The sequence below is a fragment of the Salvia splendens genome, chromosome 1, assembly GCF_004379255.2.
Source record: "Salvia splendens isolate huo1 chromosome 1, SspV2, whole genome shotgun sequence".
Lineage (NCBI taxonomy): Eukaryota > Viridiplantae > Streptophyta > Magnoliopsida > Lamiales > Lamiaceae > Salvia > Salvia splendens.
In genome coordinates, this window is record NC_056032.1 from 7,081,078 (window position 1) to 7,224,647 (window position 143,570).

Sequence of the window (143,570 nt, forward strand, 5' to 3'; positions counted from 1 at the left end):
ATGTTCCTTATACCTCGGGTCTTCTTCTTCGTGCGATACCTCTTCCTCCTCTAGCTGTCCAACTGGTGTTGATTGTCGTGGAGTCCGTATCAACTATACATACAATTCATTAGATATAGAGAATCAAATGTTTAAATAATCATTAGTAAAATTTGTGATACAATTTAGTAGAGGAAAAAACTTACTAAAAATAAAAAAATGACCAATTTTTTTTAACAACCAAAAATGAAAAACTGAGTGAACAAGTGTAGTATGAAATGAAAGCAACAAATAAAGGTACGAAAGTCAAACCTATCCTATCGATGACGGTAAATGATTATATGACAGAATACTCTAACTCGACTTCCCATCCCCGAATAGATAATTGGCATGGTGTGCGCGACTTCATCAATAGTTCCTCTTTCTATTCGCCTATAAGATGTCAAATCTTATATTTAAATTGAGTTGTGTGTTTTTTCTTAAATTTTTTTATGATATTACTTTCTTTCTTGCTTTTGTGCTTTTGGCTTCCTTGCATATACTGTATTTCTTTGCCTTTATTGAATGGTTTGAGTTTTTTTTATTTATCGAATGATTTAAGTTTTTTATACTGTAAAAAATAGAAATGGATGAGTATATCTTTAATTATGGATTAAATTTGTAGTATCCATAGTAAAGAAAAGATAGAGAATAGTGAGAAAAAAGAATGGAGAAAGAATGAAACGCGAGAGACAATACTCAATCCGATCTAATACCATTTTGACGTCCGCAATAAAAGCCCCAGCACACACAGATCAAGCAACTCTCTCTTCTCTGTTGCATCTCTAAAAAGCTCACTCTATAAAACTGGTGTATTAGCTTTGGAGGAGACTTTTTCTGGCAGCTGTTTACTTGCACACTTAAACAACCTATCTGTATTCTCGATTTTGTGTATTCGGAGGGGGCTGAATTGATTTATCTGGTTTAGTGAACTCTTAAAAGAGTAAAGAAGTAGTGAGTGTTACTTAATCTCAATTTCGTGGATTTCAGTGACGCTAGCGTTGAAATCGGAATCCTACTTCGGTAAGTCGCTGCTTCATTGCCATGTTTGTTTTCTCGATTTGAATTTCTGTTTCCTATACAATTAGTGATCTGTTGGCTGTTTTGCATGCTCTAATAGAGTAATGCGTTGGATCGAGTGATTTTTTTCTGTTCTGACTAGAAATTTAGGGTTTGATGCGCTATCTCTTTCGCTGTGATTTATCATATGTTAGATTTAATTAGTTCCTCAATACTTTCTTACGCCCATATTTTTCCTTATTTGTTAATTGATTGAACTCCTTTGATGTAGTAGTAATAATTAGATTTGTGCCGTTTACTTGCTATTTTAGGGATGCTGGTGAGTGGCCTGACTTGAATTTACTGCATTTTGCAGGGTTTCATAGGACTGGATGATAGAGTATGACTAAAATCGAAGAGGAGTATACTTAGAATGTCCGGCGACAAAGTTAGCAATTCCTAATTTATAGTAGATTTTTAACATTTAGCTTTATTTATGAGAAGCAGCCCTCATGCATGAGGCTTATCCCTGCTCTTTTGGTGGTTCTTCTTTTTTAGTTGGATAGTAGGCCAACATGCTAACATTAGTCGATTGTATGTCTAAATTGTTAGCAAATTGAACTATCTTTCTGACTTTGTACTTGTTGTCGCACTTAACTGTTGCGAATGTTATAAATGTTATTGAGGTGGTGTAAGCTTGGTATCAATATCTTAAGAGTCTTGTAATTTGAAGTGTGTTGATTTCAGCGGAAAATGGTGCCGCAGGGGCCTCCAGCCCCACTTGGTGGAGGCCAGCCAGTTCCACCTTCTTTGTTGAGAGCAAATTCCGGGCTTTTGGGCAGTCAGGGGGGTGGCAATGGCATGCCTTCTCAAAATGCATTTCCATCTCTGGTGTCGCCCCGAAATCAGTTTAATAACATGAACCCGATTGGGAATGCTCCCAATGTATCTATTCTCCATCAGTCATTTGGAAATGGGGGTCCACGTTCTGGCCCTGGTATCACCCAGAGAGGGCTTCTTGATGGCGGGGCAGAATCTGATCCACTTTCTGGCATCGGAAACGAGATGGGATATAATCAGCCTTCCTCATCTTATATGTCTTCACCTATGGCGTTGAACCCAAATTCATCCGGTCAAGCTCAATGCCAGCAGCAGTTCTCAAATAATTCTAGCGGCCAAATGTTGACGGACCAGCAACAAGCTCAGCAGCTTGATGCTCAGAATTTCCAACATAATCAGCAGCAGTTTTCTGGTCCGAGCAATACCCAACAACAGCAGCAGCAACACCAATATCAAGGAATGCATGCTGGATTAGGAGGCGGTGGCCATCTTAAGTTGGAACCTCAGGTAACTAATGAGCAAGCACCACAGCAGTTGCAAACTATGCGTAACCTTGGTCCTGTGAAGTTGGAACCTCAGCAACTACACAATATGAGAGGCTTGGGTCCTGTGAAGTTGGAACCTCAGCAACTACACAATATGAGAGGCTTGGGTCCTGTCAAGATGGCACCCCAGCAGTCTGACTCGTCTCTGTTTATGCATCAGCAACAACAGCAGCATCACCTCCTGTCAAGTAAGTCCTCTCAGGCAGGTGCGGCTGCACAGATTTTGCATCAACAGAGGCTTATGCAAATTCAGCAACATCAACTATTAAAATCCATGCCTCAACAAAGATCCCAGCTGCAATCTCAGTTTCAAAACCAGAATTTGCCTATTAGGTCCCCTGTAAAACCTGTGTATGAGCCTGGAACGTGTGCCAGAAGGCTAACTCATTATATGTACCAGCAGCAACATAGACCTGAAGTAAGACAATTTGACCGATTTAGTTATTTATTTGTTTAGAGAAAGACTTTATATAGTATTTGGGAATCTGGATTAGTTTGACAGAAGAGACTTGCTTCCCTTGTATTGTAGGACAACAGTATTGAGTTCTGGAGGAAATTTGTAGCTGAATATTTTGTACCTAATGCAAAGAAAAAATGGTGTGTCTCAATGTATGGAAGTGGTCGTCAAACTAATGGAGTTTTCCCTCAGGTCTGTTCGGTTTTATTTAATAATGCGACTTTAGGAGGGACTTACCTTTTTTAGTTTATTCCATTTTTGGTACTATAATAACTATTGCAAACTTGCCAAAATCTTTTTAGAGTTTTAGTAGGATTTAGCTATCATATTTAAAAATTTCCTCTCTGTTTGTGTATGTCTGATTTGCATACCAAAAGTTCAAGTTTTTACTTACATTGATTTCCTTGCTTTTTAATTTTTATGCACTGAAATCGTAATATTTATTGTATAATTTGGATTATGAAACATTTTGGAAAATTATCTAAAGATCATAGGTATTACTTTTGCAAAAGTTGTCTGTGTTATAACTCAGTTCTTGAAAGTAGTAGCAGACAAAAAAATTGTTACTCTACTCCAGTGTTTTTGAGATTTGTTGTTAATGTACTTCATCTTTGAGCCATTGCATGCAATTTAACTATTGGTTTTGGGTGCAGGATATTTGGCATTGTGAAATCTGCAATCGCAGGCCTGGTCGTGGATTTGGTGTGTTTTCGTCATTGTAAATATTATGTTATATAGTTTCATAATGTTTCTACAGTTCTTTGCTTGGTGTGGTGTTTGCTTCACTGTTCTTTTACAGTAATCGTGATGTCATTGGCTCCAGCTTAGTGCTCCTTTAACTTCTTCAGAATGTCTACTATACCCCTTATCCTCACCTCCCAGACTCATGGAAAAATAGAACACAACTATCTAGATTCTTGAATTAGAAAATTGATGTAAATAGATTAATACTACTATGTATTTATTTGTCAGTTGATGTTGTTTTCTACATCTGCCAGAGGCAACTGCTGAGGTACTGCCCAGACTATTCAAAATAAAATATGAAAGCGGTACTTTAGAAGAACTCCTCTATGTCGACATGCCTCGGGAGTATCAGAATTCATCTGGCCAAATTGTTCTGGATTATGCAAAAGCAATACAGGAGAGCGTCTTTGAGCAACTTCGTGTTGTTCGGGACGGTCAGCTTCGAATTGTTTTCTCTCCTGACCTTAAGGTTGCTCTACACACAAACAGCTACTGTCTTGTTGTTTTACCTTGAACTGCGCTTTGTTTACTCTCTGTTCTCTCAACTAAATGGCAGATATGCTCGTGGGAGTTTTGTGCACGGCGCCATGAAGAGCTTATTCCTAGAAGATTGCTGATTCCCCAGGTTGGCTATATTACTGGCCATATTTGAACAAATTTATTACTATGATTGCTAGCGTATTCATAAATAGTCTGGTTAAGTTAAGGCTGGATTCTTCATCCATCAGTCTTTTCTATTCGCTGATATGCTAAACCAGTGTCTTCATTTTTTACTGTAGTATGTATTGACTAGGTTATTATTGAACTGCAGGTTAGTCAACTTGGTGCCGCTGCCCAAAAATGCCAGGCTGCTACCTCAAATACATCCTCCAGCTCATCTGTTTCTGAGCTACAAAATAACTGCAATACGTGAGTTGGAAATATTAATCTCCTAAATCTTGCTGTGCATGTATGTATTAACTGCAGCTTCACACATTTACTCCATGTGTTCTTTTTGTATGTCCGTTTGGAAAATAAGTGTTATTTTTTATTTATTATAGTATGTTTTTCTGTTGCATTGTGGAGTATATAACACAAATGGCTGTATGCTGAAAACCTTAACCTCTCCCAGACTCTCAATACTTAAAAAGTCAATTTACAGAGAGCTTCTTTAACTCTTAGGCGGCGGTCCATCTCATGTCAAATGCATTGCAGCTTGGTTTATGACATGACTGGTTTCTTAATACTGCTATCTATTTGTAAATCCACTTTGCATTCCAGGTTTGTAGCTTCAGCTCGTCAGCTTGCTAAAGCATTGGAAGTTCCACTAGTAAACGATTTAGGATATACCAAGAGATATGTGCGGTGCCTGCAGGTAATGTGGTTTTCTCTTTCATTAATGTCTTGCTGGCCCTGATTGATAATGTTGATTGAATTTTGAGCACTCAATGAGATGCTTATAAGTTACTTAGATTTCATCAAGAAATTACATTTCTACTTAGTTTGAAGTATATCTGAAGCATATAGTTATCAATAGCTCAACTTAAAAGGTGTAAGGCACAATCGAATGCGCTTGCCTTGAGAACTCCAGGCACAGAAAATAAAAATGAAAAGTATGAACATAGTGCAATTTATTGCAAGTCTACTAACAAAGTATTATAATTAATGGCCTACTAATAATCCATGATAAGAATGTGAACATGTTGGAACTATAATTTCATTTTCTACGTAGATTTGCAGAAGTTGGTGAAGGTTAAACAAATTACCTGCATTTGATGCATGGAAGCATATGAGTTATAGTGTTACTCAGTTGATTCGAGAGCAATGAGGGAAGAACACAAGTGATTCCATCGATTCTATGGAATTCCGGAAACATGTTGATATAAAAGATAAATTCCGTTAATTCAAGATGAATACTGAAAAACACTACGAACACAAATCGTTGATTCTTAAAGAAGAATATCAAAAACGAGCAAAATAAAACTTAAAACTTTATTAATACTCCACCATCCAAATTTGATGTCCAACAAACCATATATAGGCTGCTATGAAGCCATAAACAAAAGAAACTAATACATTAGGAATAAATCCAAAATCAATCAATACACATAATTTAAGTAACAAGAATAATATGATACTAAATTAAATTAACTAATTAATAATCTCATCTCCACCATTTTCCCTTAAATGAGTTGGATTCACCCTCAAATCTGACAATATCTCATCTCTACAACAAAGGTTCAAGTGCACCTCACATTATGACTTCCATTGTTAGTGCATGTGGACTAAAATAATTTGTGACGGTGAACATCATCACTAATACTCTGGAGAGAAACATGTGCAATGCACCACTGAAGCATGTCCAACAAGTAACAACACAACACAGGAGATAAAATCTCATCCTGCAACATAGATGGGCCATCATCGTAAATTGGAGGACCCATGTAGTCTTCAACATTATCCTCCTAAAACATGGGGTCATCATCATAAACTGGAGGACGCGTGTAGTCAATTTTATCAAACTAAGCATTATCTTCGTCCAAAGTTGCAAAAAGATTTTTTTATAACGAGTAACGACCGTCTCCTTGTCCGAATCATCCCAACGAATAGACCAAAGTGGAACGCAATGTTGTAGGTTGCGCTGACAGAGGCGAACTATTTCTTGATGCGTTACCCGCAATACAATAAATATTGAGATAGGAAATCAGTTTGATGTAGGAGATCACTGTGAGTGATGTGCGCAGGCTCTCTGGGGAGCCATTGCATAGGATGATTGTACCAAGACTTTGGATGAATCGAATAATTAATATTCTCATCTCCATCAGTCTTCAATTAAGGGAAATATAGATAATTATATATAGACAAACATCCAAACTCTTCTGGCTCTTGCATAAGTGCCTGACAATGCATTGCTACAGCTGTGGTTCATTTTCTTTTCTCACCCGTGGATGGCATCTGGCTGATGTTTTCTGATGGAATCACATTCGATGGTGGTGTTAAGTAACATAATTTCATTTGCTGTTTGGCCCTTTTATGATCATTTGGCATATACTTATGTTCCTGATCAAATTGCAGATATCAGAAGTGGTGAATAGCATGAAAGATCTTATAGATTATAGCCGCGGAACTGGAACAGGTCCTATGGGTAAGCTTAAATCTTCAATAATCTGATAGTAAATCTGTAAAAATCTGCATTCAAGTCAATACATGAGGTTAGGTTTCCGTTTGTGCTATTTCTGAGTCACTTTCCATTTCGTTAGTTAATGCAAAGAAACCTTCCATTTCTGCCCGATTCTTAATATGCCTTAAATTTCCATCAGTTCTAAACTTTCTTGCAGTTAATCGGTCTCCAGTGTTATTATTATCTATCCTTTTCATTTTATACTACTTTCTTTTTTTTGATTATTTATGAGCAAATTTTTGGTTTTCCAGAGAGCTTGACCAAATTTCCTCAAAGAACAAAAGCTCGGTTTCAAGGTCAACTTCAGCGAAATGAGGGTCAGCAGCAGGAGCAAACGATGGGCCAAAATGCAAGCAATCCTGGACAGGCTGCTGTTATGCAACTTGCTGCTGCTAGTAATGGCATGCCGAGTGTTAGTAACACTACAAACACAGGGCCCACAACTTCTTCTACTAGCAACATTGCAGTGCTGCTTCACCAGAATTCAATCAACTCCCGACATCAAAACCCTGTTTCTAATGCAAACAGTCCCCACGGAGGAGGTATTAGTGTACAGATGCAATCCCCGGGCTCTTCAATCACAATGCGACAATCTCAGTCTGCTCCTTCCCCTTTCCAATCACCTGGACCATCATCTTCTAATAACCCACAGCCATCTCCATATGGTGGGGGTTTATCAGGAGCTCCTGCAAACTCACCAAATGTTTCGATGCAACAACCTTCTCTATCTGGTGACGCAGATGCACATGATTCACAAAGCTCGGTACAGAAAATTATACATGACATGATGATGTCTTCACAGCTCGGAGGGGCTGGCATGATGGGTACAGGAGCAACGAGCGGTGACATGAAAATTGTTAATGGAATGTCGTCAGCAAACAACAGTGCTGCTATGAACGGCATCAACAGTATGGCAGGTCATGGAGTAGCCACTGGCAACCATTCGATGGGTGGTGTGGGATTTGGGAGCCTCAGCAATGGACATGGCCAATCAACCTCGGCAAATATGGTCCGATCAGCGGTTGGCAATAACACCATGCCCGTGAATGGGAGATTAGGTTTGCCAATGACACGGGAACAGAGCTTGAGCCAACAACAAGATTTAGGCGGCCAGTTGCATAATGGTATGGGGACAGTCAATAGGTTCCATGATCTTCAGTTTGACTGGAAATCATCTCCTTGATCGCTTCGACATTCATCTGGTATTGGCTGTTTGTGCAGCTTAAGATCAACTCCCTGGTGGTGTTGGGAAAGATGCATATGGGATTTGATCTAACAACATTCTATCCACCCTAAAACTCTATTGAGGGGAACACTACGAGCAAACCTCAACTGATTTCGTAGCAGCTATCCTCTCAGCCGCTTATGCCATGCTGTGGCTCGTCAACTGACTCATGGCTGTGTGAGAGTGTATATAGTTTGGATTTCCATCTGAGCAAAGGTTATTGTAGAATTTCTCATTACAGTTTTCACCAACCAATTTTCATTTTTCTATACTCTTTATTTTACTAGGTGCAGAAAATGGCATGTTGTAGGTTATTTGAGTTGTAAGTTGTTAGGCAACACCCACCTCAAAATTGAAAGTAAAAACAGTTTGTGGGCAAAGTTTTGGGGGTTCTTACCGTTGATTCTCTTCACCTTCTTTGCTTTGTCATTAATCTTAATGCTGGTCGTTTTGCCTCTTTTGGTTGCATTTTGCATATAGTTTAAACAATATATCTCATGCCATGGATTTTGAGAAATGTGAGTGGAATGAGACTTCAATTGGCGGACAAACTTATATGGCAAATGAGACTCATATTATTATTAACAGACGGACAGAGGGAGTATACAGTCAGAAACAGATCAGTTTATGGATAATAGAGGATAGCAATGATTTCATAGGATAATACCCTCTGTTTCAGAATACAGGAGTCGTAACATCAAGAAAGACACTTTGCATGTACTCCAACAACATAATCCATAGCAAGTCAGAATGAGTAGTCCTTGAGATCAGCTTTGGAGTCGACGATTTCCATGTCACCCGTGCATTCTTCAGCACTAAGGGGAGGGAGCTACCTCGTTTTCCGTCGCATGTTGTGCTTGTGCCATTCACTCTTGAAGTGCTCCCTATACTCCTTTGCATCACCAACAGAAGCATTGCAGGTGTTGCATTTTTGCTGTTTAACCTCTCCCTCTTCCGAAGAAATTGTTTGCTTTTCGCTCAGTTTAATAACGGGGGCATTAGAGGCAACCTGCGAGCCTGATGATTCCTCCTCCAGATCATCATAGTGATCGACATGTGTATCACTATCCAAGAATGTCCAGTCTTCCCTGCAGACTCCTCACTAAAGCATCACAATCGCAGAAAAGACCTGGTTCCAGTTCACAAATCTGCCACCGAGAAGAATTAGATTTACTTAGTTGTCCATGCCAAACAAAAAGCACAAAAATATTACCAATTCGCAGTCATGTGCTACCATACGATATCTAGAATCTTGAATATTCCATAATCGAGCTTTCAGTTACATTATTTTTGACATTATGCTAAGAGAATCATCGATGTTCCTCCTATATCTAATCCACTTCAGAAACATAGGTAACATTCAGTGGAAAACAGCATTCAATTTTTCGCATGGCTTTGATAGAGGAAAGTGGTTGTAGGTTGAGATTTCGGACTTACAACCAACAGCTGACTCCCTGATTCTTCTCTTGAAACAATGGTAGAATTCCAACCACTGATCTTTTCCAGAAGCGATGGCATGTTCTGTTCTGGTACAGTTAATCGCAGTCTCATGGGTGATCGTTTGATAGGATACTGCTTTTGAGTTTTGAAGCTCGCGTATGACTTCTAATGCCTATAAAACATTTGGAACTGTGTTACGCATATGAAAACCGGGTAGTGTAAATAATGAAAGAGGCCGTCAGACAAGAAAAAGAAAATAAGGATAGACAGGGGTAGGATGTAGTAGAATTCAAAGGAAATGGAAGCATGGTGCAACGAAAATAAACTATAGTGCACCTGTTTCTTGGAGCTGCTATTTGGTTCCACAGCAAAATGTATGTCATGCATTAGCCGCTTGATCATGCTTATGGTGTAAGGTCGTTTAGTTTCAGGGTTATACGTCTTCTGCATAACTATCGTTGCAATATCCCTAAATTGACTAGATAATTGGGACTCCCTCTCCTTCCCTGCAACTTGCAGCTCTCCTTTCTCCAATATCTGCAGTAGAAACAGAATCAATATAAATGAAACCCTTCAACAACTAAAACCAGCACACAAAAGCCAACGATCATGTTTGTTCTATTGCACAAAACCCACATGGATTCCAGAATTGCATCAATCCACTATTGTGTTCAACTTCAACATCAACATCAACATCAACATCAACATCACCCCTTTAATTCATGATTCGCAATAGGCTGAATACCATCCTTTCCTATAATTTTCGATCTTGCTTACTAGAAGTTCAATACGAGAAATATTGCTTATTCGTTTATGCAATAATCACTCGATCAACTAATAGAAGTCAACCGTCTCATCCTAACCTACTCATCTTTACTACTAGTATAACTAAATTACAATTTATTTTGTTTAATCTATAATCTATAAGATATAAGATATTGCAACTGTGCTATAGAGCCATACAATATACTATATATCAGCCAAGCACTCAACAAGCAGTCATAGTTAGCGAAGTGAATCGATGCATAATTCCTATCCAGAAACACATACACGCACAAGCATAACATACGAACCTCCAAACAAACTTTAGATTGATCATCTGTCCCAAATGCTTGGACTAAATCTTTCGACTTAGCTAGAACACCTTTCGAAACATTCGAATATACAGTCTGTGACTGCAACACTTCATCCAAGTCTTTCTCTCTACATTTAACATCACACAAATATCAGCATTCAAACTACAAACATTAAGAAGCCATAACTCGAAACCCTCATTTATGCAATCAAGAACTGCAACACAGAGTAACAACAAGAATTAGGTTAGTATGAATCGATCATGTACGATAAGAGAGAATTCCAATTGCATGGCCTAGAATTGACGATGAACACCAAATAACATAAAATAGAGAGAAAAATGTATACGTACACACGCGAACGCCATGAGAGGACTCTGTTCTTGTAACAAGCGATTCCGAAGCGGTTGCCGTGTTTCTTGAGACGCACGACCGCTATGTTGGTGAGCCTCTTCTGGCCTACAGGCTGCACCAGTGTTCTCGACATCTCTATGCTGGTGATCAAGATCAACGGTGGCCGGTGGCGGACTTGTACCATTGTACGGTTTTCAGAATCCTCTAAAAATATTTGCTACGAAAAATGAAAACAATTAAATGAGCTGCGGGCCGCAATTTCCTTGCCATTTATACAAATTTGGGTTGAAAAATGACTTGACATATAAATTCTACTTTTATATATTAATTTTATAATAAAATGTGAATAAAAATGTGAGTTAATGAAATATGAGATCTACTATCGAATATGATAAAAGTGAAAGGTGATAAATTTTTAGGGACAAATGGATATCTCATATTGGTCTAAATTTTTTGAAATATATATATGCGTAAAATTTAGGGATTGGTTAAAATTGAGGAGTAATTACACTGTACATGTAAAATGTTTTAATCAAATTAATCTGTAAATTTAATTTTTGATCACTAAGAGCATCTCCAGTAAGACTGGACGTCAAATAGCCCTCACATAGCCTTCACACTGCCACATCATCAGCACTACAATTCTCCTGCCACATTAGCTTGCCACATCAACTGGACATCAAATAGCCCTCACATAGCCTTCACACTACCTATCCACATCACTAATAACAATTATATAATTTAATTTACACTCGTATCAACATACGAAATTTAATTTACGAGACAAATACATTTAAATTGAATAATACTATTAAAATTTCAAAAAGTACAATAATTTAAAAAAAATACATTTAAAAAAATTACATTTAAAAAAATTACATTTAAAAAAATTACATAAATTTACATAAAAACTAACGCCTTGCAATCCTCCGCGCCCACAACTCTTCAACTAAATCCTTTTGGAGTCGAATATGAGCCTCCGTCTGACGCATGTCGGCATGTGCTTGGAGGAGGGCTTCTTCACCGTGAGGTACCCCACCTCGTACGTTGGCGGTGGCGACGCCGTGGCTTGGACCGGCCTCATTATCGTCGTTGGCCCAATCAGTCAGTTGTACACCTTCATCTTCGACAATCATGTTGTGCATGATAATACAGGCGTACATTATATCAGCAATGCAGTCGACATTCCACAAACGCGTTGGTCCCTTAACTGCAGCCCATCGAGCCTGAAGCACACCAAATGCGCGCTCCACGTCCTTTCACGCCGACTCCTGCCGCGTCGCAAAGTAGGCCTTCTTCGCATCTGATGCGCACCGGATCGTCTTCACAAAGACGGGCCACCTAGGGTATATCTCATCCGCCAAGTAGTAGCCCATATCATGCTGGTTGCCGTTGGCGACAAAACTGATGGCCGGACCGACGCCCTGGCACTGCTCGTTGAAAAGGGGCGACGAGTTGAGGACGTTTAGGTCGTTGTTCGAACCGGCTATCCCAAAATACGCATGCCAAATCCACAACCGGTAATCAGCTACGGCCTCGAGGATCATCGTGGGATTTTTTCCCTTGTAGCCGGTCGTGTAAAACCCCTTCCAGGCAGCGGGACAGTTCTTCCACTCCCAATGCATACAATCTATGCTGCCTAACATTCCCGGGAACCCATGCTGATCCCCGTGCATCCGCAGCAGATTCCGGCAATCTTCGAGGGTAGGCTTTCGGAGATACTGATCACCGAATACTTCGATCACGCCCTGACAGAAATACTTCATACTTTCGATGGCAGTCGTCTCACCGATGTGGAGGTATTCGTCCCACATGTCTGCCGCGGTGCCGTGGGCCCGCAGTGCACTTTTGAATAGGGGTGTGGCCGGGTCTACCAGCCGCATCGTGCCTGAAGCGGAAATACAGATATCGCTGCTCCAAAGCGTTAACAATACGCATAAACAAGTCCCGCATCATCCTAAAACGACGCCTGAAATGGTTGGCGTTAAATCGCGGCTCCTCTGCGAAGTAATTTGTGAACAGGCGCTGATGTGCAGCTTCATGATCACGATCAACCACTTGTCGACGGTGGACAACTGGTCGTGGGCGAGGTGCCGCCGGCTGCATATAACTCTGCATCCATCGATCAACCTCACGGCTCGTATAGGCATCTAGCTCTTCGTTCATAATACGCTCGTACTCATCCGCATCCCCACCACTACCACCGGCATTACTCATTTCTTAAATTGATCTTGTACAGAAAGTAAGGTAGAGAGAGAGTACTCGTTAAAACAAGTGGTGCGAATGAAAATGACGTTCAAAGCGCGTATATATAGTGTTTTCAAAAGAAAAAAAATAAAAAATAAAATCTGACGCCGGTTTGATGCCGATCCGGGACCCATAATGGCGCCGTGAGGATCGGCGTCGGAACCGGCATCATCGCGCGAATCGGCATGACCACGCCGATTTTGACGCCGATTTCGCCGACGCCGGTTCCAATGGTTCGGGGTCAGAACCGGCGTCGGCGAAAAATCGGCGTCGCGATTTTGACGCCAGCATTGGAGATGCCGGCGTCGCGATTTCCAATGGTTCGGCGTCAGAACCGGCGTCGCGATTTTGCCAGTGCATTACAGAAAAGGTTTTGAGCTGACAAGAACATCATTTTAGTGCTTTAAAAACGCATATGCTATTTTGTGTTTCATTGGTTATATAAAGGTTGTGATTTTGTTATAGTTGCAGGTAGAGATGCCCACCGGTTCCGGTGGTTAACCGGCGAACCGGAACCGTGGCAATTTTCCCGAACCGGAACCGTCGCAATTCGGGTCGCGGTCCGGTTCAGGTTCAAGATATTTCGAACCGGAACCGTCGCCGAACCGGCGGTTCGGAACTGTTCGGAACCGCCGGTTCGGGCGCATTTATCAAGGCATTAGGGATGGGGCCGACGGCGGCAGCTTTTCAGCTGCAAAACCGGCCGGTTCCGGCGGTTTTTGGGCAGTTAACCGGCGGTTAACCGTGAAAACCGGCGGTTAACCACCGGTTCAGTGGCTTCCGGTGGCGGCGCGAGAAACGAGGAGACATGGCGCAGCTTTTGCAGACGGTTTGTCGACCGAACCGGCGGTTTTGTCCCGAGAACAGGCGGTTCCGGCGGTTTTCTGCCAAAACCGCCGGTTTTCCGAAAATTCAAATTTTTTTTTTAATTTCAGATTTCAAATTCGAATTCTTCCATTTTTCCCCCCATTTTTATATATAAATACCCCCCTCTATCCTCATTTACATTCACCGCACTCTTGTGTTAATAAGAGTTTCTCTCTTCAATCTCTCAATTCTCTCTCTTTGTCTCCAATTTCTCATTTGTGCTATTGTGCATCCATTTAATTACTCAAGTGCTACTCTTATTATTATGCATTGTTATACACTTATACTTGTTACCGTAATTCTATAAGTTGTCTTTCTTTCTCAATTGCTAAAACAAAAAAATATATATTATTCCATATTTCTACATTTCTACATAGCAATATGTCTTCATCTCGAGAAGGTCGTGTTGATAAGGGAAAGGGAAAGTCCAAGAGGCCATCTCGGCGATCCGTTATTGATGAAATTTCTCAAATGAACATGGATGCATGGCAGGTTAATATTTATTATCTACTAATTTAATTAATTTTGAATTACATTACATTATTGTTCATAATTTTATTTGAAATTTACAATACAAATATTATTTTGTAGACTCGAGAAGAGCAAGATGTGGCACATGCTATTGCTCTCTCTCGCTCTCAATCCCAAGGCGATGCTTATGTTGGTACCGGTAGTGGTGCTCCCGGTCGCGGTGCCTATTCTCAACAAATTCCAACCCCTGTGAATGTTGATGAAGACGACGATGATGATGATGACGACGACGAGGAAGGGGAGGAGGTAGAAGAGGTTCAAGAAATGCCACCCCCACCACCACCAAGGAGTCGTCGTGGCCGTAGTCGTGGTCGTGGACACCCTCCTCAACCTTCTAGACCAGCTGAAAGGGCTTTAACCTCAAACATCATGGTGAAACATTTCAAGAAGGTACAAGATGGTAACGATCCTGACACTTATAATGTGTATTGCAACTATTGCGAAAACGTATACACATTCCGAAGGGGTGGAGGATACGGTACAATTACCCGTCACATGGAGAAAGCGCATCCAGTCGAGTTTGGTATCGCTCCAACCCAAACTCAACTCAACTTTCAACATGGAGTCGGGACCGGTAGTGGGACGGGTTCATCCCAAACATCAGGTATGTGTAGCAATACTCTTTTGAAATATGATCACAAAAATGCTCTTAATGTGATGTCTAGATTTGCCGTTATGAAACATTTTCCATTCAATGCTTTTGATAATGATGCTTTTGAGTCGAGTATGCGGCAAGTTTATAATGCGGCAAGTCGAGTATGCGGCAAGTTTATGATACATTTTCCATTTCGACTTCCGTGTAGAGAGTGATGGTGAAGAATTTTCCTCCGATGGCGATGACGAGGTCAGAAGCGAGAGCACTCAACAATAGCAATGACGGGGAGGCGGTGAACGGCGAGCACAGCCGACCAAATAGGTAAGCAAGGTAAGAGAACTACGTGGGCTTTGATTCCTCAATAAAATTGTGGATACGTAGGCAACTCAAATTAAATTTGAAAAATTTAACTTTGAAAGTTTAAGTTGAGCTCAAGCCCTTTTCAATTTTTTTTCCCCCCATTTCATGTTTTTTTTTATTTAAGTTCCGAGTCCGACGACACTTGTAAATTATATTACATTGTTGTATGTTGTATGTTGTATACTTGTAGTTGTAGTTGTAGATGTATATGTATTGTAAATTGTAATGTATCGTTGTCCGTTACAACTTACAACTTACAACTCAAACTCAATAAAATTGATATCATTTTCTCCTTATTCGTCGTATTTCTATTTGAATTATACATTGTCTTGTTCCAATTTGTTGTATAAATCCAAATTTCAATTTAAAAAAAAAAAATAATCGAACCGCGAAACCGCCGGTTCCGAACCGGAACCGCCTAAACCGCCGGTTTTCGAACCGGAACCGTGAAATAGCCTCACGGTCCGGTTCCGCCTTCGACCAAACCGGAACCGGCAGTTCCGAACCAGAACCTTCCGGTTCCGAACCGTGGGCAACACTAGTTGCAGGTATTGTTGGATAAACTTGTTAAACCAGCAAATGCTATTACAGCTAGTAGCTTGAAAGATGTGATTGTTAGTGTTTAAACTATGAAATTTTGGTCAAGATATTTTATTGCCTATCAATAATGTTGATCTGTTTTCATGGCATGAAGAAATACATACTCCCAATACACTGCATCAACAGTTAAACAAATACTACTACATAAAGAGAATGATGGAAGAGTTTTGTGTTTGAGATGTTTTGACAAGTGAAGTCCAAACCTATCATTACAAATATGCCATCAAACCTTTGGATATCCCGGCGAATACTCATCAGGTCCACGCCGAGCTGAGGATCAACATCTTGTCCTCCCACCCGAAATGGAGCGTCCCCGTCTCTTGCTTAACCTTGTACCGGTCCGAGTATTGTTTTATGAGCTTCTGGATCTCACCGTACACGTTCCCACTGATCGGCCGCGGGTTGAAACCTGCCATGCTCATCCTCGCTTTCCATTTCCCGGCAACTTCATACCGCTCTATCCGCTCTTCTCCTTCACAGGCAACGACGTTGATGATATCACGAGCCAGGCAGTGCTTCTCCACGTTTATCCGGTCCTGGTTGTCCCTTCCAAGAGTAGCGTCCAGAGATGCAAACACCGCAGAGTAGTAATTATACGCCTCAGCGAATCTCAACAAGAACGGGCTGGTGTTCGTGTTCACATCCTGCTCGACTAGAGTCACAAGCTTCGGTCTCAAGCTCTTAACCATCCGGAGCAACTGGTCTCGGAGGTTCGTAGTTGACACACTCTCGTCAGGCAGGTGGTGGAGCTGAAAGGCGAAGTTCACGACCAACGCTTCGCCTGGCTGGCAGCCGAGCATTGACGGGGAAACCAGAGCCGTTTCTGCAGCCACAGCGTGGAACTCGAACGAGAGCTGCAAGTCTTTGGCGTGCTGCATGAGCCTCTCCCCTATTATATTCAGCCCTCCTACGCTGCGCTGGACTGATTCCGGGTCATCCACACCCGTTAATCGCACATGAGGCCGTTCACCAGGAGTTTCGGCCAGTGTCTGCAGTAGTGTATAATACTGACTCCCTTGGTTGATATCAAAGTCGATAATGTGGACTCGCGTTTCGTATCTACACGTCTCCAGTATCGCTCCGTTTGCAGCCATGAACCCGAATCTGAAGCACGGGCACGCCTCAAAGAGGACTTGCATTGCAGAGAGCCGGTCAGATGAGGGCGGGCTTTTGCATTTCAAAGCTTTGTAAATACCCCTTCCAGATGTGGCCATTCGAGCCACCAACGCCTCCACCATGTAAGCTGCAATTCGATCAGACGGTTCTCCCTGGATAGAGACCCTCTGCCGGAGAACATCTATCATCTGCGACGCCTCATGGCAGTACCCGTTCTGGATCGCAGCAGCACATTCAAAAAGCAAGCTCTTCGGAGTAGTGAATGATAACTCCCTAGGGGTACTTATGATGCTAGGAACCGAATCTGAACATGAAGATTCCATCGTTGAGTCGTGATGTAAGGCATAACATGTGGTGTCGGACAACCCACCTTCGATTTCCATACTCTGGCTGTCATCATTGGCAGCATTATCATCAAGAAGCACCTTCTCAAGTTCTTGAAGCTTTAGTTTCATCTTGTCACTGTCGTAGCCAACCATGTCTTGACTTTGACTATCCAATTCGTATTCAAGTTCACCACTCGAAGATTGAGTGGTACACGTAGCATCCGAGCCAAACATGGACATTGATGTTTCAGAGGTGATATCCGCATCCTTCACTGAGCAACACCCGTGGCTTCCCATAACTGCAGCAGGTCTTACTAAAGGCATCCTTAACTTCAAGATTGTTGTTGAAATAGCAAAACAGTATTCAAGAGCAAAACACCCGACAGAGGACAGACCACCGGCACCAATAAGTTGGTAGATCTTCGTTCCGATAACTTAAAGCCTCATGTTCAATAGCTGGCAAGATCTTGTTAGTTCCTTTATTTGGATGATAAAAGAAAAGGAAGAACAAGTTAGCTGAACAGAATCAAGCATCATTGTACATCTAAACATCTATTATAGATTCAAAAGAGGACTAGGGGTGATCGTCCCACTTTGTTTTCGACCTAAAGAAGTAGCAACGCTTCAACAAAGCTCAAGCATGATGATATGCATGTACTATGTAGCAAGGTGAGGCAAATAGATTATAGATTGACTAAAACATGATTTGCTTTCCCTCTCCATATGCATTCTTCAACTATGGTTTACTCAGTTATGAAAATCTTGAGAAGTCTCGACATTTTCGTGCTACAGTCTACACAGTTCTTTCGAGCAAGCAGATCAATTCATCTATCCTAAAACAACATTTAAAAGAAGGATTGACAATAACCTAGTTTTACAAAGGGATTAAGCTAAACAATGTCAAATTACTGCATAAATCAGAATTCGTGCTTCTAAGTTCGTTTTTCGATATGTTGCCACAACGTCTATCACTCTCCAATCCATATCTAACCATTGAACTCTGAGAAGGAAAACTCATATGCTAAGATAAACAGCACACAAAAAGTTGTAAAAAATTCTTCACAGCACAGAATGAAAGAACCTTTTTCCTTTCCTTGCTTTAATCAACAAAAAAATTCCCACCATTTCTTATCCACAAACAGAATCTCAAACCTCAACCTAAACAACGATTATACCTCAAAATTACCTCCATCAAAAAAGGGCCACATAAATCAGAAACAAAGATTAATTCATTTCACCTTCTAAATCAAGAAAAGCCCACAAATCAAATCTGTAAATTTAAGAAACAGATAAATTCAAATTGGGTTTGAGGGGAAGACAGCTTCTGGGGTTTTGACCACTGATAAGTTGTGAGGCAATACAAATATATAATCTTGTGGTGATATGTTTTTACATTATAAAATTTGCAGTTTGTCAGAACAAATCAAAAGTCCAATTTATACTAAAGATTGAAACTTTACAATCAAGAATTTGTAACAACCCTTCAAAAAGAGGGTTATGCAATCCAAACCTTCTTGAAATATTGTTTTTTTTTTCAATATCAAGGCAGAACATTCCAATGCAAAAGTTAAAAGTATACTGAAAATCCAAGAAAGCAAATGAGTACTTACCTCCACTATTCCATCTCCTTTTCAGAACCTTCCATTAATTTAAATGAAAAAAATATCCTCTGTTAGCACTCCTAATTGTTATGCTTTTACCCTCTATCCTTTGTTTTAATCTCTGACTTAGACTCGTTCATTTGTTGGATTAGTAAAGTGTCTATTGTGCGTATATATTTATGTCATGTTTTGTGTTTTTGGGTAAATTTATAAGATTTTTTTAATATTTCGGCAATCGTCGGCTTAACTAACAACATACAATAGGTAAACCCGTAAAACGTAAAATAATGCAGCTGAGCAAAAATAAAATATAAAAAAAGTTAAGAAGATAAAATCTACGGATTATCATATTTATAATGACAAAAGACAATTTATTTTATAATTTCCTAAACTATTTTATTTGCTATTAATCCACTAGTGCTTAAGTTCGGTATTATCTACAAGGCAGAAGACTCACGTTGACGTGTCATATTCTATTGGTGGGGAAAAGACAATCGGGAATAGACAGATTTAATTAATTTGTGTATTTATAAGATGTTTTTTTGTCTAATCTTAAATTTATTTTTTTTCATTTTCCCTTTTGCCGTAATTTAATGTTGAGGCTGCGTCATTGATCTTATTCTCAATCGCGTTTTTAAAAGTACAAATTAGATTTATTTTTTTATTTTATGAATTAATGAATTTTTTTAAATTAATTGATTCTTCAAATACTTAATTTTATACTCCCTCTATTCCATGCTAGAGATATTTCTTTTCAACATGAAAATTTAGTAATAGATACATAGAGTGAAGAAAATAAAGTAAGAGAGATGAAGAAAGATAAAGAAGAAGAGATGATAAAGTATGACATATAGTGTATTATTTTTTGTAAATATAGAAGAATCTATTATGTTGGAACGTCCAAAAAAGAAATACGACTCTATTAAATGAGCCAAAAGCTAAAAGGTGGGGATGAATCTCACTGGGAAAGGTTAAACAGCTATAGTTTGTCGAATATTAGTTCAGTCATACACTTATGTTACGGATTAATTGAAAATAGGCCAATTGGGTTGGAACTATTCATTTGAAATTGTTAATCATAATTCTTAACGTTCGAACTTTTGGGCTAGGTTGGTGGACTAAATGAGCCAAAAGCTAAATATTACAATCAGTAATATATGTATTTAATATTATTCCTAAAAATGCTATATTTCTAAATAGGAGTATAATATAATACATGATATTAATTATATGACAAATATAAATACATAAGAGAGTGTTATATTGCTAACTCAATACTTAATTAGTAACTGTAATTAAATAAAAGCTATTAGATATTCAAATTCAAGTGCCTAGATCATCAGCCTCGGAATATCAATAGGATCAACAAAAAATGTCAATAAGGGTATTAAAGTCAATTTACAACAAATTAGTTGTAACTAACTTTTGAAAAAATATTCCATAACTTTAAAATGCATATAACTTTCTCGATTTAAATAATTTTTTCGCACAACATATATCGAATTAAAGATAATTTCATAAGGATTCTAACGAGATCTCACTTTCATATGTTCCGATGTCAAAATTTAAAAAAAAAATTGAAAATTTTCATAAATTTCGTTAACATCTTTATATCAATACACGACACATAATATGTCAATACAATGCTTGTACAATGTCAATATGAAATTGTATTGACATTGTCATGACTTTGTGTTGATGTATTTCATACGCTGTATTGACATTGTGTTTATAAACCCTAAATTTGATAGTTGCTATTATTTTTTTAATATTAAAAAATAAAAAACGAAATTACACATGACAAATTGTAGACCACAAGATTTATAAAATCTTATGGTCTTAAATTAGTTGTAGTTAGCAATTAAATGACGAGTTAACAATTAATCACTCCCCTATAAATACAAACATGATTAAGTAGTACTACTAATATAAAAATTTAAAAATATAACATTAGATAAGATTGACGTTCGATAAATCGAATAATTAATTTAACACATATAAAAGATTAGGCTAAATACTTTTATTGGTGCCGCATCCTCGGATCTATTCCACCATTGTTGCCTCCTTCCCGCCCCTCTTTGGCGCCGCTACCACCTTCTCTCCTGCTCCCCTCGTGCGCACTGATACCAACTCCAAAGAAAAAGGCATCACACACGGAAATTAAAGTCTAAAGGTCCTCTATAATTGCATCACACGTTTGTCTTCTTTGCTGCAAAAAAGGCGATTCCGTCACCTTGGCGGTCCCCACACTCATGTGAGAGGGTTTAATCAGGGTACGTAGTAGCCCGTTAAGGGGAAGTTAACCCACTGGCTGCCAGAAACCCATCTCCCAAGGCCTCACACTTGTGCCTCAGAGATGGAAGCAACTACACGACAGCAGTGAGATTCGAATCTAGACTCATTGCAGCAAGATCTGTCCCTCCGTTGCCAACTACACGTTTGTCATTCTTAATTAATTATGTTGCCTATGTCTCTTTTCATTTTCATGAAACGTGTATGCCACTTTTTATTTCCATATTCTTTTACTAGAAAGATTACTTTTATTTATATGATTGCAGTAAATGAATTTTTTGATTAAATAATTTGTAAATCTTGTCCTTTTTATGCTTTACTTAAATAAATTGTAAATAAACGTGTATGATCTTTAGCTAATCAATTGTGTAACATAGTTTAATTGGTAAATCATTATAGTAGGTCGACATTCAAGTCGTTATAGCTGACGGAATTCAGCCCGTAATACCTTGATGGGCTGAATTATATAAATGGGTTGAAAAGCCCATTATTATTTAGGACTGTTGATGTAAGTAATACATAATTTTGGTACTAACCAATTAAACCTCCTCAACTATATATCTGTTTTCTTTATAAAAGATCATTAACCCAAATACTTAACAAGAATGGCGGCTATCATGAATATTGATGAATCAGTCTTTCTTCATTTATCAATATTACTGTTAGAATAATAATAATTTAAGTACTTTATTATTGACAATAACTTCCGAATTGAACCCCAAGTCCCCAACCATCAATTCATTCAATAATAAAACTAACGAATCTACCGTAAATCTTCACAAGAATGAAAATAGTTCCTAATTTTTAGTTTAAAATAAAATTGTACTACTAGTATTTTGTTCAGTCCAATCAACATTTTGTTCATGTGGAATTAATATCCTTAATAACATGTAAATATATTGTCCCTCATAAATCATTAATGTGGTAGTCAAAACATAAAAACATCATTAAATGTAAATATGTATCTACATTTTGCTGCAATAACTAATTAAATGATTGCTCCTACTAATTTAAATTACCTTACCTACAATGATGCATAAAAGAAAATAGACTCGTCCAAAAATTTCTGATTTTGCCTAATCATTTCATGACATCTAGATCTATAATATAATGACATAAAAATTAGCTAAAGTGTCACAATCTTAATTCCAAATACTCCACCATAAAATGAGAATGAAAAGATATTGTTAACTGAAAAGGATTGGCAATCTATCGGAATTAAGGAATGATAGATACAAAAATTCAACTAACTACGTATAGTTAATTTTGTTAATTAATTAACTAAACTTAATTACCTTTTAATCAAAATTAAATAGAGGTTGGTATTAACTGAATATCAACAAGAAAAGTCTGTCCCTCCATTTAAACCTTACATTCTATATTGATTACTTCTTTTGAAAATTTCTACTTTTTGTATTTAGTTTTTGTGGTGGATGACACGCCACCTTTGAGTTGAAGTGGTTCATTTGATTGTAGAAAGGACTGCCGATTAATTAAGTGTTAATCATCAGTTAATTTATTTTTGAAAAATGTTTGCTTCGACGAGTGGAATAAATATTTTTTTTCTAACAGATCTGACAGTAATTTAAATGGTTATTAGGAACTAGCTTTATATTTGTTAATATAATATATTAATGTTTATTTTCCTAATAATATTTGGAAGATAAAAGATAGCCTATGTAATGAAGTTAGATGATGAAAGTTATTGAATAGGTTCCAACTCAAGAAAAGGAAGTTATTGAATAGGTACATTGCTCCATTCACACACACACACACACACACACACACACACACACACACACACACACACACAACTAATGTGAATCGTGAGAAGTTGGTAACATTAGAGTTGAATATGGTAGAGTGTTGGGTCAAAGTTTGTTTGCTGAGCTTTAAGTTTATGAGAGTTCATTTTCTAAAATATGAGATAATTAAAATAATTTGTATCAATTAATTAAGGTATAGTTATTAATTTTTACCTTTTCAAGTATTCCAAAATCCAAACCTTTATATCCTTTTCCCAGCCTTGCCTAATTAGGTATTCTTTTTTTTCCCTAGCTTATCCAATTTCTATGAAAATTTATTCATTTTTTACTAACTGAGATCCATTTTTCATGCTTGTGGAATATACGTTGTTGCCATGAAGTTACAGTCTTGATAGGTTGCTGCATTCTCTATTTAATTTATTATCTCTAACACAATTTTTTCTAGTTGATATGACATCTGAGAGATCTTGAGCACCATATATAAGACCAAATTGGAGCATTTTTTTTAATCTCTAAGACATTTTTATAGAAGATCCATTTCAAGTGTAATAAATGACCAAACTAATTAATGCCCCCCTCCCTCCCAAATAAAATAAAAAAAAATAAAAAATTCCCCCATCTTAAAAGAATTTAGGCACCTAATTAACTGAAATATGAAGTTTACATAATACTAGTTACTAGTTTTTTCATGCCCAGATTATGAATGTTGAAATCCAATACAGTCAAATTGGAATAAAAAAAATTCAGAGCGGTTCTTGATTAGACAGTGGTACATACATATTACCACAGTTTGATTAAGGTTTAGACACTGATTTTGCACCCACCATTTTGAGATGGCTTGTGCTCTTAGATAAACTAGATTTGATGTGAATGGATGAACTATATATTTTTGAGGATGCCTTCGGAAAACCAAATTGATTAATTTCGTGGGGTAGGGAATAATCAGTCAGTTAAGAAATCATTTTTTTTAAGTTTTTTAAAGTTTCTTGCTTAATTTGTTTCTTTCTAAGTTTGCTTTTGACTTATCATCTGCATGGACAGTACACTTATTTCAACTCTAAAGCCACTATTTTACAAATCTTTTTTTTTCTAATATATATGCATTAATCACTGATAAATTGGAAATTCGATAGTAGTAGAATATTAATCCTTAAAAATAATATTTTACCTAACTAATATGGAAAACGTGAAAATCTTAGCTTGCAAAAAGAAACGAAATCTAGTTAGTTAAGAGCAAATGAAAATTCTGAGATTTATTGTTTGTTGTAAAAATTAAATTCTTTTGTGTATGGATGTACCAAGAGACTAATAAATTTTTTTAATATAAAATTGTGAAGTGTATCGATAGTTAAAAGAAACATGGAGAGGCCACCAACCATTGCAATAATTAAATAACAAGATATTCAATTCTGCCTGCTTGAAACATTATATAGCTTAATATTTTGACAATCTAGTTTCAAAGAGAAATTCTTCAGACTTCCTTTTCTTCTGATCAATCGATCTTTCTAATTTAGAGAAAACCTTTCGAGGTTTTCAGGCTCTCATCATTTAGGTTTTCCTTCTTGATCATCCAAGGTAATATATATACTTCTTCTGTATGAATTAAATTTTCATTCTATATTGTTTAATTGTTGAATATGTTTGATCCCAAATTATGCAATAATCCCCAGTTTTCTCTATGTATAACCGCACAAGTTTCTTGTTTTGGATTTTACACTAATTTGCACCACTAAGTAAATTTTGAGGTTAATGATCATGGTGTAGTTCAGCAATTATGATATTGGTAAAAAATCATTTTTTTGTGTATTTTTATAACCAAACATTACTTAAATGAAAGTTAGAAATTTATGAAAACATGCACGTTTATAGTATAACGAGGAGCATTAGGGTGCATCATTAATTAGAGTGCTAACGTACATCCAATCACGTGCTGTCACGTGGCACGAAAAATGCAATATTGCAAACACAAAAATGCAATATACATTTATCAAGCTGTACATGCATTTCCGCAGATTGCATATTAGTTATAGGCAAATTGCATTTTATATTGTTAAGTTTTACATTTTAACATAAATTGTCTGCAATGCAAAATAAACTATATATAAATGCAAATAAACAATATATATCTAAAATGCAAAATTCAACAATAAAAAATGCAATCTGCTAATAACAAAAATGCAATATATGGAAATGCATGTATAGCTTCTACAAATGTATATTGCATTTTTCGTGTCACGTGGCAGCACATGATTAGATGTACATTAACCGTTTAAAATTAGTTAGCATATTAGTATATCCTGGTAATAACAGTATAAGTGTAAAACGTCACATTTCTTTAGAAGGTACGTAAGTAAAATGTAAGATCAAACGTGTATATGTGTAATAATAATAATAATTTATTATTTAATAATATCTTATCATGTGTTTTTTGACAAGCAAATCTCAGTAACAATAAGACACTTGTCACTAATTACCACAATTTATTATTCAAGGGGCATTATCAAAACTAAGACCGATCGAATTGTGGTTTTCTTTAATTCCCTTTCTCATCAAAACTATGTGTTAAATTCCATTTTGTGGGGAAAAACCAAGTATTTCATGATTTCATCAGTAGATGTATATCTTCTTCTTTTCTACTTTCTGGAGATTTCCTTTTACTGATATTCTGAAAAAATTTGATAACATTAGATATAAAGAGCTGAAATTTCCATGGATGAAACTAGATGTCGTGGCTCGAACGATGATCCAAGAACTTGCCCTCGAGGCCACTGGAGGCCTGCAGAAGATGAAAAACTCCGGCAGCTCGTCGAAAAATATGGCCCTCAAAATTGGAATTCCATTGCTGAAAACCTTCAAGGAAGATCAGGTAGCCCTATATGATTATTTTATCTTGAAATAATTTATTTTTGTAACTACATATTTCAAGATTAGGCTTCATCAGTTACTTGGTAGGAGAAATCAAGTTCCCTTTCAATTCTTCTAGAATCTGCCACAAAACCCTAAAAAATAAATATTTTTTTTATAAAATTATATTTTTGTTAAAAACATAGATTTTTATCATTGATATATGTAGGTAAGAGTTGCAGACTGAGATGGTTTAATCAGCTTGATCCAAGAATAAATCGAAGGCCGTTCTCGGAGGAAGAGGAAGAAAGGCTGCTTGCAGCTCATAGACTACATGGAAACAAGTGGGCTTTAATTTCAAGGCTTTTTCCTGGTAGAACTGATAATGCTGTAAAAAACCATTGGCATGTTATTATGGCAAGAACACAAAGACAAAAATCCAAGCTTTCTAGCATGATTTTTAGAGCCCATCATCAAGATCATAATGCAAGGCTTCAAGAGGAGTATGGATCCAAAATCAGCTTCCAAAAAGGTGGAATGAATTTTGATGATTCACAAAGAAAAAGTAATGACAAGATTTTCCCTTTGTCTTCCTTCTCTGGCTGGCCTAATCACTTGTCATCTTGCTCTTCTGATAGAAGAAGAGGTTATAATCATCAAAGCAATTTCTCCATATATAGTGCCTATCGATTTGGGAAGATGAGGACGAGCGAGGAGAAATCCATCGAGAAGATAGACGTCCCGTTCATAGACTTTCTTGGTGTGGGAATATCCTCTTGATCAATATTTATGGTATCAATTTTATTAGGGTTATATTGTGTTGTGTTCTTTGCATGGATATGCATGCTGGTGTTGGATGTAGGTATAGATGGTTGGGATATTTTTGTGTAGTAAAAATCTTGTTAAGTTGATTAATACCTTATGAATTTTTTATTAGGGCATTGATAATTGTAGGGTTTGGATTAATGTTGGTCTAGTTTTGATAATATATTTGGGGAAGATTTAATTTCTTTTGTATGATTGTTTCAAACCTATGAAGTTATTTGGGGAAGATCTAATTTTCTATTGTATGATTTAATTTTTCCATTTCGTTTGATTCTATATATGTTTCGAGTGGACGAGGAATCACACATGAAACGATCAAATCTTGATTTAATTAATTTGATGGATGCATTATACATGATGAGTATGAATAAATTTTACTCCAATTTTTGTAATTTTATGGGTTATAATTAATACAAATGTATTATACAATATTGATGTAACCTTAATTAAATGAAACAATGTCTCTTCAACTAAATAACACAATTCCCAACTACCCTTTTTCTTTCATGTTGTGTACTAAAGCCCTATCAAAAAGATTCATTACTAATAAAGCCCATTTTCATTAAATGACATATATAGGTTAATTAAATTGGCCCGCCACAAAAGAGCCACGTCCAATCTTAAAAATCATTAATTGGAGGCGTATAATTCATTTCTTTATACTCCTACTACAAAACAAATAATGGGATTTATCGAAGGAAAATTCCCGTCATATGTTATAGTCGCTCCTAACATTGGATAAGGACTGTCGGTATATTTTCTAACGGAATCTCCGACAGATAACGGCGTCGGTGAAATAGGAGGGGAGATCATTGTTAGAATTGCAGACGAAACTTGCCGTCGGTGAAATCGCAATCCATCATTTATTTGGCAGCTTTCCCTAAATTTTCTTTGTTAGTCTTCATTCTTGGCCGCCCCTCTTCTTCAGGTACAAATAAAAACGTCTCAATATTGTGTTTGTTCCTCCACGCTTCTTTGGATAAAAAGTGATGTGTCTTTTGTTTGTCTTAGCTTAGGATGGCATTCTATTCAAAATACGGTTGCTTGAAATTAGTATAAGGAAATTCGGCTTGATGGATATTAGTTATATATTTGTCACAGTTTATTTTAGTTGAGGAGTGGGCTAGCTTACACGTTATAAAGACTGAGATTTAATTTTCATGTAACTATGTATATTATTGTGAATGGTGAGTGTTATATTGCTAACTCAATACTTAATTGTTAATTACAATTAAATAATAGCTATTAAATATTCAAATCAAGGGCTTAGATCATCAGCCCCGGAATATTAATACGATCTACAAAATACGTCAATAAAGGTATTAAGGTCAATTCACAACTAATTAGTTGTAACTAACTTTTAAAAAATATCTCATAACTTTAAAACGCATATAACTTTCCCGATTTAAATTATTATTTCGCACAACATATATCAAATTAAAGATAATTTCATAAGGATTCTAATGAGATCTCACTTGCATATGTTCCAATGTCAAAATTTGAATTTTTTTTTTGAAAATTTTCAAATTTTTTCGTACAACAACAAATGTCAACATAGTATGTATAAAATATGTCAATATAATACATGTAGAATGTCATTCTTAAAGCAATGTGTTGACATTCTCAAAACATTGTATTGATATTTTCAAAACACTATATTGACATTTTCATCCAAAACCCTAATTTGGTAGTTTTTTTTATCTTTTTCGATTTAATTAATAAAAAATAAAAATTACACTTGACAAATTTTAGACCACTAGATTTCTAAAATCATATGGTCTTAAATTAGTTGTAGTTAACAATTGATCACTCCCCTTATGCATTGATGTTTTATATATAAATATAGTACTATGAATTATATTCTTATTTTGAGTTTGTAAATTGTATCAGAAATATTGTTTTATCGAATCCACTATAATTTATTAAACTCTGAAAAATGAATATTACATGGTGGAGGAAGAAATTTTTTGTTTTGGGACTTTGGTAGATCATTCAACGAATTCAATAATTTTATATGTACGCACTAATTTTTTTACGGACATAAAAAAAATTGAGAATTATGTTATTTTTCTTTGTAAAAATAACACGAATGAATGACGCAAAAGAAAGCGTCCTTAAATCAATGATAAATTAACTTGATCTTTTGTATTTTAGGACGCTTTTGTTTGCATTTCCTAATTTTAGTTAGGACATCACCATAAGGACACTTTTTGAAGCACTAGTAGTATATTTAGAAACATAAATTAACATAATAAATGTATTAAAAACGTCCTTTAACGGTTTTTTTATTGTAGGGATGGTTTACTAACAAGAAGGGGACACGACACACAATCTCAAATAAGAAAACTCACATAGTATATTTTACTCGATCCTATTAAATAATTGTATTGCAAGTATTACATATTTAATGTTATGAATAAAATTACAGTGTTTGCTTAATTAAACATTTATATTATAATTCTTAAATTAATGTTAATTAGTTTAATGTTAAAATTATATACTATTATTATTTATACTGGATAAATTAATTATTTATATTATAATCTCATATCGCGAATTCGGCTAATGTCCAGGAATACAGACACAATTTTTTAATACTTCGTATATGGTAGTTTAATTCATACTCCAGCCATGTCATTAGGTTGACCAAATTAAAAATGATTTAACCCAGAAATAGTAGGTTTAGAAGCAACACAATACAATACTGCCTCCAATGTTCATCATCAGCTGAGGAATAAACTCCGTAAACATATCAACAATTACATAAATGCAAATTAATCCACGTCAGCAATTATGCCTAACTTCTGATATTACCCAAACTATCTGTCATTGACTCCAAACCTCCGTTGACAAAGTTCTGAACCAGCTTCTTAATAATACTAACTCTTTATTCACCAAACTCTTAATAGGCTCGGCTCGTATTCATAAATGATCATTATTTTTGTTTAAAATATTTCATATTGCCTACGTGATACATATTTATACGACCTTCAAAATGAAGAAAAGTCAATATGAAATATGTATAAATATGAAATATGAAGAAAATGAAATCTCCTCCTTGTTACCCAAGAATTGACTTTTCTCATGAACAAAATGAAGAAAAGTCAGGTTGAAGCAGGTTGGAAAACAAGGAGGAGATTTCTTATCCAACACTAAGCGCGTAGGCTCACATCCCTTTTCTCCCACCATTTCTTCTTCTTCTTCTTCGTCTCCTATAAAATTCTACCACATTTCTTCGCAAAATTAATTATTAGATCACAGTTAACAACATTCAAAATCAATCATCAACGACGTACATATTTCAAATTCGATCATAAATCTTTGCTAGAAGAAAACATGTCTGCAATATCCAATTCTCTCATCGCCTTCAGATTTCTCCCTGCTCCACATTTTCAGCCCTCCAAAACTCGGAATTTGATATCCTTATCTTCTTCACGCCTTGCTATTCGTTATGATCAAACGAGATCGAAACAGCATCATGCAAGTTCAAGGTATGCACACATGTTAACATTATTAACAGTCGCATTGTAATTTTCATTATGGAATTCATTAATTTTCCTTAATTATATTTTCAGGAGATTTATCGTACGCAGCGTTATTCAACCGGGAGCTCCTCCGCCCTCCGAGCCTCCTTTCAATTTCATGTACGTGTCAAATTTAATTTTTTGGCAATCATTATTTATTTCATTGTAAAATTTGTGGTGTAATAATTCTATTAAATAAATTAACTCCATGCAGAAAATGGATTTTGGGCGTAGCTATAACAGTAGTTCTACCTTTCTTCAGCGGTAAATGGTCATCGCTTCTCCAAATTAAAAGTGAGTTACACTTAATATGGATAATAAGTTTCTTTTCTCATCATTAATTTTCTTGTTAATTATATATACCTATGTGTGTGAATTTTCAGATGAAGTGGAGATGGTGGTGGAGATAGCGGAGGAAATAGTCGAGGCGGTGGAGAAGGTCGCGGAGGGGGTGGAGAAGGCAGCCGAGCAATTGGCGGAGGAGCTTCCCAAGGGCGGAGGGCTCAGAAAAGCAGTGGATTTTGTTGAGCATGTGGCGGAAATAGCCAATAAGGATGCTCATAAACTTGGAGACTTTATCGATAAGGTATACTATTAATTGGGAGTAAAATAATTGGTTCAAAATATTGAAAAATAGCCATTTTCTTCATTTGGAAATGGTACATATATGGGACAAACCTTAATCAGAGCAATAAAATTCCAAATGTGGTTACTGTATAATTTGTTGATTAGTAGTAATTTATTTATATGAAGGTTCAAGAAGTGGAGGAAAAGGTAGAGGATTATGTGGAGTGTGTGGTTGAGGGTGCCATCAACCATGGGCATCACAAAGAAGATAATCAAGAAAATGGAGCACAAAATGAGGAAGAAGATAGAACCCAACTCCAAGACCCAGCGCTAAAGAAGAAGTTGATGACACAAGCAAACATTAATTAATGTAATTATATGGAGTACTGTCTAATTATTAAAGTGTAGCGTACAATTTAATTATTCTTAAGTACAAAGTGTACAATTACATATTGTGCTAGATTTCTTAATTCTTTTCGATGTATATCCTTTAAAATATTGGGTTCATTAATATTTATTTTTTTTTAAATCATGAATACAGTTTATATGTAAAATTGTTAAAAAATGAGTAGATAATTATATCCACGTAATTTGTGAATTTGGTACAAAATTAGATAACTACCACAGCACATCCACTTAATTATTTAACTATAAAAGGGTACAATTAATGGAATTAATTTTGTATTTAACATTTAGTTTAGTTTGGAGTTGAAATAATTGAATCTTAAGAAAAAGATTAATACAACTACCAGTTAAGTAACAGTAAAATAAGCTGAAGTAATATATATATGGATCAAATTTTCTTGAACGGTAGCTAGCTTTGACTTCAATACCTACCCTAAATCGAACATGATTAAATCAACACACACATATATATGTGATAATATCATAATACTAATAATATTTGGGCATAAAAAACACATGGGATTGGGAAAAGAGAAGCAGGCTTGGACAATTTATAAAAAAATGACTTACTAATTGAATATTTCCAAATTATATTATTACAAGTAGATAATGCTGATTGAATATTCTATGGTGGCTAAGATACCTTTTTCATTTCACCCAACTTCAGATTTGGACGTTAATATCTAGATTCAAAATAATAATATTAAAATTATTTTCAATAAGAAAAAGAAAGCAGACTGGTATTAATAATCGTCCTGTATTTTCTGCAGAAAACATTTTAACTATGTAACAAATAATAGACCAAATTAACGTTAAGAAGTCAAAACCATAGAAATCTTCAACTATTAAATACTTGAACGTGTTAATTACTAATTTTATTATTCTTCAACAATATAAAGCGCGTCTACAATCAGCATATATTTCTTGGAAACTCACATTCCTACTTCATTTATATTTTTCGAAACAGCTTTATTTTCCTACATATCGGTTACTATTTCTTGCCATATTCCATTAACACATATCTCCATAGATTCATCCAACACACAAAAGTAAAACACCACTATTTTTTTAATACATTAATTGATCATGTCGTCTGCGACAAGATTCATCAAGCTGATTGGAAGGTTTTCTTCACAATATCCGGCTTCAAACACTTCGTATCTCAGACATCATGGCCTATCTCCAAACTCGGGTAATCGGTGTCTTAGCAACCACACAAGAATGCAGATCTATAACACACAAAAAAGGTATAGCAAATCTCATTAAGCTAAGTTCTTGATTTTGATACGTTTGACTGATTAGATTAATTATCTTGTAATTTTCTCCAGAAAATTTTCTGTTGATAGTGGCAGTGTTCAACCTCAACCAAGTGCTCCATTACCTCCATCTTCATACTTGTAAGTATTCATTTGGATATTTATATACATATTGTATTTACACATATGTTCATGGTAGAATATCATTTGTGTAGGAAGTGGATTCTTGGATTAGTGGCTTCAATTGTTGTACCTTCTACAAGCGGTACATGGGGTCCATTTATCCAATTCAAAAGTGAGCTTTCTTTTTATAATTTGTTTGATTATCTAGCTAGGGTCGGAGAAATCAGAATGACCTGAAATTCACACGAGACTGGCCATCAGAGATCAACTGTTTTAATTTCAGTTATTTCATTCACAATTGTAGGGTTTTTGGCCTAGTAAATAAAATTGCTTTGCACTCAGTTTATGATTTTGCTTAAAAAATTACTTTTCGAAAAAACTAGGGTTCTTAGACTTCTTCGGTCATTCTTGTATGACGTTTTGCCTTAATTTGGAACTAAATAGTTGTGTATAAATAAAAATTGTAGATGAAGTTGATGCGGTGGTGGAAACGATCGAAGAAATAGTGGAGGTTGTAGAGAAAGTGGCGGAGATAGTCGACAAGGTGGCGGAGGAGATCTCTGAGGACATGCCGGAAGGCCAGAAACTGAAGAAAGTGGTGGATCATTTGGAGGATGTGGCTGAAGCTACAGCTCAAGATGCTCGGACAGTTGGAGATGCCATTGACAAGGTAATTAATTACATTTCTAAACAAACAATATTAATATTAAATTAAAGGGTTTCATGACTTAATTAGAAATTAGAACACGAAATAGATTTGATTTAGCTAACACGCATGTGCAATGTGGCTACGTACGCCACTGGTTAGAATAATTAATCTACAAGATAATTAAGTTAATTACTTAGTCAAAAATTTCTTTGTTGTATCAAAACGGCTTAGTCAATTGTTTGATTTTCAACTCGATTGTATATGAGGTGTAATTGTGCATTTATATTTAACCCAATTTTTGTAATTTATGAGCTAATGTTATTTATTTTCATTTGCAGTTCCAAGAAGTGGAAGGGAAGATCGAAGGCATAATGGGCATAAATGATGAAGACAATTAACGAGGAAATTGCAATATTAATTAATTGTGACTTACATATATCTGATCCGACCAGTAGCCAGGCTGGGATTTCTTCTTAGTTGTGAAGTCATTATTATTAATTGTACATATTAAGAATTTCTTATTATAGGATAAAATCACTACTTGTTCTCTTTCTTCGTAATTGTGTACATAATACATATTAGTTCATTTCAATAGAGATCAAATAGATTACGTATGTAAAAAATTAAATGATAATGGTCAAATGAATATTGAAAAAAAAATTAGGTGTATCTAAAAACGAATACTATCTTTTATTTGAAATTTTGTTACCCAGATAAATGGAAATTTTAAGTATTTTTATGCATTATTTCCATGTTTACTGTCCCTTTAAAAGTCTACAATTAATCTTCAATACATCGAAACAACTTTGCACTTTTTTTTATATATGTAATTAATTAAGTCAAATATTATTAATTTTAAGATGTACGTATCACAAATCACAAATCACAATAGTAAAGTGTTTGAGAACATAGATGAATGGATGCATAAATGTAATGTTTCAAAGTAGACTATGGTGTACATACAAGAGATTATGTTCCACCCAGACTCAATGTGCAAGATGAGGCACGGCGTGTGGGCCCCGGTGCCCCTGGATGGCGCAAGCGGAGTGGAGCGATCAGTGAGTCTGAGACCATCCACAACGCGTCTCGCGCCGGGCTCGCGTCTCGTCTCGGAGAGACGAGACCCCCGCGAGACGCATTGCAGCGCCCATCTCGTCTCCAGCTCGCGCCCGTCTCGTCGCGTAGCTCGTCTCGGCGAGACACGAGACGAGATGTCTCGCCACGCGCCAGGGACACGTGGCACGTCCCCATGCGTGCGTGACGCCCACTCGCTGGCCCGCGAGTGGGCGTCGTCACTGATGACGCAATAATTCATTTTTTTAAAAAAAAATCGATTTTTAATAAAAAAAAAAAAATTTTCAAACGGTAATATTACCGTTAAATATTTATTTTCATTTTTTAAATTTTTAATTTTTTTACTCTATAAATAATTCTATTCCATACTCATTTCAAACACAAACACACATCTATTCCTCTCAAATCCTCTCTATCACTCCAATTTCCATCTTCAATCAACTCAAACAAATGGATCCTTTTGAGCAAATGCGCCAATTAATGGAACAATCACTCGAAGAAGATCGACGACGAGAGGCGGAGGAAGCCGCACCACCCCCACGACGCTCCCGGAAGTACATCAATCGGAACCGGGAGGAAGCCGCCGCACGGTTAGTACGCGAAAGTGTGTTTGTTTAAATTGAATTGGGTTTTAAAAAAAATTATAAATTAAATTGAATGAATAGTAATTAAGAGACGGTATAGAGACGGTTAAGAGACGGAGCGTTGCAGGTTCCGTCTCTTAGTTAAGAGATGGAGGAAAAAAGGACAGTGGGGCCCTCAAATAGTGCTCAAATAGTAGTTAAGAGACGGTTTAAGAGACGGTATAGAGACAGCGTTGTGGACGGCCTGAAGCTCTTACTGAGATCCTGTTGGAATAAGGAAATGAATTGATTGGAGAACAACAAGGCAATTGATGAAATTATGGCAAGAATATTGAAGGAAATTAATTAAAGATTATGGAAAATCAAATTAAAGGATATTAGTATAATTAGAATATATTTTCCATGTATAGCTAGAAGTAGAGTCTATAAAAGGTTGTGTAATCATTGAGAGAATTAACTTAAGTCATTCACAATGTAGTCTTTAAAGTTCTACCCGTCTTTTACTTTCTGCAATAGTCTTTTATTTTCCGCATTATATTTTTTAACATGGTATCAGAGCAGGTTCGATCATACGGATCGACACTGTCTCTATATATATATAAAAAAAACCTAAAAAACCCCCCCAAAAAAATCTCCTCTCTCACAATCGATCAAATTCTAAGAGATGGGTCGCGGCAAACTGAAGATGGAGATGATTGAGGAGGAGAAATCAAGAATCCTTACTATGAAGAAGCGAAAGAAAGGGCTAATCAAGAAACTCCACCAACTCACCACGCTCTGCGACGTCCCCGCATGCATGATCTTCCACGACCCCACCACCAATTCCACCTCAGTCTGGCCGGAGGAGGATCCTGACCAGGTCCGCAGCCTCATTGAAGCCTACAAGGCCAAGAAAAATGACCCCAGTGGCGGAGTAAGGGAGTACTTGCTGTCGAATTTCTTCGACCAGCGGCAGAGGCAAGCCGAGGAGGAGCTCGAGAAGCTACGGAAGAATAATGTGGAGGGCATGTTTCCGACGTGGGACGATCACCTCAACTTCATGGATGATGCCCAGTTGAGGGAATTGGCTGCCACGGTGCGCGGCAAGGCCGAGAACCACAGCCAGCAGAGGAGGAGAGAAAGGAATCATTGTGGCGAAGGAGGTGGAGCCAGTAGTAAGGCCGCAATGGCTGATAGAGAAGCGTTGATCGGCGCAAGAAGCCAAGCACGGTGGAACGGAGCAAAGGCTCCATGGAGTTTAGCGATTACTCACTGATTTGGAGGTGGCAGCGAGCCTTAGATCCGTAGATAAAATCTGAATTCACGGTTTGTCCGGCCGAGGGGGAGAGGAAGAATGCGACCGAACAACTCCTTTCCAAATCGATGATGGACGTGAAGGCCAAAGAAGACCGATTTGATATTGCCGGAATAGCATGAGAGAAGGTCTCCATTTCCTGCAGCAGTGCCTCCGGAAAAGGAGACAAAGAAGTTGATAAATTATCCGGCCTAGGGGGAGAGAAGGCCACAACCGAAGAATGACTATCAGACCAAAGGAAAAGATGACGAGTTATCCGGCTGAGAGGGCGAGATATTGATCAACCGAATGACTCGTCTTCCAAGCAGAACCACTAGTGGAAAGAATACTGCTGGAAAAGAGCTGAATCCCAGACACAACCGTATGATAATCGATCACTGCTGCAAAGGTAGCCGTGCCGGAGATGGACAGAAGATGGCTGGCCCCGTCGAGAGAGAAGAAGCTACTGCCTAGGGCAGCCAAGATAGAGAAATTACTTTAAAAGGGATGAAGCGTTTGGCCGAGGGGGAGATATCAGCCACTTGCCAAACGATTCAATCTCCGAATCAAGGAGAGAATTTCCGAGGACAAAGGCGGAGCAGCCAACGTCTGCGCGGCGAGGGGGAGAGAGATAGCGTCGCCACACAGCCGCTATGAAGAGCTGATAGGAATGGGATGTCGTCGGGAAAACGTCGAGAACCTGTTGCCAAAAGAGGATGTGATGGTATGCTCGCTGGTAATGCAAGTCCAATGACTGGCGAGAATGTAAAGCCTGATTATGGACGAGAAGAAAGGCTAAGAAGAGCCGTTGATAGTGGAGCCAGTAGCAAGGCTACAAAGGCCACCGAGAAAGCGGACGAGAAGAGGCCACCGAGAAAGAAGACATGATGCGCTATCTATGATTGACATAGAGGCTTGGGAGTTGCCGTGAAGAATGACGAGAAGAAATCCAATAGAATGATCGGAGAAGGAGGGACTCCCAATTGAGTTAAGAAGAAAAACCTAGAAATGGCAGGTGGAAGATCCAGTGACGGGGCTGCACAATTGATGGCAATCACCTTGGCTGCTGGAGGACATGTTATCCGAAAAAAAAAACCAAAATTAAGCTTTGGACTGCAAATTAAATTGAGTCAAAGTTTTGGCTCCTAGACAAGAGCAAAAACTGTCTAGATTTAGCTCCTCGACAAGAGTCAAAACTGTCAGATAAGCTCCTCGACAAGAGTCAAAACTGTCAGAATTAGCTCCTCGACAAGAGTCAAAACTGTTAGAATTAGCTCCTAGATACGAGCTAAAACTGTCTGATGGCTCCTTGATATGAGTTAAAACTGTCTAAGATGGCTCCTAGATACAAGCTAAAACTATCTAAGATGACTCCTTGATATGAGTTAAAACTATCTAAGATGGCTCCTAGATACGAGCAAAAACTATCTAAGATAGCTCCTAAATATGAGTAAAAACTGTTTAGACAAGCTCCTTGACACGAGTTAAAACTGCCAACAAAAAATTGAAGAGCTCCTTGACACGAGTTAAAACTGTCAACAGAAAATTGAAGAGCTCCTTGACACGAGTTAAAACCGTCACCAGAAAATTGAAGAACTCCTTGAAACGAGTCTAAACTTTCAATGATGAATGAAGAGCTCCTTGAAACGAGTCTAAACTTTCAATAACTCTTTGATACGAGCCTAAACAATCAATGATGAATTGAAGAAGCTCTATGATACGAGCATAAACTATTAATGAAAATTGAAGAACTCTTAAATACGAGTATAAACTATTTATCAAACTAAAGATCGTGCAAGTTAAGTGTCGGAAAACTCGATACTGAACTTGAGGGGGAGTGTTGGAATAAGGAAATGAATTGATTGGAGAACAAGAAGGCAATTGATGAAATTATGGCAAGAATATTGAAGGAAATTAATTAAAGATTATGGAAAATCAAATAAAAGGATATTAGTATAATTAGAATATATTTTCCATGTATAGCTAGAAGTAGAGTCTATAAAAGGTTGTGTAATCATTGAGAGAATTAACTTAAGTCATTCACAATGTAGTCTTTAAAGTTCTACCCGTTTTTTACTTTCTGCAATAGTCTTTTATTTTCCGCATTATATTTTTTAATCCAACTCTTGAAGCTCGTGACAGTGAGCTGCGATAGTCTCAACAGCATCGTCCTGGAGCTGTGGCGCGTCCTGCCTCAAGACGAGAACCTGCAGCTTCGTGAAGTTAGGGGCGGGGCCAGTGATAGTACCAGATTGTTCATGCAGCTGGACATATGCAAAATTAATCAGAAACTACTTCACACCGGTCATTCCAACGAGCTAATACAAGCCATGAACTACTTTCTAACAACATCTCATCTGAAATGTTAGCTCTTAACATCTTAGTTTCTCTTGAAAACTAACTTTATCCTAAATCAAACAAGGAGATGAATGACAAAGAACATTTCACAAATTCAACCATGTCCCAATTCCCAAACAAACACAACCAAATCAACAAGAAAAGGCAATTCAAATAACTATCTCAAACAAAACAGAGGAAACTCCCAAGAAATCAACAAAAAAGAAAGAGGGCATCACAATGTAACACTTGAAATCAACACAACAGATTCCACCTTTTTTTACATACAAAAATTCAACTTTTGAGTATAAAAATTCAGCAAAAACATAAAATTTTCATTTCCAAACTTCAAACTTGAGCAAAACCAAAAAGGGATACATCATCCAGAAAACAGAATCTTTAATGCTAATGAAGAAATTGCATCCCTCCATCCATGACAAACCCCAGAAGCCACAATCACCGTTTGATCATCCACCAGTGACAAAATATCCTCAGCAAAAGCTCCACTGGAATATCCTTCCACTCTGTTATCCTCACACCACCACTCTCAGCAACGCCAAAAACCATCAATTTCTCAAAGCTCGAATTCAAACCCTCCGTCTCTCTCATCCCTCACTCAATCAGAAACCATCAATAGGTGTTAAAGCAATGAGGTTCTCGTTTGCAGAGCCAAATTCAAGAAACCTCGTTCTTCCTTTTTTTAGTAAAAATACAATCTTTTTGTATTTTCTCGAGAAATTATTGAAAATGGTCTTCTTCTTTCCTAGGAGTATTATATTTTGCAAGAAAAAAAAACATTTTATCATATAAAGGGACGATCACAGATTAATACTAGTACGGGTATTGATATAAGAAAATGAAAGGGGGAATTGGGGTGAGCGTGCGTGCGTGCGTGTGTGGAGAAGCATAAAGAAGATTACTTTACCTCGGATTATGCTCAGGAAATTACGATTCTGCCTTGTCGAAGAAAGCTCTGAAGAGAGAGCTGAAGGCATAATAAAGGTACACAAAAGATGTCTACGAGTGATGGGCCACGTGTCATATCATCAGTAATCTTGTTTTGATCTTGATTAAAGTATATATATATATATATAAAGTGTTTATCCCGATTTATTGAAAAATGAGATATTTGAACATGAAGCTAATAAGCTATAACATATATAGAATCTATTTAAATTGATTTAAAAGTAGTCATATCTTTTCTGTTAAATAAAATTTACCTCATTTCTATTTATGAAAAAATAATACTCCATCCGTCCCATTAAATATAAAATATTTGTTTTTTGTCACGATATTTTATGTAGTGTTCTTTTGTGAGTTAATAAGAAAAGAATAAAGTAAAAGACATAAAAAAGTAGATAGTATATCGTTATTTCTATTTTAGGAAATATTTTATTTTTAATGGAAAACCTAAAAAGGAATATATTTTATTTTTAATGGAAGAATTATTTCATACTCCCTCCGTTCCATAATAAGAGTCACATTTGATGTGGACACGAGTTTTAAGAAATGTAAAAAATAGTTGGTTGGAAAAGTTAATGGGTTCACTTTTTTATAATAGAATATATGGTCCACTTTTTTATATTGATTTTATAATAGTACGTGAGTGAAGTAAGTTTGTGGAATGTGGAACCTACTTACCATTTATGATAAAAATAAAATGTGACTCTTACTATTAGACGGATTGCAAAATGTGACTTTTATTGTAAGACAGAGGAAATAATATTTATTTGCTAAATATACATTAAAACATGTATTTTTCATGAAGGTGATAAAATATTAAGCGGATGGAATATAACTATTCATAAGAGAAGTAATCCGTGTAATTTTAAAATTTGATTGATGTGATAAAAATATTTTAATACTCCTAACCTGAAAGGTTGTTTACATAATCAAATTTCCTTTTACAAATATGACATACTCCCCCATCCCTAAAGAGCATGAGCTATTTTATTTTTCGTCCTTCCCTAAAAAGTATGAATTTTCTAATTTTAAAAAATTCAAACTACATACTACCCCTACAAATCATTTTATTTACAACTTATACCATTATCTAAAAAAAAGAAGACTAGTATTACTGGATAGATGGAATATTTTATTTCTTTTTTTTCATAGTCCTATTGTTGGAAGAATAGAGTATTTTTCTTCTTTTAATAAAAAGAATTATGAATATTTATTTATGATGTGGTGCCTCGAATTCCAACATCTTCAGAAACTTCGAAGCCATGGCATGGCTGTGTTAATATTGGATTCTTGATTTTACTTTGTTACAATTGCAATAACGCATTTACTAAATCCAATACGTACATACATGGGAAATTGTGAAACAAGAAAACTAGAGGGGCACATCAGCTGGGAAGTCTTGTTTATGTGTTTTGATGGTTTGTCTCAGAGATTTGTGTTGTTCTTGCAAATTTGAGGGCACCTTGTCATACACATCGCTGAACAAATCTCCGAGACTCGGTTTCTCTGTTTTCTCAGCGACTTGAATGGCCTTCAACACCTGATACAATCCGTCAGTCGAGATAGATTGATAAAACATAGTAGTATGATTTCATGCGACAGGGAAACCTACCTGCTTCCGGAGGGTCCCACGAAGCTCGGTTTCTTCCTCGTCTGACCACCAACCGTTAGCTTCAACCCAGTTTCTGAATCTGGTCATTGGATTCCTGCTCCTTTTCCACTGCTCAATCTCCTTCACTGATCGGTATTTTGTGGAATCGTCTGAGGTCGAGTGGTGCCCTACTCGATATGTAAGTGCCTGACAAGTTGCACTTATTATTGCATAACCAAAATAGTAAACCAAAGTACCAACCTACACTGAAAATAGGCACATTTTGATTAAAAACTTTAAACCTTCAAAAATCTAATTAGAAATAATATAAATGTCACATTTTCGTTTTTACTATTTTCGGTAAATGGACCACACACTTCACTAAAGCATTACACTCACATTTTATATAAAACCGACATATAAAAGTTCTCACATTCCACTAACCTTTTCGACCCACTTTCCTTTACATTTATTGAAACTTGTGCAGCAACATAGTGGACCATCTAATCCCGGACAGTAGTAGTATGTTTGTTGTTGATTATCGAATATTGAATACTCCCTCCGTCCCACATAATTTGACCCAGTTTTCCATTTTGGGCCGTCCCACATAATTTGACCCAGTTTTCCATTTTGGGCCGTCCCACATAATTTGACCATTTCACTTTTACCATTTTTGGTAGTGGACCCCACATTCCACTAACTCATTCCTACTCACATTTAATTATAAAACTAATATATAAAGTAGGACCCACATTCCACTAACTTTTTCAACTCATTTTTCATTACATTTCTTAAAACCCGTGCCCGGTCAAAGTGTCCCAAATTATGTGGGACGGAGGGAGTATTATGTTAGGCTCTACTTATGCATAACCAAATACGCACCCTACTTATGCATACCTCGACTAGCACGGGCTTTTGTTCGCGCACGACCATCATCCGAGCTGCACAGATCGCGCTATAAACAGCGAGAGCATCGTTCCCATCGACGCGAATGCTACGAATTCCGTATGCCTGCCCCTTCACAACTACCCCATCGCCTGCAAAGGCATGATCGATTATCACAACTTCATTGTATTGGTTAATGAAATGTGAGATCTAATACGAGAACAATAACAAAGTATGGTACTTCTAAATTGCTCTGAAACTGGGGTGCTTATAGCCCATCCGTTGTTGCGGCATATGAACAACACCGGGGCTTCCATCACTGCTGCGAAATTCATAGCAGCATGAAAATCTCCCTGCCAAACATGTCAATGTCAAACATCTAACGAGCAAATATCTCATATCGATGTAAAGAGAGAACTGAAGACACACTGTATAAGTCTCATGGAAACCCCGTGATTATTACCTCGCTGGTGCCACCATCCCCTGTGAAAGCAACCGCACACGCTTCCTTCCCATCCATCTTGAGAGAGTAGGCGACGCCAGCAGCTTGAGGCAGCTGTGTCCTGGCATACAAAGCACCAGCAGTGTAAAAAGGATGTCATTTTGATCATGAAGAAGCTGAGACTACTTACGCGATTGGTGATGAAACAGTGATGAAATTGAGGTCCTTGGAGCCATAGTGTATTGGCATCTGCCTGCCTTTCCCATGACCATCTTTAGTCCCAAAGCATTGGTTGGCAAACTCTTCAATGCTGAAACCGCGCCATAGAAGGATCCCGGGCTCCCGGTACTGAACGAACAGACAAGGAAAAACTTTTCATTAAATCCATTATAATTCTAGCAAGAGTGCAAATTTCAACCAACAGATTTAACATACAAAACTTGCATATATACCTAGAATGAACTGATAAAATTGTTACTTAGTAGTAGTAAAAACAGAATATAGTCATTAAAATAATATATATATATAGCTAATTTTACTACTCCATTTTGATATATTAACTCTATATACCTGTGGCAATATAATGTCATCGGGCGAGAGTGCGGCAGCTGTTGCAATGTTGATCGCCTCCTCGCCCATTGAGGTCAAGTAAAACGACAGCCTCCCTTGCCGTTGTGCTTCGTAGAAGATGGTATCCATTATTTGAAGGCTCACCATGCTTTTGTACATCTTCACTGCCGTTTCTTCGTCCAGCTAAACGCATGTCATGCGGTGATGAGAAGCACAAAATTAGAGAATCAAAAGGTGTTAACTTTGTCATTAACCTTATATAAATATAAATACCTACCTGCTCAAATCTAGTGCCAGCAATGGGAAAGCCATCATCATCAAGAACACGATAACAGGGCACTCTTTTGTCAGTGGCTTCTGAAATAAATTCCATTTGAGTAGTGAATCCAACCCTTCCACCAGGAAATTCTATGCTCTGCTTAAATTTGTATAGTAATTATTATTACATAAATGAATGCATGAATGATAGTATTTAAAAAATGTTTGGTTGTGCAGTTTATTTAATTTTTTGAAACAGTTTATTCATTGATATAATTTTGAAAATAAACTATGAACTATTTGATTTTTTTTTGGAAATAGTCTATGATTTAATTAAAATATTAATAGTTATAATATTGATTTATCATGTAATTATTTTAGTTTATTCATAGACTATTTTAAATTAAATTAAATTAAATAGAATCAAACACCAACTATTTGATTTAGTCTAATTTTTCAAATATCTCAATAAATGAACTATTCAATTTTTTAAATATTTTATGCCCAATCTATGCTATAGTTGCTGAAACATGACAGTTATAGTCACAAATGGGCTGCCCAAATATTCTATTTTCTTATTTGGCTTATAGTTGGTGAGGTTGTAGCCCATCAAATTATAATACTGATTGTTAATTTTCTATAGAATTTTATTATTTCAGAGGGAAAATATGGTACATGACATTCACAAGGTATGATATATAAACAAATGTCCATTCATTATGTATCACGAGTTATGATAAAATAAAATAAAAAATATTTCGAAGTTAGGTAACATAAATGTCAAATTGAATAAAATGTTTACCTATATCATCCATCAGCAAATGTGTACACATACAACTTAGGTACTTAATAATGTAGCGGTCCAATCTTTCCTTTTTTTTCATTTGACTTGACAATTATTGTGACAAAATAAGTATACTTAATACCTAATTAATGAGCTGCACATTTTAAAGCACCTTTTTCTTTTCAACATTAACACTAATATATAGAAAGGTCTTCAATAGTCTATTTTCTTTACATTAAAATATTTAATTAATTTGTTTATTTAAACTTCAATACATTCAACAATATCATCTAAAACGACATATTATTCAAGAATGTGACCATCTTAAATAAGACGAAATGAGTAATTTTAAATTTTTATTGCAATTGTATGACCGATTTGTTTCTAGCTCCTTAAATTTCAGCATGTTTTGTCACATTACAATGAGGCATGGCTTGGACCACTAAATTTACCAAAATCCAAATTTGTCATGAATTAATATAGAAGGCCAAATTAAGATGATAAAGACCTAAAAACAACATCACAGAGATAATTTCGGTATCTATGCAGTGTAATATCAGATAAAGAGAAAAAAAAAGTAGTACTTTATAGAAAATGACAATTCGAAAACTGGCAGGTACATTAACATTTATAATGAATCACATATTTTTTGGAATTGGGGTAGAAAACAATTTATAGGGAACACGTATCTGTTATATTTGCATATCTACTGTTTTCATTTAATTAGAAAATTAATTAATATTATAATTTCTGAAGTGTTCATCTTGATTTCTTCCATCTATTTCTTTCTTTTCATAAATGGGAATTTCGATTTTTCTGAAATATCCAAGGTACTCTATTTCATGATTTAACAAAAGATTGCATGCACAAACTAAAGAAGGATTCATTAATGAGCAAGAAATGGCACAAAAATAGTTACCTGGTTTTCACCATCATCAACTTCATCATCAGTGTAAGCTACAGCTTGAGCTTGTTTTCCGACCATCGCGGATTCCAACCTCCGGAACGACAAGATGGAGGCGGCCGGACTATCCCGGAAAACATGAGGGCTTTTGTAAGGAGGCAAGGTCTTGCAAGAAGAATTTGCATGTAAGAAAGAAATGTTTCTCTTGAGCAAATATGGGATGTTTCTTGATCTTGCAAACCATGACCCCATATCTTGCAAGATCTCACTAGTGTGTGTGTGTGTGTGTGTGTGTGTGTGTGTGTGTTTTGTGTAACTTATAACATGTGATATAGTATGACCTTGTACTGTATGTATAATCAATTTTGCAGAGGTCTGTCTATGATCACAATAAATGGTATGGTAGAAAAGATATATATTTGGTGGGGTTGAATTTAATGGATATACAGAGTACCCAACTATAACTGTCTAGCTCATCCCCCCCTATTTATTTGAATAAATAAACGAGTTACATCCTTATCATGTGACACACTACTAATTAATTTATTATTGAATGGCACACGCATATAAATATTTCATACTTAATTAGATAAAAATAAATAGACAAAAAAGGGGAAATCAGAAAGTTGATTTTAGTTTGGAGTGCTATGATTATGAGGAGTTCAACTCTCCTACGTTTTCTCTCATTATTGCCATTTTTTGGTGACTTTCCATCATTACAAATAATCATCATTATTATTATTATTATTATCATTATTAATACACTATTATTATTATTATTATTTTTTTATTATTTTGAAGTCTTTTTAGAGCATAAAAGAGATAACTTGGAAATGCTTACACCTATACACATTAGCGGATTGAAACCTATGATCTTAGGGTATGTTAGGGAAGCAACATATTAAAATCAATACTAACTTAATTTTAATTTTTATATCTATGATCTATATTTTTAGTTGATACTTGGTTTTCTCATCTAGCAATGCTACTAAACAAGCTCTTAAAAATTGATTGTATTGATAAAGATGAGAACCACACACTTGAGAAAGGTGGTGGAGAATTGGACAAAGTTAGAGATAGAGATAGGACAATCCCATCACCCTTTCACGTGTCACTCTGATCTTGTGCTTGAATAATGAACTCATCTAGAAATGACAATCCTTATTTGTCTCTTCCAATCCTATCTCAATTGCTTTTTGACTTTGCTTGAGTTGGTTTCGCAACAATTATTACACAATACTAATATCAAACTACAAAAACGAGCTCTAATCATATGTTGATTTTCTTGATCTCTGAATTAGCTAACACAATTTTAAAAATTTACCTGTATTTGTTAGTACAAACCTAAATGGATAGATGATACTTTCCCATATCGTACCTGGTTTAGTTTGCCACCTAACAGCTTTTAATTCTGAAATCAAACTTACCCCAAACGACACTCAATAATATCCAAAACGTGAGATTTCAGAAAAATGATTAAATTTCAGAAAGGTCAGCGAGCAAATTACGAAAGATCGGCGAATTGAGACTCATATTCTGAAATTTCTATATCTTAGAATAGAAACAACGACATAAATAGAAGCAAGGCGGTCTATCCAAAACCATTAAAAATGAAAAAGAAGTGGACATTATTAAGGGGGTGGGGGAGAACTGATTAAGTTTAAATAAATTAATTTTAATAGAGATTAAAAAATCTAATTGAAAAATACTATCCTAATTGAATTAATAAACCATAATCGAAATAAACAAGCTCTCACCTAGTTTTGGCGGACATCAACACAGAGTGGAGCAGAGTAGTTTCTGTGTAACATTAAATCCAGACACCAACCACTGCAACCTCAAATATCCAGGTGTATAAAGTTGATGAATGCCATAATGATATCTTTCATCTTCTACCTAACAACATTAAATCCAACTTCAAAATCTAGAATAGAACTATAGACGCATCCAATGGGGGAAGAATGAAGATGGCTCAAACAAACAAAACTACTTATCATGTTTCATTTTCCATTGCAGAAAACAGAGCAAATAATGTAAACTTGGACATCCAAACTGACCTTGCTGATCAAAATTCTGATCGCGGTCTTTCCTGCGAATGCATCGTTGAGCTTGAACATGGTTTCTACAAAAGACGTGTTTCTACAAAAAAAACGACATGTATTATATGCTTCCTATTTTAAAATTAGTCAAAGATTTCTCGAGTTGACACAAGCTTGCACAGTCATCTTTCATGTATAAGTGTATTTCAACAGCACAGCACTCATGAAATAAATCAAGTTGCCTCTTCAATTGAACGAGCAAAACCATGTGCATGACATAGGAATAAGACTCATTTAGTCGTGTAGCCTCACGCTTCATCACCACACATCATAAAAGGAAGTAAATTGCCTTGAAGTAGTCTATAAATGGATTCAACTAACTTCCTAAGACATATCATATCTCTAACAACTAGAGAAGATATTTATGGGAAATTCATAGATACCTACACACAATACGTTGCTACATACCGCAATGAACTCATATCAAAAATTTGGTCAAAGAATGATATATTAGTGTGAATTCAATTAGTCTAATTGATTATTAGATTATATAAAGATGAAACAGAAAGCTTTTTAGAGCAAATGACACAGATGTTTTAGATTACAAACTAAACATGAAGACGATGAATCATATGCTAAAGTCTCTGAATGTCGTCTAATCTACAAAAGATAACTGTGCCTTCTTACCCAAACTTAAGACTTATCAACATCAATATTTGTATAACTATTAACTATTAACAAACATAGCATATTACTGTAAGCAACCAGAAATTTAGAAAAATGCATCCAGCCTTCAAATTCCATTTGGCAGATTTAGGTCTTTCTTTAGAATAATAGCTTGATGATTGTTTAATTTACTGAAATAATGGATGTTTATGAAGGCGTAGATTAATGTACCTTTCTCTATTGGTACATTTCCTGCCAGAGTGACTATTCAACTAAAGGTGAGCTGAGGTCTGTCTCCAATCCAAACGAGCTTCTCCCAAACCAATGGCACATCCAATATATGGAATGGTCACCTGAAGAAATGAATCTACATTTTTCTTCAACTATTACACCAGCTTCTGCCGGGATTCTTTTGGATTCTCATATCTCTCATAAACTGTCTCACGAGTGCTGACTGATTCCAATCTCCAGTAGAGGCCATTAGACCCGATAACTGTACAAGAGCACCGGAGTTTTGAGAATCAAGTTCGATAATTTTCTCAACCACCCTCTTCGAAAGTGGCTTGTCTCCACTTTCTATGCAACCTCTGAGAATCGATGACCACATGCTAGCATCAGAGAGGTGAGGGATTTTATCGACGAGATCAATAGCTTCTTGAAGGCGACCTGCTCTCGCAAATAGATCTATCACGCAAGAGTAATGCTCAATACCAGGATCAATATGATAGTGATGCTTCATTAAGTAAAACCATTTTTTGCCTTCATCTACCAGTCCAGAATGATCGCAAGCCGATAGAACTGCAGTAAATGTAACTTCACTCGGTTTAACACTGCCACGTCTCATCTTCTCAAACAGAGACAAAGCTTCAACTCCGTAACCATTCATAGCATAACCCATCAACATTGAATTCCAAGAAGCCTCATCAGATTTTGGCATTTGGTCAAACAGTTTGCAACCAACCTCAACAAACCCGCACTTACAATACAAGTCTATAAGGGATGTCATTATGACCTGATCAAAATCCACACCAATGACAGTAGCTCTAGCAAAAATCTGTTCACCGAGTTCCAGCAATGAAATGCTGGCACAAACACTAATGGCACTAGATAGAGTAAATCTGTCCATGCTTAAATCAATTTTATTCATTGTACAGAAAATTTCTAATGCCTCTACAGGGTAACCATTCTGACTTAGACCTACTAGCATTGAATTCCATGAGATCAAACTCTTAAACTTCATGCCACAGAAAATGCTTTTTGCCTCTTCCATTCTACCAATGTTGCAGTAGATAGTGATCATAGTATTCAGCAAAACAGTATCATAAGCTTTGAGCTCACCAAAATATTTGCAAGAATCATCAAGACTCCTACACTTGGCATATGCGTCAATCAGGGCGCTGGCAACAACGAGGTTATAAACGACCCCCAACTTATGAGCATGTGCATGCAGTTGCGCGCAATTCCTAAGAACTCCTACACTACTACAGGCACTCAGAACACTAGAAAATGTAGAGTAATCTCCAACAACCCCTTGCTTACGCATCTTACTAAAATACATCAAGGCTCCATCCACATCACCATTAGCAACATATCCTGATATTAAAGAATTCCACGCAACGACACAAGGGTTCGATTTAAGTTCAAAAACCCTTCTTGCATCTTCGATCCTACCACAGTTTGCATAGCATGAAATCAATGATGACAAGGAATAATCATCTGGATCATCCATCGCATTTAAAATCCGATCAGCACTATCCAAATCCTGGCATTTCCCATACATGTGAACAAGTGAACTCCCTAAAACAGCATCAAACTCCACACCATCAACGATCATCCTAGCATGAACCTGCTTCCCCAAATCAACACTCTGACACTCCAAACAAGCCCCAACCACTGTCGTTAAAACAACCGGGTCCCACCTCAACGCCCCTCCACTCTCAACTGCTTCCCACTTCAAGAACTTCTTAAACAAAACCAGAGCCTTCCCCGGCCTCCCATTTCTTGCATAACCATGAATCATCGTGCTGCACGCAATACTATTCTTCTTCGGCATCACGTTCAAGAACCGTCTGGCAGCATCCAGTTCGCCCGCTTTCACCAGCCCGGAAAGGATCGTGTTCCATGAGAAGTCATTTTTCTGGGGCATTGAGTGAAAGAGGTCTAACATATCAGTCTTGTGGCCTGACTTAGCATACCCTTCGAGAAGAGTGTTCCAAGTGAAACAGTTCCTTTGCGGCATTTCATCAAACAGGTTCCGGGCGTCGTCCATTCTTCCGCACCTCGCATACATTTGAAGGAGGCGATTGGCGAAGCTCAGAGTGGAAAACAAGACGCCATTTTTGAGGAAAAGAAGGTGGAGTTGCTTCCCTTGTCTGAGGCAATTTTGGGAGTTTAAGGAATTGAGTAAACGGGCGTATGTTTGCATGTGTAGGAAGTCCATTCCTTGGCATTGATCTACAAAATCAGTTGGGCCAGAATTAGACCTAAAAAATTGAATAAATTTTTAGCCAAATTTACTTAATGGAAAAATGAATCACTTAATTATGAGCAGAGGAAAATACGATTTACGAATACATCTGCTGCTTATTATAGTTACAGAACTTTTAAAAAAAATTAAAATACTACTATAAAAGATAGACAATTATCGATATTAACACCAATTGGACCTGCCATTAATATTTAAGGGGTATTGAATGTAAAATAATAAACTTTGAAGATTTTCTAGTTTTTTAGTAAATTTTTTAATATTAATATATTTAATTTAATTTTATTACTCTATAAAGACATTAAAGTTTTACGAGATTTTATCAAATGAAATCTGTATGAGAGGGACTTTTTTATGAAGTGAGATGACATGCATATCCTCAATCCTATAATTATTCTTTATTTATTTAAATTCTTAATTTATCTTCTTAAAATATTATTGTCATTATCGTTTTAAAATATTAAAATAAATGGATAGCCGATAGCTGTATCGATATAAGTTTTTACACGAGAAGGGAGAGAATAGAATCCTTTTCTATAGTAATATACAAGTAAGCGGTTTAAACTGTTTGGGTTTTTGCAAACCTAACATTTTCTTTTCAAAAAACCAACTAGCTAGATTAGTATTAGTATTAGTATAGTATTAAACACGGCGCTTAATTTGGTTATAATATCAATTTATTGCCTCAAAACAATTAATTAGTACATCACCCCTAACTTAATTTGGTCATTTAATTAGCTAATTAATATATACTATAGTATTTCGTGGCCAATTCTCTGCATTAATTACTAATTAATCGAAGCCAAGCGTTTCAAAACTATATTATTTGTACTAATAATAGTTGGCCTAATTTGATTACACTATACAAAGAAATGCATGATTTTTATTAAGCACTAAACCAAACTCGAATAATAAAAATATTGAGCTTATGGCCCTTGTGCCAATCATTGATTTCGTGTAACGTATAATACTGAATTCTTTGAACACTTAAGCCATAAATAATAAATATTGTTAATTAAAAATGTTGTTCTGAAAAAAGGTAAAGTGAAGTGAACGGTGGGGCGGGAAAGGGTGGTTGGTGTATGAAATCATGACACGTTGCTTACAAATTTATCTACTCCATAGTTTGTATTTATATTTATATTTTTGGAGATTTAAAGTTTAACAATCAACATCTGTAAATCTATTAGAAATCTTGTTACATTTATAGTATATGATATATTTATAAATTAATCATATATGTTATGATTAGAGCGCGCTTGATCAAGGAACAAGAAGAGCAACACGAAGAGATTTTACGTGGTTCGGTTTTGACAAACCTACGTCCACGGGCAAGAACTTGTTTCACACTTTATTGATGTATATGTGAGGGAATATTACAACTCAAGAGCACTTGTATCAAACTCTCCTATCACTTCTAATCTCACTCTGCAACTCAAAGCTAATCAAGTGAAGGTGATACTCTCTTGAATCTATTGTACATGAAGTGAGTGTGTGCACTCTGCATTTGAGCTTATATATGCACAGCTCTTGGCCTCTCGCAGCTCGTGATCCCAGCTCGCGTTCCACACTTCATAACCGAAATATAGTTAGCAGCTTTCACAACAGCTTCCAACAAACTAACCAACTCCCTCTCTTTCTCGGCCATTGATTCCTTATAGGATAGATATATATAGATATATATATATATATATATATATATATCCTATATAGAGTCGTGATCATATGATAACCCCTAAATATCGTAATAACCCTATAACCAAATCTGGACCACACATATTTCTAATCATGCGGTTGAAATTCAAACTTAGATTTACTTCATAAAAAAAAGCGCGGGGGTAAACCTGTCATTTCGCTCATTTAATTTCTGAATTTCGCCAAATATCACGTAAAATGATAAAATGATAAAATGATAGATTTATTGCATAGAATGATAGTTTTGAGATTCAAACTTAGATTTACTTCATAAAAAAAAGCGCGGGGGTAAAACTGTCTTTTCCCTAATTTAATTTCTGAATTTCGCCAAATATCACGTAAAATGATAAAATGATAGGTTTATTGCATAGAATGATAGTTTTGTCGGATAGAATGATACTCTGAGTTGATAAAATGATACTTTTAACTGACTGATAAAATGATAAAATGATAGGTTTATTGCATAGAATGATAGTTTTGCCGGATAGAATGATACTCTAAGTTGATAAAATGATACTTTTGACCGACTAATAAAATGATAAAATGATAGGTTTATTGCATAGAATGATAGTTTTGCCGGATAGAATGATACTCTGAGTTGATAAAATGATACTTTTAGCTTATAAATGTTAGGTTTACTACATAAAATGATAGTTTTTCCGGATAGAATGATACTTTCAGCCAATAGAATGATAGTTTTGCCGGGTAGAATGATACTTTCAGCCGATAGAATGATAGGTATTTTTTGTGTATAAAATGACATTTTTGTTTAATAAAATGATACTTTTACCTGATAAAATGATAATCTAAGTGGATAAAATTACAGAAACCTTATAAAAATGATAGTTTTTCCGGATAGAATGACACTCTGAGTTGATAAAATGATACTTTTAGCTTATAAATGTTAGGTTTACTGCATAAAATGATAGTTTTACCTGATAGAATGATAATTTCAGCCGATAGAATGATAGTTTTGCCGGGTAGAATGATACTTTCAACCGATAGAATGATAGGTATTTTTTGTGTATAAAATGGCATTTTTGTTTAATAAAATGATACTTTTACCTTATAAAATGATAATCTAAGCGGATAAAATGACAGTAACCTTATAAAAATGATAGTTTAGCTGAAGAAATTGCATATAAGCTGATAAAATGATACTTTAACGTGACAAAATGACATAAAAGTGATAAAATGATAGTTTTGCCGGATAGAATGATACTTTCAGCCGATAGAATGATAGTTTTGCCGGGTAGAATGATACTTTCAGCCGATAGAATGATAGGTATTTTTGGTGTATAAAATGACATTTTTGTTTAATAAAATGATACTTTTACCTGATAAAATGATAATCTAAGCGGATAAAATGACAGTAACCTTATAAAAATGATAGTTTAGCTGAAGAAATTGCATATAAGCTGATAAAATTATACTTTAACGTGACAAAATGACATAAAACTGATAAAATGATAGTTTTTCCGGATAGAATGATACTTTCAGCCGATAGAATGATAGTTTTATCTGGTAGAATGATATTTTCAGCTGATAGAATGATAGGTATTTTTAGTGTATAAAATGACATTTTTGTTTAATAAAATGATACTTTTACCTGATAAAATGATAATCAAAGCGGATAAAATTACAGAAACCTTATAAAAATGATAGTTTAGCTGAAGAAATTGCATATAAGCTGATAAAATGATACTTTAACGTGACAAAATGACATAAAACTGATAAAATGATAGTTTTGCCGGATAGAATGATACTTTCAGCCGATAGAATGATAGTTTTGCCGGGTAGAATGATACTTTCAGCCGATAGAATGATAGGTATTTTTGGTGTATAAAATGACATTTTTGTTTAATAAAATTATACTTTTACCTGATAAAATGATAATCTAAGCGGATAAAATTACAGAAACCTTATAAAAATGATAGCTTTTCCGGATAGAATGATACTCTGAGTTGATAAAATGATACTTTTAGATTATAAATGTTAGGTTTACTGCATAAAATGATAGTTTTGCCGGATAGAATGATATTTTCAGTCGATAGAATGATAGTTTTGCCGGGTAGAATGACACTTTCAGCCGATAGAATGATAGGTATTTTTGTGTATAAAATGGCATTTTTGTTTAATAAAATGATACTTTTACCTTATAAAATGATAATCTAAGCGGATAAAATGACAGTAACCTTATAAAAATGATAGTTTAGCTGAAGAAATTGCATATAAGCTGATAAAATGATACTTTAACGTGACAAAATGACACAAAAGTGATAAAATGATCGTTTTGCCGGATAGAATGATACTTTCAGCTGATAGAATGATAGTTTTGCCGGGTAAAATGATACTTTCAGCCGATAGAATGATAGGTATTTTTGGTGTATAAAATGACATTTTTGTTTAATAAAATGATACTTTTACCTGATAAAATGATAATCTAAGCGGATAAAATGACAGTAACCTTATAAAAATGATAGTTTAGCTGAAGAAATTGCATATAAGCTGATAAAATTATACTTTAACGTGACAAAATGACATAAAACTGATAAAATGATAGTTTTTCGGGATAGAATGATACTTTCAGCCGATAGAATGATAGTTTTGTCGGGTAGAATGATACTTTCAGCCGATAGAATGATAGGTATTTTTGGTGTATAAAATGACATTTTTGTTTAATAAAATGATACTTTTACCTGATAAAATGATAATCTAAGCGGATAAAATGACAGTAACCTTATAAAATGATAGTTTAGCTGAAAAAATTGCATATAAGCTGATAAAATGATACTTTAACATGACAAAATGACATATAACTGATAAAATGATAGTTTTGTCGGATAGAATGATACTCTGAGTTGATAAAATGATACTTTTGACTGACTGATAAAATGATATATGTTAGGTTTATTGCATAGAATGATAGTTTTCCCGGATAGAATAATACTCTGAGTTGATAAAATGATACTTTTGATTGACTGATAAAATGATAAAATGAGTGAAATTCATAAATTAAATGAGCGAAATTTGGATACGTAAATTTTATCATGAGCGAAATGACATATTTACCCCCCGCGCTTTTTTTTATGAAGTAAATCTAATTTTGAATATCAACCGCGTGATTTTAAAAATGTGTGATCCAGATTTGGTTATAGGGTTATTACGGAAATTGGGGTTATCATTATAAGGCACCCCTATAGGGTTGTGATCATATGATAACCCCTAATTTATGATGCAAAAGTATCATTTTATCATCCAAAAACTCTAAACTATCATTTTAAAACAAAAGTATCATTTTATCATTTGAAACTATCATTTTATCCCCTCAAACTATCATTTTATGATGCAAAAGTATCATTTTATCATCCAAAAAATCTAAAACTATCACTATTAAACAAAAGTATCATTTTATCATTTGAAACTATCATTTTATCCCCTCAAACTATCATTTTATGATGCAAAAGTATCATATTATCATCCAAAAAATCTAAACTATCATTATTAAACAAAAGTATCATTTTATCATTTGAAACTATCATGTTATCCCCTCAAACTATCATTTTATGATGCAAAAGTATCATTTTATCATCCAAAAAATCTAAAACTATCATTATTAAACAAAAGTATCATTTTATCATTTGAAACTATCATTTTATCCCCTCAAACTATCATTTTATGATGCAAAAGTATCATTTTATCATCCAAAAAATCTAAACTATAATTTTAAAACAAAAGTATCATTTTATCATTTGAAACTATCATTTTATCCCCTCAAACTATCATTTTATGATGCAAAAGTATCATTTTATCATCCAAAAAATCTAAACTATCATTTTAAAACAAAAGTATCATTTTATCATTTGAAACTATCATTTTATCCCCTCAAACTATCATTTTATGATGCAAAAGTATAATTTATCATCCAAAAAATCTAAAACTATCATTATTAAACAAAAGTATCATTTTATCATTTGAAACTATCATTTTATCCCCTCAAACTATCATTTTATGATACAAAAGTATCATTTTATCATCAGAAAAATCTAAAACTATCATTTTAAAATAAAAGTATCATTTTATCATTTGAAACTATCATTTTATCCCCTCAAACTATCATTTTATGATGCAAAAGTATCATTTATCATCCAAAATATCTAAAACTATCATTATTAAACAAAAATATATGTAATCAAAATAATCAATAAATATATATTAAAATATACCTAAAGATCAGCATCATCGGCAACAACAAATATAATATGATACTTGATAACATGCCAACCAAAATATAAAATTAAATAGAGTGATGGACGAATTACGGTATACCGTTACCGTTACCATACCGTTACCATTACCATACCGTTATTACGGTATACCGTACCGTACCGTGTTTCGGTATACCGTTATACCGTAATAACGGTATGGTAACCGATATCAAAAAATATCATACCGAATTTCCGGTATACCGGAATTTCGGTATACCGATAATTTGGTACGGTATCGGTATTGAATTTTTTCATACCGTACTTTCCGGTACGGTATGCGGTATGGCACGGTCGGTACGGTATACCGTACTTACCCACCCCTAGCTGTCACTTAACCGTCCCTTAACCGTCCCTTAAATTACTATTCATGGTTCCACTATACTTTTTTACTCTATCTCTTAACTAAGGGACGGAACCTGCAACCCTCCATCTCTTATCCGTCCCTTAAATTACTATTCATTCAATTTCATTTTTTTTATTTCCAACAAATTCAATTAATAAAAACACATTTCATTAAATAAAATAAATTACAACATTACATTCTTAAAACAATAAAACAAAACATAATTAAAAATCCTAAAAAAATTAAAAATACATAATTTAATTTCCTCCGCCAAATTTTGCCCAAATGTGCTCCATTAGATCATCTTGGAGTTGGGCGTGGGCGGTAGAGTCACGTGTCCTTGCCCGAATAGACAACCTGTTGGAAATATTGTAGCCTTTACACGGGAAAACTCTTGCTATTACAAAAGAACAAAACTGGAAGGTAAATATAATAATATAAATTACAACGAAAGTAAAGAGATGCAAACTATAGTATTCTTCAAGTCGAGTAGAGGTATCCATCTCTCCGCAAGACGAAATACGCCCCGGCTAGTGCTCACGGATTGGCGTAATGTCCCCAAAGATGAAACGACTTTCCTCCTATCGAGTTGAAGCACCTCAAACTCGTAGGCTCCGGCGAACTTGAATTGGAGGCGAGAACCGAGCAATGCGATGCTCCTAAGATGCGAACTAGAGTGCTTGAGCTATGAGAGAAGAGAGAATGATTGTAGGTTGTGTTGTGTGTCTTCCATCTCTCAAAACAAGCCTATTTATAGGCTAGGAGTGGCCACCCGAGAGGTCTCGGGTTTAAGGCACCTCATAAACACTTGGAGGTTGAAAAGCCAAAAGACTTAGGAAAAGGAAAGGTTTTGAGTCCTTTCTAATTTCCCACATGTTTTTCCTACAATCCCCCACATTGGTTAGAGCGCAGCAAGCTCAAACCAACATCAGGCACAAATGCATATATGCAGACTCTTTTGCTCAGTTCTCAGGAAACGATACTGTATTTGGAGAGGTAACTTGTGGTTTTGAACCTTCCATAGTCAACACTATCCGACATACCGGCGGACTAGTGGACGCGATGCCTTGAACTATTCCTCCTTGGTGTATGCCTAGTCAATAGCATCAACACAATATTGTCTCAACTCCATCAGTTCTCACGTTTGTGTCCGTTTCGGCCGTGGAACACCTCTTTGGAATTCATAAGTGACTCACACACACGAAGCGGTCTCACTCCTCACTTACATAGGTGATTCTTTCATGAGTATCCTGCCATACTGTATCTCCTTGAGATTTCAAGAATCATTAAAAGTCAAAAGACTTAACCTCTTACCACGTGCAGGTTACAACACTCAATGCTTTCTAAAGAATGGGCGAAGATTAAAATCTTCTGAGTGCTACAGCTAGATTTGTATAGCTTCGTTTTCCCATTGAACCAATCCCATGGGATCTCCAATCGTATGGTTGGGTTACCACTATACTCATCTTTTAAGATGTGGTTTTCAGTCCCATTCCTTTTAGCAATTTATGCATTTGATCACGGTTTAAACCTTTTGTTAACGGATCCGCTAAGTTATCCACTGACCTTACATAGTCAACTGTGATAACACCACTTGTGATCAATTGTCTGACGGTATTATGTCGCCGACGAATATGTCGAGACTTACCATTGTATAAGCCACTGTGTGCTCTACCTATAGCTGCTTGGCTATCACAGTGTATCACTACTGTCGGCACTGGCTTCTTCCAACATGGAATATCTTCTAGGAAGTTTCTAAGCCACTCGGCTTCTTCCCCTGCTTTATCCAAAGCGATAAACTCAGATTCCATGGTGGAACGAGCAATACACGTCTGTTTCGTTGATTTCCACGAGACAGCACCACTCCCCACAGTGAACACATACCCACTTGTAGAAAATGAGTCTTTTGAATCAGAGATCCAATTTGCATCACAGTACCCTTCAAGTACTTGGGGATATCTTGTGTAATGCAATCCAAAGTTAAGAGTATACTTCAAGCATCTCAAAACTCTACACAGAGCTTTCCAATGTTCCTTACTTGGGTTGCTCGTAAATCGGCTCAACTTGTTTACAGGACAAGCAAGATCAGGTCGAGTACAGTTTGTGATAAACATCAAACTTCCTATGACCTTTGCATACTCTTCTTGAGCAACAGAATCACCCATATTCTTGCTCAGATGGACATTGAACTCCAAAGGAGTCTTTGCTGGCTTACAATCAAACGAGTTGAATTTCTTAAGCATTTTCTCAACATAATGAGATTGCGTTAAGGCAATTCCCTCATTAGTCCTCAATATTTTGATTCCAAGAATCACATCAGCTAGACCCATATCTTTCATATCGAAATTTCTTTTCAACATGTTTTTTGTCTCGTTAATAATGGCACTATTGATGCCCATTATCAACATATCATCAACATACAGACACACAATAACAAAACCGTTATCTGTGTTCTTAATGTAAACACACTTATCGCACTCATTGATAGTGAATCCATTTGCCAACATCACGTTGTCAAATTTCAAATGCCATTGTAATGGTGCTTGCTTCAACCCATATAATGACTTTACCAGTTTGCATACTTTACGCTCTTGCCCAGGCACAACAAACCCTTCGGGTTGTTCCATATATATTTCTTCTTCCAGATCACCATTCAGAAACGCAGTTTTCACATCCATTTGGTGAATCTCAAGATTGTGCAAAGCAGCAATCGCAAGAAGCACCCGAATGGAAGTGATTCTCGTAAGAGGTGAATAGGTATCAAAAAAGTCATGCCCTTCTTTCTGCTTAAAGCCTTGGACAACTAGGCGAGCTTTGTACTTATCTATAGTACCATCGGGCTTATATTTCCTTTTCAGAATCCACTTGCACCCTAAAGGCTTACAGCCTTCAGGCAAGTCTACTAACACCCAAGTGTTATTTCTCATGATGGATTCAATTTCACTATTGATAGCTTCTTGCCACCACGCCGCGTCTGGGCCAGACAGAGCTTCCGCCAATGACTTTGGTTCGTCATCCAACATAAAAGTTATGAAGTCAGGACCAAATGTTTTAGCAACTTTAACTCTTTTACCACGTCTTGGTTCAACATCCTCAGGACTTGACCTCGTCCTTTTTGGAGGATTAGAACTAGTGGATTCATCTATCATTCTTTCACTAGAACGATCCTCTTGCCTCTTGCAAGGGTATACATTCTCAAAGAATATAGCATTCCTTGACTCAATCGTTGTTCCTTCAGCCACGCCAGGCACAACTGACCTATGGACTAGGAAACGATAGGCACTACTATTAAGTGCATGGCCAATAAAGATGCAATCGACTGTTTTAGGGCCTATTGCAACTTGTTTCGGAGGTGGCACTTCTACCTTCGCTAAACACCCCCACACTTTGAGGTATGAATATGAAGGTTTCTTCCCTTTCCACAACTCATAAGGAGTCATATCCCTATTTTTTAGTGGAATTTTATTCAGGATATGATTCGCTGTTAACACAGCCTCCCCCCACATGTTCTGGGGTAATCCTGAATTAATCAACAAGGCATTCATCATCTCTTTTAGTGTTCGATTTTTGCGTTCAGCAACTCCATTTGACTGGGGAGAATATGGAGCCGTTGTTTGGTGAATTATACCACTTGCATGACATAATTCTGCAAACGGGGCTACATACTCACCGCCTCTATCACTTCGAACACACTTAATTCGACAATTAAGTTGATTTTCGGCTTCATTTTTGAAGTCTTTAAACGCTTCAATTGCCTCATCTTTACTCCTTAATAAGTAAAGGTAACAATACCTTGTGCAATCATCTATAAATGTGATGAAGTACTTTTTACCACCTCTAGTTTGCACAAATTTTAAATCACATACGTCTGTATGGATTAACTCTAGAGGTTTTGTGCTCCGTTCTACCGAGCGAAACGGTAGCTTGGTCATTTTTGCTTCAACACAGACTTCACATTTTTCTTGTGAGTTAAACTTATCTACTTTTAGTAAATTAAGATTTACTAATCTTTTTATAGCATTTAGATTTACATGTCCCAATCTATTGTGCCATAAGTCAGAGCTTTCAAGCAAATAAGAGGATGTGTCATTTTCCTTATTGCTTATTCCTTTTCCACGATGAATGACCGTAACATTCAGCTCAAAAAGCCCATTCACTAGGTGACCTTCACCTATGAACTTTTCATACTTGGTTAATATAACCTTTTCACACTCAAATTCTAGTGAAAATCCATGATTTACTAGAAGTGAGCCTGACACCAAATTATTTCGGATGTCTGGGACATGCAGCACATCCTTGAGGGTAAGAACCTTTCCGGATCCTAATTTTAGGAACACATTACCCACACCAACCACCTCGGAAGAGGCTTGGTTTCTCATACGTACTTTTCTACCTCCAACAGATTTGTAAGTAGAAAAAACGCTTCTCTCTGAGCACACATGACATGTGGCACCCGTATCAACAAACCATTCATTTGGATTATTACCATGGTCCACGTCGGAGACCATTGCGATCACCTCGTGATCTTTGTTGTTTATAACAACACGTTCAAATAATTTGTACAGTATTGTTTCCAACAATAAGTACACAATTATATTGAACCAAATGTGCATTGGCATATTCATCAACCCATGCATCCCAATTACTACTACCAAATCTAAATTGGTCTTACTTGTCAAATGACAAACGATAAACATCATTCTCAAGAGAATAGATCTCAAGGAATTAACCACTCCATAGCGCATCGACATTGCGACCGTTCGTTGCTTTATTCCAGCTTTGAATTTCATGTTTCCTCCGGCATCGGTCGACATGAATTCAACAAGAGTACAATATTTCGTCTTGCGATTGTTGGAAATATTGTAGCCTTTACACAGGGAACCTCTTGCTATTACAAAAGAACAAAACTAGAGGGTAAATATAATAATATAAATTACAACGAAAGTAAAGAGATGCAAACTATAGTATTCTTCAAGTCGAGTCGAGGTATCCCTCTCTCCGCAAGACGAAATACGCCCCGGCTAGTGCTCACGGATTGGCGTAATGTCCCCAAAGATGAAACGACTTTCCTCCTATCGAGTTGAAGCACCTCAAACTCGTAGGCTCCGGCGAACTTGAATTGGAGGCGAGAACCGAGCAATGCGATGCTCCTAAGATGCGAACTAGAGTGCTTGAGCTATGAGAGAAGAGAGAATGATTGTAGGTTGTGTTGTGTGTCTTCCATCTCTCAAAACAAGCCTATTTATAGGCTAGGAGTGGCCACCCGAGAGGTCTCGGGTTTAAGGCACCTCATAAACACTTGGAGGTTGAAAAGCCAAAAGACTTAGGAAAAGGAAAGGTTTTGAGTCATTTCTAATTTCCCACATGTTTTTCCTACACAACCGTTGTTGTATAGATGGATGCACTCCACTTCGAGGCGGACTACTTGCGGTTAAGCTTCCGGGGGCTTTAGGGTCGAACCTATTTCCCGTCTCGGGTCCTTCGTCTTGGACAATCATGTTGTGCAAGATTATGCACGTATACATGATGTCGACCATGCTCTCCATGAACCACGTACGAGCCGGAGCTTTGATAATGTTGAAGCGTGCTTGGAGAACCCCGAACGCCCGCTCCACATCCTTCCGAGCAGCATCCTGCTTCTGCGCAAAAAGAGACTGCTTTGCGTTCACAGGCCTGGTGCACTTCTTCACGAAGATTGGCCACTTCGGGTAGATGTCGTCGGCAAGATAGTACCCCATTTTATAGCGCCGGTTGTTAGCGGTGAAGTTGATGGCCGGCGCTTTACCATCCAAAACTTCGGCGAAGAGGTCAGATTGGTGGAGTACGTTTATGTCGTTGTTCGAGCCGGGGACCCCGAAGTACGCATGCCAGATCCATAGCCGGTAGTCGGCGACGACCTCGAGTATAACGGTGGGGTGGGTGCCTTTGTGGCCGCTCATGTACGACCCCCTCGACGCCACCGGGCAATTCTTCCATTGCCAGTGCATGCAATCGACGCTGCCAAGCATCCTGGGGAATCCGTGCACTTCTTCGTGAAGGCGGAGCAGGAACTGGCAATCTATCGTGCTTGGCTTCCGGAGAAATTCGTCGGTGAAGGCTGCCCGAACGCCTTTGCAGAATTGGATCAAGCACATTCTCCTAGTGCTTTCTCCAATGTGGAGGTATTCGTCGAACACATCCGCCGTTTATCCAGTCGCAAGCTGACGGATTGCTGCAGTACATTTCTGCAGCATCGTGTGGCTGGGACGGCCGACGGCGTCGAACCTTTCTTGGAAGAACTCTTCCCGGGCTGCCAATGTATTTGCGATGTGGAGAAATAGCGGTCGCCGCATGCGGAAACGGCGACGGAAGTAGGTATCTCCCCACACCGGGTTATCGCAGAAGTAGTCGCGGACTAACCTTGCGGCGGCTTCCTCCCGGTTACGATGGATGTAAGTCCGGGAGCGTCTTTGGGGCGGCGCGACTAACCTTCAAGTGATTCTTCCATTATTCGACGCATTTGCTCATATGGATCCATTAGATCGATTAAATTTGGGGGAAGAATAAAAGAGATGATTTCAGATGAAAATTGGAGAGGAAAGAGAGATGATTTGAGAGGATTAGATGTGTGTTGGTGTGTGAAATGATGATGAAATAGGAGTATTTATAGAGAAAAAAATGAAAATGGTCGAAAACGGTAATATTACCGTTTTCGAATTTTTAATTTTTTTTTATTAAATTTGAATATTTAAAAAAAATGAATTATTGTGTTAGGGTGATGAAACCCACTCGCGGGCCGGCGAGTGACCATCACGCATGGCCCCAGAGCGCGCCACGTCGCGGCAGCGCGTGGCGAGACGTCTCGCGCGGCGTCTCGGCGTGACGGGGGATCCGCCGGGATGGTGACGGGACGGGATGGTGCAATGCGTCCCGCGCCCGTCTCGTCACGGAGGGACGGGACTTGTGCCACCCGCGTAACGGGTTGCGGGTGGCCTTAATAGACGGATGGGCGGTACTAAATTAAAACAGTACTACTCCTATACGAATAGCTCAAACAACAATATAGTAGTTAGGGATGTCAATGCAGCCCGCAACCCGTGGGCTGACCCGAATAACCCGCCAAATTTATAGGGTTAGGGTTGAAATTTTCTAGCCCGATAAAATTACAACCCGATTAGCCCGCACCCGATTAACCCGCAACCCGTTAGGGTCAGACCCGAAAACCCGATGGGCTGGCCCGAAAACCCGATAAAATTTCTATTGTTCTATTTGTTTGACTCCGAATTGGACAATTTCATTGATTATTTTTATAATATAGATAACTAAAAAAATAACATTCAATTTAATATTTAACATATAAATTATATATTAAATTTTTATTAATATAATAATAAATAAATAAATTAGAAACTTCTAATTCATTAATAAATATTTAAATTTATAAACATGTTTTAAAGCATGCTTTAAAATATTTAAATTTATGTTTTATTTTACACAAATCTCAAATATTAGTATTTGATCATGTTTGTGTTTGAGTTTAAGTATAAATCTCAAATTTATCATAACTAAATATTTATATTTTATAAATATAACTAATTTTCGTCATTATTTATTGGATTAATCGTATGTTAATTTTATCGGTAGCAACCCGATTAACCCGCTGGGCCAGCCCGAAACCCGAGCGTTTAGGGTTAGGGTTGAACTTTTATAACCCGAAAAAATCTCAACCCGATTAGCCCGCACCCGATTGACCCGCAACCCGAGTAGGGTTGGCCCGAAACCCGGTGGGCCGGCCCGATTGACATCCCTAATAGTAGTACTATACTAAGTTGCACACTCACAACCAATAACATAAAAAACTCTCCACGAATCTAGAATCAATCTTGATTGCTCGGACATTAGAGTCAAAGACTCTCACGGATGTTAGTAATTTATTCAGATTTTAAAATAAAAAAAAAACAATTGCTACGTAAGTTCATCTAGTAACTTTATTATTTAATCCTAAATGTATAGTATAGTAAGAGCATCTACAGTTGGACGGATGTCCTGGCGGATATTCCGACGAACTTTCCAAAAACACCTCCTGTCACATCATAAGGACATCCCACTGCGCAATGACGGACATCCCCAAGGACTTCCCATAATAATAAAAATTCACAAATTCACCAAATTAAACAACGGAATTAAAATTTCGACACAAATACGGAGAAAATGCAACCACTTTATTTAAAACAAAAAATATACATAATTATTAAAAAAAATACATAGTTAAAAAAAACAACCTATAGCTTCGACAAATGCGGCCCTCGTCTCACTCCTCGTCGTCCCCGCCCCCAGTCCGTCGTAATTCTCGGGCAGGGATGGCATCCCCAAATCGCGCCATATACTGTCAATGACATCCTTCAGCATAATCTTGTATAAGGGGTCAGTCGCTGAAAGCCACTTCTCCATGGTGATTAAAAGTAAATCATGTTGATGTATGCGGGCGAGTGCGGGGAGCTCGGGATCGATCTGGGAAGGAGCTGCCGATTGGACCTCGGGTCCGGACTCGCTGGAGCTTCCTCTAGCCATCCGCATCGCGGACTTTTGCCCAACCGGGCGACGGCAGAGGGATTGAGGGGTCGGGAACTCTGCCTCGGCTTCAGGGAGTTCGTGGGAACCGACACTGCTGTTGTACTCCCCGGAGTGGTTGATCTTCGTCCGCTTCGGCCAGCCAGCTTCAACACCCGAACTAAACTTGGCGGAAGTCTGCACCACAAGATAGACCTCCCAATATTTGAAATCCCTGAAACCCAATTCACTGTCGGGGTACTGCTGGTGAGACAGAAGCTTCACATCATCGGCGGACATGCCGCTGGTTGCCGTGCGGAGGTTGTTTTGGTAGATGCCGGCAAATCAGATGAACTGCCTCCTCAGCCGCTCCCACTGTTTCCGGCATTGCTCTCCATCATGAGGCTTCCCACCTGGCGATTTGAATTGGAGGTAGCTTCGGCTAATGCGCCACCACATTCTGTCGATATGCTAGTTAGCCCCTACGTAGGGATCCTCGACTAAACTGATCCAGGCCTTCGCCAGCGCGACGCACTCCTCTATGCTCCAGATGGTCCTCTTTCTCTTGCCGGCTTCCCCCTCCCCCTCGGCCCCCGCCCCACCCTCGTTCCCCGCATGCGCAGACGAGGTAGTGGCCTTGCCCTTGCCCTTCCCTCTCCCTTGCCTCCGTGTCCTCCCTCCCGCCGATGGCATCTCAGTGGGAGAATCCCTGACCGGAGATAGCCCCAACTCCTCAAAAGAGAAAGTCTCGATGCCGGTGAACTGAGTCTCCAGAGGAGTACTCTGGGTGGAATCACTTGACAATAGATCTATGTAGGGGCGATAGACATTGTCCCCAGGTGATTGGGGGACCCCTGCCTGCTCCCCCCGTAGCGGCAGGCATGCCCTGCATCATCCCGGGCATCTGGGGCATCATCTTGGGCATCGCGGCACTCATCCCGGGCATTTGGGGCATCATCCCACACCAAGGGGGTACATATTGTAGTACCTGGGCATCATCCCCGCCATTTGGGGTTGGGGCATCATCGGCGCCATTCCGGGCATCACCCCGGACATCGGTGCACTTTCGTCGGCATTTTCCCAACTCTAACGGGAAAAGTCGGCGTTTGTGACTCGCTCGTGGCGGAGGAATTACTATCGAAGTGCTCCATTTATCTTCAGAAGAAATGAAAGTAGAGAGAGAACCTCGTTAAAACAAGTGGTGTGAATGAAATGAAATTCAACGAGCGTATATATGGAGTTTTGAAAAAAATGAAAAATTGGAAAGTCCGCCGGATGTCTGTCGTGTCAGCACAATGGCGGACGTCACGACGGACGTCCCCGGAATGCCGCGGAACTCCGGTGTCCGCATCGCACGTCCGCGTCCGCCTCCATGCTACGTAATGGCGAACGTCCAGCACGCCGGTCGGACGTCCACCGGGACGGCCGCCGTTGTGGATGCTCTAAATGGAGTATTATATGTAATTGAAATCTCACGTGGAGTATATATAAATGACATATCTAACCGAAAATTTTGGCAAAATTCTCATTTAGGTATTGTTTTAAAAAAAAATCCTGAAATGCATGAAATAGAAATATGGCCATCCTAATAGCATCTTTCATTTACAATTTGATCACGCCAATTCTAATAATGTGTAAATCATCGCCTTTCTCTTTAAACACGAAATTAACATTTGCATTTTTCTCTTTTAACGCATCATCAATAATGGCGTATTTTCTTTTATAAAAAAAAAGATCATTTAAGAAAAGAGAGAGAAAAAAATATGGAGAAGAAATAGGGGCCGGGCCCCTCTACGCCCACCCCATCTAGAAGCTCTTGACTAATTTCCCCTCTAAACAAACAACATACACAAATCACCATTTCTTCTCATTAAATCACAAAATTAACTCAATCATGACGTCACCATCAAAATCCCAACCGCAGAGGAATCGCTACTCCGAGGTGCAATTCGCGCCGATTCCTGCCATGGAAACCGACGATTCTGGTGCCATCTCACCGCCTCTGTGGAGGAACAGGAGCCCTAGTACGTCGCGCCCCCTTCTCTCGCCGGATTCGCGAGCTCAGGCGATCGCGAGAGGGCGGACGGAGCTCATGGAGATGGTGAGGCACATGCCGGAGTCGTCGTACGAGCTCTCGCTGAAGGATATAGTCGAGCACCACCACATAGCGGAGAATCAAATCGAAGGCGGTTCGGATCGAGGAGGAGGAGGAGCGGCGGCGGCGGCGGGATTGAAGAAGGAAGAGAGCAGAAAAATTGAGCGGCGATTGAGCTTCGAGGATAAGGGGTTCTTTTTGAATATGGCGTTTCCGTTTGCGTTCATGTCTAAGAGAAGGAAGAAAACGGTTGTTGTTGTCGGTGGTGGTGGTGGTGGTGGTGGTGGGAGAGTTTCGCCGAAGCCGGAAGGGTGGAAGGGCGGTGGTGAGAGAGATTGGTGGAAGAAGAAATTTACAGGATCGAGCGATAGTGATAGCAGCAGAACTAGTAATACGAGCACCGCCACCGCCACCACCACCAGCAGCAGCGGCAGCAGTGATTCCAGTGGGAGGTATGTCAAATTTAATTTTTATGGATTTTTTAATATTCAATTGTCTCAAAAATCATTCTTTTTTTTATTTTTGTTACTTTATGTTCTCAGCGTTACACAGTAACATCATTTTCTTAAATTTCAAAAATTTACTCAGTTTTCTTCGTTAAATTTTAGAAAAAACAGTGTTTTAAAAATTGTAGAATTGATCAGAATTTGATTATACCGTGTTTTTTCTTTTAATTTGGTTATACGTATATTTATTTCAAGAAGTTGGGCGTGGTGTTTATTTGTTTGATTAGGGAATCATATACAATTTGAATTAAAATCGATTGATAAATGGTTGTTAAAATGCAGGAGAAGAATTGGATTTACAACTGGTTGTTGGCAATTTTTTCAAGTGAGAAGAACCAAAAGTGCCTGATAAAGACAAAATGTTCGTTATTCTATTTCTGCTAACGCTCCATACTAATAAAATATTGGGGAAATCTTAGTGTATATTCTATGATTTTGCTGTTATTACCATTACTACTTACTATAATTATTCAACTTTTAATTGATTTCCCTTTGTATGTTTCTCCAATTGTGTACATGTTACCATCTTTTTCCATTTTTTAACCAGCAATATATAATATATCAATTTGTTTTTTTTACATGTTTTAACATTTGGGACTGCATTTATTTTATTCGATAAAGATTATATGGAAAATTTAAAACAGAATTAATGAGAACATTTGTGTGAGGTGTTTTGTTACTAAGGTCGAGAATTCCAGATGTGGTCTCAATTTCATCAATAACGGAAAAAATGACTTACTCCTTCCGTCCTAAATTAATTATCCACTTTTACCATTTTTGTTCGTCCTCCAATAATTATTCACTTTCACTTTTACCTTTACCAATAAATAAGTCTAACATTCCACTCATATTTTATTATAAAACTACTAATAAAAGTAGAACTAACTTTTATAACTAACTTTCCTTTACATTTATTAAAATTCATATCAAAATTCATATCAGAACTAAAGTGGACAACTAAGTTTTTCAAGTAACCTTCCTTTATATTTCATTTCACATTGATAATGATCCAAAATTTATGCACATATGCTATTTAAAGAAATTTTCTACTCCCTCCGTCCCAAGGTAGTTGAGTCGTATTCCTTTTTAGTTTGTCCCAAGGTAGTTGAGTCATTTCCTTTTTTGGTAAAATTTTTATTCCTTCTCTTACTTTCCTCTCTCCACTTTAACCTTTAACAAATCAATTTCTTAAATCTTGTGCCCAAAAGAAATGCCTCAACTACCTTGGGACGGAGGGAGTATTATTTAAACTTTAAAGTAGGATAGAGAAAGTAAATAATTTAGCAATCTCCAGTGTTTTTGGATTACCCAAAATTCTCTAGAAGAACACCTAACTTACGTGACCAAACTTAAACGAAAATGATCGATCTTAATAATTAATGTGACGTTAGAAAGATTGGTTCTTGATTAACAAATTTCACATCTTCGATATGACAGATATCCTTAGAAGATATTGTGCTATTCAATTCACTGATAACGATGGATATGACCTTTATTCTTTCATTACTCAAGTTACATAATTTATAAGTACATAGAGAATATTGTTGAAAAACCCACAAAATTGATCAATTTTTAGTTAATTCTTTAACTTAAAAAATGTATGATTATATCATAACATTTGTTAAATTTATTTAAAATGTTCCATAATTTTGGATTTAGGGGAAGTAGGTATGATGTGGCAAATGGAAAATAGTATGGATGAATGTGCGACTATTTAAATAGCATTGTTTAATACATCAAGTCAGCTACGTCTTTAATTTTGTATATGCATATGTCATGTTAATAAATTCAGACATATAATATGCTGAAATTTTTCATTATAAGACAATTTAGAAAAATACTATGATCAATCATTTTATAAAATTGTGAGATTTAACCATAAATTAACTAAATTTAATAGTAGAAGTTTTTTTCGCTAATTTACACAAATTTATATATGGTGTGTATAAGCATATTACTAGATAAAATGTCGAATTACTGTTGCACAAAAGGACTAAAAATACAGGTCGTAATGGGCCTTCAGTCACAGCCCAATTACGATTTCTGATAATAACTGTTGAGTAATTTGATCACCACACCACCAATCTAAATTTTTATACACAAATAAATTTTCAGAGCAACAAAATAGGAGTACACAATTAAAATCGTGAAAGTCTAAATTGAGACACTATTTAGTAAATGGAATCCAATCATCCTCACTAATGCAATCTCTTTCACTTTATTGAGTTCACAAGCTCTCACCTCACTGATGTTAAACGTTTGTAACACTTGGCTTAAGATGTACTACTAGGCTAAAAAAAATCTCCCATACCATTATTAATCATAAATTGTTATTTTGCTATGCCATAGTAGAGGACTTATATGCTACGTAACTTTCGTCCGCACTTTATGTGAACGTCGCTCTAGTTTGATGTAGTTTTAGCATTATTTGTTTCGTTTTATATATTTAGTTTGATTCTAACATTAAAAAATGTTAGTATTACATTTTAATTTTATAAGATTCATAAAATTCAAAGCTTGTTTGTTCGTTTTCTCTATAATTCAAATAGACGAATAAAACAAATAGAGCTTTGATTTCTATGAATTTTATAAAGTTTAAAATGTCCAAAATATTTTTTAAATATATTAAACTTAAATTAAATATATAAAACAAATCAAACAATGCTAAACGTGTATGAAACTCACATAGCATATCATTTCGTTACATGATACTATATCACTCTTACTTTGTTGAAATTGTCTTTTTATTAATCGCGTTACTCATTTATAATCACCACCAACAAAGACATTTCATGACGAATAATGAAATATTTGAAGAATATTCGTCAATTTTTATTTCCGATGGGTAGATGATAACTTCTATAAAACTTAAGCAATAAGTAATAAAACTGGATGTTGAAAATTTGAAATAGATAGTTAATGTCACTCGAATAAAATAACAAATTAATATTTCTGTCGACAAATCGCAAATACAAATGGAAGAGACCAAAAAGTCGCGTTTTCACATATCAGAAAGATTAATTTCATATGCACGCGTTTTCCACGTAGATTAATCGCCGGCTACCCAACTTAATTAAAAATAAAGTCAAAATTTAGAATAGTCCATGACCCTGATTAAAAATGATATGAATGGATGCATACAATTGTTCGTTTATTTTTGAATCATATCATAGGAATAACAAAATTCCAAAAAACGGTATGGTAGTTGGTTTTTTTGTACATGCATGCTAAATTATTTAGGGTGGAAAATATTTACTTCCGAATGGAAGATTCTTATTGAACAAATTTTGGCAAATTATGAAATGTGATATGTAGTTTTGATTTTTGTAATCATCATTGACCAATAGTGTAGTCCATTAAGCTGTCGTTCTGTTGGCATAACTAATATCATGAGACTATCCATCTAGGATTAAGTTATGGGATTATTTTAATTGGAGGGGGAGGCTATGACTAATTATCATGAGACTATTCATCTAGGATTAAGTTGAAGGGTTCAATCTTATGAACCAAACATGATACATATTTAATCATGAGATTTAATCTTGCCAACCGAACATCGCCTAACTGTTAATTGTTAAGAGGATAATAGTCAGGGTTGTCTTAGGATTAGGTTGATTTCAGAATTAGTATTTAAAAAAAAAGCAGAAGCGTAACTGAATCGATAGTTTTCTTTACAGTTTTGATATTGAATCAGAAATTGGTCATTTTGGTTTAGTTTAAAGTCAGCGACTATATCCAAATTTCTCAACTTATTCATTATTTTTCAAGTTTGTTGTCTCATTTTCTTGGATTAAAATTGAAATCGACAATTAACTGTAAATTTACAATTTAAAAATGTTAAAACAAAACCAAATCAAACCAAACCATATAATCTAATAAGAAGGTTTCGATTCGAACCAAAACGTTGATTGCCTTTCGATTAGGCCATCCACAACGCTGTTCCTATACCGTTCCTTAAACCACTATTTGAGGGCCCCACTGTACTTTTTTACTCCATTCCTTAACTAAGGAACGGAACCTGCAACCCTCCGTTCCTTAACCGTTCCTTAAATTACTATTCATTCAATTTCATTTTTTTTTATTTCCAACCCAATTCAATTTAAATAAACACACTTTATTAAAAAACAAACACACTTTATTAAAAAACACACAACATTAAAAAAAATTACAACTTAAACTTAAAAAATAAAAAGCACACAATTAAAATCCTAAAAAAATAAAAAGCACACAATAAAAATCCTAAAAAAATAAAAGTACACAATTTTAATAATTTCATCCGCCAAAATTTGCCCAAATGTGCTCAATTAGATCCTGTTGGAGTTGGGTGTGGGCACTAGAGTCGCGTGTCCTTGCACGAATAGATAACCGTTCTTGTATAGACGGATGCGCTCCACTTCGAGGCGGACTACTTGCGGTTGAGCTTCTGGGGGATTCGTCGTCGAACCAATTTCCCGCCTCGGGTCCTTCGTCTTGGACAATCATGTTGTGCAAGATTATGCACGTATACATGATGTCGACCATGTTTTCCATGAACCACGTACGAGCCGGGGCTTTGATGATGTTGAAGCGTGCTTGGAGAACCCCGAACGCCCTCTCCACATCCTTGCGAGCAGCCTCCTGCTTCTGCGCAAAAAGAGCCTGCTTTGGGTTCGCAGACCCACTGCACGTCTTCACGAAGGTAGGCCACTTCGGGTAGATGTCATCGGCGAGATAGTACTCCATTTTATAAAGCCGGTTGTTGGCGACGAAGTTGATGGCCGGCGCTTTACCATCCAAAACTTCGGTCAAGAGGTCGGACTAGTGGAGCACGTTTACGTCGTTGTTCGACCCGGGGACCCCGAAGTACGCGTGCCAGATCCAAAGTCGGTAGTCGGCAACGACCTCGAGTATAACGGTTGGGTGGGTGCCTTTGTGGCCGCTCGTGTAGGACCCCTTCCACGCCACCGGGCAATTCTTCCATTGCCAGTGCATGCAATCGACGCTGCCGAGCATCCCGGGGAATCCGTGCACTGTTTCGTGAAGGTCGAGCAGGAACTGACAATCGGCCGTGCTTGGCCTCCGGATAAATTCGTCGCTGAAGGCTGCCCGAACGCCTTTGCAGAATTTGAGCAAGCACATTCGCCCAGTGCTGTCTCCGATGTGGAGGTATTCGTCGAACATGTCGGCCGTTTGTCCCGTCGCAAGCTGACGGATTGCTGCAGTACATTTCTGCAGCGTCGTGTGGCTGGGACGGCAGACCGCGTCGAACCCTTCCTGGAAGAACTCTTCCCGGGCTGCCAAAGTATTCGCGATGTGGAGAAATAGCGGTTTCCCCATGCGGAAACGGCGACGGAAGTACGTATCTCCCCAAACCGGGTTATCGCAGAAGTAGTCGCGTACTAACCTTGCGGCGCCTTCCTCCCGGTTACGATGGATGTACGTACGGGAGCGTCGTTGGGGCGGCGCGGCTTCTTCCGCCTCCCGTCGTCGATCTTCTTCAACTGATTGTTCCAATATTTGACGCATTTGTTCATAAGGATCCATTAGTTTGATTAAATTTGGGAGAAGGAAAATAGAGTTGATTTGAGATGAAAATTGGGGTGGAAATAGAGAGGAATAGATGTGTGTTTGTGATTGAAATGAGTATGAAATAGGAGTATTTATAGAGAAAATAAATAAAATAAAAATTAAAATAAAAATAAAAAATGGATATAAAAAAAACGGTCTCATTTTTTTTTTATTAAATTCGAATTTAAAAAAAAAATGAATTATTGCGTCACCGGACGAAGCCCACTCGCGGGGCAGCGAGTGGGCTTCACGCGTCGAATGGGAGGCCGCCACGTCGCCTCGGCGCGTGGCGGAACGTTCCGTTCCGCGTTCCTCCGGAACGGAACGCGGCACGGCATAGGAATGGCGACGGCACGGAACGGCGACGGAACGCATCCCGCAACGCGTGCCGCCGCGGAACCGTTCCGCCGGAACGGCATAGGAACCGCAATGGCACAGCGTTGCGGGTGCCCTTACGGTTAACCGGACATCGATAGATCCCTATAAATAGCCGAATAGGCAAATGATCAAAGCGTGTTGTGTTGCCCCTTTTTATTAAATACTCCGTTAGCCAAATAGACCCTTATGTTGTGTAGAATTTTGATTTTGCTTAACGCTCAAAGGTTGAAACTTTGGCACTCGCTTTGCTCGATCCCACAAAACACGCACTGATATATCATTTCTTCTCAGACACAAGTCACAACACATCCTTCCCTCCTTCTCTAGACTAAATAAATTGCTAACACATACACACACACAACTAATCCATTTTGTTCTGTCCCTCTTTTGACTTGGAAGGACTTGAGGCTTCTAGCAGGTAAACCTCGAAAGATCCTTGCTTTTTTCATTTATTGATTCATGTAGAGCTCTCACCTTCTTAATTTGATTCTTGATCCTCGTTGTTTCATATTTGAATTGTGTATTTTAGTAAGAAAGGTATGATCTTTGAGGTGTTCGTGCACTGTTTTCTCTGAATTTTGTGGCGCTGGTTGATTTTAAGATTTTGGGATTTCTTTTCTTGTTGAGTGTTGTTTTACGTTGTTGAATTTGGATTTTGGGGCTTTTGTTTGTCTGAATTTTGGTTATGCATTTTGCCCCAATTTCTTTCATGAAATGCTTTTAGGTTTGGTGGGATAGAAGGATTTAGATATTGGATTGCTGAGATTTTATGTTTCTCGTTATCTAATGCTTCTACTGCTTAAGGTTTACTCCTTATAAGTTGGATATACTTAGTTAATAATATGTGTGGTTGTTTTTCAAAATTTTCTGCATTTTTTTCTTTTATATATATCCATGTATGCTATGTGCTGATGTATCCATGATTTTCTTGATTGTCCTTGGTGGCTTCTAATTGTTCGGGTTTTAAAGCTCAATTTTGTCGTCCTTGATGAACTTTATCCAATATTTGCTTGCCATTTTTCTGTTGACATGTGTTGATTTGATGACAGTGGTTTTAATTCGATATTTTTTTAGGTATCGGAACTACATGTCAATACAAAATAGACAAAATATGGCGAATGCAGCAGCTGTTGCTGAGAGGGCTACTAGTGATTCGCTGATTGGTCCAGATTGGGCTGTGAATATAGAGCTATGCGATTTAATAAACATGGATGCCGGGTATTTTTTCGTTTAATTTAATGGGTGTCACTATCTGTTGAGTAATAATCTAGATGAGGTGTTAATTCATTTATTCTGATTAGACGGATTCATTTTCCAGGAGGCAAGCCAAGGATGCATTGAAGATACTCAAGAAAAAATTGGGGAATAAAAGCCCTAAAATACAGCTCCTTGCGCTGTTTGTAAGTTTTCCGTCGTCTCTTATACTGAAAATCATGAACAATGGAATTTACTATTCTGAATTGCATTGATTGCTCCTATCTTTCTCGATTTTTTCGCTAAATGCATGTTTAGTGCCTCCATGCAATTCCAACTAAATGAGATTTTATGAAACCATATTGTTATTCCGTAATTATTTCATCAACCTTCTTCCATAATCAAAGTATTGCTAGATCATGGATAAAAGTGAAGTCTTTCTTCATCACTACCATGTAGCAATAGGAATCGCACCCGATGCAATTGGGAAGATATTTAGATATGAATATGGATTTCATTTACGTACGAATATAGTTGTGTTGGATCTATTAGTGCATGTAAATTGTAATACATGTTGCTGATTTTAGAAAACGACACAATTTGAATGAAGTCCGTTATGATTCAGGTACTGGAGACTCTAAGCAAAAATTGCGGGGAACATGTGTTTCAACAGATTGCTGAGCGGGATATCTTGCACGATATGGTCAAAATTGTTAGAAAGAAGGTACTGTACTCATTTCCCCCTCCTTTGGTGTATCTGGATCCCTCCTCCCTTCCACACAACCTAATGGGCTTTATCTTTTTATGATTTACATTTGCAGCCCGATTTAAACGTGAGGGAGAAGATCCTGATTCTGATTGATACCTGGCAAGAGGCTTTGGGGGGACCGGGAGGAAGGTTTCCCCAATATTTTGCTGCTTACAACGAATTAAAGGTGCTTAAAAATTTAGGACATGTCTGCTTCTTTCTAAGCCATATATATGTAACCTATAGACAAACTCTGTGCATGGTAGAGGAAATTAGGCTTACATATGTATGATATTTCTCCTGCAGAAATACTTAAAAATCGACATAAATGTCTTGTTTGAGGGGTGGTGAGTTGTGTTTAAGCTATATGCTTGAAGGATTTGGTAATTGTCTGTTAACTACACTCTTCAAACATCATCCAACAGCATCTCTAGTTTTCTAGACATTGCACATTTTGACGATGATACACTACTTTTGGCAAGGGTCTAGAGCTAGCAAACGGTCACTTAAGTATTCTCATAATTAAGTTACTTTAGCATTCGTTAATCTGTTCCTGGAAATATGTTTGTATGATTGTATCAGCTTTTTGAGTGCTGTGCTGTCACTCTTGATTGAAGTTCTTCTAATCTTAGCTATTTATTTATATTCTTCGTGTTTTGAATTTTGTAGTCTGCTGGAGTAGATTTCCCACCTCGAGAGGAAAATAGTGTTCCATTGTTCACTCCTCCTCAAACACATCCAATAGTTCAACCTACTTCTCCATATGAGGAAGCGGCTGTTCAAGCCTCTCTCGAATCTGATGCTTCTGGACTCAGGTACACACTTTTCATTTATTACTGAATTGATTTTGTCCATGATATCAGATCTTGCACGAGGGTCTGTTTTATTTGCATTCCAATTAATATATCTTCAACTTCCATATGGTAGAATGTGTAGTTACAGTCGTGTATCTGATTAAAAGTGATGGGTTTGAATGATTGAATTAGCAATGCTTCTCTAGGTCAAGATATAATTGGCAATTTGGCACTATTGTTTAAACAGAATCAACACCAATTTATGCCGTATATTTTTGGAACTTTAACTCCTTCAACGAAGTGACCGAACATCAGTTGTAGTTTTCTTTTATACATTCTTGTTGTCATGTCATTTATGCAGTTGAATTCGGCAATTTGATTATAATGAGTCCAATTCTCAAAGTGACTGTATATGACATGCACACATACCTAGAAATTATTGGTGCCTATCATTTTCTTCTGTGGTGTGCGAAACTACACATCTTGAATTTGTACAGCTTTTCTTTTTTCTTAGCTTGCCAGAGATGCAAAACGCGGAGGGAATTGCGGATGTTCTTATGGAAATGCTGACCGCCTTGGATCCAAATAATCCACAGGTTGAACTTCTTATTCCAAATTATGTTATGTTATGACATCTTTGTTGAGAATTGTTAAACTCTTGGTTTAGTTTGAAATAGTAATTCAATATAACTATTAAATCATAATTGTACTTAAAGAGTATATATTGATACTTCAATAATCAATATATATACACTTTAAATACTTAAAATGTGTTCACAAATATGCTTTAAGGTATAGCAATCTGATTTTATTTTCTTTTGTAAGATTACTCACTGAGGCTGTTTAACATAAATATTGTTATAATATATATTTAACTGAAACTATCAGTTTTCTGGAGTATAGGGATTGAAGGATGAGATCATTGTCGACTTAATTGATCAATGCCGTTCATACCAAAAGCGAGTCATGGTTCTTGTGAATAATACTGTGTAAGTGCATCTGACTCTTGATCTTTATTGGTCGTGTTAAAGTAAATCAGCTCGGTGTATTTACTATTGCCTTTTCAGAGACGAAGACCTTTTGTGCAAGGGCTTGGCTTTGAATGATAGCTTGCAGCGAGTTGTCAGTAGACATGATGACATTTCCAAAGGGACTCTAGGAGCTTCTGTGACGAGTACAGAAACTCCAGTCGCACCTCTTATGAATGTGAATCACGAAGATGAAGAGTCGGAAGATGATTTTGCACCGTTAGCTCGCAGGTAACATGTCTTCTTCTCTTTGATATGAATTCTTGTATATCATTTATGGTCAATCTCCTTGCCATTTTTGCTTTATTTTGCTATCTAACCTGTATGTGTGAATCTAAAACAAATTTCTAGATCGTTGAGGGACACTTCACAAGGACTAGACAAGAAACCGACAGTTGTCAAGAACGACATGAGCCCTTTTCTTCGTCCTCAACCATCATCCAAGAACCCTGTTAGTTCAGATTCTTCTACGGCCGACTATCTCAGTGGTGACACCTATGAGGCAGAACGATCCTCCAGAGCATCGGGATCTGCAGGTACTCCGGTGCCAGCTCATTCAAGCAACAGCCAGAAGTCGACTCCTCCACAGAATCCGACAGTGTCCTCTCCCTCTGATGATTTCATCAACCCCACTGCATCGATGTTTGCTCCAAAACCAGCGTATGACGAACCTGCCCCTGCAAGCAAATCGGCCGACAGTTTGCCTTCAGCTCCTTGGGATGTTCAACCTGGCAACCTTCCACCTCCACCTTCCAGGTACAACCAGAGGCAACAGTTTTTTGAGCAAGGCCATACCCCCGGTAATGGGCCATCTCATTCTAGTAGTGGATCGGGATCTTCTTATGACAGCTTAGTCGGGCAAACCCAGAATCTCTCTATCAAACCACCAGCTCAATCTAAGCCAGAGAAAAGCGAAGACGCGCTCTTCAGAGACCTCGTTGATTTCGCTAAGGCCAAGTCGTCCTCACCCAAACCGAACCGCTCTTATTAGGGGGGAAATACTCTGCACAGATTGCTTGCTGTCTGCATAGTGCACATTGCTATATTATGTTTGGACCTCTGTCTATGAGATTGCGTCTCTTTTTTTATTTACCTTTGTTAATATACTTCAATTCGGCTTCTATTGTTCAACACTAAAAACATTTCTCTTTTGTTTGTTTAATTGAAGCTTGCATCTTATATAAGTTTTCTTTATATAGCTGAACTGTTGAAACACATTCATGATTCTTGAACAATTTTGTGATGAAAAAGAGAGAATAATCTTCTTTGAACAAGAATTGACAGTCAAGAAATCATATGAATGAGTTACACAAAGAATCAAATTCCAGCTGATATTGAAACTCAACTCATCATCCAATTATGTGTTTTTGAAACCTCACCGGCTCGGACCCTCACTCTCATGCTTGTCTCCTTCTTTCTTCTCACAGCAGGAAGGTGACGAGTGCTTGAAAGATCGATTTTGGGCTCCCCCAAAACCCATGAGCACGTGACGTTTCCTTGCTCGCATACAAGTAGCCATTTATCATATCTACTCCTTTCCCCTGCAAACCACCAATTTTTCAGACAAATATGATTCCAAACCAGTTTGAAGCTGTAATATTCACCTGAGCAGCGTTCTTCAACGGCCCCCAACACTCCATACGGTTATACTTGCTGGAGCTAGAATGGAAATACACTCTCACTAAAGCATCCATTAGTTGGCGATGCTCTCTGAAAAACTCCGCATCTCCATACAAGACGGCTTCAAGAACCTGCAAAATTTCGACAGTGCCACATTTTCTCATCCGTTAAAGCAAGCACCAATGCAGGAAGTTAAAGCTAAGTAGCTACCAATGGCAATTCCTTGGAGAATATGAGGTATCTGAACTCTGCAGCCATGGCGGAGAACACGTTTGGTCCACTGACATAGCAGTGAACATTGAGGAACAGTTGGCCATTCACATTCGTCCATTCAGCCACAACGTCATCTTTATTATACCAGCCTTTCAACTGCACCAAGTGGTCTATGCTTAGAGAGGTTCAACTTAATAGAGCATCAAAGGAAGTAAGCAAGCATTACTTGATTGCGCGGGATAATGTTGGAAACGGTTAGCGTGAGATCAGCAGTGAAGTCGCAGTGGGAGAGAGTGTAGGTTCTTGGCACCACTCTGGTTTGGTTGCACACTTGGTCTCCCACAAACAAAACTTTCAGCTTTGATGCTTCAAATCTTGCTGGGGGGCCTAATAGCCTTGCAGCCTACATCATCACATTCACATACATCTCATCAACCCAAACAATAAACAAGTGTTTATTACTCCACTATTGAGGATTAAGGCCCCTTGATTCACATATCCAATTGAAATGAAGATAAAAATATTCAATCACATACTCTATTAAGCACAAACCACAGAAAAAGAGATGCATTTCAAAATTTCAACACCATTTTTCTTGATTTTGTAACCCTAGATACAGCCAAGGGAAGAATCTCAACAGCAGATATATAAGCCTCAACTATCAATTATCATCATGCTCATTTCATATTTTCTCAATTAAACACACACAGAGAGAGAGAGACCTGGAAGACAAGAGAATTGTAAGATGGGGTTGTGTGAGTAGGCAAAGAGTGTGGGGGTGAAGTAGTATTGATTTTGCAGTTATGAATATAGCAAGGTGAGAATGCAGCAGCCATGGAATGCATTACTCATTCTCTTTTTTGCATCACTTGTTTCTCATTTCCACCAATCTTCCTCCTCTCTCCCAATGTGTGGTTTGTGAAAATCTAGAGAGAGAGAGAGAGAGAGAGCAGTTGTGGACAAGATGAACACACATTGGTAAGGAAGTTGCAGTGGCAAGAATGAGGGTGATGTGGGGCCTACAAAATCCAAGCCTCACCAATGGCATCGCTTCTTTTTCAACACACCCCCTCTAAGGGACAAAAAGGTGATTCGCTCACCCCAGGCGCCCCCATAACCCGGCCCGACATCGCTATGGAGGGGTTCAAACACAGTACCTCAGCGGCCCATTAGGTGGGAGGAACTTACACGGGTAACCATCACACAAGGAGCCACCACAGTGGTGAAACTCCCACACTGCGGCTGCCAGCATTCGATCCTGTCTGCTTAGGGACAATCTACCACCCAGGAACCAACTGAGTTAAGCCCGTGCGGGCACAACACACCCCCTCTAATTTACACGTAATGTGGCCTGAGGCTGAATGGACTTAATTGGGCCCTGACCGCATTGGGCCAAACCCAGCTTTTGACCCATTTGCAAATAGCAATACTTGATCTCATCATTTTTAAAATTTAAAAAGATGTGACTGAATTCAGTTATGTTTTATCATCATTATCAGGATATTTTGTTACCAAATTGGAGGGTTAAAGTCGAACTCTACAAACAGACCATTTGCAAAGAGGATGAATCTAGATATCGTCTTCCTAATGCACCATGTTTCATCTAAATACATCATCCTTCATTTAAAATTACAATTGAATGTTAGTATAAAAGTATTAATAATAAATGGATGACATAAATTTTTTTTGCTTCCCTTAAAATATGGGATGCCATGCCACAATCCTTTTGGCGTTTGACACAAAATGCATTATTTTGACAAAAGTGATACTAATAAAGATACACCCCCCGTGCGCAATTATTTTTTTTATTATTAAATGCCAAAAGTAATTAAATGAAATCACAATGACAAAAAATAATTAATCAGACAGCCCCACAAAATTTGAATATTAAACTCTGGACCACCACTTGGGGGAAAGGTGCATTTCTCCACCTTGATCCAACTCCTCGTTGTCTACATTCAATCATGTATATACGTAGAGATTTTTTTTTTCAATTTTCAAAGCTCCTTAGGCTAGATTCTTTGTAATTGATCCACTTAAATCAGGATATAAATCATCAATAGTATTACAATACAACTATACGAGTCATATTCTTAAAAATAACACATATATCTAAAAAGAAGAGCTTCACTAAAACATACTACAAGTTTCTTAATTAATAGTCTTGGTTGATCACTAAAATGAATATTTTTTCTATAATAGATAAAAACCAAGGCTTCCCTTTACTAAATGTCATGGCTTTTCATGAAGAGTGATGCTAAATGGCCATAAAAAGTTAATTTAGTCCATTTACATGTATAAAAAAATTAGAATTACCGATATAAACTTATATGTGTGTGAATGGACTTGTGAGTTGATACTTATCTTTGAATTCCATTACGTAAAACACATTAATATCACGAATTATTGTATACGTTGAGCAACAATCAAGAAATGACAGTAGTAATAAGTTGAGCAAAAACTACGAAAGAACAACACTAACATGTTGAGCAACATATAATGAAGATTATATAAAAGTAAAATCAAATAGTATTAAACCAAAAATTTGAAAAAAAATCAATTTTTTTTGTTATTTACTTAATTTATGGCTGGCCATAATGTGGCCGCATAGCATTATTCTTTCATGAAACATAAAGAATTTAGACTTTGACGATATGTAAGAGACATTACCCACTGTCACCAATTTTCTTTATTTGTGAATATAAATTTATCCCTTAGTGCTAAAAAGGAGTGGACAAAGAGTTTCACATTCTACTCTTTTGAACTGGGCTCTGTCTCCCTATTCTATTGCCTACCTATTATTCTAACCCCTTCTCTCCTCATGCTTGCATGATTGGATTTCAAGAATCAAAAACAAATTTTATTTCTTGCTTTTAAAAATTTACGTACTACTCCCTCCGTCCTATAATAGATGTCACACTTTCCTTTTAAATTTGTTCCATAAAAGATGTCATATTTCCATTTTTGAAAAAAGTTCTCTCTCACATGAATATAAAAATTATATTTTCTCTTTCCATTTAACACAAAAAACAAAACCTCCTCAAATCTCGTGCCGTCGCACAAGTGTGACATCTTCTGTGGGACGGAGGGAGTACTTATTATAAACTCACATGAACACACCATAGGGGTTAATTTATCTGAAAATTCTTAATCTTTTGCCAAATAATGATATTGCATATCAACTTTATTTTTAAAATAATTGAACTATTGATTTGTTTTTATTTTGCAACCAATTAAAATTTCTAACGCTAAAACGACGGATTTAGGAAGCAAAATGATCACAGTCTAAATTAACTATTTCATTTGCTGGATTAGAATTTATATAAAGGAATATGAAATAGAAGGGAGATAATGTGAAATGAAAAAAATAGAAATGAGATGAAAGGGAGTACAACAAATGAAACTATTTAATCTAGTTTTCAAACTTATTTGCAGCATGAATTGTACATACACATTCTATTTTTCATAAATTTGTAAACCCTATTTTTTATGATAAAATTCAGCATGGAGATACATAATTGAAACACATATACAACAATCAATCAAACAAAAGTACACACATTCCTCAGCGGAACCAGTGATTGTTTTTTCTTCACTTTGACAAATCTGTGTCCCCAGTTAAAAGAATGACTAGTTCCTACTACAGTGGTGTCATGTGTAATTGAATCATTCCTCAACAAATGCTGCATAAGTTGTTGTCTGATTGGATAAGATAAGAAAGAAAAAAGGCATCAAACACATAATTCCTTAACAAACTCACCCATTATTCTATTACAACACTGTCTTCTTAGATTGCTCAACATGTCTGCTTATTCCTCTCATTAAAAATCCTGATTCCTCACAAATTCTTCCACTGCATTTCTCTCTCCCTTTGTGAACCATCATGTCTGTTTCTTGGAGGCACAAGTGCTTGGTTCTGAGCTTGCTTGCTCTTGTTTTCATGTCCGAAGACGCGAGAACGCCTAAGGCGTATAGCTGGGAGCAGATGCTGCCTAAGAAGCTCCACACGCCGTCCTCAGCTCCATCGAAGGGGACGAACTCTGTGTCTGCATCTTCTACAGCTGTGGAGATGGATCAGAAGCGGCCTTCTGATGGGAAAGTTTAGCTGTTGGCTCCTTAACTTGTCTGAAGGAGATGAATTGTATAGATTGGGTAAGATAGCATAGCAGCAGCCAGAAAGAATGGCTTCTTTTTGTTGATCCTATGAAGAGGGTGATGGAAATGATAGTGTGTAAGTAGAGTGTGATTAATGTATTATGATAGTCTTGATTAGGTTCTAACATGGAAATTTAGGGGAAAGGTGGTGTAAGTGTGAATTCTTTTTTCTCATGTGAAATAAATAGTACACAACTTTTTTATTAAGATCATTAGTGTGATTTTCTTGGCTTTGGAAACTTAATCAAAGAGGAGACAAAATATTTGGCAAAGTTTTCTTCACTCGGGGCTTATAATACTTTCCCTTATGATATAGTAGTAAACATGTAACAAATTGATTGTCTAAAAAAAGAAAAAAAAGGCGCTTATTGATTCTTACATGGTACTTACTCATAAGTGATATTTCAATCAAGTCAAATATTTGCCATTTCACTATTCAGTGATTAGAAATTTAGAATTGCCTATGTAATTAACTAATGACACCCATTCTATTAATTTAGTTTTTAAAATTATAGGCCTAGTGCAGGAACATAGTTTGAGGTTTCATCAATACTGATTTGGAGATTAAATGCTTGTGCCTTGTGTAGTGTTGGGGAAATGAAGTAAGTAAAGAGATACTACTTAACTAAGAGTAGTGAATTACTTGCGTCGGAAAATTTAAAAAAATAACAATTTAGGACTCAAAATAAAGCGTTCTTAAATTAAGGATAAATTAACTTAATCTCTTGCTATTTTAGGACGCTTCTATTTGTGTCCTTTAATTTTAGTTGACACACAAACAATAAGGATACTTTTGGAAGCATTGGTGATATATTTATAAACACAAATTAACTTCTTTAACTGCATTAAAAAATATCATTAATAAATTTTTTTGTTGTAGTGACTGCATCACATTGCATTAGCAGCAGCATTTCCATTATATATTTCCAACGTACGTGGCAAGAGTATTTAATTTCATTTTGTGTCTTCTTTTTCCAACCGCATTTGGAATTTCAAATCATGTTAGTGCAATTTTCGTATGATCTTAATTAGTGCAATGTCCACCATTTTCCCCTGACCGAGGACAACCTAACGTTCATTTAGGGTCGGCCGAAAACGTCATGGCCGCCTCCCTTGATCTGCTAAATTTTTTGAAGAAGAGGATGCCAAACGATGTCATTTTGGATTTTTTTTTAAACGTATGCTGTGAAATTACAATTTTACCCTTTACTAAAGTAAAAAAGAAAACTACTAGAATTATGTTATGGATCCGCCACTAGACGCAGTAAAGACTTGAGTATTTCAGTTAGTGGAGGACATGGACAAGGAACAGAATAAGTGTTGAAAGTTGCATTTTCTCATCGCGATCATTCCACGCAACTAGAAAATACACAATACACACATATATATAGATAGCAAAAGTGCAGAGTGGTGGTATTGAGAGGTAGTAGCTAGCATATTGAAGAGAGAAGAAATGTCAGTTTCATGGAGGCAGAAGTGTGTGGTTTTGAGTATAATTGGTGTTATTTTGATGACAGAATCAAAATTAGGGAAGCCATATAATTGGGAAGAAATGCTGCCCAAGAAGATTCCTCCACCCTCATCTCCATCCAGAGACACTAATTCCTTCGCTGCATCTCCTAACCCTTTTAAATCAATGGAGATGGTGATGGATCACAACCAATCCAAAACATGACACCCCGGTATATAATTTTCCATTTTTAATTACTACTACTACTACTACTACTATTTCAACAAAGAAAGCTAAGTGAATTGTTGTTTGGTATTATTATGTGTTCAGTATTTTCCGCTTACGTCCAATCACTTTTGTGTTATAACGATTATTTTTGTGTTGAGTAAACATTGTTTTTTATTATGATGGTAGCATCATAACATGAAATTTAGCTCATCAAACTCAAAAACAACATTCAACCTCCAATTCTAACAAGAAAATAAATAAAATTTTGAACAAGGGACAATACACTCTTTTCACTTTTCAATTTATGAAACTAAGGATTACAATACTACTACTCCTAATTAATTATAAGAAAACAGAACTATTCACGAGCTTAGAACTTACAACAAGTGCCCCTAAACAATAGAAACAGCACACCAAGATTAAAAAAAAGTGTATAAACACAAAATGATGAGAGCACACAAAATCCATGCAAAACCTAACAAAAAAAATCAGAGAAAAATGAAACAATCCAAGGCAATATGAGGATTATCAATATCCTCCATCACAGCATCTATTTCTTTACCTTCAATCTTACTACTAATATGCTCACAAAATCCATCAATTTTCCTCACCGAAGAATACACACGCCTCGTGCTCAATTCAGCCTTTGGAGCCCGAAAACTTTCCCTTTTCGGAACCGCCCCTCCAAAACTTACCCTTTTACTCCCTCCGGACACAGCCGGTTTCCCGTTATAACCACTTTCCCGAGATGGAAAGATTCTGTTACCGTCGCCGTTGAATCTCCGGCTCGGAGAAGGCGACCGGAGGCCCATATTCTTCTCTTTTCTGAAGCTCTTCTGCCTCACCAGGGTCGGAGAGGCCGCACGCGCCCTCTTCTTAGCCACTGGCACCGGCGACGGAGGGAGATTCCGAGAAGGAATCTTGTTAGAAAATAACGCCGTTTTGTCGACGTTAAGTCCGGCAACAGCGGGTGAATTTTCCTTGGCGCAAGACCTCAGGAATTCGTTCGAGAAAGAGCGGTCTTTCGATAGACAGTTAGTCGAATAAGAAGACGAAGAAGAGGAAGACAGCGAGGAAGCTGATGTAGCGGCGGTGGAGCATGAAAATGACGAAAAAGAAGCTGTGGAAGAAGTTGGGGAGAGAGGCTTGTGTTGGGGCATTATGGTAATTTCGGTCGGGGGAGGATCTCTTGAGATTGCGACCTTGTCTTGTACTACCACATCTTCTTCCTTGGATTTCTTCTTAGGTTTGCATTTGCTAATGCAAGAACCCATTTTTTTTGTTGAGTTTTGAGGAATTTTTGAAGGGAATATGGAATGGGTAATGTTGTGTATTGTAATGAGAAATTTTGTTAAAGGGAAAATGAAAAAGGTGTTGGGTGGAATTTTGCTTTATTTTGGGTGTGTGACACTTTTTCAGATTTTTGAAATTTGTTGCCGGGATGTAACGGTTATTTGGGTCGAAAATATTGGTAAGTAATGATGAATTACTTCATTCTTTATTAAGAAATGTCGAGCGACATTTTTTTACCATTATTCTTTTCTTAGAATTTTGTACCGTTATACTTGTCCTAGTTCTTCATTTTTTGAGTGCTTAGTTTATTTTTTTTCTTGTTTAATTGCCATATTTGCTAGATGGTTTAGAGAAAGACATGAACAATCCAACATCCAACGTGGGTATAGTGAGCATTCGCTCACAGAGCGCGCCTTTTAGTTATATAAACTTACCAAAATTCTAGTTTCTATACAATTTAACTCAAATATGTATTATTGAATACTCCACAAGACTACTCATATGACCTATATATGAATTAAGTTATATCACCATATAGGACAAGTAGGGGTTTGCCCAATTTTGACCATCTATTATGGAGTAGTATTACAATTTGACATTTTACATTGACATATGTATAGCAATATTTACGATTTACTAACATTTATGATATCTTGAATTCTATGAATCATTACACGTTCTCCGTCAAAATATCTATGCAACAAATAATATCACACAACTTAATAGTAGTAATACCAATAACTTCTCCTAAATATTGCAGATATGATCTATGATCACAAGGTACAAATGGAAGAAAGCGTCACTCTCTACTATTCAATTTATTAATAGAGGGAAATCTCAAGCACTATATATATAGACTACACATCTAATTACAAATCTAAATCTATATATATAGACTACACATCTAATTACAAATCTAAATCTAAATCTAAATATGTATAAAAGGCGAGTTTTGGCCATTATTTAAATATTTATAAATTTGATGCAAGATTTTAAATAGTTATTACTTATTAGCTATGGACCTTTTGAATAAAATAAAAGAATCATAGTAGTAGGATTTGATGTAACTGCCAATCGTAATTATTTAGCATCTTATTGCTTTTCCATATTTAAAAAAACTGCAAACTAAAATTAATGCTACAGCCTACAATTACAAATAATTATTGGTTCCACTATCAAATCAAAATAAAAATTAAAAAACGTATTAATTGGAAAAAAAACGCATTAGTTGGAAAGAAACTCGTATTGTCATCACACGATTTAGTATTGCAAAGTGAAGAACATTCATCATCGCTTTAATTTATAATAAATGCCAATAACACTCACTAAAAATCATTTACTGTTGTTTTTTTCAAGGTTCTTACTTTTATATATTTTTCTAGAATTGCATTTTATTATTAGATATCCAACAACTTTAAATCAGTACAAATTTTAATAAATAATAGTATTACTACTCAATTTAATTTCAAGTAATTCCGTTACTAATGGGAAGTTATATGGTTTTCGGCACTAATTTAAATTAATTTAATTTAATTTAATTACTATCAAGACTTTGTAACGTAAGTAATTATTAGTGAAATGCCCAAATAAGTTCATTAGCCTAATTTGGTTGAGAGGTTGTAACTTAATATATACCCTAAACCCTTTATAAATATGTCTAATTTGCTACCCAGCAATACCCAATCGGTCATCAAAGTGAGATACATACGCGTTTTGAGATGGCCAAGCCCGACGACAAATCAATTGTCATTGGTGTGTGTTCCATGACAAAATGGTAGGGTTATAGAAGGCGAGTTTTGTTATTTTTTGTTTAAAGTTCTTATATAGCTGGAGTCAATCCGATATGATAGAGAAGATGACATCGACATATGGTGATGAAAGTGTTGGAGATGATGAACAGAAAAGGAGGCTATTGGAGATAGAGACAAGCAGATAAACAAGGTTTGGACAAATTAGAAGTAAGATGAAGGCATATTGGAATAGAAGAGAAGATCGATGCAAATTAATTCTTAATAAGTAGTAATAAACTTTATTATTGATTCCAATCAGTTGATCATTTTATTTTATTGAGAAATTTTTTCTGAATTTACTAAGCAATATATTTTTACAAATTTGTTGATTTCAAATGTTATTTGATTTTATATATTTATATAATAAATTTTTAGTATATATTTTATGCTTTTAGATTTCGTATGATGATATGTTTATCATATCAAGAATTATTTCACGGTGTAAAATAAATATGAGAAAAATCGAATGGATCGTGCAGCGCACGGGTGTGATACTAGTAAAACTAATTTTCAACTCTAATTTCGAGTTGGCATATTTATAATATATACGTAACATATGCACACAAAATAAATAAAAAAAATTAACGGAACATGCTAGCTATATATCTCATAATATAGCAGATCACTATTTATGATAAACCATAAATAAAAGCAATTAATCGTCGATTTGCTTAGGAGTTTTGAGCAGACGAACTCCAGTCCAATCAGCAATGATTCTTCTCATCACGCCCCCCCTTCTCTGTGGTGGCAATCCACGTTTCTCCTCCTCCTCCTCCTCCTCCGGAGTTTCCCCTCCGCCGCCGGTGGTTCTTACCTTTGCCGGCCTTTCATAGTACTCAGCCTGATTCATTTTTAGTGCACTTTCTTGAACTTGATTAATAGTAGTATGCGATAGTGGTAATTAATATGTGTGTGTGTTGGGGGTATTTATAGGTGAGAGATGAAGGCGTGGGTGTGATCACTACGCGGAAGATATCCAAAGACTGATTCAAATTAATTAAATAGCATTAATCAGATAATATTTGGAATTGATAAGAACTGAAATTAATAAATTGCAATATTCTTTCTCAATATTTTCTTCTCTTATACTCATTTTTGTCGACAAGTTGAACCTAATTCCTCCCCCTCCTCCGTCCTAAATATAGACCAGTTTTATCATTTTAGGCCGTCCTAAAATTAGAATAAGTTTAAATATAAAAAGTTTTTAACCATTTGTACACTACTAATAATGTGGACCACATTTATAAATTTATCTATTTTTTAGGACGGAGTGCGTATGATTTTTTTTAGAACCTTTCATATGTTTTGAGAAAATTAGATTTTTTTTTAATTAATAACAAAATCCGGGTGGGCTAGTGTTAGAAATAGGTGCAATTAATGTAGTTAAGTAATGTGGAAAAGTCTAAACAGTCTAGAAGGGGTGCTAACGGGGCCATAGTTTTTTCTTGACAGACACGTATAATCCAAACAGTCATGCCTTAACTATCACATATATTATTTATCTAACTAAGTTATTATAATTAAACAATAGTGATATTGTCACGCCGGCATTTTCTAAAGATAGAAAACACGGTGAATCGCGATCAAAGGAGGGTTAAAGAAGCGGGGAAGAAAGGGGGAACCAACAAAACTCTACCATAGCTCGAAATAATATGAATAATTCGAATAAAATCATAATATCATCTCAACAATTGACAACTCAAAGCAATAATATCTCAACAATACATTAACTCAAAGAAACAACATTCAGCGGAAGCATTCGAGCGAAGAATAATATTATGTATGAAGACATAATATATTCAGAACATTTAAAAGCAAACAAAAATCTTCACCAGCTCTACTCAACACCCACCGCGCTCGTCACAACTCAACCTGCACATTTTTTTAAAACAAATGCATGGCTGAGTACTTGATGCACTCAGTTGACTCATGCCGAAAACATTTTTATAAAAAGTATTTATCATGCCACCATTGAGTGACCTCAGGGTTTTAACTTTGAAAATGCTTGACACACTAAAATCATTTTCATTGTAAAATTCGACTGATCAGTCATTTTCTCATTGCTATCAACCATATCTGATCCATTGATGACAAGGAATGTGGCCACATTCCAAGCCACTAGATCGGCCGACCCAAAAGACGGCTCACGATCCCCATTGGTGTACACTAGCCTGCGTCGGGACTCACTCCCTAGTCAGACCCGGATTCGATTATCCATAGATGGAAAAAGTCACATCATATAGGTTTCATAGAAAAAAAAACAAAACACGGCATAACCAATATTCATATCGTTTTCACATAAAAATATACTTAGGGCATTGCCCTTATTTAAAAATAAAGCTCACCTCGTTCACTTAACTCCTCAAACACTTTCTTGTTCCAACCGCAGACAACATGCACAAGCTCACCCTTTTCGAAACAATATGATATGCAAAAATCAGACTTTACAAAATAATACTTCAAAGAAAAGCATGCATCCTACGCGGGTACTCAAAATTATTCTTAATTCTTTCATAAGAGAAAACACATAGATAAATTCTTTATACTTTTCTTATTTAAAACATAGCGAAAGAAATAATATGCCAAAACAATAATTCCCGTCTATGGCTCAAGCATCCAACTAACTAAAGTAGTCCACTAAAGAATTTATTTAGTCTTACAACAAAAGATAAATTAAATCAAATATATTAATGTCTGTATACTCCCACATCACTACACTTATATACTCCCTATCCACCACATAAAGAATTAAGTCAACAATTAAAAGAATTCAACATAAATACTCCCCGACCAAACACACGTACATATGCTATATTCCCCACCCAACACAACATGCAAAGAAGTAAAAAGAACTAGGAACTATTTATTCAGTTGTCACGACCTCAGTTAGCTAAAGATAGCATAATCCGAGGAATTCGTGACTAAGGAGGGATTATAAGAAGCGGGGATAGAATTTAGGGGAAATTAAAGCCAAAGCAGAACGAGACGCATATAATAAACTCAAATAGGGAAATACTTATAATAAAATACACTTATCATGCAAAATCGAGTGATCGTTCATACAAGTTCTGATTATCAGAGTCAAAAGTAAAATAGACACTACCTCTTAACCGGCACAGCGGAAACAAAAGAACGCGGTCCATGTATGGAGACATGAACCTCCGAGAGTTTTATTCATAGTTAGTTACTAGATTGCTCTCCACAACACTTGTCCCTCCCCCTTTCCACGACTCAACCTGCGCATTTAGAAATATATGCAGGGCTGAGTACAAAAATACTCAGTGAACACATTAATTACACATATACATTTGAAAATATTGTCAAGCCATCATCACAGTAATACTCAGGGTTTTATTGAAAAGACCCGAGCTTACTAAAAATATTCACATTGAGCCCTTTTTCCTGTACTGAGCCATATCTGATCACATTGTGCCGTCGAGATGGTGTTCTCGCACGGTCACCTTCTCTGCCCATCATGTCAGAGGTATCCTTGTGCCGGGAAGGTAGCCACCTTCCTCGGTCACCTGCTCTGCCCAACATGTCAGAGGTAGCTTGTGTACACTAGTCCGAGCGGGGACACCACCCTCACTGGAACCCGAATTCGACTTATATCATCATTCATAATTCATTTGGCCTTAGCCAAACAGATAGGCATCGTACAAAAACATTTATGGCAAGACAACATTTTTAAGAGTCACAAACATGTGTTCGTGTTTTCATAAAATATCACCTCAAAATAATTTGCATTTTTATCCACATTAGTATGTAGGATAGGAAAGTTCACCTTGATCGCTTAGTTTTCTTAACTTGAATCCTTCGTTCCGACTTACTTGCGAACGTACCCTTTTGAAAAAAAATCACAATAAAAAATAGTAATTTAGATTTAAACTAACCTAATTAAATAAGAAATAAATCTCAAGGTTTAAACTAATCTATTATTATTGTTATTATTATTATTATTATTATTTATTATAATTATTATAATTAACATTAGTACTATTATTAGTAATATTATTATTAAGAAATTTTCAAAACTTACAATATTTATTTCTAGTCCGTTTTCTATTCCCGGCTCCGACTAAGTTGATATTCCATGTGTCGCTAATAGTTTTACGTAAAACTATAACAACTCGGATCGCAACTAAATATCCCATCTTTCTTAAACAATTTATTTTAAGTCCAAAATAAATTAAATTTGAAACTGTGCCCTTCATAATTATTTTCTGCTGCACCAAAATATTCACAAGTAGTTGGGCTCAATGTTTTTTTTGTACGGCTCAAGTAATTAAATCAGAAACCCAACTAAAAGATGCACACTTAAAAACCCTATCACTTGTCTTCCTCCCTCATTTCAGCACAATAGCCTTCCTCCCTCTCACATATCGCCTCCGCCGCCGCCAGCCTCCCTCCGGTGCCGCCGTCGCGCCACCGCCACTTCCGGCGGTGGTCCTTCTTCCTCCTCATCTCTTTTCTCCCTCGGTTTCCCCCTTCACCGCCGTCATGCAGAGGCAGCGGCTTCGCCGCCCTCTTCCCGGCAGGCCAACCATCTCCGGACAGCAGCGGATCGGTGCTCCCTCCCTCCGTCGGTTTTTCTCTCTCTCTCTCCCTTCTCTTTTCTCCCTCGGCTATGCCCACTCCGCCGTCGTCGCGGTTCACGTCAGCTGAGGGCCTTCCCCAGCCGCCGACGCCGCGGAGGCCGCTGCTTCCTCGCCGACCGCCGAGAGGTAAGTTAAGGAGATTTTATTCTATTTCCTTTTTGTTTTATTTTCTAAGATTTGATCTGTGATTTAAAAGTTTTGGCGTTTCAAACTTGTAGGTTTGTGAAGGTGATGAAATTAGTGACGAATTTGTTTAACCATTTTACAAAATTTAAAGCGAAGAGACAGTGTGAAGTGTTTTCAAAATGAAGTATTTACTCTTTATTATGATGCATGTCAATGTTGATGAAGTTATAACCGCATTTAATAAGGTAATGGACTGAAGTAATAACCCAATTGAAGTTCAATGAAGTAAAATCCTATTGTGATGAAGTGGTATACTTGTTGAATGAAGTAAATGCACATATGAATGAAGTAGTGATCACTCTTCCTCATATGCTCAAGAATCCCTTAATGTAATAACCTAGTCGAATGAAGTGATAAAACTATTTGAATGAAATAATAGAATAGAATAAAATGAAGTAGTGGTCTAGTCAGATGAAGTAATATAGATAGTTAAATAATGAAGTAGTAATAATCTAGGTGAATAAAGTAATAATGTAACTGAATGAAGTAATAGTCTAGTTGAATGAAGTAATATAGAAATCTAAATAACGATGTTTTTTATATTTTTTTCTCCAAATTCGTAGCCAATAACAGTACAAGTTGAATAAAATAACAACATGGCAATTACCAAGGGAGAGACTGTTACCTATTTTCTACACCAAGGGAATTGCATAATTCAATCACCAAAGTGACAACATAGCAATACCTAATGACATAGGCGCGTATTACTTCATTTATAGTTAATTACATTTTAAGTATATTACTTCATCCAGTAGATTTATTACTTCATTCCAATAGTTAATTACTTCATTCTAGTAGATTATTACTTCATTCCACTTTGAATTTGAATTTGTTTAACCTTTTTACAAAATTTAAAGCGAATAGACTTTGTGAAGTGTTTTCAAAATGAAGTATTTATTCTTTATTATGATGTATGTCAATGTTGATGAAGTTATAACCTCATTTAATAAGGTAATGGACTGAAGTAATAACCCACTTAAAGTTCAAGGTAGTTCAAATTACTTCATTACATGTGGTCGTAACTTCATCAATTACGTTATTTAGTTCATTACAACTACAATCCTTCGCAAACGATGCATATAACACAGTTCAGTTCATATTAATTCATTACTTGAAATTATAACTTCATCAAGTACGTTATTTTGTTCATTACAATTATAATTCTTCGCAAACTATGCATATACTCCATCTATTCTTCTCCACTCAGAAATTTTTTCAATCTACCGCGACGATTTCCACCGGAAATCGTCCAATATCAAACCAGACCAGACAATATATGCATTTCTTGTTCAAGCAATTCCCCCTAGTAGTATTATATTTTCCACTGTATGCAATATCCCGTCAGAAATATGCATAACAACTAAATATGCAAAATCAAAATCAACCACTCTCTTTCAATTGAGGAATTTTTGGCCATGATCTTTACCACACGAACAAATTCAGTTTACTTTCAACACAACAATTTCGAGAAACAATAATCTGTAAGTCTTCCCATAACTACAAGTTATTCCACTTTCTTTCAACTCCAAATCCAAGAGAAACCGAGAGGGAATTGGGGCTGCGTCGGTAGAAGAAGAAGAAGAGAGATGAGATTTTTGCAGTTAGGAGTAGAGAGAGAGACAGACTTCTAGTTGTGTTTAGAGAAGAGGGACGTTGATGTTGAACTTTGGAAGAATAATTTGATGGAGGAAGTAAGAAATTGGGAGAGAGAGAAAGGAATTTGGGGCTTGTTTTGGTGGTGTGAAACGAGAGAAAGAGGACAGTTGCACGGTAGCGAAGCCAGCGACAGTAGAGGGAAGCGTAACGGCGGAGACGACGGCTCAACCTCGGAGTAGGCTGAGTTCGGGGAGCAGCACCACCTGGGTGTGTTGACAGCAGTCCGGAAACTATGGCGGCTGGAGCAGCGGCGTGATTGGATACCGCCGTTGACGCCGTCGTCGTCGTACTACTCCACCGGAAAAAGCAAATCCTCCCGTGGCAGATCAAGATCGAAGCTCCTCATTCACAGCTTTTCTGAAAAGAATGAATCCGAAGAGCAGCGATAGTTTATCTCCTTCTCCTCTAATTCCTAAACTACCCTTTTGGCAATTTGATTGAATAAAAAAAGTAGATAAGTTTTAATTTTTAATAACCATTAGATGTGATTAATGGGTGGATGAGATTTGGTCTCTAACTATATATATATATATATAAATTTTTTTTTTCAATTAATTATTTGAGTATTTGTTCACTTGTTCGTTTCATTTTGTGTAAATGTATCTATACACAAAAGATTGCAAGTGGCGTATCTTGTAATCATTCTTTCAGAGAATGATCTCCATATGTGTCAGAAGGGTGACGGATGAGGATTTTTTTTTCACACTTCATTAATGCATTATTCTTTGTTGCTAAGATTCATTAATGCAGCATTAAATGCTGCAATGAATATTGTTCCTTCTCGGATAGGCTAATATATATATATATATATATATATAGGGTTTTGATCCATGCAAAACCATTCTTAATACAAAAATGCAGAACCAAGCATACAAAAGTCATTTTTAGGTCATTGTAAGCTTAGTTTTACGTCATTTTAGTAAGGATGACATGAAATGATCTTAACATGACCTCAAACCCAAAGTTTATAATATGACCTAAAACTGCTTTACAATGACCCTCCGTGTTTTTGTTTAATTATTGACCATTGGATCGTCAAATCTCATGGTCAGGATTTGGTCTGGATTTTGTATTGAGATCAAGTTTTGTATTGATCATTTTCCTATATATATATATACTTGATCTCAATACAAAATCCAGACCAAATCCTGACCATGAGATTTGACGATCCAATGGTCAATAATTAAACAAAAACACGGAGGGTCATTGTAAAGCAGTTTTAGGTCATATTATAAACTTTGGGTTTGAGGTCATGTTAAGATCATTTCATGTCATCCTTACTAAAATGACGTAAAAATAAGCTTACAATGACCTAAAAATGACTTTTGTATGCTTGGTTCTGCATTTTTGTATTAAGAATGGTTTTGCATGGATCAAAACATATATATATATATATATATATAATTTTTTTTTTCAATTAATTATTTGAGTATTTGTTCACTTGTTCGTTTCATTTGGTGTAGGTATAATCGGTTCAAGTTCGTGGCTGCCCACGCTGAAGTACCCGATTTGCTTAGAACGTACGATGTATTAAATTTTGTTAGATGTATTTGACATTAAAATTTAAATTTTGGAATCTTATTTATTTATTTATTTAAATTTATTATGTTCATATATGTGTAATATATTCACGTGTTATATTCACTTACCTAACGTCAAAACAAACAACAACGACGATCCATCGCAGTTCGGATTTAATCGTTTAAAAGTCACTTATATAAATAATGAAGCTAATAATATAGTTTCTAATAATATTGGCTTAGCGGGTCGTTACATACTATCCCTCTTAAAAGAAATTTCGTCCCGAAATTTAGGAAGTATTTAGACAAAAAGCTCGGGATATTTTTCCCTCATTTTCTCTTCTAGCTCACATGTTGCCTCTTCCTGTCCGTGGTTTTTCCACAACACCTTCACTGTGGTAATCGACTTATTCCGAAATTGTTGTACCTTCCAATCTAGTATTTCTACCGGCTTTTCTTCGTAACTCAGGTCAGGTCCTAGAGCGATTTCTTCGTGGCGAATCACATGTTTTGGGCCGAACACGTACCTCCGAAGTTGTGAGACGTGGAATACGTTGTGTACGTTCCCAAAGTTGGGTGGCAAAGCCAAGTGATAAGCTACTGGGCCCACTTTTTCCAGAATTTCATAGGGGCCAATGAATCGTGGTTTTAGCTTACCCTTGAGTCCAAATCTGGTTATTCATTTGGAAGGGGATATTTTCAAGAAGACCTTCTCTCCAATGTTAAATTTCAATTCTGTTCGACGCTCATCGGCGTAGGATTTTTGCCGGTGTTGCGCTTCCTTGATCCGACTCCGGATTTGTCTCACGATTTCAATCATCTCTGCCACGGATTCTGGCCTAAAACTTTTCTCTCCCCTACTTCGTCCCAATGCATATGCCCTAGCTTGTGTTGAGAGGCTCGGTCGTTGTGGATGTGGGGCATGGTGGTCCTGGGTGTCTGCCTGTAGAGCTCGCAGGTGTTGACGTGCTTGCTGGTTAGTTGGTGCACTCCTTCCCTGGGGTCCACTTTGACAGTTCCTGGCGATGTGGCCATACTTTCCATAAGAATAACAAGTCATTTCTCCGGCCCTGCAGATTCCGCTGTGGGGCTTGTTACATTTGGGGCAAAGATTGGGCCTTGGTTGACTGATTCCTGTCGGTTTAAAGGTAGGCTGCCTTGTAAAGTTTTGTGTGCGGGGTGGTCCATGCCATGGCTTCTTTTGTCCCCACTGGTTCTGGTTCCCTTCCCACTTCCTTTTGTCCCTTGGGGCTTGGGACGAGGTCTGCAGTAACATATTTGTAGGGTTGGGTGCATGTCTTTCTTTAGGCAATGCAGCTTCAATGTCTAAGGCAAGTTTTAGAGCTTCGGAATATGGTAGTCCGCCATGGCTTCGTGCCTCAAGCCAGCACAAAATTTCTCGGACATCTTTTCATCTGTATCCACTTGATCAGCTCCGTACCTGGACAGGTCAAAGAAGGTGCGATCATATTCTGTCACTGACATTCGTCTGTTTCAAGTTGTAGAACTCTGTTTCTTTTTGCTTTTTATAGCTCTTGGGGATGTACTTGTCGTAGATTCCCGTCTTGAACTGATCCCAAGTTAGGTCCTCTAGCTGCTGCGGGGTCATTATCTTTTTGCTGGCCTCCCACCAATAATCTGCTGACCCTGTCAGTTGGAGTGAGGCACAAATCAAGCGCTCATTGCATGTGCATTGCAGTAAGTCAAACAGGCGCTCTAGCGCACGTATCCACGATTCCGCTTCAGCGGGGTCGCCTTTTCCGTCAAATGTTGGCGGCTTCTTTTTCAGAAAGGTGTTAATGACAGTTCTATACGCTGTCGGGGCAGGTGGAGGCAATGGTGATTGAGGTGGAGGTGGTGGCGGGGGGTTTACGTGTTGTCTTTCGGGCTCAGGGTGCGGCCCTGTACCACGTCCTCTTCCTCTTCCTCGGGGTCGCCCGGCTATCCTTGGCGGCATTTTCTATTGATAAAACATTTTCTTATAAGTTACTATTGTTGGAAAGATTTTAACGATTAGAAGGGTAGAGGACTTCAATTTATTCAAACAATCATTATCAGATTCTGCTAAAGACAGAAAGTAAAACATGTATATATTCGTATAAAAGTTTATGTACAGGGAAAAATTGCCTCCACCGAGGACTTTCATACAACCATTCTTGGTGTCGCAAAAACATTACATCTGTTACTAAACAGATGTTAGTCAAAATATGTCAAGCCACGGAACACTCGCATGAATGTTTCCGTGATGTCAAAATACTATAGCTAGTCAAAACATGAACCAGAACGGTCTCATAACGGATCCGTTTCTGGAGTACACACATATATACAAAGCTCACATCTCTATCTAGTAAACGATCAGGCTGGTGTCGCAGTAGTACTCGCACCGGTCCCCGGGTCCCCTCATCTTCCTCTGGCTCCTCTTCATCCGAACTCTCATCAAGGAGAATAGCTGAGTCAATAGTGCTACCCGGAGGATGTGGTCCACGAGTCACCGCTCCCCAATGGCGTATAGCCCATGCGACGGGTCCACGCTCTGGTGGTATAGACTCATGGCGACTAGGACTAGTAGGAATCGTCGCTCCTGGGAGTGCGTCGGGAGATGTCTCAGAAGATATAGGCAATGGTTGTAGGTGACTGGTGCCTACTATGATCTTCTGCTCAACTGACTCATCCTCGTATGAAAGAGTGGCGGGGGCCTTGCCCCTACTACGCCTCTCGGCTGCTGCAGCTCGCAACTCTCTCGCCTCGGTGCTAGCCGACCCTACTCCCTCTAGGCTCGGTGCAGGGTCAAGGCTGGCTGGGTAGGGGTCCTCCTCTACCAAAGGGGGACGAGATGGTCCAGCCTCAAACTCTCCGCGTGCCCGACGCCTCGGTGGAGAGGGCAGAGGTGGGAGAATCAGATCGGGCAGCGGATCTGCTGGCTGCGGGATGACCGGCTCGGGCTGAAGGTCTGCTGGCTGCGGGACCCCTGGGTCTGCTACCGGGGCTAGATCGCCCGGCCGCATATATGGCCCCCTCGGTGCCTGGCCATGTAGGATAAAACACGAGTGAATCTCCCCGATGAACTCGGGAAAATCACCATGAGGGTCGAATAAAGGGGCTGTAGGAAATATATAATCACGGGATCGGTCGATGGCAAAGCCTACCCAATCTGAGGGTAGAAGCCTAATAAGCCGCTGGATACCGTCATGGTGAGTCAATCCAAATGGGTGCGCTCTCTCCCAGAGCCACCTGAACTGTGCTAGAAATATCCCAAGATCTTCTCCTACCAGCATCACAAATGTGAAGTACTCAAGGAGAATGTCCTCGACTGTAGGATAAACCATCTACCAGAAGGCGTGTCGTTCAGATCCTTGTATTCTCATACATAAATATGCGTATAAAACATAAAGAAGTAAACGTGATACAATGCAAATGCTCGGTCATTCCAACGAGTCGTATCCAACTATGCTATTCTTGGGTACTAGAAGAAGTCCTAAAAGTCACTTCTACGTCACATCATACATTTCACTATCATTTGGAACTACTTATTATACCGTTTTTGGTATTGTTGCCTAGCTCAGGAAAGCGTTGGCAAATTTATGATTGTTGTTCTGTCAAGGCTATGTATAAAAAAATTCAATACACAAAGTGGTAAACCGAAAATACACACTTGCTTTCAAAATATAATTACTAACCGTTGCTTTGGTTGAGCGTGTTGGGGGTAGGTGCTGGTAGTCTCTTTCGTTAGAAGGAAAGCCTAGCGGAACAATGGTAGGCCGAAGATTATTGAAAAAGGACTCTCGGGTTCAGAGCATGAAAGACGGCTCTGATACCACTCTGTCACGACCGCAGTTAGCTAAGGATAGCATAATCCGAGGAATTCGTGACTAAGGAGGGATTATAAGAAGCGGGGATAGAATTTAGGGGAAATTAAAGCCAAAGTAGAACGAGACACATATAATAAACTCAAATAGGGAAATACTTATAATAAAATACACTCGATCATGCAGAATCGAGTGACCGTTCATACAAGTTCTGATTATCAGAATCAAAAGTAAAATAGACACTGCCTCTTAACCGGCACAGCGGAAACAAAAGAACGCGGTCCATGTATGGAGACATGAACCTCCTAGAGTTTTATTCATAGTTAGTTACTAGATTGATCTCAAAAGCACTTGTCCCTCCCCCTTTCCACGACTCAACCTGCGCATTTAGAAATATATGCAGGGCTGAGTACAAAAGTACTCAGTGAACACATTGCCGAAAATTACACATATACATTTGAAAATATTGTCAAGCCATCATCACAGTAATACTCGGGGTTTTATTGAAAAGACCCGAGCTTACTAAAAATATTCACATTGGGCCCTTTTTCCTGTACTGAGCCATATCTGATCACATTGTGCCGTCGAGATGGTGTTCTCGCACGGTCACCTTCTCTGCCCATCATGTCAGAGGTATCCTTGTGCCTGGAAGGTGGCCACCTTCCTCGGTCACCTGCTCTGCCCAACATGTCAGAGGTAGTTTGTGTACACTAGTCCGAGCGGGGACACCACCCTCACTGGGACCCGAATTCGACTTATATCATCATTCATAATTCCTTTGGCCTTAGCCAAACAGATAGGCATCGTACAAAAACATTTATGGCAAGACAACATTTTTAAGAGTCACAAACATGTGTTCGTGTTTTCATAAAATATCACCTCAAAATAATTTGCATTTTTATCCACATTAGTATGTACGATAGGAAAGTTCACCTTGATCGCTTAGTTTTCTTAACTTGAATCCTTCGTTCCGGCTTTACTTGCGAACGTACCCTTTTGAAACAAAATCACAATAAAAAAAATAGTAATTTAGTTTTAAACTAACCTAATTAAATAAGAGAGAAATCTCAAGGTTTAAAGTAATCTATTATTATTATTGTTATTATTATTATTATTATTATTTATTATGATTATTATAATTAACATTAGTACTATTATTAGTAATATTATTATTAAGAAATTTTCAAAACTTACACTATTTATTTCTAGTCCGTTTTCTATTCCCGGCTCCGACTAAGTTGATATTCCATGCGTCGCTAATAGTTTTACGTAAAACTATAACAACTCGAATCGCAACTAAATATCCCATCTTTCTTAAACAATTTATTTTAAGCCCAAAATAAATTAAATTCGAAACGGGGTCCTTCTTAATTATTTTCTGCTGCACCAAAATATTCACAAGTAGTTGGGCTCAATGTTTTTTTTGTACGGCCCAAGTAATTAAATCAGAAACCCAATTAAATGAGCCCAACTAAAAGATGCACACTTAAAAACCCTATCACTTGTCTTCCTCCCTCATTTCAGCACAATAGCCTTCCTCCCTCTCACATATCGCCTCCGCCGCCGCCAGCCTCCCTCTGGTGCCGCCGTCGCGGCACCGCCACTTCCGGCGGTGGTCCTTCTTCCTCCTCATCTCTTTTCTCCCTCGGTTTCCCCCTTCACCGCCGTCATGCAGAGGCAGCGGCTTCGCCGCCCTCCTCCCGGCAGGCCAACCATCTCCGAACAGCAACGGATCGGTGCTCCCTCCCTCCGTCGGTTTCTCTCTCTCTCTCTCTCCCTTCTCTTTTCTCCCTCGGCTATGCCCACTCCGCCGTCGTCGCGGTTAACGTCAGCTGCCGTCGCCGAGGGCCTTCCCCAGCCGCCGAAGCCGCGGAGGCCGCTGCTTCCTCGCCGACGGCCGAGAGGTAAGTTAAGGAGATTTTATTCTATTTCCTTTTTGTTTTATTTTCTAAGATTTGATCTGTGATTTAAAAGTTTTGGCGTTTCAAACTTGTAGGTTTGTGAAGGTGATGAAATTAGTGACGAATCGGGGTGTGGGGCTGTCACCGTCGGCGACAGAAGGCCGAGCTTGCTACCGGAAGCTTCTCCGGCAGACTTCTATGTCATTTCAAGCTAAGTTCCTAATACTCTTTGAGAATCTAAATTTTTTTTTATGTTCTTGGGATGCTATAGCATCTATGTTCTTGAGGCTCTAAATTGTCTGTATGAAATACATATCAAAAGCTAAATTGGTGTTCTGTAAATTCTGGATACTAAGTTTGTATTTTGGCATATAAATGTTCTGCCTATATGAAATATGTTATAATATGTGGAAAGGAAGTGGGGTGTTGATGTTACTCACTTTTGTTTGATTGTGAAAGAGAGTTGTTGAATTTGTCGTCTTTATGATATGCAAAAGTCTCGATGGATTGCTTTCTTCCCTTGCTCCGATTTTGTTGGTAGGATGTGGAGTAAAAGTTATGTGGGGTTTGTGGAGGAAAATTTAGGATATATGATGGTGGTGTTTTATGGTGAAAGAAATGGATTTGTGTAAATGTATCTATAAACAAAAGATTGCAAGTGGCGTATCTTGTAATCATTATTTCAGAGAATGATCTCCATATGTGTCTGAAGGGTGACGGATGAGGATTTTGTTTTTCACACTTCATTAATGCATTATTCTTTGTTGCTAAGATTCATTAATGCAGTATTAAATGCTGCAATGAATATTGTTCCTTCTCGGATAGGCTAATATATATATATATATATATATATATATATATATATATATATATATATATATATAGGATTGTATTCAAATCCTTTGCACCTATTAAATCCAATCACCTTCTCAATCTCGTCCATCCATTTTCATAATCATATGGACGAAAATAAAGCCTCATCAATTTAATTTTAATCATTAAAAATTTCGAAAAGGGCAGTTTCGGGAGCTCAAATTTGTATCGGTTAATTTAATTCCTAAATTCTCTCCTTCTAGTTTGGTAAATATATAATCTAATTTATTTTCCTTAATTAAGTTTTTTCTCTCTTCCTATTTTACGGTAAATGTATTGGGAAGACATTCTTCTGCAATTTTTCGAGACAATCATGAAGCTCTTTTTTTGAGAAGTTAGTTTAGTATTCCTTCATTAATTTCGAGACAATCATGAAGTTCTAGTCCAATTAAATTGTATAGGTATCTAAATTTTTGCACCAATTCTTATATAGAGTTCGTGTATTGATTGTTCATTGAGATGTAAGTATTATTTTATGTATTAACAGTTTTTCTATAGATTACACGCTACTATCTTTCTTCTCTCCCTCATCGTTTGTTTTCTCCTTTGAAGACATTATCAAGAAATTGTTGTCGACTTTTTTCAATTGCAGACGTCAGTTTTTTTTTAATTGATAAATTTGGGTAGAAAGTTATTATATTAGTCGTGTAATTGACATCTATGATTTTGTGTATTTGTTTTTAATTGATAAATTTGGGTAGAAAGTTATATCACCAACACATGAATTAAATTTCATTTTTTAATGCGTTTAAGATTTGGTATAGTAAATAATGTACCAAAAATGTCTAATAATGTGCACGGATCAGTGAATAATGTACATATTAAAGAGAATAATGTTGAAAGGAAATTGAATTCATGCCCTTTGGGTTTAGCAATCCATGGGGCTAGATTGTAGTACCCACTCACAAACGGAACCATCACAAAGGGCAAAGAGTTTGAATCATTTCCCTTGGGTTTAGCAACCCATGGGGCTACGTTATACCACCAACACATGAACTAAATTTCATTTTTTAATGCGTTTAAAATTTGGTACAGTAAATAATGTACCAAAAGTGTCTAATAATGTGCACGGGTCAGTGAATAATGTACATATTGAAGAAAATAATGTTGAAAGGAAATTGAATTCATGGCCTTTGGGTTTAGCAATCCATGGGGCTAGGTTGTAGTACCCACTCACAAACGGAACCATCACAAAGGGCAAAGAGTTTGAATCATTTCCATTGGGTTTAGCAACCCATGGGGCTAGGTTATAGCACCAACACATGAATTAAATTTCATTTTTTTAATGCGTTTAAGATTTGGTACAGTAAATAATGTACCAAAAGTGTCTAATAATGTGCACGGATCAGTGAATAATGTACATATTGAAGAGAATAATGTTGAAAGGAAATTGAATTCATGCCCTTTGGGTTTAGCAATCCATGCGGCTAGGTTGCAGTACCCACTCACAAACGGAACCATCACAAAGGGCAGAGAGTTTGAATCATTCCCCTTGGGTTTAGTAACCCATGGGGATAGGTTATAGCACCACCACAATGATTAAATTTCATTTTTTAATGCGTTTCAGATTTGATACAGTAAATAATGTACCAATAGTATCTAATAATGTGCACAGATCAGTGAATAATGTACATATTGAATAGAATAATGTTGAAAGGAAATTGAATTCAAACCATCCCAAGTGCTTTACATCGTCATAAATCTAGAAAAAATACCCTACAAATCTATTTCAAATCAGTTGGACACATCTTGAAGTACAATGTTGTTGTCGTTCTTGTTTCAACTAGCTGCTGCAAAATCCTCCCTCCGGCCTTTGTTCGACGACAGTACAAATAGTCCTCCCTCCGGCCTTTGTTCTTCTTGTCTTCACAGCCATTTTGGGCAGAGCTGGTTGAAGCTTCCGTAATTCGTTCGCGGAATTTCTGGGCTATTCCAACCGGCAGTAGATCATCCACTGCATCTTTTATGTTGCTCCTCAACTGCTTTGTCCCTGTCGAGCAGCACCAACTTGCATCATAAATCGTGCAATACATAGAATAACAAACATATGTATATAGTAGAAACAAAACTGCCAAACGAACATTAATTCATGCGTAAAATAAAATAATGCTTCAACATGTACACATACTGCACCGACTATATAGTGTAATTTACAAACACATATCCCAGTTAATGTTTGACAATTTAAAACAGGATCCACCATAATGCAATCACATTTTCAAATAATGCAATCACATCATCAAATAATGCAATCACATCATCAAATAATGCAATCACATAGTGGAATAATGCAATCATAACACAAGCATGCTGCAGCATACAAGATATATATACATGTAACCACTTAACCATCCAAATAATGCAATCACAGAATCAAATAATGAAGATATTATACCAAGTAATGAACAAACAGATTTAGAACAGGATCCAACATAATGCAATCACATTTTCAAATAATGCTATCACATCAGCAAATAATGCAATCACATAGTGGAATAATGCAATCATAATACAAGCATGCTGCAGCATACATGATATATATATACATGTAACCACTTAACCATCCAAATAATGCAATCACATAATCAATTAATGAAGATATTATACCAAGTAATGAACAAACAGATTGACAATCTACTCTTTCCCAATCTAAAATCACACCTACAACATCCAAATTCTACCCATACAGGTAATTCAGGTATATAGGAAAATAATGCATATGTTATCTGATAATTTCAAACAGAAATGACCATAATGCATGCGCATATTAAAATAATGTAGTCACATTTGGACAATAATGAAAAGAATTTGACGAGTAATGGACTATATGATTACATGAAGGAAGATAACAAATAAAGCATTGACATATAATAAAATGCTCTGTTTATATGAATAAATGAATAGACAAATATCATATTTGTTATCTGCCAATTTACATCAGAAATGACCATAATGCATTCACATATTAAAATAATGTAGGCACAGTTTAAAAATAATGAAGAGATCCTATCTTGCAATGAACAAACACATTTTCAATTTGCTTAATCACTATCTAAAACCAAAGCAACAACATTAACAATGTACTCATATAGGAAACATAATGCATTGACATACCAAAATAATGCATAGACCATGTGATTAAATGAATATAAACAAAGTGCATTCGTTATCTGCCAATTGAAATCGCATATGCGCAAACTGCATTCACATATTAAAATAATGTAATCACTTTGACAAATAATGCAGATTTAATATCAAGTAATGTTGGAACAAGCCAACATTGACTGATTTTATGCACATAAATTCAAAAACAACACGAATAATGGATACAGTAGACAAATTAATTCACAAAAATTATTAAAATACTGTGCAAATTACGGTAAAGCATGTGGGATTACAATCCAAACATACAAAGCAATTACAGTTGAACGCGAAACACAAAAGCTCACCATCTTGCTGGGATGGCTGCGAATTGGTGGGCCGTCCTCTTTTCGCATTTTAAGATCTGCGCAGGAATTCAACCAAACAACAGGGAGTTAGATTGTAGTACCAAATCCGGTCGATTGGTGGTAATCGGGTTAATTGTGGTGTGGGTGTTGTGTTCCTATCGATTATTGGAGAAAGCGTTATTCAAACTCGAAAAGTGAAGCAGTTCAATAACATTCGGAAAAACCCTACCTCTGCTTAGAACGCGGTGGAGTAATGTTCGGAACCGACGACAAGCATGGAATTCGACTGAAAAACGGTTTAATCACCGATAACAATGTCCGCGGCGGCTAGGGATTTGCAAGTCGGATGGAATTTGAGAAGGATAGTGGAGAGATAAGGGGTGTAAATACGGTTTGTGAAGAATGAGGCGGTCGATGGAAATCATTGGGTGTATCCCGCTAAATTCGCGCCTCCTCGTTTTCTCCAGATTTGATACTATAAAATTACTAATTCACCCTCATAATGCACGAAATAGTCGAAATAATGAACTACGGGGTGCTTGAAAGCGTATGAAGTAACAGAGAGGCTCTTTCGTACGTATGCACAGAAATTGATCAATGCAAGCGCTCGGTCAAGACACCATGCTTCTTAAGTCCACTGGAGCACAGGGTCCAGGAACTCAAGAGAACATACAGTGCTTCAGTCGTTGGGCACTCTCAACTTCCCTTTCAAAAAATAATATAAATCCCTCAACCCGAATACTATGAATTAGTATAGGGAAGTGGGGTCGATCCCACAGAGATGGACTCGCAAAGTAGTGCTCAGAGGCTTTGGACAAACAAATGGCTGCTGCCACGCAAAAGGGTTGAGAATTTTAAACTAACTCTAGACCTAGGCAGGAAATGTAAATGCTAGACCTAGGACATATTAAACTTGTAAATTCAGACTTCAACAGCAAGAAACATAACCACTTCCTAGACAGTGTAAACAACTACCTAATCTAGCTAAACAGAAGATAACTGAAAGTGGGGACCATAATTCCAAAAGTGGCAAGTACGGAAAAAACTGCAGATAACAAACTCTGACGCTAGCTCGCAGCGAAATGTATCCTCTCAACCGAATTAAACTTGCAGATGAACAAAACAGAGCACAAAGCGAGATTCGAACAGAATATAGAAATTTGGTCGTCGGAAACTTGCCACAAAACGGAAACACATCAGATCTGCGTACACTAGACAGAATGAAAGAAAAACTCGTAAACTAAGCATGAAAATCAGATCGAAACTACTCAGATTCACGTCAGAATACTTGATCCACTCCGGATCCAAGACATCCGAACCCAACAACCAACAAATCCAGCAAATCCAACCAAAGTTCTTCCACAATCCAACTCCAACTTCCCAGATCTGACCATTAACCTATAATAACTCAGAAAACAGCTGCGAAACGCATCCAACTCAGACAATTTAAAACACCAAAATCTCAATAAACGAAGCAATCAAACTAGAAATCAACACAATCACCATAACGGAAAATCAAACTTGCATTTAAACCAGAAACTATTTGGTGAAAACAGAGAACCGAGCTTCGAACAACGAAGCTCGGCAGAGTAAGTAAAATACGGAAAGCGGAAAATAAATTGTTTCTTCGCTCCTAACAAGAGCGGTGTTACACCATATCGGAAGCTAAGATGAAACCCGAACGTGTGAACTGAGATCTCCTCAAACTAGTATCAAGTGTGTGTGTGGGAAAGTGAACTAGGCAACAAGCTGTGGTGAGGTCTCCACCGAGAAGATCCCTCCAGCTTGCATGCTTCTGCCTTTTATAGATGCGGACATAGCCCTTGAGTCTTCGTAGAAATCCCTATTCTACCCTTCAACTCTAGAGCTTCCTCCGTCGAGCAATTCTCTTCATAATCGTTCACTAAATCGCCAGTTCCTCGACCTTGTGATTTTTTGGTCTTCTTTCTTGGACCTGGCGAATTCCTTTACACACCTGGCTTAAAACGTGCGTTAGCCCCAGTAAAATCACGAATTAAATCCCTAGACCCATGCATGAAATTAGCCTTATCAAACTGCTCACACTTAAACCATGCTTGTCCTCAAGTATGAAAGACAAGAAAAAGAAATAAGGCGAATTTCAATGCACGGTCCCCCCCAAGTACTATTCCACAAACAAAACAGGCTCCTAGACCTAGACAACTACAACACGAAACACATAAAAATCACAAAAGAAAAGAAAACACATAAGCGCATAAACTGGTATTTTCCTAGCAGCCATCCCCACAAGTTTAAGGTCAATCCAAGCGTTTACAGCCTCAGATTCCTCCCCCTCCCTTCTTCTGTCTAGTCAAGTTGTCAGTTCGTCAAGATAGCCTTTTGACTTCCCAATTGTTAGAATCACTCGATCACTCATTCCTCACCATGGATGTTAGGATCGAATCGCTCTTGAGTTAAAGTTACACCACTGATGCGTCGGGTTATGAGAGTTTCTCCTTCCTACAATCCTCCTTGTACTTTTATTTCCTGGGTCAGGTTACTACTGCTTCCTGCCCCTTAAAATTTTTTTTTTTTTTTCTCTGGACTTCGTCCAGCTTATACCTCCTTTTCCTGGACTTCGTCCAGCTTATACCTCCTTTTCCTGGACTTCGTCCAGCTTATACCTCCAGAACCCTATTCCCAATTTTTTCTCCTTCGGACTCTTCTCCCTAAACATCCAGTGGCGGCCCCCTTTTTATACATGTTAGCTCAAAGTGTTTTGGCTTATAACTCACTTTTATAGTAGGGCTGCACAACTAGGTTATCTAAGGCATCCTCTATCGTTCTTACTTCATCCAACTGACTTTGATTTATTAAGAGAAAAGGATTCACAAATTAGCATGTATTTTCTCTTCAATTACTCTCCCTAAGGGGCTTTTGCTATTTATTATACCAGTTATGCAAACACAGAACCTAAAAAAAAACTGCAAACTCCTAGGCCTAACAGAATATGTACAAGACACTAACTACACGAACTGTTTCCCCCCTCCCACTTCATCCATGCTTGACCCCAAGCAATCCCAATGAAGTGGAAAACAGGACAGTTAGTGGCGACATGAAACGAACACAATAAAACACAAACTTCTCACACTCAGACCAAGCATTGGGCTGAGTGGGAGAAGGGACAACATACAACACGAAACATGTTATGACATACAACCCCTTCTCACACTTAGACCAAAGATTGGGCTAAGTGTGGAAGGGTTCAACACGTATATACAGAACCTAGCATGCTGGCAGGTATAAACAGAAATAAAAACGAAAGCACTTTGAAAGAAAAGAAAAGAAAAAGTTACTTGGGTTTGAGGGGAAATTCAATTCGGTGTCTGGCCCCCGCGGGAGCCAAACTTTGGTGGCACCGTCGGCTGGGTCACCTTTGCTTTCTTACTGGCCGGCATCTCCGGCTTCTCTGGTCTGTCATCAGTGGGTCGGGGTATGGCTGTTCTCAGGATCACGGGTCTAGCAGAAGAGGGGGTGGTGTGAGGCCTCGGGCCTTGCGATGGCTTCTGCGCGGATACACTTCCTGGACTCGGCGTTGTAATGTTGCCGCTAGACCCAGGAATAATTTCTGATGTATCCGGGAACTTTTTGTGCAGCCATTTCAGCATTGTCGTCATTAAAGCAACACCCTCCGCCATCTTGTTGGTTTGCTTAGTTGACGAAGCCACCCAATCGGTGATACGTCCCCTCAGGACTGCGGCCTCTTCCCTGCTTCTTCCGAATTCCCTTCGGATCTCGGTCATTTCCTTGCGTACCCCGTCGATTCCTTTCCTTACCTCCTCAACTTCTTTCTGCACTCCCTAAACCATTAGCCTGACTTCGTCCTCAGCGGCTTGATCCTTTACCTCCACACCATCGGGTTCCTGCTTAATTTGTGCCTCTGACTTACCGACCTCATAAAAACACACCTCCTTCCCTCGGGCGATCAGCAACCCCTTGTTGAAAAAGAAGTCGAAATTGAAGACTTCCGGAGCTGAGCACATTTTTACTTCACGGCAGGCCTTGCTGATTTTGATTACAACGTTGCGTTGCAAATAGGCCCCGAGAAGATGGCACGTGTACAGATGCCTGGACGGGTTGGAGGTGACTTGATGGCAGGCCTGGGCTAACCAATAACCCAGATGAACTCGTACTCCTGTAGCCATGCACCACGTAAAATATAGGTCGGCGGTCGTCAGGGCGTTGTTGGCAGTGCCCATCAAGTTGTAGCTGACAAAAGTTTGGGCGAATCGCAGGACCCGATTCTCTATATGGTGTGCCTTCGAAAAACTTGTTTTAAATTGACCCACTCTTGAGTGAGTCAAGAACTCCCACGCGCCTTGTGCCTGAAATCCTGGCGTCAACTTCGGCGGACCAACCATTCTGTCGTTCCACAGGCCCTCATCATCTTCTGTTCTCGTTAGCAAGCCCATCCGCAAGGTCCACTCCCGGATACTCATCCTATGTTCTTCATTAAAAAGCCTGAAAGTTATGGATTCCGTATCTAAGTCGGCAGTGGATTTGAACCGGAATATGGAGAAGAATTCACGGGCCGCGTCAACCGGAACTTCGAAAGTGCTGTGCTTTAGTAACCAATCAAAACCGATTGCATCTATAAACCCCCTGAACTCATCGTTAGAGCTAATATGTTTGAGCTCCGCCGGGTGGTACATCTTACCGGACTTCGCAACCTTTCCCTCAGCACTATTTTCCTTGTATACGGCCACACGTTTTGGATCGTCAAATTTTCTCATATCGTCTAGCAGCTCCCTTGTAACCCAAATTTCCGTCGGCTCAAAGTTCAGAACATCTTCTTCTTGCTCCTCCTCTGAATCACTGGACCTGGTAGGACTCTCGGGCTCTGTGGCGTATGGTACCTTGGCGGGTGGAGGAAGTGGAGATTCAGTAGATTTCCCCCTCGCCTTCTTGGTCGAGGAGGAAGCAATTTGTTTCCCTTTCCTCTTCTTAGCCGTCGCGCGGCGCCCTTCCTCTTCACTCTCCCTACCACTCGGTCTGGGAGAGTCTTCCTGCTCAGACACGGCTGTCGCTAGGTCCAGCGTTTCCTTATCCTTTTGTTGTGCGGATTCGTCAATGTCATCAAGTATACTTCGACGTGTCCGTCTCCTTGTTCCCCTTAGATTTAGCTGCGAATCGGCCTCCTCAGGGACCTCAGTTAGATCCAATATCATGTTGAGTCCTGCATCAACAGTTTCTTGAGCATCCTCAGAATCGAGTGCTCCACCTTCCTCTGCTAATAATGGGGTTGCCCCCGCGATATAAACAGGGGTTTCCAACCCCTTAAGATTTCCTTCAGGTTGGGCATCAGTGCCCACAGACTTGTCGGGAGTCCTTCCCGCAACAACATCTTCCTCAGCAATTTGGGCTTCATCGCCCTCAACTACTTCTAGGGTTTCCCCTTCCACATCCTTCTCAGAAATTAGGGCGGCTTCGCCCACTTGAACATCATCACCATCAACAACGGCATCCTTCTCAACAGACGCCTCCAGAACAGGGGTTCTCCCCTCAACATCCTTACTAACAGTGATAGCGGTGTCCTCAACTACCGCCACAAGAACATTTACCCCCTCAACAACACTCTCCGCTAAGCCCACAGCAGAAATATCATCACCTCCATCCTTTAAAACGGGGATTTCCCTCTGAGAAGCAGAAACTAACCTGGGTTCACTTACGGCCAATAAATTCAGTCCCGCGGCCAGATCTGTCTCTACTTCGCGAATTTCCGCAATGGAAGGTTCTGGAACGGCGGGTACTGTAATGTCCTCCGGCCTGGTGGTGGTTTCTGGGACTGTGTCCTGTGCAGAGGTGGTTTCTTCTGGAATAATGGTAGCAGCCTCCGGTGCGGTTTCTTGTACAGCAGTGGGCGGTGTCTCGACAGCTTCCAGTTGTGTCACGGTGGTTGTTGAACCGGCTGGCATGGTTTGTCCCATTGCGAACATCGCGAACGCCTGCATCGCTTTATCGGCCCCTCCGAACTTCTGAAATAGTTCATTCATAAACTCCGCTGCACTCTTCTCGGCGGATCCAGAGGCGCTGCTAGCTTCTTGTTTGTTATCCATGGTATTCTGCAGAAATTTTTGAAAAGAAATTTGTGCGAAATTTGCAGATTAGGGTTAGAAAGAGAGAGAGCGAAATTTGGGGTTTTTGATTTGAGAGAGAGAATATTTGGAGAGAGAATGAGTAAAGAGAAGATAAGAATGCCAAAACCGATTATAGTGTAGGCATGGGAGAGGACATCTTTCTTTTGCAGGCGGGTGGCAGGTGGTGACGCTAGCGACCGTACGCCTCCCCATAAAGTGCCATGTGAAATCCGAACCGGTGCCAATTCCCTCCAAAACTCCTTTACCCCACAATTCCTTGCTCAAGTAAATCCCTACTGCCAAAACACACTAAAAGAAAACATCAAACTAAAAAGAATGAAACGCCAAACTCCCCGGGCCTAGGATATGACAGCATCAAAATCATTCCCGATGGGTCTGGTGTTTCGAAAATATTTTTGAAATTTTTTTTTTTTTTTTAAAAGAAAGCAATTAAATATTTACAAAATTTGTTTTTAAGTGTTCTCAAAATTTCCTGGATCAGGGTATGGTCAAACTTTTAAGTGCTAGACCTAGGAGATATTCTAAGAACACTTCCTTCCTAGACTGGTTAGGTGATATCAAAGAGTGCGCGTAGTGGCACTTCGTCCACTACACACAACTCCGAGCTATCCCTAAAGACCTTTATCCTATGTCCATTGACAAGAAAGGGTATGGAATTTGGTGCACTTCCCTGGATTTCAACTGCTCCGTTTGCTCGAAGTCCCACGATGATGTAAGGCCCAATCCATTTAGACTTTAACTTTCCAGGCATCAACTTGAGCTTGGATTGAAACAAAAGGACTTTCTGTCCTACCCTGAGTTCCTTGCCCCGGAGATTTTTATCATGCCAAAGCTTAGTTTTTTCTTTATACCACATGGCAGATTCATAAGACTCAAGCCGTAACTCTTCCAGTTCCTGGAGCTGCATCTTCCTCTCTTCTTCACAAGCCTGCGGGTTCATGTTGATCTCTTTGACCGCCCAGTATGCTCTGTGTTCGATTCCCACGGGCAAGTGGCACATTTTTCCGAATACCAACCTATATGGTGACATACCAATAGGTGTCTTATAAGCTGTCCTATAAGCCCATAATGCATCATCCAGTCTCTTACTCCAATCCTTCCTAGACGGGTTCACCGTTTTTTCGAGAATGGCCTTTATCTCTCTATTTGATACTTCTGCCTGGCCGTTGGACTGAGGATGATAAGGTGTAGACAACCTATGGTGGACTCCGTATTTCTTCATGAGAGCCTCTATTGTACGGTTCTTAAAATGGGTTCCTTGGTCTGAGATGACAGCCCTAGGGATTCCGTACCTGTTGAAAATGTTAGATCGCAGAAATTTGGCTACTTCTACAGCTTCGCAGGAGGTCGTAGCTTTTGCCTCTATCCATTTCGAAACGTAGTCCACCGCCACAAGTATGTATGTATTCCCATATGAAGATGGAAATGGACCCATAAAGTCCATACCCCAAACATCGAAAATCTCACAAACAATCACCGGGACTTGTGGCATTTCGTCCCTTCTAGAAATTCCTCCGGTCTGCTGACACCTTTCGCAATTCTGGCAGAATTCGAATGCATCCTTGTGTAATGTCGGCCAGTAGAAACCACTGTCTAAAACCTTCCTTGCAGTCTTCCTAGGTCCAAAGTGACCCCCACAAGCTAGAGCATGGCAATGATTCAGCACATCCCTTTGCTCCCACTCCGGAATGCATCTCCTAATTACCTGGTCAGCTCCCATTTTCCACAAATACGGATCGTCCCAAAAGTAGTATTTGGCTTCACTTTTTAATTTCATCTTCTGGGCCCGGGAAATTTCGTCGGAGCTGGGCACTTCTTTAGTGACCAAGTAATTTCCTAGGTCAGCGAACCATGGTTCTGCATTCGTCTGGCATTTCCCTTTTTCAGCACCTCCTGGACCTGTCGCTGCCATTACTTCTTCAAAATCGATAGGTCTAGGAGAATCGTTAAGATAATAAAGATGTTCTTCCGGGAACGCATCAGGTATTGCTTCATCCGTCTCACCTTGGTGAATGCGACTCAAGTGATCAGCCACCTTGTTCTCCGTTCCCTTCTTGTCTCTGACTTCCCAGTTAAACTCCTGTAACAGTAACACCCAACGGATCAACCTTGGCTTAGACTCCTTCTTTGCCAGTAAGTACTTTATCGCAGCGTGATCTGTGAAGACTATCACCCTTGACCCGAGCAGATATGGTCGGAATTTTTCAAAAGAGTACACGACTGCCAATATTTCCTTCTCCGTGGTGTCGTAATTTTTCTGGGCTTGATTTAGCGTTTTTGACGCATAGAAAATCAAGTAACTTTTTCCGTCAACTCTTTGACCTAGCACCGCCCCTACTGCATAGTCACTCGCATCGCACATGATTTCAAACGGCAAACCCCAATCAGGTGCTCTGATGATGGGGGCAGATACTAATCTGTCCTTCAGCAGCTGAAAAGCCTTAATGCACTCCTCATTAAAAACAAACTCAACATCGTTGTGCAACAGATGAGTGAGTGGCTGAGCAATTTTGGCAAAATCCTTTATGAATCTCCTGTAGAATCCTGCGTGACCTAGGAATCCCCTTACCTCCTTTTGATTTGTCGGGTGGGGCAGTTTTGATATCACGTCCACTTTTGCTTGGTCCACCTGTATACCCTTTTCCGATACTACATGCCCTAGGAAAATTCCTTCAGGGACCATGAAGTGGCATTTCTCGAAATTCAAGACCAAGTGCTTCTCTTGACATCTTTTCAGTACTACATCCAAGCTCGCCAGACATGAATCAAATGAATCCCCGTATACAGTGAAGTCATCCATAAAGATTTCAATGCAATCTTCCAGCAGGTCTGAGAAAATACTCATCATACACCGTTGAAAAGTGCCTGGTGCATTGCAAAGGCCAAACGGCATTCTCCGATATGCATACGTTCCGAACGGACACGTGAAAGTTGTCTTCTCCTGGTCCTCGGGGTCCACGTAAATTTGGAAATACCCACTGTATCCGTCCAAGAAACAGAAATATTGCTTGCCTGCTAATCTCTCCAGCATCTGGTCAATGAACGGAAGGGGAAAATGGTCTTTCTTGGTTGCCTCGTTCAATTTTCTGTAGTCAATGCACATCCTCCAACCGGTGACTAGCCTGGTCGGTACCAACTCATTCTTGTCGTTCCTAACAACCTGGATTCCCGACTTTTTGGGTACCATATGTACTGGGCTAACCCATTCACTGTCTGGTATGGAAAAATGATTCCTAGGGATAGCAGCTTCAATACTTCCTTCAATACCTCTTCCCTCATGTTGGGATTCAATTTGCGTTGAGGGTCTCTGCAGGGTTTCGCTCCTTCATTTAGTCGAATGTGATGCATGCACAGATCAGGGCTAATCCCCACCAAGTCAGAAAGTGTCCAACCAATAGCGTTCTTGTTCCTTCGGATGACTTTCAGCAGCTCCTCTTCCTGTTCCTTGATCAAGTTGCTGTTGATAATCACCGGAAAAGTCTCATTCGCCTCAAGGTAAGCATACTTTAGGCCTGGCGGAAGTGTTTTCAACTCCTTCTTGGGAACATCTTTTTCCTGAGGCAAGGGGTTCTTTTCTGCTGCTCCAGTCGTCGTCCCCTTAGTCGACCCGGGAAGATCTTCCTTGCTTGCCCCATAAAGTGTCTCCCTCGATCTGGTTAGCTCAGGCTTGGTGCAAAACTCCAGAATTGCTTCTGCTAGCTCTTCATCTGACAACTTGCTCGTATTCATTGCTTGGCACCAACTGGCCACTTCCCTATCAACAGCATGACTCATCTCTGAGTTCTCAATCTGTCCCTGCATTAATTCAGTCTCGAGGTATTCCTGGACCAAGGGGTTAATGACATCTACGGAATGCAAATTTTCAACATCAAGTGGCTTCTTCATTGCCTCATCTATGCTGAATGTATATTTATCCCCATTGTAATCGAGACAGATAGTACCATCAAAGACATCAATGATAGTCTTAGCGGTTCGCAAGAAAGGTCTCCCCAATAATACTCCGCCAGACTCTTCAGACTCATTATCGCTCATCTTAATCACATGGAAGTCAGCCGGGTACAGGAAGTCGTGTACCTTGACTATTACGTTCTCGAGCACTCCTTCAGGGCAGATGCATGACCTGTCCGCCAATTGGATCACAACCTTCGTATCCACCATACCTACTCCCACTAACCTCTTGTATATGGACAGGGGTAACACATTTATGGATGCTCCCAAGTCACACATAGCATGCTCAATTTTTACATCGCCGATAGAAATGGGCAAAGTGAACATACCCGGGTCATTGCATTTCGAGGGCATCCTCCGCTTCTGAATCACCGCGGACACATTCTCGCCTATCAAGATTTTTCCACTAGGTCGAGCCTTCCCAGCTATAAACTCCTTGATGAATTTGCTGAAAACTGGCATTTTCAAAGCCTGTAAGAAGGGTAGATTTATCTCCAGTTTCCCGAATATATCCATAAGATCCACTGGCTCATCCCTCTTTTTCTTTGCCTCTCCTCGGTTCGGGAAAGGTTTTGGTCGTTTCCCGGTTCCGGAACATTCACCTGCTGAAGATTTATCAACTCCTCTGTTCTCTACCAATTCCGGCTCTGGATCTAGGAAAAAGGGTTCGATTGTCCTGGGCAACTGTTTCTCTAAATCTCCTGCCCGAAGTTCATCTCTGATAAGGCTAATTTCATGCATGGGTCTAGGGATTTAATTCGTGATTTTACTGGGGCTAACGCACGTTTTAAGCCAGGTGTGTAAAGGAATTCGCCAGGTCCAAGAAAGAAGACCAAAAAATCACAAGGTCGAGGAACTGGCGATTTAGTGAACGATTATGAAGAGAATTGCTCGACGGAGGAAGCTCTAGAGTTGAAGGGTAGAATAGGGATTTCTACGAAGACTCAAGGGCTATGTCCGCATCTATAAAAGGCAGAAGCATGCAAGCTGGAGGGATCTTCTCGGTGGAGACCTCACCACAGCCTGTTGCTTAGTTTATTTTTCCATACACACACTTGGTACTAGTTTGAGGAGATCTCAGTTCACACGTTCGGGTTTCATCTTAGCTTCCGATATGGTGTAACACCGCTCTTGTTAGGAGCGAAGAAACAATTTATTTTCCGCTTTCCGTATTTTACTTACTCTGCCGAGCTTCGTTGTTCGAAGCTCGGTTCTCTGTTTTCACCAAATAGTTTCTGGTTTAAATGCAAGTTTGATTTTCCGTTATGGTGATTGTGTTGATTTCTAGTTTGATTGCTTCGTTTATTGAGATTTTGGTGTTTTAAATTGTCTGAGTTGGATGCGTTTCGCAGCTGTTTTTTGAGTTATTATAGGTTAATGGTCAGATCTGGGAAGTTGGAGTTGGATTGTGGAAGAACTTTGGTTGGATTTGCTGGCTTTGTTGGTTGTTGGGTTCGGATGTCTTGGATCCGGAGTGGATCAAGTATTCTGACGTGAATCTGAGTAGTTTCGATCTGATTTTCATGCTTAGTTTACGAGTTTTTCTTTCATTCCGTCTAGTGTACGCAGATCTGATGTGTTTCCGTTTTGTGGCAAGTTTCCGACGACCAAATTTCTATATTCTGTTCGAATCTCGCTTTGTGTTCTGTTTTGTTCATCTGCAAGTTTAATTCGGTTGAGAGGATACATTTCGCTGCGAGCTAGCGTCAGAGTTTGTTATCTGCAGTTTTTTTTCCGTACTTGCCACTTTTGGAATTATGGTCCCCACTTTCAGCTATCTTCTGTTTAGCTAGATTAGGTAGTTGTTTACACTGTCTAGGAAGTGGTTAAGTTTCTTGCTGTTGAAGTCTGAATTTACAAGTTTAATATGTCCTAGGTCTAGCATTTACATTTCCTGCCTAGGTCTAGAGTTAGTTTAAAATTCTCAACCCTTTTGCGTGGCAGCAGCCATTTGTTTGTCCAAAGCCTCTGAGCACTACTTTGCGAGTCCATCTCTGTGGGATCGACCCCACTTCCCTATACTAATTCATAGTATTCGGGTTGAGGGATTTATATTATTTTTTGAAAGGGAAGTTGAGAGTGCCCAACGACTGAAGCACTGTATGTTCTCTTGAGTTCCTGGACCCTGTGCTCCAGTGGACTTAAGAAGCATGGTGTCTTGACCGAGCGCTTGCATTGATCAATTTCTGTGCATACGTACGAAAGAGCCTCTCTGTTACTCCATACGCTTTCAAATGGCGCCGCTGCCGGGGATGGATGGCGTACTTTGTGTTAGTGCTTAGAGTAGTTGGTACGAATAATTTTAATTTACTGTTTTTTTTTCGTTTTCTTTGTAGTGCATGAGCAAGAGCTTCTACCGGAGTAACTCGTCTGGTTGGAAACACGGTCAGCCCGTTTGGAAGATCAAGGATACAGCCTCCACCGTAACTACCAGATCAGGGTTCACGACGGGAGATCCGTTCCCGACTGAGTTTTTGAGTGACGAATCCTGGGAATCTTCAGGACGAAAGGATCCGGAGTCCCCACCAGAATCAGAAACAGAGTCGGAAACAGGGGAGGAAGAGGAAGTTGAGATGGCGCACGTAGCAGACCCAGATCCAGAAATAGGGTCACTAACGGCTCATCTCGATGGAGAGCCAGCGCATGCAATAGTGATGAACCCACGTCAGAAATCTATTGAGATCAAAACGAATGTGTTAGGCGTCTTGCCAACATTTTCTGGGCGAAGGAGTGAATGCCCGTACGAGTTTTTGAACGAGTTTAGCAAGTTGTGTGGCATTCAAAAGAGGCCTAATGATGCGACAGAGGAGGACTATCGTTTGCGCGCGATTCCTTTCACTCTAAAGGGGGAGGCAAATACATGGTTGTTGAGATTACCCCCTGATTCTATCCGCACCTGGAGGGACTTTAAATTGGAATTCCTAGATTACTTCTTTCCATCCAACAAGACGAACGCTCTGAAGAAGGAGATAGTGGAATGCAAGCAGGATTACGATGAGTCATTGAGCCAATACTGGTCAAGGTTCAAGGGATTGCTGGACGCGTGCCCGAATCATCGGATGATAGAGGCGGAGACATACTCTCTGTTTTATGAAGGGGCAACTCCCGAGTCTAAGGATTTGATGAACTCCTCGAGCGGGGGGAATTTTACAAGGAAGAGAGGAAGCGAGGCAAGAGAGATTTTGGGAAGATTAATCGACGCCAAGAAGGCGTATGACAGCACGAGGAATGCTGTGAGAAGAGGCTCTGCAAATGCATTGAGGGAGCTGGAGGATGACAAAGTTGAAGCAAGGATTGATAGGCTGGAGAAAGCCTTGCTGAATGCTATCGAAAGGACTAATACAGCCGCACTAAAGGAAACGGCTAAGATGTTAGGTCCAGGAGATAATCAACTCCAGCAATATTACGGACCTCAGGAAGGTGATTACCAGGCCCAGGCGAACGCGATGGGAAGTTGGAATCCTGATGGAAGTTGGAACCAAGGAAGACAAAGAGATGCACCTTGGAGAAATCACCCGAACTTTAGATGGTCTGAAAATGAGCAAAGCCAGCCAGCACCCCAATTGAGTATACAGTCCGCACCGCAGCCCGAGAGGCAGGGTAACTGGAGAAATCATGAGGGGCAAGGAAATTGGAATAACCGTAACCAAGGAGATCACTCGACCTGGGGAGACAAGAATCAGAATTATCAAGGGAATTCTTATGTACCACCACATCAAAGGAATGCCAAAGCACCTTACCCAGGTCAAGGAAGTAATTTCAACAACAATCCAGGAGGTCAAGGGCACATTCGCCCAGGCCAAGGAAGTGGAACAATCCAGAATATAGGGCCAGGTCCCAGTCAGCCAAGCTCTAGACCAAGGAACCTTGATGAGATGGTTCACGACCTCGTCAGTTCCCAGCAGCACATTCAGAACAATTTACAGTCGAACAATGATGTGGTCCACAAGCTTCAGGATGCGCAGCAAGAACAGAAGGCAGCAATAGATATGTTGGCCAAACAGTTGTCTCAAATAGCTACTTCCTTGAGTGATATGCGGGGAAACGAGGGCAAGATTCCTGCATCGGTAAGACCACCTGACAGAGCCAATATTAGCCAGATCACACTAAGATCTGGGAAGGAGTACGAAGGGCCGGTCATGAGGTACAGAGAGGTCACGACCCCCATTAAGGATAAGGGAATAGAGGATACAACCACTGAATCAAGGGACTCGGTTGAGAGCAACCCTGCGGTTAGAGATGAACTTCGGGCAGGAGATTTAGAGAAACAGTTGCCCAGGACAATCGAACCCTTTTTCCTAGATCCAGAGCCGGAATTGGTAGAGAACAGAGGAGTTGATAAATCTTCAGCAGGTGAATGTTCCGGAACCGGGAAACGACCAAAACCTTTCCCGAACCGAGGAGAGGCAAAGAAAAAGAGGGATGAGCCAGTGGATCTTATGGATATTTTCGGGAAACTGGAGATAAATCTACCCTTCTTACAGGCTTTGAAAATGCCAGTTTTCAGCAAATTCATCAAGGAGTTTATAGCTGGGAAGGCTCGACCTAGTGGAAAAATCTTGATAGGCGAGAATGTGTCCGCGGTGATTCAGAAGCGGAGGATGCCCTCGAAATGCAATGACCCGGGTATGTTCACTTTGCCCATTTCTATCGGCGATGTAAAAATTGAGCATGCTATGTGTGACTTGGGAGCATCCATAAATGTGTTACCCCTGTCCATATACAAGAGGTTAGTGGGAGTAGGTATGGTGGATACGAAGGTTGTGATCCAATTGGCGGACAGGTCATGCATCTGCCCTGAAGGAGTGCTCGAGAACGTAATAGTCAAGGTACACGACTTCCTGTACCCGGCTGACTTCCATGTGATTAAGATGAGCGATAATGAGTCTGAAGAGTCTGGCGGAGTATTATTGGGGAGACCTTTCTTGCGAACCGCTAAGACTATCATTGATGTCTTTGATGGTACTATCTGTCTCGATTACAATGGGGATAAATATACATTCAGCATAGATGAGGCAATGAAGAAGCCACTTGATGTTGAAAATTTGCATTCCGTAGATGTCATTAACCCCTTGGTCCAGGAATACCTCGAGACTGAATTAATGCAGGGACAGATTGAGAACTCAGAGATGAGTCATGCTGTTGATAGGGAAGTGGCCAGTTGGTGCCAAGCAATGAATACGAGCAAGTTGTCGGATGAAGAGCTAGCAGAAGCAATTCTGGAGTTTTGCACCAAGCCCGAGCTAACCAGATCGAGGGAGACACTTTATGGGGCAAGCAAGGAAGATCTTCCTGGATCGACTAAGGGGACGACGACTGGAGCAGCAGAAAAGAACCCCTTGCCTCAGGAAAAAGATGTTCCCAAGAAGGAGTTGAAAACACTTCCGCCAGGCCTAAAGTATGCTTACCTTGAGGCGAATGAGACTTTTCCGGTGATTATCAACAGCAACTTGATCAAGGAACAGGAAGAGGAGCTGCTGAAAGTCATCCGAAGGAACAAGAACGCTATTGGTTGGACACTTTCTGACTTGGTGGGGATTAGCCCTGATCTGTGCATGCATCACATTCGACTAAATGAAGGAGCGAAACCCTGCAGAGACCCTCAACGCAAATTGAATCCCAATATGAGGGAAGAGGTATTGAAGGAAGTATTGAAGCTGCTATCCCTAGGAATCATTTATTCCATACCAGACAGTGAAACCGCCCAGTACATATGGTACCCAAAAAGTCGGGAATCCAGGTTGTTAGGAACGACAAGAATGAGTTGGTACCGACCAGGCTAGTCACCGGTTGGAGGATGTGCATTGACTACAGAAAATTGAACGAGGCAACCAAGAAAGACCATTTTCCCCTTCCGTTCATTGACCAGATGCTGGAGAGATTAGCAGGCAAGCAATATTTCTGTGTCTTGGACGGATACTGTGGGTATTTCCAAATTTACGTAGACCCCGAGGACCAGGAGAAGACAACTTTCACGTGTCCGTTCGGAACGTATGCATATCGGAGAATGCCGTTTGGCCTTTGCAATGCACCAGGCACTTTTCAACGGTGTATGATGAGTATTTTCTCAGACCTGCTGGAAGATTGCATTGAAATCTTTATGGATGACTTCACTGTATACGGGGATTCATTTGATTCATGTCTGGCGAGCTTGGATGTAGTACTGAAAAGATGTCAAGAGAAGCACTTGGTCTTGAATTTCGAGAAATGCCACTTCATGGTCCCAGAAGGAATTGTCCTAGGGCATGTAGTATCGGAAAAGGGCATACAGGTGGACCAAGCAAAAGTGGACGTGATATCAAAACTGCCCCACCCGACAAATCAAAAGGAGGTAAGGGGATTCCTAGGTCACGCAGGATTCTACAGGAGATTCATAAAGGATTTTGCCAAAATTGCTCAGCCACTCACTCATCTGTTGCACAACGATGTTGAGTTTGTTTTTAATGAGGAGTGCATTAAGGCTTTTCAGCTGCTGAAGGACAGATTAGTATCTGCCCACATCATCAGAGCACCTGATTGGGGTTTGCCGTTTGAAATCATGTGCGATGCGAGTGACTATGCAGTAGGGGCGGTGCTAGGTCAAAGAGTTGACAGAAAAAGTTACGTGATTTTCTATGCGTCAAAAACGCTAAATCAAGCCCAGAAAAATTACGACACCACGGAGAAGGAAATGTTGGCAGTCGTGTACTCTTTTGAAAAATTCCGACCATATCTGCTCGGGTCAAGGGTGATAGTCTTCACAGATCACGCTGCGATAAAGTACTTACTGGCAAAGAAGGAGTCTAAGCCAAGGTTGATCCGTTGGGTGTTACTGTTACAGGAGTTTAACTGGGAAGTCAGAGACAAGAAGGGAACGGAGAACAAGGTGGCTGATCACTTGAGTCGCATTCACCAAGGTGAGACGGATGAAGCAATACCTGATGCGTTCCCGGAAGAACATCTTTATTATCTTAACGATTCTCCTAGACCTATCGATTTTGAAGAAGTAATGGCAGCGACAGGTCCAGGAGGTGCTGAAAAAGGGAAATGCCAGACGAATGCAGAACCATGGTTCGCTGACCTAGCAAATTACTTGGTCACTAAAGAAGTGCCCAGCTCCGATGAAATTTCCCGGGCCCAGAAGATGAAATTAAAAAGTGAAGCCAAATACTACTTTTGGGACGATCCGTATTTGTGGAAAATGGGAGCTGACCAGGTAATTAGGAGATGCATTCCGGAGTGGGAGCAAAGGGATGTGCTGAATCATTGCCATGCTCTAGCTTGTGGGGGTCACTTTGGACCTAGGAAGACTGCAAGGAAGGTTTTAGACAGTGGTTTCTACTGGCCGACATTACACAAGGATGCATTCGAATTCTGCCAGAATTGCGAAAGGTGTCAGCAGACCGGAGGAATTTCTAGAAGGGACGAAATGCCACAAGTCCCGGTGATTGTTTGTGAGATTTTCGATGTTTGGGGTATGGACTTTATGGGTCCATTTCCATCTTCATATGGGAATACATACATACTTGTGGCGGTGGACTACGTTTCGAAATGGATAGAGGCAAAAGCTACGACCTCCTGCGAAGCTGTAGAAGTAGCCAAATTTCTGCGATCTAACATTTTCAACAGGTACGGAATCCCTAGGGCTGTCATCTCAGACCAAGGAACCCATTTTAAGAACCGTACAATAGAGGCTCTCATGAAGAAATACGGAGTCCACCATAGGTTGTCTACACCTTATCATCCTCAGTCCAACGGCCAGGCAGAAGTATCAAATAGGGAGATAAAGGCCATTCTCGAAAAAACGGTGAACCCGTCTAGGAAGGATTGGAGTAAGAGACTGGATGATGCATTATGGGCTTATAGGACAGCTTATAAGACACCTATTGGTATGTCACCATATAGGTTGGTATTCGGAAAAATGTGCCACTTGCCCGTGGGAATCGAACACAGAGCATACTGGGCGGTCAAAGAGATCAACATGAACCCGCAGGCTTGTGAAGAAGAGAGGAAGATGCAGCTCCAGGAACTGGAAGAGTTACGGCTTGAGTCTTATGAATCTGCCATGTGGTATAAGGAAAAAACTAAGCTTTGGCATGATAAAAATCTCCGGGGCAAGGAACTCAGGGTAGGACAGAAAGTCCTTTTGTTTCAATCCAAGCTCAAGTTGATGCCTGGAAAGTTAAAGTCTAAATGGATTGGGCCTTACATCATCGTGGGACTTCGAGCAAACGGAGCAGTTGAAATCCAGGGAAGTGCACCAAATTCCATACCCTTTCTTGTCAATGGACATAGGATAAAGGTCTTTAGGGATAGCTCGGAGTTGTGTGTAGTGGACGAAGTGCCACTACGCGCACTCTTTGATATCACCTAACCAGTCTAGGAAGGAAGTGTTCTTAGAATATCTCCTGGGTCTAGCACTTAAAAGTTTGACCATACCCTGATCCAGGAAATTTTGAGAACACTTAAAAACAAATTTTGTAAATATTTAATTGCTTTCTTTTAAAAAAAAAAAATTTCAAAAATATTTTCGAAACACCAGACCCATCGGGAATGATTTTGATGCTGTCATATCCTAGGCCCGGGGAGTTTGGCGTTTCATTCTTTTTAGTTTGATGTTTTCTTTTAGTGTGTTTTGGCAGTAGGGATTTACTTGAGCAAGGAATTGTGGGGTAAAGGAGTTTTGGAGGGAATTGGCACCGGTTCGGATTTCACATGGCACTTTATGGGGATGCGTACGGTCGCTAGCGTCACCACCTGCCACCGCCTGCAAAAGAGAGATGTCCTCTCCCATGCCTACACTATAATCGGTTTTGGCATTCTTATCTTCTCTTTACTCATTCTCTCTCCAAATATTCTCTCTCTCAAATCAAAAAACCCCAAATTTCGCTCTCTCTCTTTCTAACCCTAATCTGCAAATTTCGCACAAATTTCTTTTCAAAAATTTCTGCAGAATACCATGGATAACAAACAAGAAGCTAGCAGCGCCTCTGGATCCGCCGAGAAGAGTGCGGCCGAGTTTATGAATGAACTATTTCAGAAGTTCGGAGGGGCCGATAAAGCGATGCAGGCATTCGCGATGTTCGCAATGGGACAAACCATGCCAGCCGGTCCAACAACCACCATGACACAACCGGAAGCTGTCGAGACACCGCCCACTGCTGTACAAGAAACCGCACCGGAGGCTGCTACCATTATTCCAGAAGAAACCACCTCTGCACAGGACACAGTCCCAGAAACCACCACCAGGCCGGAGGACATTACAGTACCCGCCGTTCCAGAACCTTCCATTGCGGAAATTCGCGAAGTAGAGACAGATCTGGCCGCGGGACTGAATTTATTGGCCGTAAGTGAACCCAGGTTAGTTTCTGCTTCTCAGAGGGAAATCCCCGTTTTAAAGGATGGAGGTGATGATATTTCTGTTGTGGGCTTAGTGGAGAGTGTTGTTGAGGGGGTAAATGTTCTTGTGGCGGTAGTTGAGGACACCGCTATCACTGTTAGTAAGGATGTTGAGGGGGGAACCCCTGTTCTGGAGGCGTCTGTTGAGAAGGATGCCGTTGTTGATGGTGATGATGTTCAAGTGGGCGAAGCCGCCCTAATTTCTGAGAAGGATGTGGAAGGGGAAACCCTAGAAGTAGTTGAGGGCGATGAAGCCCAAATTGCTGAGGAAGATGTTGTTGCGGGAAGGACTCCCGACAAGTCTGTGGGCACTGATGCCCAACCTGAAGGAAATCTTAAGGGGTTGGAAACCCCTGTTTATATCGCGGGGGCAACCCCATTATTAGCAGAGGAAGGTGGAGCACTCGATTCTGAGGATGCTCAAGAAACTGTTGATGCAGGACTCAACATGATAGTGGATCTAACTGAGGTCCCTGAGGAGGCCGATTCGCAGCTAAATCTAAGGGGAACAAGGAGACGGACACGTCGAAGTATACTTGATGACATTGACGAATCCGCACAACAAAAGGATAAGGAAACGCTGGACCTAGCGACTGCCGTGTCTGAGCAGGAAGACTCTCCCAGACAGAGTGGTAGGGAGAGTGAAGAGGAAGGGCGCCGCGCGACGGCTAAGAAGAGGAAAGGGAAACAAATTGCTTCCTCCTCGACCAAGAAGGCGAGGGGGAAATCTACTGAATCTCCACTTCCTCCACCCGCCAAGGTACCATACGCCACAGAGCCCGAGAGTCCTGCCAGGTCCAGTGATTCAGAGGAGGAGCAAGAAGAAGATGTTCTGAACTTTGAGCCGACGGAAATTTGGGTTACAAGGGAGCTGCTAGACGATATGAGAAAATTTGACGATCCAAAACGTGTGGCCGTATACAAGGAAAAGAGTGCTGAGGGAAAGGTTGCGAAGTCCGGTAAGATGTACCACCCGGCGGAGCTCTAACATATTAGCTCTAATGATGAGTTCAGGGGGTTTATAGATGCAATCGGTTTTGATTGGTTACTAAAGCACAGCACTTTCGAAGTTCCAGTCGACGCGGCCCGTGAATTCTTTTCCACATTCCGGTTCAAATCCACTGCCGACTTGGATACGGAATCCATAACTTTCAGGCTTTTTAATGAAGAACATAGGATGAGTATCCGGGAGTGGACCTTGCGGATGGGCTTGCTAACGAGAACAGAAGATGATGAGGGCCTGTGGAACGACAGAATGGTTGGTCCGCCGAAGTTGACGCCAGGATTTCAGGCACAAGGCGCGTGGGAGTTCTTGACTCACTCAAGAGTGGGTCAATTTAAAACAAGTTTTTCGAAGGCACACCATATAGAGAATCGGGTCCTGCGATTCGCCCAAACTTTTGTCAGCTACAACTTGATGGGCACTGCCAACAACGCCCTGATGACCGCCGACCTATATTTTACGTGGTGCATGGCTACAGGAGTACGAGTTCATCTGGGTTATTGGTTAGCCCAGGCCTGCCATCAAGTCACCTCCAACCCGTCCAGGCATCTGTACACGTGCCATCTTCTCGGGGCCTATTTGCAGCGCAACGTTGTAATCAAAATCAGCAAGGCCTGCCGTGAAGTAAAAATGTGCTCAGCTCCGGAAGTCTTCAATTTCGACTTCTTTTTCAACAAGGGGTTGCTGATCGCCCGAGGGAAGGAGGTGTGTTTTTATGAGGTCGGTAAGTCAGAGGCACAAATTAAGCAGGAACCCGATGGTGTGGAGGTAAAGGATCAAGCCGCTGAGGACGAAGTCAGGCTAATGGTTCAGGGAGTGCAGAAAGAAGTTGAGGAGGTAAGGAAAGGAATCGACGGGGTACGCAAGGAAATGACCGAGATCCGAAGGGAATTCGGAAGAAGCAGGGAAGAGGCCGCAGTCCTGAGGGGACGTATCACCGATTGGGTGGCTTCGTCAACTAAGCAAACCAACAAGATGGCGGAGGGTGTTGCTTTAATGACGACAATGCTGAAATGGCTGCACAAAAAGTTCCCGGATACATCAGAAATTATTACTGGGTCTAGCGGCAACATTACAACGCCGAGTCCGGGAAGTGTATCCGCGCAGAAGCCATCGCAAGGCCCGAGGCCTCACACCACCCCCTCTTCTGCTAGACCCGTGATCCTGAGAACAGCCATACCCCGACCCACTGATGACAGACCAGAGAAGCCGGAGATGCCGGCCAGTAAGAAAGCAAAGGTGACCCAGCCGACGGTGCCACCAAAGTTTGGCTCCCGCGGGGGCCAGACACCGAATTGAATTTCCCCTCAAACCCAAGTAACTTTTTCTTTTCTTTTCTTTCAAAGTGCTTTCGTTTTTATTTCTGTTTATACCTGCCAGCATGCTAGGTTCTGTATATACGTGTTGAACCCTTCCACACTTAGCCCAATCTTTGGTCTAAGTGTGAGAAGGGGTTGTATGTCATAACATGTTTCGTGTTGTATGTTGTCCCTTCTCCCACTCAGCCCAATGCTTGGTCTGAGTGTGAGAAGTTTGTGTTTTGTTGTGTTCGTTTCATGTCGCCACTAACTGTCCTGTTTTCCACTTCATTGGGATTGCTTGGGGTCAAGCATGGATGAAGTGGGAGGGGGGGAAACAGTTAGTGTAGTTAGTGTCTTGTACATATTCTGTTAGGCCTAGGAGTTTGCAGTTTTTTTTTTTTAGGTTCTGTGTTTGCATAACTGGTATAATAAATAGCAAAAGCCCCTTAGGGAGAGTAATTGAAGAGAAAATACATGCTAATTTGTGAATCCTTTTCTCTTAATAAATCAAAGTCAGTTGGATGAAGTAAGAACGATAGAGGATGCCTTAGATAACCTAGTTGTGCAGCCCTACTATAAAAGTGAGTTATAAGCCAAAACACTTTGAGCTAACATGTATAAAAAGGGGGCCGCCACTGGATGTTTAGGGAGAAGAGTCCGAAGGAGAAAAAATTGGGAATAGGGTTCTGGAGGTATAAGCTGGACGAAGTCCAGGAAAATGAGGTATAAGCTGGACGAAGTCCAGGAAAAGGAGGTATAAGCTGGACGAAGACCAGAGAAAAAAAAAAAAAAAAAAAATTTAAGGGGCAGGAAGCAGTAGTAACCTGACCCAGGAAATAAAAGTACAAGGAGGATTGTAGGAAGGAGAAACTCTCATAACCCGACGCATCAGTGGTGTAACTTTAACTTAAGAGCGATTCGATCCTAACATCCCTGGTGAGGAATGAGTGATCGAGTGATTCTAACAATTGGGAAGTCAAAAGGCTATCTTGACGAACTGACAACTTGACTAGACAGAAGAAGGGAGGGGGAGGAATCTGAGGCTGTAAACGCTTGGATTGACCTTAAACTTGTGGGGATGGCTGCTAGGAAAATACCAGTTTATGCGCTTATGTGTTTTCTTTTCTTTTGTGATTTTTATGTGTTTCGTGTTGTAGTTGTCTAGGTCTAGGAGCCTGTTTTGTTTGTGGAATAGTACTTGGGGGGACCGTGCATTGAAATTCGCCTTATTTCTTTTTCTTGTCTTTCATACTTGAGGACAAGCATGGTTTAAGTGTGAGCAGTTTGATAAGGCTAATTTCATGCATGGGTCTAGGGATTTAATTCGTGATTTTACTGGGGCTAACGCACGTTTTAAGCCAGGTGTGTAAAGGAATTCGCCAGGTCCAAGAAAGAAGACCAAAAAATCACAAGGTCGAGGAACTGGCGATTTAGTGAACGATTATGAAGAGAATTGCTCGACGGAGGAAGCTCTAGAGTTGAAGGGTAGAATAGGGATTTCTACGAAGACTCAAGGGCTATGTCCGCATCTATAAAAGGCAGAAGCATGCAAGCTGGAGGGATCTTCTCGGTGGAGACCTCACCACAGCCTGTTGCTTAGTTTATTTTTCCATACACACACTTGGTACTAGTTTGAGGAGATCTCAGTTCACATGTTCGGGTTTCATCTTAGCTTCCGATATGGTGCAACACCGCTCTTGTTAGGAGCGAAGAAACAATTTATTTTCCGCTTTCCGTATTTTACTTACTCTGCCGAGCTTCGTTGTTCGAAGCTCGGTTCTCTGTTTTCACCAAATAGTTTCTGGTTTAAATGCAAGTTTGATTTTCCGTTATGGTGATTGTGTTGATTTCTAGTTTGATTGCTTCGTTTATTGAGATTTTGGTGTTTTAAATTGTCTGAGTTGGATGCGTTTCGCAGCTGTTTTCTGAGTTATTATAGGTTAATGGTCAGATCTGGGAAGTTGGAGTTGGATTGTGGAAGAACTTTGGTTGGATTTGCTGGATTTGTTGGTTGTTGGGTTCGGATGTCTTGGATCCGGAGTGGATCAAGTATTCTGACGTGAATCTGAGTAGTTTCGATCTGATTTTCATGCTTAGTTTACGAGTTTTTCTTTCATTCCGTCTAGTGTACGCAGATCTGATGTGTTTCCGTTTTGTGGCAAGTTTCCGACGACCAAATTTCTATATTCTGTTCGAATTTTGTGTTCTGTTTTGTTCATCTGCAAGTTTAATTCGGTTGAGAGGATACATTTCGCTGCGAGCTAGCGTCAGAGTTTGTTATCTGCAGTTTTTTTTCCGTACTTGCCACTTTTGGAATTATGGTCCCCACTTTCAGCTATCTTCTGTTTAGCTAGATTAGGTAGTTGTTTACACTGTCTAGGAAGTGGTTAAGTTTCTTGCTGTTGAAGTCTGAATTTACAAGTTTAATATGTCCTAGGTCTAGCATTTACATTTCCTGCCTAGGTCTAGAGTTAGTTTAAAATTCTCAACCCTTTTGCGTGGCAGCAGCCATTTGTTTGTCCAAAGCCTCTGAGCACTACTTTGCGAGTCCATCTCTGTGGGATCGACCCCACTTCCCTATACTAATTCATAGTATTCGGGTTGAGGGATTTATATTATTTTTTGAAAGGGAAGTTGAGAGTGCCCAACGACTGAAGCACTGTATGTTCTCTTGAGTTCCTGGACCCTGTGCTCCAGTGGACTTAAGAAGCATGGTGTCTTGACCGAGCGCTTGCATTGATCAATTTCTGTGCATACGTACGAAAGAGCCTCTCTGTTACTCCATACGCTTTCAATCTCTAACCGCAGGGTTGCTCACAACCGAGTCCCTTGATTCAGTGGTTGTATCCTCTATTCCCTTATCCTTAATGGGGGTCGTGACCTCTCTGTACCTCATGACCGGCCCTTCGTACTCCTTCCCAGATCTTAGTGTGATCTGGCTAATATTGGCTCTGTCAGGTGGTCTTACTGATGCAGGAATCTTGCCCTCGTTTCCCCGCATATCACTCAAGGAAGTAGCTATTTGAGACAACTGTTTGGCCAACATATCCATTGCTGCCTTCTGTTCTTGCTGCGCATCCTGAAGCTTGTGGACCACATCATTGTTCGACTGTAAATTGTTCTGAATGTGCTGCTGGGAACTGACGAGGTCGTGAACCATCTCATCAAGGTTCCTTGGTCTAGAGCTTGGCTGATTGGGACCTGGCCCTATATTCTGGATTGTTCCACTTCCTTGGCCTGGGCGAATGTGCCCTTGACCTCCTGGATTGTTGTTGAAATTACTTCCTTGACCTGGGTAAGGTGCTTTGGCATTCCTTTGATGTGGTGGTACATAAGAGTTCCCTTGATAATTCTGATTCTTGTCTCCCCAGGTCGAGTGATCTCCTTGGTTACGGTTATTCCAATTTCCTTGCCCCTCATGATTTCTCCAGTTACCCTGCCTCTCGGGCTGCGGTGCGGACTGTATACTCAATTGGGGTGCTGGCTGGCTTTGCTCATTTTCAGACCATCTAAAGTTCGGGTGATTTCTCCAGGGTGCATCTCTTTGTCTTCCTTGCTTCCAACTTCCATCAGGATTCCAACTACCCATCGCGTTCGCCTGGGCCTGGTAATCACCTTCCTGAGGTCCGTAATATTGCTGGAGTTGATTATCTCCTGGACCTAACATCTTAGCCGTTTCCTTTAGTGCGGCTGTATTAGTCCTTTCGATAGCATTCAGCAAGGCTTTCTCCAGCCTATCAATCCTTGCTTCAACTTTGTCATCCTCCAGCTCCCTCAATGCATTTGCAGAGCCTCTTCTCACAGCATTCCTCGTGCTGTCATACGCCTTCTTGGCGTCGATTAATCTTCCCAAAATCTCTCTTGCCTCGCTTCCTCTCTTCCTTGTAAAATTCCCCCCGCTCGAGGAGTTCATCAAATCCTTGTAAAATACGACCCTATTTCTGGATCTGGGTCCGCTACGTGTGCCATCTCAACTTCCTCTTCCTCCCCTGTTTCTGACTCTGTTTCCGATTCTGGGAGAAGGAACAACATACAACACATATATACAGAACCTAGCATGCTGGCAGGTAAAACAGAAATAAAACGAAAGAACTGTTAAATAAAAGAAAGAAAAAGTTACTTGGGTTTGAGGGGAAATTCAATTCGGTGTCTGGCCCCCGTGGGAGCCAAACTTTGGTGGCACCGTCGGCTGGGTCACCTTTGCTTTCTTCCTGGCCGGCATCTCCGGCTTCACTGGTCTGTCATCAGTAGGTCGGGGTATGGCTGTCCTCAGGACCACGGGTCTAGCGGAAGAGGGGGTGATGTGAGGCCTCGGGCCTTGTGATGGCTTCTGCGCGGACACACCTCCTGGACTTAGCGTTGTAATGTTGCCGCTAGACCCAGGAATAGTTTCTGATGCATCCGGGAACTTTTTGTGCAGCCATTTCAGCATGGTCGTCATCAAAGCAACACCCTCCGCCATCCTGTTGGTTTGCTCAGTGGACGAAGCCACCCAATCGGTGATACGTCCCCTCAGGACTGCGGCCTCTTCCCTGCTCTTTCCGAATTCCCTTCGGATCTCAGTCATTTCCTTGCGTACCCCGTCGATTCCTTTCCTTACCTCCTCAACCTCTTTCTGAACTCCTTGAACCATCAGCCTGACTTCGTCCTCAGTGGCTTGATCCTTTACCTCCACACCATCGGGTTCCTGCTTGACTTGTGCCTCTGACTTACCGACCTCATAAAAACACACCTCCTTCCCTCGGGCGATCAGCAACCCCTTGTTGATAAAAAAATCGAAATTGAAGACTTCTGGGGCTGAGCACATCTTTACTACACGGCAGGCCATGCTGATTTTAATTACAATGTTGCGCTGCAAATAGGCCCCGAGAAGATGGCACGTGTACAGATGCCTGGACGGGTTGGAGGTGACTTGATGGCAGGCTTGGGCTAACCAATAGCCCAAATGAACTCGTACTCCTGTGGCCATGCACCACGTAAAGTAAAGGTCGGCGGTCGTCAGGGCGTTGTTGGCAGTGCCCATCAAGTTGTAGCTAACAAAAGTTTGGGCGAATCGCAGGACCCGATTTTCTATATTGTGTGCCTTCGAAAAACTTGTTTTAAATTGACCCACTCTTGAGTGAGTCAAGAACTCCCACGCACCTTGTGCCTGAAATCCTGGCGTCAACTTCGGCGGACCGACCATTCTGTCGTTCCACAGGCCCTCATCATCTTCTGTTCTCGATAGCAAGCCCATCCGCAGCGTCCACTCCCGGATACTCATCCTATGTTCTTCATTAAAAAGCCGGAAAGCTATGGAATCCGTATCCAAATCGGCGGTGGATTTGAACCGGAAGGTGGAAAAGAATTCACGGGCCGCGTCGACTGGAACTTCGAAAGTGCTGTGCTTTAGTAACCAATCAAAACCGATTGCATCTATATACCCCCTGAACTCATCGTTAGAGCTGATATGTTTGAGTTCCGCCGGGTGGTACATTTTTCCGGACTTCGCCACCTTTCCCTCAGCACTCTTTTCCTTGTATATGGCCACACGTTTTGGATCGTCAAATCTTCTCATATCGTCTAGCAGCTCTTTTGTAATCCAAATCTCCGTCGGCTCAAAGTTCAGTACATCCTCGTCTTGCTCCTCCTCTGAATCACTGGACCTGGCAGGATTCTCGGGCTCTGTGGCGTATGGTACCTTGGCGGGTGGAGGAAGTGGGGATTCAGTAGATTTCCCCCTCTCCTTCTCGGTCGAGGAGGAAGCAATTTGTTTCCCTTTCCTCTTCTTAGCCCTCGCGTGGCGCCCTCTTCGTCACTCTCCCTTACACTCGGCCTGGGGGAGTCTTCCTGCGCAGACACGGCTGTCGCTAGGTCCAGTGTATCCTTTTCCTTTTGTTGGGCAGATACGTCAACGTCATCAAGAATACGTCGACGTGTCCGTCTCCTTGTTTCCCTAAGATTAAGCTGCGAATCGGCCTCCTCAGAGACCTCAGTTAAATCCACTATCATGGTGAGTCCTGCATCGACAGTTTCTTGAGCACCCTCAGAATCGAGTGCTCCACTTTCCTCCGCTAACAATGGGGTTTCCCCCGTGATATAAACAGGGGTTTCTAACCCCGTAAGATTTCCTTCAGGTTGGGCTTCAGTGCCCACAGATTTTTCGGGAGTCCTTCCCGCATCAACATCTTCCTCAGTAAATTGGGCTTCATCGCCCCCAACTACGTCTAGGGTTTCCTTTTCGACATCCTTCTCAGAATTTAGGGCTTCTCCGCCCACTTGAACATCATCATCACCAACAACGGCATCCCTCTCAACAGACGCCTCCAGAACAGGGGTTTCCCCCTCAATCCTACTAACAGTAATAGCGGTGTCCTCAACTACCGCAACAAGAGCATCTACCCCCCCAACAACACTTTCCACCAAATTCACAGCAGAAATATCAAGTTTTACTCCCTCTGAAACACCATCACCTCCAAACTTTAAAACAGGGGTTTCCTTCTGAGAATCAGAACCTAACCTGGGTTCACTTACTGCCAATAACGTCAGTCCCGCGGCCAGATCTGTCTCTACTTCGCGAATCTCCGCAATGGGTGATCTTGGAACGGCGAGCACTGCATCGTCCTCCGGCCTGGTGGCGGTTTCTGGAACTGTGTCCTGGGCACAGGTGGTTTCTTCTGGAATAACGGTAGCAGCCTCCGGTGCGGTTTCTTGTACAGCAGTGGGTGGTGTCTCGACAACCTCCGGTTGTGTCACGGTGGTTGTTGGAACGGCTGGCATGGGTTGTCCCATTGCAAACATCGCGAACGCTTGCATCGCTTTATCGGCCCCTCCGAACTTCTGAAATAGTTCATTCATGAACTCCGCCGCACTCTTCTCGGCGGATCCAGAAGCGCTGCTGGTTCCTTGTTGGTTATCCATGGTATTCTGCAGAAAATTTTGAAAAGAACTTGGGCGAAATTTTCAGATTAGGGTTAGAGAGATATTGAAATTTGGGGTTTTTGATTTGGGAGAGAGAATATTTGGAGAGAGAATGAGTAATGAAAAAAAATAAAAAGGCCAAAACCGATCATAGTGTAGGCATTGGAGAGGACAGTTTCCTTTTGCAGGCGGGTGCAGGTGGTGACGCCAGCGACCGTACGCCTCCCCATAAAGTGCTCTTTGAAATCCGGACCGGTGTCAATTCCCTCCAAAACTCTTTTACCCCACAATTCCTTGCTCAAGTAAATTCCTTCTGCCGAAACACACTAAAAGAAAACATCAAACTAAAAAAAACAAATATGAAACGCCAAACTCCCCGGGTCTAGGATATGACAGCATCAAAAACATTCCCGATGGGTCTGGTGTTTCGAAAATATTTTTGGAAGAATAAAATTTTTTATTTGTTTGGATTTTTCTTGATTTAAAGAAAGCAATTAAATATTTACAAAATTGTTGTCAAGTGTTCTCAAAATTTCCTGGATCAGGGTATGGTCAAACTTTTAATTACTAGACCCAGGAGATATTTTAAAAACACTTCCTTCCTAGACTGGTTAGGTGATATCAAAGAGTGCGCGTAGTGGCACTTCGTCCACTACACACAACTCTGAGCTATCCCTAAAGACCTTTATCCTATGTCCATTGACAAGAAAAGGTATGGAATTTGGTGCACTTCCCTGGATTTCAACTGCTCCGTTTGCTCGAAGTCCCATGATGATGTAAGGCCCAATCCATTTAGACTTTAACTTTCCAGGCATCAACTTGAGCTTGGATTGAAACAAAAGGACTTTCTGTCCTACCCTGAGTTCCTTGACCCGGAGATTTTTATCATGCCAAAGCTTAGTTTTTTCCTTATACCACATGGCAGATTCATAAGACTCAAGCCGTAACTCTTCCAGTTCCTGGAGCTGCATCTTTCTCTCTTCTTCACAAGCCTGCGGATTTATGTTGATCTCTTTTACCGCCCAGTATGCTCTGTGTTCGATTCCCACGGGTAAGTGGCACATTTTTCCGAATACCAACCTATATGGTGACATACCAATAGGTGTCTTATAAGCTGTCCTATAAGCCCATAATGCATCATCCAGCCTCTTACTCCAATCCTTCCTAGACGGGTTCACCGTTTTTTCGAGAATGGCCTTTATCTCCCTATTTGATATTTCTGCCTGGCCATTGGACTGAGGATGATAAGGTGTAGACAACCTGTGGTGGACTCCGTATTTCTTCATGAGAGCCTCTATTGTACGGTTCTTAAAATGGGTTCCTTGGTCTGAGATGACAGCCCTAGGGATCCCGTACCTGTTGAAAATGTTAGACCGCAGAAATTTGGCTACTTCCACAGCTTCGCAGGAGGTCGTAGCTTTTGCCTCTATCCATTTCGAAACGTAGTCCACCGCCACAAGTATGTATGTATTCCCATATGAAGATGGAAATGGACCCATAAAGTCCATACCCCAAACATCGAAAATCTCACAAACAATCACCGGAACTTGTGGCATTTCGTCCCTTCTAGAAATTCCTCCAATCTGCTGACACCTTTCGCAATTCTGGCAGAATTCGAATGCATCCTTATGTAATGTAGGCCAATAGAAACCACTATCTAGAACCTTCCTTGCAGTCTTCCTAGGTCCAAAGTGACCCCCACAAGCTAAAGCATGGCAATGATTCAGCACATCCCTTTGCTCCCACTCCGGAATGCATCTCCTAATTACCTGGTCAGCTCCCATTTTCCACAAATACGGATCGTCCCAAAAGTAATATTTGGCTTCACTTTTTAATTTCATCTTCTGGGCCCGGGAAATTTCGTCGGAACTGGGCACTTCTCTAGTGACCAAGTAATTTGCTAGATCAGCGAACCATGGCTCTGCATTCGCCTGGCATTTCCTTTTTTCAGCATCTCCTGGACCTGTTGCTGCCATTACTTCTTCCCAATTGATAGGTCTAGGAGAATCGTTAAAATGATAAAGATGTTCTTCCGGGAACGCATCAGGTATTGCTTCATCCGTCTCACCTTGGTAAATGCGACTCAGGTGATCAGCCACCTTGTTCTCCGTCCCCTTCTTGTCTCTGACTTCCCAGTTAAACTCCTGTAACAGTAACACCCATCGGATCAACCTTGGCTTAGATTCCTTCTTTGCCAGTAAGTACTTTATCGCAGCGTGATCTGTGAAGACTATCACCCTCGACCCGAGCAGATATGGTCGAAATTTTTCAAAAGAGTACACGACTGCCAACATTTCCTTCTCCGTGGTGTCGTAATTTTTCTGGGCTTGATTTAGCGTTTTTGACGCATAGAAAATCACGTAACTTTTTCCATCAACTCTTTGACCTAGCACCGCCCCTACTGCATAGTCACTCGCATCGCACATGATTTCAAACGGCAAACCCCAATCAGGTGCTCTGATGATGGGGGCAGATACTAATCTGTCCTTCAGCAGCTGAAAAGCCTTAATGCACTCCTCATTAAAAACAAACTCAACATCGTTATGCAACAGATGAGTGAGTGGCTGAGCAATTTTGGCAAAATCTTTTATAAATCTCCTGTAGAATCCTGCGTGACCTAGGAATCCCCTCACTTCCTTTTGATTTGTCGGGTGGGGCAGTTTTGATATCACGTCCACTTTTGCTTGGTCCACCTGTATGCCCTTTTCCGATACTACATGCCCCAGGACAATTCCTTCAGGGACCATGAAGTGGCATTTCTCGAAATTCAAAACTAAGTGCTTCTCTTGACATCTTCTCAGCACTACATCCAAGCTCGCTAGACATGAATCAAATGAATCCCCGTATACAGTGAAGTCGTCCATAAAGATCTCGATGCAATCTTCCAGCAGGTCTGAGAAAACACTCATCATACATCGTTGAAAAGTGCCTGGTGCATTGCAAAGGCCAAACGGCATTCTCCGATATGCATACGTTCCGAACGGACACGTGAAAGTTGTCTTCTCCTGGTCCTCGGGGTCCACGTAAATTTGGAAATACCCACTATATCCGTCCAAGAAACAGAAATATTGCTTGCCTGCTAATCTCTCCAGCATCTGGTCAATGAACGGAAGGGGAAAATGGTCTTTCTTGGTTGCCTCATTCAATTTTCTGTAGTCAATGCACATCCTCCAGCCGGTGACTAGCCTGGTCGGTACCAACTCATTCTTGTCGTTCTTGACAACCTGGATTCCCGACTTTTTGGGTACCATGTGTACTGGGCTAACCCATTCACTGTCTGGTATGGAATAAATGATTCCTAGGGATAACAACTTCAATACCTCCTTCAATACCTCTTCCCTCGTATTGGGATTCAATTTGCGTTGAGGGTCTCTGCAGGGTTTCGCTCCTTCATTTAATCGAATGTGATGCATGCACAGATCAGGGCTAATCCCTACCAAGTCAGAAAGTGTCCAACCAATAGCGTTCTTGTTCCTTCGGATGACTTTCAGCAGCTCCTCTTCCTGTTCCTTGATCAAGTTGCTGTTGATAATCACCGGAAAAGTCTCATTCGCCTCAAGGTAAGCATACTTTAGGCCTGGCGGAAGTGTTTTCAACTCCTTCTTGGGAACATCTTTTTCCTGGGGCAGGGGGTTCTTTTCTGCTGCTCCAGTCGTCATCCCCTTAGTCGATCCAGGAAGATCTTCCTTGCTTGCCCCATAAAGTGTCTCCCTCGATCTGGCTAGCTCGGGCTTGGTGCAAAATTCCAGAATTGCTTCTGCTAGCTCTTCATCTGTCAACTTGCTCGTATTCATTGCTTGGCACCAATTGGCCACTTCCCTATCAACAGCATGACTCATCTCTGAGTTCTCAATCTGTCCCTGCATTAATTCAGTCTCGAGGTATTCCTGGACCAAGGGGTTAATGATATCTACTGAATGCATATTTTCAACATCAAGTGGCTTCTTCATTGCCTCATCTATGCTGAATGTATATTTATCCCCATTGTAATCGAGACAGATAGTACCATCAAAGACATCAATGATAGTCTTAGCAGTTCGCAAGAAAGGTCTCCCCAATAATACTCCGCCAGACTCTACAGACTCATTATCGCTCATCTTAATCACATGGAAGTCAGCCGGGTACAGGAAGTCGTGTACCTTGACTATTACGTTCTCGAGCACTCCTTCAGGGCAGATGCATGACTTGTCCGCCAATTGGATCACAACCTTCGTATCCACCATACCTACTCCCACTAACCTCTTGTATATGGACAGGGGTAACACATTTATGGATGCTCCCAAGTCACACATAGCATGCTCAATTTTTACATCGCCGATGGAAATAGGCAAGGTGAACATACCTGGGTCATTGCATTTCGAAGGCATCCTCCGCTTCTGAATTACCGCGGACACATTCTCGCCTATCAAGATTTTTCCACTAGGTCTAGCCTTCCCAGCTATAAACTCTTTAATGAACTTGCTGAAAACTGGCATTTTCAAAGCCTGTAAGAAGGGTAGATTTATCTCCAGTTTCCCGAAAATATCCATAAGATCCACTGGCTCATCCTTCTTTTTCTTTGCCTCTCCTCGGTTTGGGAAAGGTTTTGGTCGTTTCCCGGTTCCGGAACATTCACCTGCTGAAAATTCATCGACTCCTTTTTTCTCTACCAATTCCGGTTCTGGATCTAGGAAAAATGGTTCGATTGTCCTGGGCAGCCGTTTCTCCAAATCTCCTGCCTGAAGTTCATCTCTAACTGCAGAGTTGCTTTCAACCGAGTTTCTTGATTCAGTGGTTTTTTCCTCTGTTTCCTTATCCTTAATGGGGGTCGTGACCTCTCTGTACCTCATGACCGGCCCTTCGTACTCCTTCCCAGATCTCAGCGTGATCTGGCTAATATTGGCTTTGTCAGGTGGTCTTACCGATGCAGGAATCTTGCCCTCGTTTCCCCGCATATCACTCAAGGAAGTAGCTATTTGAGACAACTGTTTGGCCAACATATCCATTGCCGCCTTCTGTTCTTGCTGCGCATCCTGAAGCTTGTGGACCACATCATTGTTCGACTGTAAATTGTTCTGAATGTGCTGCTGGGAACTAACGAGGTCGTGAACCATCTCATCAAGGTTCCTTGGTCTAGAGCTTGGCTGACTAGCGCCTGGCCCTATATTTTGGTTTGTTCCACTTCCTTGGCCTGGGCGAATGTGCCCTTGACCTCCTGGATTGTTGTTGAAATTACTTCCTTGACCTGGGTAAGGTGCTTGGAAATTCCTTTGATGTGGTGGTACATAAGAATTCCCTTGATAATTTGGATTCTTGTTTCCCCAGGTCGAGTGATCTCCTTGATTACGGTTGTTCCAATTTCCTTGCCCCTCATAATTTCTCCAGTTACCCTGCCTCTCGGGCTGCGGTGCGGACTGTATACTCAGTTGGGGTGCTGGCTGGCTTTGCTCGTTTTCAGACCATCTAAAGTTCGGGTGATTCCTCCAGGGTGCATCTCTTTGTCTTCCTTGGTTCCAACTTCCATCAGGATTCCAACTTCCCATCGCATTCGCCTGGGCCTGGTAATCACCTTCCTGAGGTCCGTAATATTGCTGGAGTTGATTATCCATTGGACCTAACAACTTAGCCGTTTCCTTTGGTGCGGCTGCATTAGTTTTTTCGATAGCATTCAGCAAGGCTTTCTCCAGCCTATCAATCCTTGCTTCAACTTTGTCATCCTCCTGCTCCCTCAATGCATTCACAGAGCCTCTTCTCACAGCATTCCTCGTACTGTCATACGCCTTCTTGGCGTCGATTAATCTTCCCAAAATCTCTCTTGCCTCACTTCCTCTCTTTCTTGTAAAATTCCCCCCGCTCGAGGAGTTCATCAAATCCTTAGACTCGGGAGTTGCCCCTTCATAAAACAGAGAGTAGGTCTCTGCCTCTATCATCCGATGATTCGGGCATGCGTCCAGCAATCCCTTGAACCTTGACCAGTATTGGCTCAATGACTCATCGTAATCCTGCTTGCATTCCACTATCTCCTTCTTCAGAGCGTTCGTCTTGTTGGATGGAAAGAAGTAATCTAGGAACTCCAATTTAAAGTCCCTCCAGGTGCGGATAGAATCCGGGGGTAATCTCAACAACCATGTATTTGCCTCCCCCTTTAGAGTGAAAGGAATCGCGCGCAAGCGATAGTCCTCCTCTGTCGCATCATTAGGCCTCCTTTGAATGCCACATAACTTGCTAAACTCGTTCAAAAACTCGTACGGGCATTCACTCCTTCGCCCAGAAAATGTTGGCAAGACACCTAACACATTCGTTTTGATCTCAATAGATTTCTGACGTGGGTTCATCACTATTGCGTGTGCTGGTTCTCCATCGAGATGAGCCGTTAGCGACCCTATTTCTGGATCTGGGTCCGCTACGTGTGCCATCTCAACTTCCTCTTCCTCCCCTGTTTCTGACTCTGTTTCCGATTCTGGCGGGGACTCCGGATCTGTTCTTCCTGAAGATTCCCAAGATTCGTCACTCAAAAACTCAGTCGGGAACGGTTCTCCCGTCGTGAACCCTGATCTGGTAGTCACAGTGGAGGCTGTATCCTTGATCTTCCAAACGAACTGACCGTATTTCCAACCAGACGAGTTACTCCGGTGGAAGCTCCTGCTCATGTACTACAAAGAAAACGGAAAGAAAAAGTAAATTAAAATTATTCACACCAAAAACTCTAGGCACTAACACAAAGTACGCCATCCATCCCCGGCAACGGCGCCATTTGAAGAGAGGTAAATTTTGTTTCGAGTGTGCACAGAAATGGATCACTGCAAGCGCTTGGTCAAGACACCACGCTCCTTAAATCCACTAGAGCACAAGGTCTAGGAACTTAAGAGAACATAGAGTGCTTGGTCGTTGGACACACATCGACTCCCCTTCAAAAATTATAAAAAATCCCTCAACCCGAATACCATGAATTAGTATAGGGAAGTGGGGTCGATCCCACAGAGATGGACTCGCAAAGTAGTGCTCAGAGACTTTGGACAGACAAATGGCTGCTGCCACGCAACAAAAGGGTTGAGAATTTTAAACTAACTCTAGACCTAGGCAGAAAATGTAAATGCTAGACCTAGGACACGTTAAACTTGTAAATTCAGATTTCGACAAGAAGAAACATAACCACTTCCTAGACAGTGTAAACAACTACCTAATCTAGCTAAACAGAATATGACTGAAAGTAGGGACCATAATTCCAAAAGTGGCAAGTACGGAAAGAACTGCAGATTAACAAACTCTGACGCTAGCTCGCAGCAAAATGCATCCTCTCTACCAAATTAAACCTGCAGATGAACAAAACAGAGCAAAAGCGAGATTCGAACAGAATATAGAGATTTGGTCGCCGTTATCTTGCTGCAACTCGGAAACACATCAGATCTGCGTACACTAGACGGAATGAAAGAAAAAACACGTAAACAAAGCATGAAAATCAGATCGAAACTACTCAGATTCACGTCAGAATGCTTGATCCACTCCGGATCCAAGACATCCGAACCCAACAACCAACAAATCCAGCAAATCCAACCAAAATTCTTCCACAATCCAACTCCAATCTCCCAGATCTGACAATTAACCTGCAATAACTCAGTAAACAGCTGCGAAACGCATCCAACTCAGACAAATTAAAACTCCAAAATCTCAATAAGCGAAACGATCAAACCAGAAATCAACACAATCGCCATAACGGAAAATCAAACTTGCAATTAAACCAGAAACTATTCGGTGAAAACAGCGAACCGAGCTTCGAACAACGAAGCTCGGCAAAGTAAGCAAAATGCGGAAAGCAGAAAATAAATTGTTTCTTCGCTCTTAACAAGAGCGGTGTTACACCATATCGGAAGCTAAGGTAAAACCCGAACGTGCGAACTGAGATCTCCTCAAAGCTAGTATCAAGTGTGTGTGCGGAAAGTGAACTAAGCAACAGGCTGTGGTGAGGTCTCCCCCGGGAAGATCCCTCCAGCTTGCATGCTTCTGCCTTTTATAGATGCGGAAATAGCCCTTGAGTCTTCGTAGAAATCTCTATTCTACCCTTCAACTCTGGAGCTTCCTCCGTCGAGCAATTCTCTTCATAATCGTTCACTAAATCGCCAGTTCCTCGACCTTGTGATTTTTTGGTCTTCTTTCCTGGACCTGGCGAATTCCTTCACACACCTGGCTTAAAACGTGTGTTAGTCCCAGTAAAATCACGAATTAAATCCCTAGACCCATGCATGAAATTAGCCTTATCATAGACCTAGGCAGGAAATGTAAGACCATCCACAACGGGACTCGCCGGCGTCTCGCGTCTCGTCTCAGCGAGACGAGACCCCGGCGAGACGCGTTGCAGCCTCCATCTCGTCCCGTCTCGTCGCGCGTCTCGTCGCGCGACTCGTCTCGCCGAGCCAGGAGACGAGCTGGCTCGCCACGCGCCTCGGCGACGTGGCGCAGCCCGGCGTCGTGCGTGACGCCCACTCGCCGGCCCGCGAGTGGGCGTCGTCACGTGCTGACGCAATAAATATTTTTTTTTAAAAAAAATCGAATTTAAATAAAAAAAAAAAATTTGTAACGGTATTATTACCGTTTTTTTGTTTTTTTTTTATATTTTTTTTGTTTTTTATTAAATTTTTTACTCTATAAATACTCCTAAACCCATCCTCATTTACACACAACTACACATCTGTTCTTCATGTCATCTAAATTTTCTCTCAAATTTTCGCTGAAATTTTCATAACCCAACTCAAGATGTCCGGCGACGGCGAGGGCAACTATGGCGGCTCCGGCTCCGGCGGGTGGGATCTCAACTCATTCGGCGATTGGGAGAACATGATCAACACATTGGGCGGTGGAGGTTCGTCAACGCCGGGGACCC

At 39.4% G+C, this 143,570-nt stretch overlaps 12 protein-coding genes, 1 long non-coding RNA gene and 1 pseudogene across 17 annotated transcripts; 7 read left to right on the forward strand and 7 right to left on the reverse strand.

The window, feature by feature from the left end:
- Positions 1-702: 702 nt before the first annotated feature.
- Positions 703-8,368, forward strand: LOC121810574 (transcriptional corepressor SEUSS-like). 2 transcript variants are annotated; one of them, XM_042211341.1, is made up of 12 exons: positions 703-1,041; positions 1,394-1,465; positions 1,765-2,820; positions 2,932-3,051; positions 3,513-3,561; positions 3,858-4,072; positions 4,160-4,228; positions 4,415-4,512; positions 4,864-4,957; positions 6,658-6,727; positions 7,015-7,887; positions 7,985-8,368. In XM_042211341.1, exons 2-12 carry the CDS (start codon positions 1,451-1,453, stop codon positions 7,987-7,989), a joined length of 2,664 nt encoding a protein of 887 aa, XP_042067275.1. In that variant the 5' UTR covers positions 703-1,041; positions 1,394-1,450; the 3' UTR covers positions 7,990-8,368. The 2 variants fall into 2 exon arrangements, with proteins under 2 accessions (XP_042067275.1, XP_042067272.1); XM_042211338.1 differs by having other exon boundaries at positions 704-1,041; positions 7,015-8,368.
- A 184-nt stretch (positions 8,369-8,552) lies between these two features.
- Positions 8,553-11,076, reverse strand: LOC121810756 (annotated as a pseudogene).
- A 5,000-nt stretch (positions 11,077-16,076) lies between these two features.
- LOC121810642 (scarecrow-like protein 1) lies at positions 16,077-19,261 on the reverse strand. 3 transcript variants are annotated; one of them, XM_042211398.1, is made up of 2 exons: positions 19,108-19,261; positions 16,077-17,974 (listed from the first exon to the last, which is right to left on the reverse strand). In XM_042211398.1, the coding sequence occupies exon 2, from the start codon at positions 17,819-17,821 to the stop codon at positions 16,310-16,312; it is 1,512 nt and encodes a 503-aa protein (XP_042067332.1). In that variant the 5' UTR covers positions 17,822-17,974; positions 19,108-19,261; the 3' UTR covers positions 16,077-16,309. The 3 variants fall into 3 exon arrangements, with proteins under 3 accessions (XP_042067332.1, XP_042067339.1, XP_042067336.1); XM_042211405.1 differs by having other exon boundaries at positions 19,008-19,237; XM_042211402.1 differs by having other exon boundaries at positions 18,736-19,237.
- Positions 19,262-24,595: 5,334 nt separating this feature from the next.
- Positions 24,596-27,051, forward strand: LOC121810907 (transcription factor MYB54-like). The gene is made up of 3 exons (XM_042211643.1): positions 24,596-24,731; positions 25,845-26,022; positions 26,230-27,051. Exons 2-3 carry the CDS (start codon positions 25,866-25,868, stop codon positions 26,778-26,780), a joined length of 708 nt encoding a protein of 235 aa, XP_042067577.1. The 5' UTR covers positions 24,596-24,731; positions 25,845-25,865; the 3' UTR covers positions 26,781-27,051.
- A 2,921-nt stretch (positions 27,052-29,972) lies between these two features.
- On the forward strand, positions 29,973-31,470 carry LOC121810929. The gene is made up of 5 exons (XM_042211672.1): positions 29,973-30,316; positions 30,401-30,469; positions 30,564-30,643; positions 30,733-30,935; positions 31,103-31,470. Exons 1-5 carry the CDS (start codon positions 30,162-30,164, stop codon positions 31,283-31,285), a joined length of 690 nt encoding a protein of 229 aa, XP_042067606.1. The 5' UTR covers positions 29,973-30,161; the 3' UTR covers positions 31,286-31,470.
- Positions 31,471-32,283: 813 nt separating this feature from the next.
- LOC121810937 lies at positions 32,284-33,904 on the forward strand. 2 transcript variants are annotated; one of them, XM_042211683.1, is made up of 5 exons: positions 32,284-32,568; positions 32,650-32,718; positions 32,793-32,872; positions 33,168-33,370; positions 33,688-33,904. In XM_042211683.1, exons 1-5 carry the CDS (start codon positions 32,408-32,410, stop codon positions 33,745-33,747), a joined length of 573 nt encoding a protein of 190 aa, XP_042067617.1. In that variant the 5' UTR covers positions 32,284-32,407; the 3' UTR covers positions 33,748-33,904. The 2 variants fall into 2 exon arrangements, with proteins under 2 accessions (XP_042067617.1, XP_042067622.1); XM_042211688.1 differs by lacking the exon at positions 32,793-32,872.
- Positions 33,905-35,671: 1,767 nt separating this feature from the next.
- On the forward strand, positions 35,672-36,262 carry LOC121808550 (agamous-like MADS-box protein AGL80). Its single transcript, XM_042209394.1, has one exon. It carries the CDS (start codon positions 35,672-35,674, stop codon positions 36,260-36,262), a length of 591 nt encoding a protein of 196 aa, XP_042065328.1.
- Positions 36,263-38,872: 2,610 nt separating this feature from the next.
- On the reverse strand, positions 38,873-39,657 carry LOC121811000. The gene is made up of 2 exons (XR_006052495.1): positions 39,543-39,657; positions 38,873-39,380 (listed from the first exon to the last, which is right to left on the reverse strand). It is a non-coding gene; the product is annotated as an uncharacterized LOC121811000 (long non-coding RNA).
- A 1,173-nt stretch (positions 39,658-40,830) lies between these two features.
- On the reverse strand, positions 40,831-45,470 carry LOC121810693 (2-oxoisovalerate dehydrogenase subunit alpha 1, mitochondrial-like). The gene is made up of 9 exons (XM_042211444.1): positions 45,030-45,470; positions 43,346-43,483; positions 43,069-43,251; positions 42,689-42,846; positions 42,520-42,619; positions 42,298-42,409; positions 42,069-42,208; positions 41,193-41,378; positions 40,831-41,120 (listed from the first exon to the last, which is right to left on the reverse strand). The coding sequence occupies exons 1-9, from the start codon at positions 45,264-45,266 to the stop codon at positions 40,953-40,955; spliced, it is 1,422 nt and encodes a 473-aa protein (XP_042067378.1). The 5' UTR covers positions 45,267-45,470; the 3' UTR covers positions 40,831-40,952.
- Positions 45,471-46,772: 1,302 nt separating this feature from the next.
- LOC121810580 (putative pentatricopeptide repeat-containing protein At1g77010, mitochondrial) lies at positions 46,773-50,283 on the reverse strand. The gene is made up of 4 exons (XM_042211342.1): positions 50,257-50,283; positions 47,951-50,173; positions 47,072-47,153; positions 46,773-46,910 (listed from the first exon to the last, which is right to left on the reverse strand). Exon 2 carries the CDS (start codon positions 50,157-50,159, stop codon positions 48,099-48,101), a length of 2,061 nt encoding a protein of 686 aa, XP_042067276.1. The 5' UTR covers positions 50,160-50,173; positions 50,257-50,283; the 3' UTR covers positions 46,773-46,910; positions 47,072-47,153; positions 47,951-48,098.
- A 16,551-nt stretch (positions 50,284-66,834) lies between these two features.
- LOC121810891 lies at positions 66,835-68,218 on the forward strand. The gene is made up of 2 exons (XM_042211617.1): positions 66,835-67,586; positions 67,923-68,218. The coding sequence occupies exons 1-2, from the start codon at positions 66,934-66,936 to the stop codon at positions 67,987-67,989; spliced, it is 720 nt and encodes a 239-aa protein (XP_042067551.1). The 5' UTR covers positions 66,835-66,933; the 3' UTR covers positions 67,990-68,218.
- A 5,504-nt stretch (positions 68,219-73,722) lies between these two features.
- LOC121810637 (TOM1-like protein 4) lies at positions 73,723-78,527 on the forward strand. Its single transcript, XM_042211395.1, has 10 exons — positions 73,723-73,983; positions 74,640-74,783; positions 74,884-74,965; positions 75,385-75,483; positions 75,581-75,694; positions 76,177-76,322; positions 76,816-76,897; positions 77,205-77,290; positions 77,369-77,560; positions 77,681-78,527. Exons 2-10 carry the CDS (start codon positions 74,653-74,655, stop codon positions 78,318-78,320), a joined length of 1,572 nt encoding a protein of 523 aa, XP_042067329.1. The 5' UTR covers positions 73,723-73,983; positions 74,640-74,652; the 3' UTR covers positions 78,321-78,527.
- Positions 78,528-78,550: 23 nt separating this feature from the next.
- LOC121810882 (magnesium dechelatase SGRL, chloroplastic-like) lies at positions 78,551-80,127 on the reverse strand. Its single transcript, XM_042211607.1, has 5 exons — positions 79,885-80,127; positions 79,389-79,565; positions 79,160-79,318; positions 78,934-79,080; positions 78,551-78,870 (listed from the first exon to the last, which is right to left on the reverse strand). Exons 1-5 carry the CDS (start codon positions 80,005-80,007, stop codon positions 78,751-78,753), a joined length of 726 nt encoding a protein of 241 aa, XP_042067541.1. The 5' UTR covers positions 80,008-80,127; the 3' UTR covers positions 78,551-78,750.
- Positions 80,128-84,778: 4,651 nt separating this feature from the next.
- LOC121810849 lies at positions 84,779-86,446 on the reverse strand. Its single transcript, XM_042211571.1, has one exon. The coding sequence runs from the start codon at positions 86,267-86,269 to the stop codon at positions 85,484-85,486; it is 786 nt and encodes a 261-aa protein (XP_042067505.1). The 5' UTR covers positions 86,270-86,446; the 3' UTR covers positions 84,779-85,483.
- Positions 86,447-143,570: the final 57,124 nt, after the last annotated feature.

Bases quoted from the DNA above. Each gene is read 5' to 3' on its own strand.
- LOC121810891 (XM_042211617.1), top strand. From the start codon at position 66,934: ATGACGTCACCATCAAAATCCCAACCGCAGAGGAATCGCTACTCCGAG. The intron at 67,587-67,922 runs GTATGTCAAATT...GTTAAAATGCAG, and splicing joins AGCAGTGATTCCAGTGGGAG to GAGAAGAATTGGATTTACAA.
- LOC121810574 (XM_042211338.1), top strand. The intron at 4,229-4,414 runs GTTGGCTATATT...ATTGAACTGCAG, and splicing joins GAAGATTGCTGATTCCCCAG to GTTAGTCAACTTGGTGCCGC. The intron at 4,958-6,657 runs GTAATGTGGTTT...ATCAAATTGCAG, and splicing joins GATATGTGCGGTGCCTGCAG to ATATCAGAAGTGGTGAATAG.
- LOC121810642 (XM_042211398.1), bottom strand. From the start codon at position 17,821: ATGCCTTTAGTAAGACCTGCTGCAGTTATGGGAAGCCACGGGTGTTGC.
- LOC121810637 (XM_042211395.1), top strand. From the start codon at position 74,653: ATGTCAATACAAAATAGACAAAATATGGCGAATGCAGCAGCTGTTGCT. The intron at 76,323-76,815 runs GTACACACTTTT...CTTTTTTCTTAG, and splicing joins TCTGATGCTTCTGGACTCAG to CTTGCCAGAGATGCAAAACG. The intron at 77,291-77,368 runs GTAAGTGCATCT...TTGCCTTTTCAG, and splicing joins GTTCTTGTGAATAATACTGT to AGACGAAGACCTTTTGTGCA.
- LOC121808550 (XM_042209394.1), top strand. From the start codon at position 35,672: ATGGGTCGCGGCAAACTGAAGATGGAGATGATTGAGGAGGAGAAATCA.
- LOC121810693 (XM_042211444.1), bottom strand. From the start codon at position 45,266: ATGGGGTCATGGTTTGCAAGATCAAGAAACATCCCATATTTGCTCAAG. The intron at 42,847-43,068 runs GTATATAGAGTT...CTGTTCGTTCAG, and splicing joins ATGACATTATATTGCCACAG to TACCGGGAGCCCGGGATCCT. The intron at 42,209-42,297 runs GTACCATACTTT...ATGCCTTTGCAG, and splicing joins AGTTTCAGAGCAATTTAGAA to GCGATGGGGTAGTTGTGAAG.
- LOC121810907 (XM_042211643.1), top strand. From the start codon at position 25,866: ATGGATGAAACTAGATGTCGTGGCTCGAACGATGATCCAAGAACTTGC. The intron at 26,023-26,229 runs GTAGCCCTATAT...TGATATATGTAG, and splicing joins AAACCTTCAAGGAAGATCAG to GTAAGAGTTGCAGACTGAGA.
- LOC121810849 (XM_042211571.1), bottom strand. From the start codon at position 86,269: ATGGGTTCTTGCATTAGCAAATGCAAACCTAAGAAGAAATCCAAGGAA.
- LOC121810580 (XM_042211342.1), bottom strand. From the start codon at position 50,159: ATGGACTTCCTACACATGCAAACATACGCCCGTTTACTCAATTCCTTA.
- LOC121810882 (XM_042211607.1), bottom strand. From the start codon at position 80,007: ATGCATTCCATGGCTGCTGCATTCTCACCTTGCTATATTCATAACTGC. The intron at 79,081-79,159 runs GTAGCTACTTAG...GAAATTTTGCAG, and splicing joins TCTCCAAGGAATTGCCATTG to GTTCTTGAAGCCGTCTTGTA. The intron at 78,871-78,933 runs GTGAATATTACA...GGTGGTTTGCAG, and splicing joins CGTTGAAGAACGCTGCTCAG to GGGAAAGGAGTAGATATGAT.
- LOC121810937 (XM_042211683.1), top strand. From the start codon at position 32,408: ATGTCGTCTGCGACAAGATTCATCAAGCTGATTGGAAGGTTTTCTTCA. The intron at 32,569-32,649 runs GTATAGCAAATC...AATTTTCTCCAG, and splicing joins ATCTATAACACACAAAAAAG to AAAATTTTCTGTTGATAGTG. The intron at 32,719-32,792 runs GTAAGTATTCAT...TCATTTGTGTAG, and splicing joins TTACCTCCATCTTCATACTT to GAAGTGGATTCTTGGATTAG.
- LOC121810929 (XM_042211672.1), top strand. From the start codon at position 30,162: ATGTCTGCAATATCCAATTCTCTCATCGCCTTCAGATTTCTCCCTGCT. The intron at 30,317-30,400 runs GTATGCACACAT...TTATATTTTCAG, and splicing joins CAGCATCATGCAAGTTCAAG to GAGATTTATCGTACGCAGCG. The intron at 30,470-30,563 runs GTACGTGTCAAA...AACTCCATGCAG, and splicing joins GAGCCTCCTTTCAATTTCAT to AAAATGGATTTTGGGCGTAG.